The sequence below is a fragment of the Onychostruthus taczanowskii genome, unplaced genomic scaffold, assembly GCF_017590055.1.
Source record: "Onychostruthus taczanowskii isolate IOZ18803 unplaced genomic scaffold, ASM1759005v1 scaffold137, whole genome shotgun sequence".
Lineage (NCBI taxonomy): Eukaryota > Metazoa > Chordata > Aves > Passeriformes > Passeridae > Onychostruthus > Onychostruthus taczanowskii.
The window spans coordinates 626,945-771,123 of NW_024498540.1; the positions used below are offsets into that span (position 1 = coordinate 626,945).

Here is a 144,179-nt window from a genome sequence, read left to right on the forward strand (position 1 = left end):
GCTGAGTCAAATGTTCAGAAGGAATCTCAAATATATCTGGACTAGAACAAAGCTAAAGCTCTTTCCTATATGGCTAGTAAGCTTTTGAGTTTCATGAAATGTCACTGATCTTGAAACCAGTAATGCATTTATTATTATTTTATTATATTCCATTTTGCACAAAACTAAGCTAATTGATGTAGAATCCATCACATGTCTTTCCTACTGATACTTCAGCACGAGATTTGCATATACAGACAAGAATTTTGGGCTCTTTAGAAACCTCAGTGGTATCCACATTGTTACCAAACTCTGAGCTCGCCAGAGCTCAGAAGTGTGCTGACCATCCAGTGATTGATGTCATATAATAATTTCTAGCCTTATTAACTGCTCCAAGCAGGCATTTCAAAACTGGTCTGTATAACTTGTAAATAAATACATTGATCAGAAACTTGTTTGTTTTCAAGACATCCAGGGGTCTATCGATCCCATAAGTGCTCCTACTACCTCATGTAGTGCAGTGCGGCAGAGACAGGGCTTGAAGGGACAAAGAATTAAGAGAATGGTTTGCTCACAAGGCATTGTGGTGGCCCCAACACAGGACAGCACTGAGCCCCTCAGCCACAGGCAGGCAGGCGAGAGCCCCAGGGAAGGTCTGGGCAAGGGAGGGCAAAACACTGCCCAGCAGCCAGGGCTGAGCGAGGGGAAAGAGAAGGATGAGCTCAGGAGGGTACCAAGCCCCCAGCAGAGACGCCTCTGTGGCCCCAGGAGAGACCCTGTCAGGGCAGGTGGACATGCCCTGAGGGACTCGGCAGCCCATGGGAGAGCTCATGCTGTAGTAAACTTGTCTTGAAGTACTGCAGCTCATGGAAGTGCCCCAGGCTGGAGGCAGTATAGAGTGTGAGGAGGGAGGAGCAGCAGAGAGCAGCTGTTATGGACTGACCACAGCGCCCCATTCCCCATCCCCCTGCTCTGCTTGGAGAGTGTACTGGTGCATTTGTATTACACCTGGTTTGGATTTGTTTCACACTCCTCAAATCTTGTTTATTTGGCAATTATTTACTTTACTTTTCTCTCTTTGATGGTACTTGATTAGAGGTGTCCCTGTCTTTATCTCAGTCCATGAGCCTTTTCATTCTTTTTTCTCCTGATCTGTTGTAAAGAGGGGGTGAGACTGTGGATGGGTGGGAATCTGGCCATTACTTAAGGTAAACCCTCCATGTCGTCCTTCAAGGTAGATGTAGATAGCAATTAATACACCCTTACATTTCCTCTTCTTAAAGCCAAACTTTTCCTCACCCTTGTGGCCCTCTGCTGGAATTACTCCAGTGCATTATCTCCCTTGTACAGGGCAGTCCGAAACTGGATGGTTTCCAGACGTGGTCTTGTAAGTGCCTGTTACTGAACTGGGATATCCATTTCCAGTTAATGCTCTATCCCTAAGTTTAAAAGTTAACATCAACATTTATTTGAAAGACCTTTGCATCTGAAAGCCCTCTGTCACAGAAAACAAACGAAAACAGTAAAAAGACATGGAATTCAAAGTTAATAATGAAGGTCACAAGTGACCACTTTAATCAGCTAATATAATAGCTTAGGGGAAATTCACTTCTGTCTTTAAGCTTTAATAAAAACTCTTAAAATGCCTTTATAAAATGAACCAAAGTAAATATGAAAATTAAACAGTTGTAGGGACCTTACAAATGTCTTTGACAGACTTTACATTGCCAAATTAAATTGACCAACAAAAGAAAAAAAAACCAAAAACCAAATAAACAGATAAACAAAAGAATCAGAGCTATCGATCTTTCCACACACTTATTCAGCTAAGCAAGATAGACCTTTACCTGTTGGGTTTTGTTTTTATTTTTATAAACAAATTAATCTTAGACCACATATAAAAAGGTGCTAGAAGCAAGTTTGCAGCAAATTGTTAAGGCAATGTCAGCATAGGATTTTGGAGTTTTACAGTCTTTAACTTATGGATGCTGCTAAGCTGACACAATAGTATTTTTGTTAAACAAAATTTCTAAATGGTGACCAGTGAGACAAAAACATTGGTATGCTTTTACTTTGTTAAAGCATTTCCATTTCTCAAAAGTATTACATCTGCTGGGAAAATAACAGCAAAGTGCAAATGTGTATCTCTTAGCAGCAAAAAGCCCCAAACTCTCCAAAGATTTTAGAGAAAAGAGGTTTTTATTGTTAACTACTTGTAGTACTGTCCATACTCACATTGGGCTAGTTTCTCCCTCAACCCTTTTCTTATATATTTATATATATGTATATAAAATATAGATGTATTCTTATTATAGATTCTCATACATAGTAGAAATCAGACAAGGAAGAACAGAAAAGGACAGTTCCCTTTTGGACAGTGAATTATTAGTAGCATGTTCCAGTAATATTATAAGATACTCCATATAGGAGAAGGAAGCATCTTTCTTAAAGAGAGAAGTTGCCTGATTTTATGAGGAAATTAGATATGCTTGTAGATAATTTTTCCATTTTCCAAAACAAAAAATGGTTTCTGAAAAATGTATTGTCAATAACTGGAACTTTTTCATAAACATACTAAAAATTGTTGCTGTGGATGAAAACATAGAAATATTTAAACTTTTTCCTCTTTATTTTCCTCTCTGATATCTCCTCCCTGGTTATTTGCAGTATATTTCTGATTTTCAACTTATTGTATCATAATAATGAACAAATGTCACATTAATTTCATTGCTTAAATGTTTTTAATCCAATCTCTTGCCTCAGACACTTAGAAGTATCTAAAATACTTGCACTTCTATATACTTTAGATTTATTTGTTTATATAAATAAATAAATATTGTTTTTATTTATTTATATATTTATACTTTAGATTTATTAGTTTATACTGAACACTGTAATGCATTTGATTAGCTAATAAAATATCCCAGTTTGAATTAGAAACCATATCTTAAAGTTATCTTTATTTAACAGTTTGAGATAACTACATTAGGTATTTAATTTTGTAGCTTTGAAATTGAAAAAAACATTACAGTCTTCTACTTGTTAATGTTCCTTCATCTGCTTTTTAGTAATTACTTTTCAGTTTTAACAGTTTATAGTTCTCCAAGGTGTTGGAGGCTGAAATGTTAATGGTTATTGACTCACACCATCGGTCATTTGCAAAAGCAATGGGCACTTTGGTGAGGCCGGGTTTGCAGCCCTCGAGAAAAGGCGAGGAGGAGAGTTTTGGATTTGGGGTGGCAAAACCTCTGAGCCACATAAGACAGAGGCTGTGGGCACCCACTGCTGGAGGATGACCACAACAAGCTGACCTTTGTTTAGATAAACCAGCTGAGCCCTGTGTCTTATTGTGTCCCTGATAATCTTGGAGTGATGTGTTAAACAAGCTGTTTTCTGGCCAGATAAGGGGAAAGGCCAATAAGAATCAGATCCTGCAGAGATGTGATGGCTTCTATTACGCCAATTCCTTCTGATAAAGCACAATATGAGATAAGGGCGCAATAGTGGTCATGTCATTAGAAGGGGCCATAAACCATCAAACAGACCCAAAGCACCCTCAGACTCACTTCTGGCGTCATCCACCAGAGGACTGTGCATGATCCACAGTGTTACATTAGGCATTGTAAAACTCCCACCCAGGGGAGATATCCAGGCATCCCCACCCAAACCTGAATGTTTATTAGCCCATTGAAGTTTGTGTTTTGTGGGCTTCCCCCACACCAGACAGATCATGACCGTGACCATTATTTCGACCAATGGACATCAAATTTGTAACAAGCAGGTGTCATTTTTGGAAACATGGGTGGTGATTTCTTTATTGTCCTCTATCTACTCTTATCCTTTCTTTCTCTCATTCCTTTTCGTATATATTTTCTTTATACCTTTATATTGTTATATTTCTGTTTATAATAACAAAAACCAGCAACATACCTCCTTTCCATTGCAACCAAATTGTTCTAAAATAAACCAGCCACAAATACATATAGTGTCGTTTCACTCTAAGCCACCCCTAGGGATCTATTACAAGAACATAAGTTACCCCATCTTCAGGAGCGAGTCAGAACACAAAGCTGGGTATTTTAACTCCTTTCTAGTGCTATTCAACTTGTAAATTCCTGTGAATGAAGGCATTTACTTCTTCATAATTTGCTGTGTACATGCAGCTTCATGGCATTGTGCTGAAATGATAGCCTCAAGAAATGAGAGAGTCTCAAGGTCTGTTTCCTGAACCTTTTATTTGCCTCAACAAAATTGAAAATTCACTTGAAAAAATTTCTGGTATTCCAGCTTATATTTCAGTAAAATAGTGCAAAGGATCAAAAGTTCTTGGATATCTCTGAGTGTTTTCATTTTGCAAAGAGATACAGGGAGGTCTGCCTCAGATCCGTGCATAGCATGGGATGCCATTGAGGGCCTCTTAATCTGTGCCTATGTGTCACCAAGATTATTGTGCTGTATCACTGTAACACTTGGGACTGTGAATTCTGAAAGAAATTCTAGTTTTCTGTCTGAATTTACAATGAACTATGTTCATCAAAAGAAAAATGAATGCCTGATTGAATGGACTTGAATACATGCTCAATGCAGTACGAGTGGTTAGACGATTTTCTTCCTGTGTTCATACTATATATCCTCCAAGTATGTATCTTGCAACTTTCATACAAGGCAGATTTATTTTCTCTTCCTGTCACAAGAAAATTAAATTATTTATTTAATTTCTTTCATGTGCTGTTACCCATTTTGGTAACTCTTTTGGTTTTAATTTCTGATTAGATTTTTTTTTGACTTTACCTTTTATATGAAGTAAAAAATCTTGTCTGTGGGACAATTTGCATTTGTACTTGTTGCTTTGGATTTCTTTTTCCTAAGATTGGAATGAATATTTGTTATTAGAGGTATACTAACAAAGATTTTGAAAATAAACAAAAAAGTTCAAAAACTAAAAATTGGGGCTTTGTTTTCAGAAATTCAGGAAAATATAACCAAACAACTTGGAAAATGGAAAAGTCCATGTTATTGGCATGGCATGTTCTCTCCCTAGGCCTTTGGAGATGACTCGGTACTTTTGCAATAATTTTACTATTACTGCGAACTTGCATTTTCCTTATTAACTGACTGTGCAAATTTTATGCAACTATTTGATAAATTTGTGTGTAATAGGAATATCTTCCATTTTTAAAAAATGTATGGTATGTGATATACATATGTGATAGGTGATAGGTGATTATATTCGTTGGCATATTGAATAGGCATTTAAGCTGAGCTGTGTAAATCATTGCAGACATAGAATATGAGCTATCATTTGTGCAAACAGTTGCTTTGCAAAAGAAGAAGCAAACACCAATATAATTGCGATGTTTCTTGAAATAATTTCCTCCAAAGTAATATATACAATTTTTATGTAGTGCACTGCATGAAAGTGTACTTGTTAAACACCATTATTTAATGTACCTTCCAAATACACAAGGTAGAAAACAATTAAACACTTTTATAACACCTTTCCAAGATAAGTTAGGCAAGTTATTAACTTCTCTCTGTAGCCTCCTAACTTTTGGCAGAAGCAAGTTAATGAATTCATTTTTTATGATACCTAATACTGAAATTCACTGTAATTTTTGGTTAATGAAGAAATCAAAAATTTCTAGGAAGAGTAGTTTCACTAAGTGAAGAAGGACTGGAACCAAAAGATGATGGAATGAACATTTGTGCTGGTTTTGGCTGGGTAACAAAGGTTGATAATAAAGAGATGTTTTTGTTACTTCTGAGCAGGGCTCACGTAGAGCCAAGGTTTTTACTGCCTTTTGTACTGCCATGGTGGCAAATTCTTGAATATCTCCTGTGAGGGAGCCTCCACAGCCTCTCTGCACAATCTGTTCCAGAGCTCAGTAAAGAGCTCTGCACAGTACTTGCACAGTAAAGAAGTTCTTCCTCATGTTCAGATGGAACTTCAACAGGACAGAATGAAAAAATGCTTGCTGTCTAAGTGAAAAAGTTGCTGTTTCTACAGATGGAGACTTGATGCCTTTTCACAAATTATGTCCCATTCAAAACTTCTGCATTTGACTAAGTTAAAACAAGTTTTGCCTGGGGGAGAGGTGAACTATACTGTTAGATCTTTTTTAAAAATGTAACCAAGATTCAATAATCTTTCTCTCATTACACATGGCCATTAGTGCCACTTTAAAATCAACCTGTCTGGCTTGGAAACCCAACACTATGCTGTACAAATCCAGGAAATGATTAGTGACAAGTAATGGCTGGTGATGCATACCAGTCTCCTAACCTCTTTAGCTTTTATTTAATTATTATATTACTATTGCATATTTAACAAAAATTCAACTTGAAAAGTAAATTGGCATGCTAGCATTATAAGTGTGAAGATGTCTCCTGGGCAGCAGAATTTTTTCAGTCATTACTGAATGGATACACTAATACTGTCTCCTGCCAGTTGTGGGTTGTAAATTTCTTTCCTTTTTTTCTGCCAGACAAAATGTTGTATTTATTTCTGGAATAAGCTCTCTTTGAAATTATGGAACCAAAATGACAAACAGTATACGTGCCACTTCCCTATTTGATCTCACTTGTTTTAACAGCATTAAAGCTTTTCATAAGTAATGGCTCAATCTGCTAAAGTAGACTGAGATAAATAATCAAGATCTCTTAACTTGTTAATGCTCTGTAAGTAAAGCATCTGGCAAGGGAAAGAATATAATTCTTTGGTTTTGTCGTTAGTTCTCTTTGGAAATTAACCTCAAAACTCAAATAAAATGAGATGTTCATGGACCAAGAATGACATATTAGTGGGAAAACTTGTTTACAGAGAGACAATAAACTGGAGACCTTCTAGAACAATGGAAATAAGAAAATATATTTATGAGGATCAAATAAATAAATAAATATTTTTAATAGTTCTCTGAGTTACTGGAAGACTTATGAGTTTGTAGCAGGCTAATTTCCAGTGCATTTTGTTTGTTGTTGTTGTTGACTGAATTTTTAAGCTAAACTGTGCTAGAGTCTGAATGTGCACTCATCCTTCATTAGATACCAGAAATTGTTCATTCAGGAGAAGTGTTACACATGTCATATGGCCTAGAAAAATCTTGGTCAGCATATCTTGTGACACAATCCCAGGCACATACTGCCACTGTCAGTGGCTGCTGGGTCCCCCACTCTCCCTTTATTTTTTGATGCAATTGAGACTGATATTGCATCGTGGTATAAAAATGTTTAGTACTAATCACATTTTTCCTTATCTGTGTATTGCTAACTTCTGTAGGGATTTATTGTTAACTGTTAATTTTTATCTGACATGCAAATCATACAGCTTCCTAGTCCTCCATCCCAAAATCTGCTGACATTCATAGGGAGGGTTTATTATATGTGCAGTAGTATTTTCCTATGTGAAAATACAATAGATTGTATGTGTATATATGTAATGTATATAACCATGTTACTTTATACATTTATTTTATAAATATATCAAGTGGAATATTTGTAAAGAGCTTATGCATTATTGTGGTTTATTCTGTAAACTGGCAACATTATATATAGTACAAAACATGATGAGTTCATAGATACCTAAATGACTCAAAAACTGTAGAGAAATACCAAACAATGTCAAATCACCTCTGAACAATGCAAGAAGATTGCATATGCAGCTAGCCATGCTTTCTTTGATTAAAAACTATAGTTTATTCAGAAACTATTTTACCCTCTGCCTACTATTTTACTATTTGACCACATTGGTATTCACCCACAAGTTTATTTTAATGGAAGGTAGATTTTTTTGGTTTTGAAAATCTGTGAATCTTTACATTTCAAGATGATAGTGCATTTCTATATTCAGTGTAGTGTGTACTTATCTTCAGTTCCTTAATACTTCCTGTCTTGGATCAGTTTTTTTTATTTTAGAAATTAATTATTGCTGCATATATAATCATTCTGAGCCAATTTCTTGTTTTATTTTTAATTCCACACCTTTTCAGTTCACTGGTAAAGGAGATATAAACAAAATTTAATAAGAGTTTAAAAAATTTCATGATCACTCACATAGAATTTTTTCCTTTCTTCCTTTCTTCCAACAATGACAGAAAAAACCCCACACTAAGTTACAGAAAAATGTCACAACTCTAATAGTTTAACCAAAATAATTTTATAACTTCCTTTGCCATTCAGACACTCTCTTGATTTTGATTCCCATGCAACTAAAATTAGAAACTCCATGCTGCTGTCCTGAATGGTTTCTTTACTCACACATAAGAATTAATTTTTATTCCCTGGTTACTAATTGATTTTCTTATGCTTTGCTCAAGAGAAACTAAATTATTTCTGAAAACCTGGTTAAACTAGAAGGGCTCTATTTTTTAAAATTCATTATATGACTCACATGAAGGTTTTCTCTGATTTACTTCAGCTAAAGTTTGACCCTCCCATCTTTTAACAAATACTTCTATTTTAATGTAGTTTCACTCTTTATCCCTCTTTTCTATTCTTTTCCACCAGAAAATAAAGATCTAATAGCAATTAGAAATTAACTAATTCATGGAATAAAGTTGCTCATAGTCAAGGTAAGTAGATAATGAAATAGCCTTTTTTAAGGATTAACTTGAAGATGGTGTTATGGACCTCTATTCAAAGACAAAGAATGTTAAAGGCAGATTTATATAGCTTGAAAATAAAGCTAAATGCAAGTTTCAGAGTTTAAAAAGAAGGCATTTTGAAATTAAATCATGGTACATAAATTACTGTTTAAATGAAGTCCTGTTTGTTTTTCCTTTCCATTACAATATGTTCAAGGTTCTTTTCTGAATGCTTCCATTCAAAGTAAAGGTGTTTATTTTTAAAAATATTCTACATTAGAGACGCACAGAAAATTAGGCAATGAAGCAAAGCAGATCTTGATGTGGCTGTTCACTTAAGTGTATGTCCACAGCATGTCTGAACAAAAGTCAGTAGGTACATAACAGAGATTACTACAAGGGTAACTCTGTAGCAGTACCTGTCATCTTTCAAGAAAGCACAATGTTCTTGCTTCTCTCAGTTGTTTTTTTCTCAGCAACAGAAGGGACATTTCTAATTTATATCTTGAAAATAAAAAAAAAAATATGTATTCTAATAAGACTGAAACTTCTGCAACATTTTAAAGTGAGGAAAAAAGATTTAAATACAAAATGTCTTTGAAATATAGCATGCTGTTATAAAATAACATAATTGTGTCTTTCCTGTACGATGTTAATGCATATTGTATTCACCAGAAAACCTGACTTTCTGTTAGCTGAATCCAGAAAGATTGTCATTTTGAGAAAAACAACATGTCTTTAATGAACACAACAGCTGTCTTACTTTGGTTTTTGTTTTGCCTCTCTGGTGATCCAAACACAGTTTGTCTAATCCTAACTTTGCAGTGACCTCAACTCTGTAGGCTAGAATGCTTCAGGTTGATATTTCTTTTCTTTTGACCGGTATTTTCTACCCAAATGATTCTTGTTGTAGTGAAACATTAACTGCTCCTCTCCATGAGCACTATTCCCATCTTGCTCTCTTTAGCTTCTCACTGTGGAGTAAAAGAATGTTCCAGAAACATTCCTGGGTTCTGGGGAAAATTTTTTGATGTTTCAGTGGGAATGGGGACCTTCAAATTTTTTCAGATTTACTGTAAACCCGAGAATTGTTCTTCTGTATCAAAATAAAACAAATATCCTCAAATAATCTTAAAAAAATATAATGTGTTTTAATACCCTTTGTAGAAAACATGTAAACAATTATTATTTATTGCCATTACCGTTAATAGCCAATTGCTTTCTAACATTGTATGGACATTAGTATGATACTTCTTACAATTCTGGGGAAAGCCAATGAATAAAAATTAAATAAATACAATTATTATATGGTAGTTTCTACTGAAGTTATTTCTCATTTTTTAATGACAACTGAGACATTCTTTCCCAATGTATGTCACCAATATTTTGTGGCAGGTAACAGAATTTTAATTGGTTAAAATTTAGACTTACACAATTAGGAAAAAACACAGTATCACATATATTTCAAGAAAAATTAGCCAGCATTACGTAAGTTTCAGTGGAAAAAGAAACCATTGTCATCTGATAATTAAATGATTAATTATGCAGAAGAAATGCAAGGAAACTGTAAGCTTTGTATGAGCAATTTGCAAATTAAAGGTGAAATATATTAATTCTGTAATTAATATCTCCATTGTAGTGATGAACATAGATAAGTGATTGGCCAAAATTCACAAAAAGAATTTATGACAGAAGTTATAATAGAGGTTATTATCTCTAGAACTTGACATGTGTCGTTACAGTTAGACTAGACAGCATTTATCGTTTATAAGTTATTTTATAATACTTATAGAAGGGATTTTCTGCAGTTATTATCTTCATCCTAGTATCCATTAATAGTGAGTTATGTTCCATGCATCATCTTACAGCTTTCACAGTTTAATGTTAAATTTTATGGTTTTTGATTCATGTAAGTTATTTTACTTTTTCAAAAATTGAGGAATTTTCTTTTCTTCATGATGAAACCTAGGAGGTTGTCATGGTGTTCTCTCTGAGTGCAGTGTGCATTGTATTTTCTATACAATTTAACTGTCTTGACACCTAAGAGACCAGTTACCTTTTAGTGATTTTTTTTCTTAACTGTTTTTACTTAAAATGGAATACTAAACAAGGGCAATGTTAAGTGAAAAATATTAAACAATGGTAGTCTGGTTTTCAGGGTTCTGTTATTTTGGCTGCATCTCTTAATTACTAATTCTGCATATGGCATTTATGACAAAATAAATATTAAAATTTTCTAAGTCCCAAAAAAACTGTGCTAATAGTCTCCCGTAGGCCTTCATTATACCTTATAACTTCATGTTATACTGCACAGAAGCATAATTAAAAAATGCCAGAAGTCAGAACTCTTGAATATATGCTTTTTGGGATCAGAATTAAGAACGTAGGACAATAAATGGCCTAGCAAGAGAGCATACACAGGCTTCTAATCTGATGTTCAGTTCGAAGATAAGCTATAAAATGGTGTTGGCTCATTTGTGTCCTCTTTGACTGAGTTTCTTTTTTCTTGGTTTGTTTGGTATGGGTTCTTTGATTTTTTTTTCTTTTGTAACACTATTGTCCTGAGGCTTAAATATTATGGTCTTTTAGAAAGCTGTATGGGAAATTAATTTTGTGCTGTGTTTTGACATTTTTGAAAAAGAGAAAGTATTAAATGACTGAATGGTGAATCATTGTTTACAGGTTTATTTTATTATTATGTTACTACGTTATTAAAGGCCATATTTTGCTAAAATGATGAAGAGTCAGAGTTTGAAGGTAAATTATTTTTTGTTAACTTTTTTAGGTCACTTCCTGGCTCCTGCATAAAAATATCTTGTCACAGAGGAATATTTTTCTAGAATGGATCTATTTAACTTTATCCAGTATATTCCATTTATGCATCACTGTATTTTTCAGAAGATAAGAAACAGTTGGTGATATTACTGTGGTAACAAATATATGTATAAACCTTCAGAACAGTTTTACATTTACATTTGGAGTAATATAAATGTAACAATTTCTAAATTTCAAGTAGTGAAAAAAATCATATCTGTTGCTATTAAAATATCTAACAAAACACAGAAATAACATTTTAATTCTTGTTTATGTTAGGAAGTGTGCAATATTACAGAAAGAAACATAAAGTTATACACAAGAGTAATATATAATGTCTTGTATGTATTGGTTTGACTGTGTTTTATTGTACTATTTGCAAGAATTTTCCCTTGCCTTATTTTGACTAAGCCATGAAAATCAACAACAAAGCAACCCGCTCTATGTATTAGTTTCATTTGATTTTGATTCAATCAAATGTGATTGATTGATTGATTGATTGATTCATTCATTCATTCATTTTAAACTCATCTTACTTCATAGGCAGTTTTCTTTGCTTGTGTTTTCTTGTGTTTGTCCATCCAGGTTTTTTTTTTTGGCATCAGATGTTATGCTGTCACCTAAGCAAATCTCCTTTCCGTTTTTGTTGAGTCTGCCAAAAAGGTTGCCACTCTAATGAGTACTGATGGTGATTTTGATGTGTGCATATTTATGATGTGGGTCCTTATTCGTTGGGCGGTTGTTCAAGCAATAAAGTGATTTTATTTAAACCACTAACTGGACATTAAATGATGATGACGTCTTATATTAACTACAGACTAAATTTTCATATAAGGTATGTGCATAGTCATGTCCTTGGTTACATATATATTTGTCTGCTCTGGAAACATCCACTTCTAAAAGGAGATTTGCCTGTAGCTATCAGATGATTTTGAATTGCAATTAAGTATGTTGCTATTTAGCTAAAATTTTCCTTTTGACAATTAACATGTCTCTTTTTCAGAAACCTTAATGATTACAGTTTTGCACACAATGTAAGTGCTGATATTTTTGCAAATCGGTAAAGGACAGACTGACTTGAAAATGAGACATTCCTTCAGTGACACTTCAGTAGGATTCTTTTCTCAATACAGAAAGATCAGGTTAAGGTTCAAGGAGGAACAACTGTGTCATGCAAACACGGATAGGAGCATTTGTTGACTTCATGTAACTTGCCTCTGGTGTTAGAGTTGAGCACTCTGCACTTTGAAATGTTCCCTGTCAGATGAGGACAGTCCTTTTTCTGCAGTCTGTGAGTTCTGTGTCTGTTTGGCACGCCACTGAAATATAAAGAGCATGAATTCTAATCAAGGGTGCTACTTAAGACCTAAATCCTTACAAGTCTCCTGACTGGTAACTCTCTGGTATTGTATTTGGAATACGAAAGATGATGATTTCACTAAATTTTCCAGGGAAGAAAAGAAAAAATTGTAACACATGAATACAGAGGTTAGAAAACAAACAGTTTTGCTCACAGATATTGGTGATGGTTTTGCAAACTACAATGAGTTGTTTGACCTCGTATTTTTACTCCTTATAAATTTTTTACTCCTTGTATTTCTATTCCTTGTATTTTTACTCCTTCCTCAGAGAAAGATACTGCTATTCCTGTAGCAGTCAGGAAAGTTTAAGGCAAGAAAGTTAGACATACTGGGAGAGGTTAAAAAAAGAAAAATGTGCCATGTGCAACATTATGCAACAGCTACAATGCTTATGCACAGATGCATAGTTTCAGTCAATTATCAGCTTCTTGTTTGTTTGCTTCAAAGTGTAATCCTTCTATTTTATGGGAGCCTGTTTGGGGGCTTTTCCCCCTTAATTCAAGAGAAAACATACAGTTAAGAGATTCAGCTTTGTGATTGGGAGTTCAGGTAAACTCTGATGTTAAGAAAAGGTGCTAACATTTGTTATTTCAATGTCTTGTTCCTTTGTTACAAGAATAATAAGACTGCCTTCTGCTGCTTGGAACATTTCTTTTAACATCCACCTATACAAGTTATATTTTTTTTTGTTTTACAAAGGCACCTTAATTTTTCCTACTGTTCATTTTCCTTCACTTCTAGTCAAAAATATGTCAGTATCACTGAAGGTTTCTGGATATCAGACTACGTCTTGGTCAGTGTATATACACAAAGTATTTTAGATGTATAGAGAAGTTGTTGTTTTGTATTTGATGACCCTAAAAAATCTTGCATAAAACAACCATAACCAGAATCTGGAAGCGTTTGATTTGCATGTTTTTAATCCGATTTGCTTTCTGTAAAAATCTTGGGTTCTGTCTTATCACTTCTGTAGTATTTAAATGCATGTATTGTAAGCATATGAACTCCTGGTTTTCTATCTGTGTTTTGGTACTGAGTAAGAAATTATAGAGAAGTCTCCCTCTACCTGGTCTCAAGGCTAGACTGGATTATTGTTCAGACTATCTGGAATAGAAATAAATATTGTCTGAACTATTTGGAAGACACCAGGTTGATATTTAATAGGGGACTTATCATTACCATTAGTTTTGATGTGGTAGGTAGGATGTGAAATATTCGATGCCACATCACTTTTCTGCTGTTAGACAACTTCCCCCTCTCTAACCAGTGAGTTCATGCTTGTCCAATTAAAGATCGAAGAGACTGAATATACTTAGGCTTGCTAATCAAGAACCACAGAGTCATAGACCAATTTAGGTTGGAAGGGACCTTAAATATGATCTTGTTCCAGCCCCCTCCCATAGGCAGGAACACCTGTCACTAGACTAGTTTGCAAAGAGCTTCATCCAACCTGGGATTGTACACTTCCAGGGATGGATCATCCACAGCCTCTCTGGACATGTTCCAGTGCATCACCATCCTCACAGTAAAGAATCTTTTCCTACCATCTAATATAAATCTGCCCTCATTCAGTTTGAAGTCATTTCCCCTTGTCCTCTCACCACAGGCTTTTGTGAATAGAACTTGTAAAAGAAAAGATATCTGAATCAATTCTAATAAGAAAATATAAAATATTTTATAACCTCTGCTGTTATGTAGTTTTGTATTCTCAGTCAGAACACGAATTCTTATCCAGACCCTTGTAAAATCTCTCCTAAGGAGGTGTTTCAAAGTAAAGCTGGAGTACAAGCACATGGCTAATTCCTGTAGGAGAATCTATAGGTAAAATTTAGAAGGAATAGGAAGGACTACTAATGGGACTTCCAGGCCTGCTAATTGCAGCTTGACTTGCAAATCACCTAAGACCTGCTAAGAAAGAATTGGGGAAATTTTTGTTGTTGTTGTTGTTTTTTAAATGTTTTTTTCTTTGTCTGACTTGTGCCTTCTATATGTCATTCTCTATGAGAGAGGTTCTGTGGAAAAAGACATTTCCTCAGGTATACCTGCTTTGTACATTGGCAACTTGACCCATAACAGGGACAGCACAAGAAATAACAGGTCCCTTCTTTATTTCACTTCTTATTTCACTTCTTATATGCTAGACTAACTTGAAGGTGTACTTCTTGACAAGTAGATGGTAGCACAAGAGCAGCACTTTTCATAATCTGTTAAAGCTGAGAAGAGTCAATGTGGATCCTGCTAATTGCATATGAACTGTTCAATGACTAAAGAGCTTAAAATGTCCCTAAGTCTCTGAATTCAAACGTAATATAGCAAAAACATTATACACATGTTGAAATGTAGGGGTTTTTTTTGTATTTTTGTGTTTTCTACTAAGCAGAGTTATGATTTACTGTCTGCTTTTGTCTATGAATATAATTCCTCGTATTATTTAGACTGAAAATGTATGCTGAATTTGATTTTGTTCTCTGAGGGAATATAGTTTCTTTCAATTGCGAGCAATTGATCTAAAGATGGTTAGCAGTTTAGCTGTTCTTAATGTATCACCATCACACTTGCCAAATGAAAAATTGATACATTTAATCTGTGTTCTTCCAGACATGTTATGTTATCAAGGGAGGAAGGATTTCTTGTGTATTTGTTAATTGATTTTCAATTTCATTTGCATGCACATTCTTATTTAAATGGAATGGAATGCAATGACACTAAACCTCCTTATAAACCTGCAAAGACAGATTTATGTGTAACAGCATTGGTATATGATAGTAAATCAAAAGCATACATCTAAAGCAAACATGTCAATAAGCCTGAAGTATAAAAAATACAATTTACTTGGGAATGCAGAGAGACATATTAATGGGAATAAAAGAAGAAGTTTTTTTAGTTGTAACATTTCTGTTGCAATTATCACTGAATGAAAAATAAGAAATGGAAAGATCAAGGAAAAGAGAGATCTGGCAATCTTCAGATAACTATTACTAAAAACACTTTGGTGTGCAGTGGGTCTTTTACACCGGGTAATGTCTTATACCTGCAAATAAACTTTAAAAAGGCTTGAACTAGTACTGACAAAAAAATAATGAACAACTGGCTGTCTTGAAAAAGGGAAATCCACAGAGTAATTTTAGTGAAGTCAAGTCAAGATGTCTTTTTTTCATATTTATTTTCAAAGTATTATGCAAAAATAATTTTTGTACAAATCAGAGGACAGCGGTTCTTTTGAAAGGCTTCTGCTTGCTTGTATTAATAAAGCATTATTTTATAAAAGCACTGTCTATTCTAACTGCTAAAAAAATAATAGGCTCTTTGAAGACTGCTACCAATAATCCATATAGATTTGTCCTGCTGGTTGCTATAAATTTGTTTCCATAATTATTAAGTAAACCAAAGACAAGTTTTTATACAATATAGATTTTTTTACACCTTTCTTAGTAATTTAATATTTTCTGTGTGTAGACTTCTGTACAAATTATGCTTCATCTATAAATGTCACATAATTCCATGTTTGTAGGTGTTTTCCATGTAAGTATAAAGTTTTTTACTTTATTCTACTAAAATTCACTTGTAGCATCAGAACACCCACACTCTAAGGCAGAGAACTATGAATGAAGATGATTTATAAAAGAAAATGAGTTTTAGCAGATATCAGGATGTGCATATTCTGAAATAAATGCAATTAATAAAAGACTGGATGTTGGACTGATTCTTTGGAGATAGCTACTTTACTTTAGCTTTCAAAAATTGCAAAAAACCCTCACTGCCTTGGTTAAAATGAGATGCCAGAAACCCAAAGAAGTCAAACAATTTTTTTTTTTTTTTTTACTATAACAATAGATCAAGGGGAATTTGTAACAGAAGTCAGGGCATTGTAAGACATTGCTGAGACTGCATGGAGAGTTAAAGGAAATGGTGGTATTGTCAGAGCAGCAGCTGGTATGAACACTAGTGGATGGAATGGAGAGGTGATGCTACTTTTAGAAGTGTAATAGGGTACTGCTGTGTTGGATTTTTTTCTTAATGCATGCAATATGTAAGATATTTTGCTCCTTCTTCTTTTTGTTCCTAGTACTACCAATGTGTTCCTCCAGAGTACTTAGACTTCCGTTTGACATTGGATCCTCTGTTCCTTTATTACCATCACCTCTCTTCACTATTTATCGTTTTAGTTTTATGGTTCTAAGAGACCTCTGGAAGTTGTCCTGTCCAACCCAACCCTTCTCACAAAAGGCCATCTAGAACTGGTTGCCCAGGACCATGCCTAGACAGCTTTTTAATATCTACAAGGGTGGAGACTCCACAACCATCTGGACGACCTGTGCCAGTGCTCAGTCACCACCACAGGACAAAAGTGTTTCCTGATATTCAAAGGAAACTCTTGCTTTTTGGTTTGTGCTCATTGCCCCTGGTCCTACCACGGGACAACTCAGAAAAGAGCCTGGCTCTGTTCTCTTTGCAACCTCCTCTCAGGTGTTCATGTACATTGATAAGACCCTTCTCTCTTCTGGTGCAAAGAGTTGCAGCTCTCCCAGTCTTTGCTCATGTATGAGATGCTCTTTGCTGGATTCTCTCCAGCGTGTCCATGTCACTCTTGTACTGGGATGCCTAGAACTGAACAAAGGACACCAGGCATGGCCTTGCCAGTGTTGAGCAGGGCGAAGGATCCCCTCCTTTGACCTGCTGGCAGTATTATGCTTAATGCAGCCATCAGCATGCTTTGCAGAAAGGGCAAGTTGCTGGCTCTTGTTCAGCCTGGTGTTCAGCAGAATCAGGTCCTTTTCTGCCAATCTGTTTTCCAACTGGTCGCTTTCTGGAATATACTGGTGTGTGGGGTTGTTCCTCCCCAAATACAGGACTTTGCACTTCACCTTGTTGAACTTCATGAGGTATCTATCAGCTATTTCTCCAGCCTGTTGAGGTGTGTCTGCATGGCAGCATGGCCCATCAGTCACTTCTCCCAGTTTGGTGTCAGCAGCAAACTGTCTGAGGGCATAATCTGCCCTATCATCCAGATAATTAGTGAAAATGTTCAACAGTATTGTCCCCGATACCCATCCTTGGGATATAATGCTAACAAGTGGCCTCCAACTAGACTCCATACATAAGTACCTAGTACATTCATGGGCATTTCATAAATAAATAATCAACATCACAGATGTGCATATAGTCATTGTAGAAGAAAACAGCTAAGACTTGAGACATAAAATTACGGAAATTTAGGACATATTAAAATTATTTTCTTATCCTGCACCTACAATGTGGTGCATAATGATCATTATATTTTCATAGATTTTTGTCTTAAAGGTACATATTCTTTTTTTAAAACATTCTGCTTCATTGTGATTATTCAATGTGATGTATGACTTTGTTTGGGGCACACTTTTCAAATTCTGATTTTTTACATAATTCTTAAGGACTTCTGTAGTTCCTAGCATTAATGTTTTACAAGCATTATCTTGTCCTCTTACCAAGTGTCTGACTTGGGGCTATGATATTTAACCTTTTCAAAAAAAATAGAATTCAAGACAGAGAGAAACCATGATGAGAAATACTGGCAGACTTAGTGAAAACACACAGACTTCACTTTCACACTTTTTGCTGTTACTTCAGCACATGAAACTGAGTGTTCAGCACTTCTTTATATCAGACCTAGCACTTCAATCAGAAACTTGGAAATAATCAGACATAACAGAAAGTAACCATTAAAGATATCTGGTTCAAGTAATGTGTTCATCATCAAGCAGGTGTAAGTGGCAGAGGATTAGATATGGTCTCATTCAAAGAAGAATGTTTTCATTGTGAAAACCTCTCTTTTCCCCTCGATTTGGTTCCATTCCCTAAAAATTTTCTGGCCACCATAAAAGACAATTTTTTTTCCTGATAACTGTTGCCAGACTGTGACTTAGCCATAAACCAATCCAAGTTGTGCAGCAAGGAAGTGTACTTTCTGGATTGTATGAAGAGAGATGGAAAATAATTAGGATATATGTGTAATAAATTATTTTCATATATGCTCTACAATAGTTTAGTTTTCTTTATTTATAACAAACAATTCCAGCTTTTGTTAATTTTGGAGCACTTTTATTGTTAGGTTTCTGTATACAATATTACAGAGATAAAAAATGTACCAAATGTGGAATAAAATCATAGAGAAATAGGATCATTAGGTTCCATACAAACCATTGCTAGGTTTAGAGTCTTTACAAGCACCATACTGATCAAAATTTCAAGGGTTCATGAGGCTACTAATGCACTGTCATGCTCCATGTGGGCCAACACCGAGTGGAGAGATTCCAGTGGGTAGGACATATATTTGCCAGAAGCAATGCTTAGGGAAATGGGGTCTAATTCCACATATTTCTTTCTCATCTTTCTTATACCTTTTCATCTTCCTAAAAATGAAAAAAAAATGTTGGCCTATGGTATCTCTGCCAATATTGTAACCAGAAATGAAAATAAAGGAAAGCATCTCCACGGAAGTGTGGTAGTAGATATATAATTTCAGATGATAAAACTGAAGACAGAGATGGCAAAAAGCAACACCACAGTCTCTGGTAAGATCTTTATCTGTCTGGCTTTTCATCATGTGTGCTTCTTTTTTTTTTCCCACCTCAGGTTTCCTTGTTCAGTTTCTGTGAATTTATTTCTTTGCCCCTATTCTGCCACTGCTTCTTCCTTCTTGCTTCTTTATCAGAAATACGTTGTTGTTTTTCTTTCCCTTTGCTGTCCAAGAAGAATGAGTCCTCCAGCCTCCACTCCTGCTTCTACCACCCTTTATTTTCATGCTCCTTGACCTAATCTGTCCCCATTGTTAAGCCTCTGTGACTCAAAGGCCAGCTGTACCCTGTGGAGTTTCACATTCTGCCTTCAAAAAATGAAGGTTGTTTCACCCCTGTGAGAAAATTTCAGCTGTATAGTTTTTTTCTGATTCTCTGAAATTTCAGTGTCATTTTGGCTGAAATGTTTTTAAATTACTTCTGCCCAAGGCAGACCATCAGTGTAGAAAATGTAATCCTAAATAATTTGTTTGGTAGATTTACAAGTAACTAAAAATGGACTGTTCTAATGGGAAGTATTAGGCAGTATTAAAAATAGGTTATGATGCCACCTTGTTTTAAAGTTACTGTCATCTGTATGAATAAGTATATGGTTGAATAAATGTTTTTCCTTAGATGACCATATGCTATCAGTATTCATAGACACTGAATTTTAAGCAGCTGACCATACCAACAAAAGCAGTAGTTTGAGACAAAGTATGGCTTTTCTAGAGTTAAACCTCAACTCCCAAAGTCAGTCCAGTTTAAGGGTACAAGTGTGACTTGCCGTAACTATGCCTGAATAAATTAATATCTCTCTAGGATAAGATAGTTCACTTCAGCTGAATAAAACCCTAGAAGAAATGTACCAAAATACTTCTCAGAAAAGGGAGTAAGCACACAGTCAGGGTCTCTGACCTTCTTCTTCCTGAATTATTCCACTTATTTTATTGATTTCAAAATTTGGCATAGATCTCTCGGTGTACGTGTGTGTACATGTGTAGAATAGATTTTTATGCATTTACACAAATTGTCATTTATTACCAACTTCATGGCTGCAAAAGAGAAAAATGCTAAAAAGAGATGAGGTTTTTACCTTAATATTCAAGACTTAATATTCTGTTCATCATCCAAAAATCAGTCCAGCTTTAAAAAGCTATTTTTCATCCATGTATATACATTTACACATATTTGTGTCTGCCTTCATCATAATTTAATTTGTTAGTATTACTAAATTGAAAGTGCAACTTTTATTCTAACATAATCCTTAGCATTCTGCCATAGGATCAAAGCCTAACTCTAACATGTTAGGAGACAGAAGTGCAGTTGGTACAGTCCGAAAATGAAGTTATGAACTTTGCCTTCAGACTGATGTGAGAGGATTTGCCTAAAATAAAATAATCTTATGCTTCCAGTTTAGCACAAATAAGCATGTAAACTTGAAAGATAGCACAGGTGCTTCAATAATATTGCCAGTTCCACATGGATCAATGGAAACTGTGAATGTATCTTTACATTGTGTAGTGTCAAATGGTAGTAGAGACTAGGAAGCTTGAGTTAGTCTTTTGACAGGAAAGAAAAAAGACAAGGATCTGAGAATTAAAGTCTTTGGAAACCAGGAGCAGAGGGGCACATGGCAGTTCTGATTTTTATATTGATAAAAGAATGGGAAAGGGAGAAGGGAAGATTTTTTTTTTTTTTTTTCTACAGAGGCGTTATACATGGCACTGTGTATTTACGAGCCCAAGTACAACCAAAGCCAATAAATTTAATTGCTTTCCTTGAAAGATTAAAAATCTGTCAGGGTAGAAGAATTTTTCAAAACAAAATCATTTCATATATGGCAGTAAGAAGAGATTCCCTCTGCCCCCACAACTTGGCATTTTGCTGCTTTACTTGTTTCTATCTCCAGATGATATTTTCACATAGTATAGTATGTTACTGAAATGCTGACTTGCTCATCTGCCAAAAGGTTGTGCTTAGGTGATGGGTCATTTCTGTTCCTACTGATGATTACAAATAAGGGGAACCACAGCAGGTGGTTACACTAGGAAATTATGGTAAGTTGGGGTAAGGATCTTGCCTTTTTTATTTTTTTTAAATTGTCTTTTCTCCTAAAAGCAGCTAAAAACAAGCAGAACTGTTAAAACTGAGTAGCCTAACAACACCCATTGAGCTACATATTTTTGTATTAAATTTCTTAATAGTGAAATAGTTTTCATTGCTACTTTCTTCCTCACTCTCAAACACATTTCTCAACTCCTGTTTTAAGAGAATTTGCATTTCCTTTTTTTTTTTGAAGATTTTTTTTTGCAACCAGAGAAAGCCTCTTATGACACTTCTTAAATAGAGCAATACTGACATCCATTGGTTTAATCTTATGTGACTATTTGTTAAATCTCTTCTAACTAATGTATACATACAGCATCACAATGAAAGGATTGAATTTGATGTGATCCAAGGAGGATTGTGCTAAGTCCAATTTGCTGTATTAGAAACATGAAACCAACACAGATTACTCGATGAAAAGAAACACATTGCAAAATGTGAAGTCCAAATACAATGACTAAAATAAAAGCAGGCATCACAAGTACCAACTAGGGGGAAAATATTAATGGGGAATTAGTAGTGATGCTAAATTTTTTTCAGAACCTCTCGAAATGTAAAAATACCTAATTTTATATGAACCTGTCCTGTTTTGTATTAATCATAAGGCAAAATAGTGAGGTGTGAGGAAAAATTACAAATCTAATAAAAAAAGCAGTTCAGTGAAGAAGATAATTAGTCTCTGGTTTCATCTCAGCCCTCAAAGGTTTTCCTTTAACTTGGCAGCATGCTGTTTTTTAAAATAGATACATCTTTTATAAACACTGCTGTAAGACCGCTGGTGATACAATGAAGTGGTTACATTTAATCTAGAAAAACACACCACAAAAAGTGGACGTGTTTTCAGCATTCATTATTACGACAAGCTAAGCAGATCAGGCTTAGGCTTCAAAACCAGAGTACCATTCTGGCAGCGAAGGGAGGCTTTCACAAAAAAAAAAAGCTTTCCGTTTGCTGTACCCTCCCACCGCATTCACTTGCAAATCACTGTGTGCTCGGGAAGCTTGCACTTCCCCGGGCTCCAACCTTCCCAGGGTAAGTGCTGCGGCTCCAGCAGCAGCGCCTCTCTCCCGCTCCCCTCTGAGGAGGGAGACTGAGAGGTGTCTGTGTGTCTGTGTGTCTGTATGTCTGTGCACGCCGCGCGTGTGTGTGTTCTTGATTTTTGGTGGTGGCTTTTTTTTTTTTTTTTTTTTTTCGCTCGTAAATCAGAAGCTCTGAATGAAAGCCAGTCGGAGGGAGAGCTCCCCCTTAGCTTTGGTTCCGGACTGTCCAGAGTTAAGTGATGCTGGGAGAAAAAGCCTGAGTTAGATCCAAGTAGAATCAGTCTTAAAAAATAACAGGAGAAAACTGACCAAGAAAAGGACTCTAATAGCTCGTTTTTCAGTTTGGTTGGGGTGGACACCACTTTCTCAGCAGAATAAAAGGTAGGAGCCTTTCTCGTTTTCTTTCTGTTGATATTATTACAGTTATTGTAATAGAGCACTATGTTGTTTAATGAGATTCCTATATTGGTTCTACTGTATACAACTTTCTGCATTTTATAAATATGTGTCAGGAGAAATGAGACAAGGGATAGGAAATAACTGCTGTGCATTCTCTTCTCAAAGTAAACTGATATCATATGCATGCAGGATTGAAACACTAAGAATTATATATATTTTTTTTTTTTTTTTTTTTTTTTTCTCCTAGTAAGCAAGCTGTCTTTTGAGCACCAGTTTCCATCTACAGTCAGTTCTTGAGAATTCAGTGTGGGGGGAACAAGTCTAACTGAATTGAAAAAAGCACAATGTTTCATAGTGTAACAGTTATGAACATAGCATGAAGCATACACATATGTGCCCTCACTTTCTGTATACCTGTGCAAGTCTGTTGCAGCTTTCACTGTTAATCATTCTGCCCTGGATTGAATTTCAGAATAATTACCTACACTCACAGAAAATGCTTGTTATGAAGGAAATCCCTGTGGAGAGGGATAGCAAAGTGTATACAAGCAATATTTCAAATATCTGTACAGAGCTATATGCACACAGATGGGGATAAAATTGCCTGGTTTGACATTTCAGAAAAGGGGGAGTGGAGGGAGAAGGAAAAACCAGGGGGTAGAAGGGAAAAGGTGGAGGGAGGAAAAATTCAGTCTGCACCTGTGTGAGCATTTATTGTCAATGCTGCAATAAAATCCATATTTGATGTGGTGTTAAATTAATTCAGCACAATACAAATCTAAATCCATGCTCCCAACTACTAACTATTGATGGCATTGTCAGCTGCATAAGAAATTTTCAATAGGCTCATACTGTACATGATACTAGTTGCAGCTGTAAAAATCTAACAGCCCTTCAGCTTAGGAGAATGCATCTACACGTGCAATCAGTGACAAATAGCAACCAGCATTTTGAAACGGACCTATCATCTCTGTTGCTTCCACACAAATGGAGCTGTTGCCTATAATCTTCGTCTTTCATTTGAGTAAAAGCCTCTGTATTATCCCAACAGCACTCCCGTTGCTTTGAAGGTATTTTTTAATTATACAACTTGTTGTGCATGTATGTGTGGATGTGTGTGTGAGTGTGTGAGTATGTGCACAGAGTGAGGAAGCAGGTCTGTAAAAAATAGTGTGGGGCTTTTTTTCTTTTCTTGCTTTTTTTCTTCTTCTTTTAAAGGCAGTAGGCTTTAAATTTACATGGTAATATTACTGGAGGGGAAAGGCAGAGAGTGAGAGACTGGAACACACTTGTGAATCTCTAAATCCTTTTCACATATGCCATTTACTAGGAAAGTTACGAGTCTGGTACTGGGATTTATTGAGATTTTTACAGCTACACAAACTTTTATATTAATTGCTTACCTTCTAATTGTAATAGCAGTCTATGTTCTTTTAGAGGAGGAAATGAAAGAAGGAACTTAGAGAACTAAGGAAAGCAAGAAGGAAACAGGCTATCTTCCTCAAGAGTTGCAAACCAGCTATTTAGAGTCAATATGGGTTTATGTCAAGAGAAGAATACTTCTTGGATTATCAACTCTTAATCTAGTTTAGGCCTGAGGACTCATATTTTATATACTTTGTTACATAAAAGTTTGAATGAATAGGTAATAATTTCTGCAGCAGTTTCTGTTAATTTTAATTTGTATTTATGTCTGTGTTTTTTTATGTGTGGTGTCAAGACAATGATGTACACTTAAATAGGAACACTGAAATGTCTGAAGAGTGTTGGTTATAATGCATATATTTAAACTGAAAACTGATCCTGGATTATTTGATTTTTTTGTTACTGTGAGTAGCATTGGAAAATATGTCTTGGCTACTTGCCTTACCAACCATTTGCATTTATAATACTTTCAACAGTTTGTGGGAAAGAAAATAGCAGAATACAACTTAAAAAGACTGTATGTAGAATCTTATATATTCCTAAATTATCTTTATAGCTTTGCATTAGAATAAATGACTATAGATACACTAAAACTTCACACTTGCATGCTCTCAATAGACAAAGGGTCTGTGAAGAATGATGAAATACTGAAATGTGCTCACAGTAGACACTGGTTCTACTGTTCTTTTCTGTGCTTAGCAGTAGTTAAAATGCAGAAAAATAATGTTATATATGAAGGAAAATGAGCATAGAATTAATTAAATGTAGAGATAAATTTAAAAAATACACATCTAGATATAGAAAGCAGTATACAAATTTCAGCTAAGTGATGTAAGTTTTCCCCCTTGTTAAATAATTAAATGTAAAAGTCAGAAAAGGTTAATTTGAAGATAATATCTGCCTCTGATTCTGAGAGAGTAATTTCCTGATCTCAACGTGATTTTCCAAGGAAAGAAATAAATGAAATAGAGCCTGTCTCATCTGGATAATTCTGTGCAAGCGAATTTTTTTTTTTTAAGGTCTGCTAACCATACTTGAAAAGGAGTATAATTTTGTACCACTAGGTTGCAGCACTGGTACAGGGGGTCAAAGTAAGATTGAACTATTGTTGAATAGTAGTAATGGGGTGAATATGGGGTTATGACAATATTATTTTTAATTCATTCATTATTATCACCTGAAATCATGTTTGTGAACACCAAGGTGTTTTAACTGGACTTCACAAAATGTCCTTCATAGATTTGAAAAAAAACCTGCTCTGTGGCTAATTCTTATACATTATTATTAATTATGTGGCTGACAGAAATAGAAAAAAAACCCCACTGATTATGTGGGCAGAATATAAGGGTGTAAGAAACATTTTGTGAGTGACTTCAGTGAACCACATCACTATTTGTTCTATATTACTACTGAATTTGCTATGGGCTTTTTTACTAACATACTATTTGATACATTGGGTTTTTTAAAGGAGGAAAAACTGAAATTAGAAAAGTAAAAACCATCTTCTCATGAGCAGTTTAAATATGCCTGAGTAAAACATTATCAAGGGTGACTTCACTACACATAAGGATGCCACACCACAGCACACTTTCATTTGCTCTGAACAGTGTGTAACTATCAATGAAAGCTGATAGAAACTAAAGGTGCAATTCACTGAAACATGAGGTGATTAAAAAGCACACATGCTGCACATTCTGCACTTTCAAATCTGCTAATGTGAACTTGCCTTTTGAGAAAAAAAAACCCACATTGGTTCCTCTATTGTCTAACTTCTGGAAAATCTTAAAAGCAAAAAGAAATAAAAGAAGCAGCAATGGTATTCTGAGCTCTAAATGTTCTCCAAATCTCTCTTTAGGCCAAGAGGAACTCCTGTGTCAAAAGCTGCTTGTGTTTTGGTCCCTGGCCTTACATGTCTTCACCTTTGAATCACTGGCATGGTGACTTCCCTAACATGCCTCTTTCTGTGGGTTAATGATTCTGCAAGAGAGCAATAGAAAAAAATTTGTCATCTCTGGGAGCTGTGTTTATTATAGTGACCAGACTGCATTACTGCACACAGGAAAAAAAAAAGAATAAAAACAACAGGTATCAGCTGAACCTGAACACTTTTTTTTTTCTTTTGCTCTGTTTTCATCTGGAGGGAAGCCAAAATACCACCCAACCAAAGGCTATTGAGCTTTTATGTTCTCTCTACTGGCCTATCAGTCTATTTTTTAATATGTGGGCTATCTGGCAAAAAATTGCCAGTTGAAGCCTTATGCACATTTCTTTTTAAATGCAGTCTTCCTGATTATTTAATGTCAGAGGCAATTACCTCAAATGTGTGTGTGTGTGTGTTTACAGTAGAGGTAAAACAGGGACCACCTTTATTTTAAACAGGGCTTGCATTCTAAGAAGCAGAATACAGTAAAGTTTCTTTCTTAATTTAATTCAGCCTTTTATTACTTGACTTTTTCTGCAAGTCCCACTACCATTTCTAGTCTTTATTAACTTTGATGAAATAGATCATGTTTATAATTTTTTTTTGTTATAGGAATGTGTCCAGCAGGAGGCATAAAGCTCTAGTAGCATCTCAGAGATACTTCCTAGCTTGTCACAGGGCAATAATAATACCCTGGGGTATCAGGTCTGCTATCTGGAAGTGTGTAACATGTACCAACAGGCTGCATCAGGGAAATACAAAGATTTAGGAAGTTAATTGGATATAATGAAAAGCAACATGGGAGGTGTCCTTTTTAATACTATTCCCACATGTACATAATTCTTCATATGAAGTTTTGTAACTTATTATGGCCTCTCTTAATTATAACTCAGAGTGAATGTTGAACGGTATTTAAAACAGTAGGGAATCATGTAATGAAGAGTTAGTTCATGTGTGTGTGTTTATGTAATGATTTAAAAAATTACTTGAAAATAGATGTTTCCAGAATTCTGTTGCTTCAAAGCTACAATTGTATTCTTCTGTTTTCTTAGAAAACAAAAAAACCCTCATCACGTATTTTCTCACGAAGAACTGTATATAGTATGGTATATAGATGTATGTACATATATATTTTATTGTTAATATTCCATCACCTACCACATTACAGATTGTGTTTATTGTATCACCCTAGTGCAATGTTTTGCATTACAACATAAAGAACATGATATAACACCACTTATCCAGACCAGAACGTCATCCTTAAAGATGACTGCAATCCTCATGAACTCTGCAATGCTATAATATCCAGATTTTATGAACATGAAGAATGTATACCAATGTAATTTGCATCATTTTTAGCACTACTCAAAATGCAGTGTCCTAGAGGACTGTTAATTTTTGTCCCTCAAACTGACATAAAATAAATATATAAACCTGAACTTTTTAGTTCATGTGTCTACCACGTTTTCCATCTGTTTAATGCATTCAAAGATTATCTTACTAATTATCAAACTCTCCCAATAGCGAGCACAAATAGAGATATACCTGTGTCTAGGAAACTTAGAAGCTGTGCATTCTGTCATTAGTTCCTCTAAGTATCACAGCCTTCATCAAGAGAGTTTCAAGCATTTTGTATCTTACACAAAAGACAAAATACATGGAGTGAATCTATGAGATTTTAAATGAGAGTGAGAAAATATACAAGAACCCAAAGTATATGTAATTATTTGGAGTTAATATTGAGAACAGAGGGATAGTTATTTGGTTTATTCTGACTGTAAGAATTCCAAGAAAAATTATCCCATAAATACATCAATTCCTTCCTTTCTCTTTGAGGTGGTGAGCTGTCATTTCCCTGATGCCTTTTCCACGGTGTATGGAACTGGGAACCATAAATGCACATCCATTTTACCTCTGCGTCACCAGAAAAGTAGTTAAAAATAGACATTTAGATTAGATATTAGGAATAAATTCTTTATTCATAGGGTAGTGGGGCACTGGAACAGGATGCCCAGGGAAGCTGTGGATATCCTATCCACTCTAATGGGTGGCATCATAACTCATGGTAGGAAGGGCTTGGAACTACATAATGCTGAAGATCTTTCAGGTCCCTTCCAACTCCACCCTTCCTATGACTCTATGATAAAATGTCATTGATTCTAGGTGTCATTAAAATTATGGGTAATACATTTACTAAAAGTTTACATATTCTAATTAGATTGATAAGATTTAATTAATAAACTAATGTTGGGTGTATATTTGCCTGTTTGTTTTTTAAATGTTGAGATTATTCAGAAGATGATCTGGACTTTCAGTGTTTAGAAATAATTGCAAAAAAAAATCAAGAAAAATATAAAGCATAGAAAGAAACAAACTCAACTGAATGTGTTTAACACAAAAAAATCACCAAACATGATGAATCAAAGCAAGAGAATGACAATATTTCAGTTCTTACTTTCTTTCCACCTGTAAAAATAAATTTTAATAACAAATTATGCAAATAATCTTTTACAAAAAGTTTATATCATGTTATAGATCATTTTTTTCATTAAGAGTACAGATACCTTCTAATTTTTGGGGTTTTTTATTTAATATGGGACACAGTTTTTAAATATTGATACCGTTTCATGCTATATTGTTTTTTCATGCATTATAGGTTTGATTCTGTAGCATAAGCTATGCAGAGCTACTACCCTGCTCTCCTGACTTTCTGCTAAAAAATAAAAGCACTGTTAATTAGAATAGTCTTGTATTAAGCAGTAAGTAATAGTGTAAGTAACTGTAGACCTCAATTTATGAATGTGTTAATGGGGTGCACCTAATTACTTTGCAGCCAAATCAAAAAATTTCCTTGCTTCTGAGACTGCAGAAGTAAGATATTTCATTATGGCATGAAATATATTTTAATATCTACTTAAGCATATTACATCAAAGTTCCCTAAATGTACTTTTGCTTTCCACTTCCCATGGCCAAGTTTTAAATAGTATAGTCAAAAATAAATAGTCTTCTAATTCTGTTTCTCTCAGGGATAGTTTCCAGTCTTTTGGCAGAAATTTCTAGAGTCAGCAGAAGAGTGGGATCTCACTATCATGAGAACCATTTTAGGGAAGTGTGATTTTTTTTTCCCCCTCTGTTGGACAAAGATTATTTTCTGACATTAGTATGCTGAGATGTGCTCTTTCCCTTGAGTGAGAGTGTGGGTCTCATGGTGAAGATAGCACTGATGCTGGAATCTTGATTAAAATGGGTGAACAGAGTCCCAGGCATGTGAGGTACATTTGGTACCTTCATGACTTAGGGGCATTTTATTAAGTTTCTGATTAAGAAGTAAAAAGCAATTGTGCTCTGTATTACTGGAATGACTTTGTTTTCTGGTAGTCACAGCTGAATGGAATGTGAACAGATAGAGATAGATGGATTTTCCTCTCTAATAGTACTATTTTACACAATTGCTTATGCTGTTCCTTCAAATTTCCCTTCGTAAGTGATTTCAAACCAAACAGTATCCTGATGAGTCTAATTAATTTGAGAAAACCTTTCTTAAGGTAGAAGAAATGTATTTTTTTCTTGTTTATTAGTTTATACTATTTAGAGAGTTTTTGATCATTCTGATCACCAGAATAAACTGGGCTCTTCTCTAAAATTTAAATATATATGTGGAATATTTGTACATGATGGAAAATTAAGACAAAATCATACATTTATTCTTTCTATCCTTGATTAACAAAACATCTGAATCACTCTGAAACACATGTGCTATTAGTGAATATATCCTAACTGTCGTTGGTTTTCTCCAGTTTTTTATTTGAGGCCAGAATAATGAGAATTAGGAAAGGAAAAAAACTAAGACATAGTGCATTATATTAATAATCCCATTAAAGTTTTGATGAGCATAAATCTTCTCGAGAATTGAGGATCTATAATGTGACTAAAAAAGGTCACTAGGCTTGAGATATTCTAAACTGGATGCCTAAAATTTTGTGACAATGAAAAACCAATTATTTAAGCTATGAAATCAGAAGCTGGGTTGTTTTTGATTTTTTTTTTTTCATACCAGTATATACATTTCACTGCTTTCAGGGATTTAAATGGTATTTGCTATATTCTGCTTTAGAACAGAACTTACAGATGAGCTTTTTAAGTTTTTACTTCTAGCAACAGCCACTTAACTGGAGTTACAAACCAGTGGTAAAGCTCAAAGTAGTTCAGCCTTCTAAATTACAGGACCAGACCCCCTGTGTTAACAGAGCAGTGAGATCTTGTTAAATTTCAGGTTATGTACATTCAGGAGAGAAAATACCTGCCATTTCCTTTCTCCATGGCTGCAGCTGTCAAGATCCGACCAGTAAGTGCTTGTGCACGTGGGGTCTGAGGTCGTTTTGCCACTTGGACAGGCTGTGAAAGTCAGGGCTAATGGAATAAAAGCAGCCTAGGTGGATCAGTCCCACAGCTGCCAGTTACACGGTTCCTGCTAAATCTCTGGAAAACCACCCAGGCGGTTTTGCCTTAGAGGTATCCATGACTATTGCATCATTTTAGTGATGTGACTGATTCCTTGTTACTCTGGGTATGCTGGTTGGAGTCCATTTCTACTTCTAGTGTATTAAAATCCTTCTTTTCTCAGGGAAAAAAAAAATAAAAGTACACCACAAAAACATCCCTGGACAAGTTCAGAAAGTTTAGAAGCCATTTAGTTATCATTACAGTGGATTAAGACTGGGCTATTAGTTATGAGGAAGACAAAATGAAAAAAATGTGATGTCATAATGGCATGATGACAGCAAAAAAAGTATACAGCAAAAAAGTATACTTTAAAGTATTCAATTCTATCTAAGTAAACAGAATTAATCTCAATGATTGTAGTGGTTAATCAAGTGCTGACTTCTCAAGGGTAATCCATTAGTTCTTTAAAATATATGAGCTAAAATGAAGTGATTTGAAGAAAAAAATGTTTGAAGGTAGCTTAATGAGTTTCTGTACAATCAGAAATACTGAGGATGAACAGGACAATACTGACACAAACATATTTCTTTTATAATCTTAACATTTTTCTTTAAAGGAAAAACCTATAGTGACTTGAAATTAGCTGTGGAATTTGTAGTTTTATTTTCTGAGATGCTTGCTTTCTTTCTGGTTGGAGGTTATGAACTGCTTTTTAGTAGTAGTTTTGCAGAAATTTTTTTAGACACGTGTTACATGGAATAATTGCCAGTGAATTGCCATGGTTTGAATTTTTTTTGTCCTACATGGGAACTATGGGGTCTGGTTTCTGTTTGGTTTTATGCAGTTAGTCCACTCGAAGCTGTTCATGCCATGAAGTAATGCCCTTCATACAGGATGACATTTTGCTGTGGGAGTAGAAAAGCATTCATTTGACAATATGATATTCTACAAGCTAGAAACAGTTTCTTCACTTTTCATGTTATATATCACACAGCTTTTTAAAGAGCACAAAAAATTTGAGATTTTTTTTTAAATTGCATTTGGGAGGGATAGTTGAGCGGAGTAAAGGAATAATTCATAATGCATAAACTGTTGAATTTTCATGAATTTTCTTTAAGGGAAATTGTACATTGTTGATGGTTTTGGAAGTTTGGTTTTTTGGGGTTTTTTTTGTGTCTGTTCAGTTTTTATTAATATCCTAGATATGTTTTTACTTCCCTGTCCTATAGAATAAATACATCATTCTAAATGTCCACAGCTAGTTCTTTGCAATTTGTAGGAAACCTAAGCTTTAGTATAACAATTTTTTTCTCCTTTAACTGTATGGTAAGTCTCTACATTTTGGTAGTTTGTCAAAGTAAGCAGAATATTATTCAATACTTGCTAACCAAATTGAAAGTCACATATTGAAGACATTTCTTGTGCAATTCCCTGAAAAGTGTTCCTTTTTTCAGATGGGAATCTTAGTAATGCAGATATTTTTAATCTTTTGGTGCCATCTCGTGGCAAGAGGATAATTATATGAAACAAAGAGGTAGTCTTTTCAGAACGTATTTTCTAAGCTTAGCAAAAATGTACCTTGGTTTGGTGATAGATATGTATGTATGAATTTTAATAGTGACTGTAAAATAACAAACTAATTCATGCATAGGACAAAACTATCTTTGATTTTTGGCTTTCTTCCTTTTTAAGAGCCTTTAAGTATTGATTTGAGAAATCTCACAAAAATTGACTGTCATTAGTGCATAGAAATAGATTTTTAGTCTGCTGCATTAGATCTGTAGCATACTTAACTGGTTCAAGGCAATTGTCAATATATTTTTATTGTAGCAGTGCATTACATCTCTGTAGAATACTTTAATACTTAGCTAGCTCACGGCTATATTCACTTCAGCATTCTGTAATGTTTAACAGAAAGCCAGGATCTGTGATAGCATTCTTGTGTTTCATTTTATTTTCTGGTTTTGGCTTGGGAAAATTCATACCAGCCTGCATCCAAAAAAAAAAAAAAAAAGATCCAGAACAGCACAGGAATGCTGTATATTTTTCTGGTATTTTCATTGGGATTCAGAAAAATGAGTAGTTTTGGTTCTGTGCTAAATAAATACTGGCTTAATACCAGGAGGTTTTAAAGATAATGCTTGTAGGTATATGCAGTCAGTACAGATCACATTCTTGCTCAGTTTCTGAAGGAGTTTTCATTACAATAGTCCATATTTGCTTACTTATCTCTAACTTCCAACTTGATCTCCAACTTGATCAAAGTTTCTAGATGCAAATATACTATTCTCTGTAAAGAGCTGGAAAGAAAATCAAGATGTCTGTCCTGGTTTTACTTATAGTGGGGGGTTCTCATTCTTTCAAAAGTAAGGATGTTTTTATTCTTAAAAAAATAAGTTATAGTCTTGTTCAAATAACATCCAAATATGCTGTAGGTATTGAAAATAGGTGTCAGGTTTTTACTTTATGAGTTATTATAATATCTTCCCAGCTGAAGAAGGAAATACTGTCAATCAAAATTAGTACCAAATGAGAACACTCTTTTAAGATCCCACCTGTTCTTTTCATGTCACGTTTCCATTACTTTCTGTACTCATGACTATTACTGTCTATGCTTTCTATATTGTCTATGTCTATATGCTTTCTATATTTGTACAGAAAATAATATTTGAAGGATAAAAATTCAATATATATTTTCTGGCAATTATATGGTAAATATTAAAATGGTAGTCACTAGAATGCAATTTTTAATAATCAATCAGTAGCTGAGGTACCACTGTGATAAGTTCTGTGTAGTATGATAAGTCAGTCAACAAGTGAAGCATTCATTTTCGTTGGTTAGAGATTGTGTGATTTCTCTGATTAAGATTAGCTAGGTATAAAACTCTTTTGCCTATCAGCTAGAATGAAGAGAAGAATCATAACATTAATGTAATAAGATACAGAATTTCAACAGTTTTTTACAGTTATGTGATAATGTGATTATTTCCTTCTCATCCCAGTAAAACTCCCTTAACAGTTAGGTATTGAATACTTCTGTCTCTTTCTATATCTGCCTCCTGGAATAGAATACAAAATTAAAGTGGTAAGTGAGTTAAGAAAGAATTGTAACTGCTCATTCCAGTGAATTGATGAGATATATATGCACTTACAAGAACAACAAATCTAAATATGTATCATAGTTTTGATAGAAACACAGACAGAAAAGTGTGACGCTTAAGGCCTCACAAACTAAATCTTAAGTTTTCTAGATAGATATTTACCAATATTTTATCTTCCTATCTTCTTATTCTGGATTAATACACATTTTTATGCATGTCAGTGTAAATTTATTTCTGTTACATTTAATAAAAACTTAATACAGAATATTTTAAAGATTATTAAAAGAGGAGGAAAGTAGAATTCTGTTATCTGTCTTGGACAGATTTTTTTTTTTTTATTTTTTTTTAATTTTTTTTACTTTTAGTTTAAGTCATTTTTAAAATGTACTTTCTTCTAAAAGCTTCAACAAAGGCAGTATGCTTCACCTGAAACATGGAATGAGATGGGCAAAAGAGCAAGCACAGGTACAGAAAGATGATGCAGCATGCCATAAATCACCAAAGAGAAAGTCTCCAATGAGATTAAGAAGATTTGCAGACAGTATTATGTGGATAAGAGGGAGGTAAAATGAGTTTAAGGGCTAAAAAGAATATGTAGGTAGGAAAATGTATTAGAAAGATGAAATGATTCAATCTATCAATGTCTTCTTTGAAGTTAGGGAGGGAAGAGGAAACATAGTCAATTTAAGTGATTCTTCCTATTTGTGGGGCTTCTGGAGGTGAAAAGTTAATGATTTTGTGATTATCTTCAGAAAAGCCTGGAAATATGTATAGCACAATTTCAGAATACATTTTTGAAAAAAATGCTAGAATCTCCTCATTTCTGCTGTAAAGTTCCTTGTATTCCCTTTCTTCAAATGGCACCTGTTGAACAGTAGATTTTGCTCTTTCAATCCCAGTGTGCATAATTTAGTTAGAATTTTAGGTAAGTAAATACATTATTTATGCTGGAAACTGTTGGATCCTGTATATAAAGGGGAGACTGAAAAGTGTCTGTCACTGAACTTGTCTAGATGATCAAAAGGAAAAAAATGCTTTTTAAAACTGTTTCTGGGGTTCGTCTGTCAGATAACTGAGCTGAGGAGCTTGTGTATTTAGTGTGTTCTCCTGACTGTCAAAATTATTTATATCTAGTGTGACGACCAGTTAGTCTAAGCAACACATACCTAAGCTGTGGCAGTGAAAGAAAAAAGAACATCATCCTGCTGTACAACTGCAGTAGTAAATAACTGACATGTTTCAGGGCCCACAAGCCTACAGAAATTTTAAACAAGACATAAAGGTCACAATAGCACAGGTTCCTGACAATCATGGGTGCTGTTATTACGTGCACAATGTAGCTGTGCCATCTTTTCAGACTCCTGCAGAAACAGTCTGAATGAGTTTGTAGCTATGACTTTGTCCTTTGGAGATCACAATTCTTAGGACAAACTAGGAGGGGCTTTTTTGATAGAAAAGAGAGCTGCAAAATTAGAAGTAGTTACACTGATATGTAATTTTTGGCATTTGGTTAAACTTACCTTTACCAAAGTAAACTTGGGTTGTTTTCTTGTGGAGATAAACAGAGAAACCTAGGTATGTATTATCTGCAAGTGATGCACTTTTTTCCTTCCCTACCTTTTACAGAGTAGAAATATTTTAAATTAATAATAATAACAATAGTAGTAGTAGTAGTAGTAGTAGTAGTAGTAGTAATAAATTTGTATGAGGTATGAATATAAAAATAAGAAAAAAAAAATTTCTCTTATTGGGCTGATGGGATGAAATCAACATGCTTCAGAAATAAAAATGTGTTTTCTTACAATGGATTTATATCCATCCACTCTGATGTAAAGCACTATGACAGACTGTCATGGGGATAGCTGTCACTTTTTAGTATTGTTAAGAGAACTGAGGAAGCAAAAGGCAAAAGGAATTGTAGTTCCTTAAAAATGGGACAGAAATTTCCAGCCTTAAGAAATTTTAAAACGTATTTTTCCATAATTTAACCATAATTTTTAATAGCCTCACAATGTCTTGTGCAGGACTTTGAGAGAAACTAAACCTTTTTTTCTGTAAAAGTGTCTCTCTAACAGCATTCAATTAAGTTCTCCTCAAGCTAGGTGAAAAAAATACCTTTATGTCCAGATATTCCAGAAGTCTTTATGATGGTTTTAGACCAGTCTACAGCTCTTTTCTAGCTCCTTAGGTGTTTGTGACAACTGATTTACATGGGAAAGGAATGGTAACAATGATCAGCTCTCCTGCTTCTTTTTTGTTAGTCCACATTGCTATCCACAAGGACTTCACAGATTTTGCACTTTTAAAAGACCATACTAGTCTGTTTTGCCACTCATAAAAAAAAATCCTTCAAGAGATTAAGTAAGAATTAATCTGCCCCTTTCTGTGTGTTTTGGTACTTCTCTGAAAGGCATTTTGGTTAACAGCAACAGTCAGGTGCTCTTGTCAATTAGGCCACGCTTGAAGAACTGGGGCTTGTTCAGGCGGAAGAGTCATGCATGTGAAGAACCAGGAGACTCAGGGCTGGACAGAGCTGCAGAAGCTCCTCATTGCCAGTGGATTTCTGATGCCCTCTTTGCAATAACAGGGAAGGAGTTTGCCTCCAGGAAGGACTGAAAGCCACCTCCTACTATGTTTCAAACCTGGAGTTTGTATGCAGAAAAAGACAGACGTTTGAGGCTGGGTTATGTTGATAAATTCAAGTGCTTCTGTGAGGGGACACACCAGCAGTTCAAAAATTATTTAAGCTTGTGTTTAATTTCCAGTACTGTTGACAGGATTTAATAAGATATACAAAGTTCAACACTTTATTTTTTTTTTAAATTCTGTCCAGATATGTACACACTTGTGCTTTGGGCAACTTCATCCTTAAATAAAGCTGTGCCTTGTTCTGAGACTAATTTTCTAGCAGAAAATAAGAATAAAACAGTTCTGTATTTCTGAGGTTAACTTTTTCTAACTTTCAGTTAACTATCAACCTTATATATTTGTCTCAGGTAGTGCTTAGTATTACTATGTTCAGAACTTAAAATTTTTCCAACACTTGGTTTCCACCTTCATTTTAATGAAAGGGTAATTTTAATTGCTCACATAATTCTTAGAAGGCAGTGACTTTTTTCATAGCCTTTCAATGATGTCCAATAAGTATGTGTCAGGAAGTTGATTTAATTGATTTAAGGACCACAGTGAGCAGCCTGCTTTAGTATTGAAATGAAGAGGACAGTTGGAATGATTAAATTTTATAGAGAATTCGCATGATCAGAGCTTGTCTTGGAAGAGAAGTGCAAAATGAGAACTTGCACTGAGCTGAACATTCTTATTGCCTAGGAAGTGCTCAATTGCACTTTTGCTTCAGGGTACATTGAGCAGAAATTTTCACATCCAAAGCAATATACGGAATTATATATTTAATAGAATACTAATAAGTTACCTCACTGAAATACTACAGGGTGGTAAGTCAAACACTGCCAAGTATTTTAGAATTATTACATCTTCCACATAAGACTATAATACAAAATTATTAGGAAATCAAATTACAAGCCTCTTTAATACACATATTTTACTCCTAGAATTTTAATGATTGTTGCATTATCCTTTATGTGTTTCTGTTCATAAAATTTCCAAAATTATAAGCAATGGTTTTGTAATGTTACTTTTATTCCAATGTGGCCCAGCTCTTACTCAGTTCTTGATAACTGGCTTTCTTTCTGTGCTGTGTGAGTACTGGTATTTCAAAGTTTCTTGTATGTGTCATGTTCTTTGCCTGGGACATCCTTCTTATGTTAATTGCTTCCCACTTCACATTTCCTGTCAATCACAGATGTTTATGTTTCATCTGTGTTATGTAATACAGCAAATTAACAACGAATGCTTTGAAATTCAATTAACAATTCAGTGTTTCGAAACAATTGGTGCTTGTGAACAAAAGGTTTACTGTGACAGGCTAAAAGGAGTCTGAAGTCCTGTACGAGAAACTTTATTATGTAGCTAAAACATAGAACACTTGCTTTTTAGCATCAAAATATATTAATTTGGGCATACAAAACTTCTGTTGTAGTGGGCTGCTAAGTAATGTCATACCTCTTCCAGATATACCCTTCCTGGGCTGTATCACCAGGATCCACAAAAATTGGTTAAACTTGAACAGACCTAATTGGTGCAGCAATGCCCTGAAACCATGTAAGGGACCATATGGCACAGTAGCAAGGAGAAAAATTAAGTTGTTGTTCAGACATCAACAATCATGTGATAAGTCCCTTTATCCTATCCATAAGAAAATACTATCTCTAGGTATCAGCACACATACAGATTATTCTTGGAGACACTATGATACTTTTCATATGCTTACAAATATACTTTTTTGAATGTTTCTTCACCCTTCTGCTAGTTTTTAAACATTGACTTTATAGTGTACTTTGGTGCTTTTAAAAATATCCAATGCTCTCAAAGGTATTAATGATGTACAGCTAGAGTTCCTAGATAATTTTCAGTGTATAAAGGCTATTATTGATGAAGATTTAATTAATGATAAAGAAAAGTAAGTTTTTGTCATGTATCAGTAATTAGCTACTAATAGGTGCGTGAAGTAATGGGGGTTGTTGGGCTGCAGCAGTGTTTGTGCAAAGGCACAGACCTCTTATCTATCTATTTGTGCACTGCCTGGTTGTTTGCAAAACAGCAAAGGCTTTGGAATTGCTGAAGAGCTTTAGGCTACTTTTTGTCCATTCAATATATTAAAATTTAAGAATACAGCCACTGCCACCCCCAGACTATATCCACTCTGCTTAGTCTGTAGTCCTGTTACCTCCTAGAAATGTTATATGTATGCTTGGGCAGCACATTAAAATTATTTAGTGAAATTTGAATTAAATTATAATTCCATAACTCGTAGGGCTTTTTTCTTTTGAACTCAAACAAAACTAACAATCAGTATTTAGCCTAGAGAGGAGCACTGCAATTACCACTGTATAGCAAATAAAACTTAAAATCAAGCCTCCTTGATCACTTGAGGTTATCAAAAATGATGAAATACAGTTACAAGTGTATAGGTGTTGAAAACAGCATACTGTATCAGTTTCATCTTGGGAATTTTTCCTAATAATTGGGCTGCTTTGCCAATTAATCTCTGGGCCCTTCTTTGTAAGCACATCCTGGTGGGATTTGCTTATCCTCTTCAAAAGCCTTCCATTTCCTTGAGGTCCTGTGTCATAATTCTTGTGTAAGCATTGAGAAAAAAAAAATGTTCATGGGGGAGAGAAGAACCAGGATGTCTGAGCTGTGTGTTGGGAGGTAAAACATAACCCAGGGTACACATGATGTACAGTTCTGTGAAAATATGCAGCTTTACCCATTTTTCACTACACAGGAATGAAAAGCAAACAAAATCTTTCTACAGTTTTCTACAGTGTGTTGCTGTTGGGTTTCCAGCATGAAGACAGACCTATGTAAACTGCCAGGTTTAGGTGCTTGGATTTTCTGGTACTTTTGGAAGTCTTTCTACGAAATCCTTTGTGTGGAAATATTGTGGCTTGTTAGAGACTGTCACAAAGATAAGGCATTTATAAAACTAAGACTGGAGAATAGCTCACAGAGTTTGGGAATAACTTGGCCTAACTCAGGTTCATCCCTGTCTACTGGATATGGATTGTATTTGTACGCTTAAGTAAAATAACTTGGCAATATATAATAAAATAAATCTGGGAACTTGCAAGTCTGATGAAGTAGTTTCCTGATTTAATAAAATGTTGATTTTATTTTTTTAAGAAGTTTTCTGTAGACAATATTGATTTATTTCTTCTGCTACTTTCCACGGTCTCTTTGGAAACATAACATTTTATGTTTAATGCTGAATGACGTGTCATATTAGAGCTTAGTGTGATTTGAAACAGCTGAAATAGCTGTTTGAATCAAATGTTATACTGGAGACAGGTCATTCTTAATAGCAATGTGATTACAGTTTTCATAGGATTTTTCCTCTTTCAGACAGCATTTCTTCTGCATGCTTAGAATCATTCCATCTTTCTTTCCTTGAAAACACAGTGGATACATAAGCATTAACCATTTTGTGTTCAGGCCCTTGGGTTGTTTCCTGTTTCCAGTGAGGTTATGAAGCACTTCTGAAAATCCAGTAGTCAAAAGGGGCATCTGTAAAAAAGCAAACATAAGGTGAGATACTAGTCAACAAAATATGAGTAAGCATTTAGTTTTTCAAATTATCTTTAATCCCTGAACAGCTTTGAAAGCCAGCCTGCAAAGAGTACCCATTTTATGTGGAATCTACATTAATGGAACATTTCATTATTTTTGCTTTCACAAAATAGGGCCAGTATGATTAAGATTGGCTCAAAAAGCTTGGTTCTCCTTTGTTCAGTTATTGTGTGGATGTGAAAGTATACATTATGTAATAGGCTTTTATTACTTTTTCAGTCTAAATAAAATGAAGGGTTGGTCTTTTGGGTATAGCACTTACAAGATTAAGGATGGATAGAGGTGGAGAAGGAAGTTAATCTCCAAGACAGTCTTAAGAGATTAATTGTACTATGTTAATGTGTGCTAGTTCTGTCTGTAGATGTGATTATCATAAAAATTACAAAATAAATCACTGGTCTGGGGTTTGTGGTTTGTTTTTTGAGTCGTTCTTCTCAGCTCCAAATAATTTTAAACATTACTTTTTGCACATTCAATAGATATGGATAACAGATGAACCTTTTTCCAAGTCTTTCATATTTCTATGTCATAACTTGTTCTTCCCTCTCACATGCTTTTTTTTCTGTAGTGTAGCAGCACCAGTTTGTTCCATGTGCCATGACAGTCATGAGAGTTCCTCTCCTCCACACCTCTCTTAAAATGTGGTGTTCAAAATTAATTTATTATTTTAGCTGAGCCCTTCCCATTGCTGCTTGAGTAGAGAAGATATACTTTATTTTTCTTATAGGTAATAATTCTCCTTATGTAACAGGGGTTTTTTTTAAATCCAGATGATGCCTGCCGTTAAATCATATTCAGTGATCTTTGCCTCACAAGCATTAAGATGGTTGACATTTAGTAATTTTTCTCTGTCCACCAGGCATGATAATTATTCAATCACAGGAAGAATTAAGAGAGGAACTGGAGTGGAAAATGTATACTTTTAATCAGAGAATGACTAATTATTCTGAAGCTGCTTCAGCCAATTCATGTTCTATACTAGTAGTAAATTCATTAAACCCATGCTTTGAAAACCTGCAAATTGCAGTGAACAGTGTGTGGTCCTTGAGAATCCCTGATTCTCCTGCTGAGCTGGTTTTATTTTATCAACATGTGAATGTGCTGCTGCTGGGATTTTTAAATGTCTGAGTCATCCCATAGCTTAGCAGTTGCCTTGCTTACAGCTGCACAGCCCATCCAGTGTTGCTCTGTCCCCTTCAGGGGGAGTTTACATCGTTTCTCACCTAGAAAGTGTTTGTGGATTTCTTCAGTATGTTACGTCTCTTGGTTGTAAAACATATTGTAACTCAGTTAATAAGATTGCAAAAGGTGCCTATTCACATCTAAATTCTTAAATTACTCTTTCCTGTTTAATGCAGAGATCATAACATCTTGCTGCCAATATAAATTGTATGTGCTAAGACAGCATTCTCCAGATTCCTCCAATTTATCTGTAAAATACTGGTCCTCCAATGAGTATTGAATCAAAATGTTCAATCTTGCTTCTGTTCCTAATTCTCTTACAGAATTATTTCATCCTAGATATCTCTGACTTTTCTTTTTTGTGCCTTGACTTTGTCTATTTTACCTCCTTCTTTCCCTGTTATTTCTTTATATTCATATTTAAAAACACAATATATTTTGTATTTTTGAGGTGTTTGTTTCACTATGTTTTGAATGAAATTACAGTGTCTTAGCCAAAGTCTATTCTTTATTGCATTTTCTATTCCACTTTCACAGTACAAAAGCTTTTGTTTATGCCATACAGTTTCTTTCAAAAGTTACTCCTCCTTTGGTATTCTTGTCTCTCCTGAACATAATATTATCATAATCTTCCAGTCCTTTGGGATACTGCAGCAGCTCTCTAAGATGCCTATTATATGGTTTTGTACTTTCAAACCAAAAAATGGTGCCATTTTCTAGGTTTACTTACTGTGCTTTTTGTATTAATGTACAGATGTCAAAGATATCTGATTAGATGCCTAATGAGGTACCTTCTTCACCCTGACTTGCTATCCCCTGTTATTTTTTATCCTTCTTGCCCCTCAGCTCTTATTTATTCAGTCCTATATTCTTTTTTTTCCTATCCATACCTAACTAACATGTTTGTGTTAGTATACACATATTTCATCTCTAGAATCCTTTTTACTAAGCTAGTACATATTTTTTTCCTTCCTTATTCCCCTCCAGGTCCCCTAAGACAAAAAAAAATCATCTGTATGTAATAACTCAGTGAAAAAAGTCCCCTAAGTGAGGAAGGCAAAGAAGTTCAGGTGACAAAATGAGATTTATTTCCAGAATATTGTTCTATAGAACTGGAGGTTTTTTTCTTATGAGAATGTTCTGTATAAGGTAATGAGTAAAAAGAGTTTGTTAATGAGAAAAGTAACGTGTTTTTGCAAATGTCGATACTGTGGAAAACGCTTGCAAGCCTTGGCATGGAGGAGCATTTGTAGCAGACCTCAACAATTTGCATAAATAAAGCTTTTGAAGGGGAAATTAAATTGGAAAAGGTTATGGAACAGGATTTGGAAAAACCCCAAGGCACAGAGACATTGAAAAAGCTTCTGCCCACTTGCAGAGCAGAAGGGACTCACATGCAGTACCTGTCAGGACTGAAGATAGAAATGACAGCAGCAGTGCTGCTGCTGATCTGGTTGCTCTGTGACATGACTTCTTGCTGACCTCATTGTCTGTCAATGGTGTTTAGCATCTTACCTCACTAGTTTCCAGAAAGGCACAAAATTTGCAACAGTGTGAGAGTGGCTTTCTATCATATTCAGTGTATGGAAATTTTTTAAACACCTTTTTCTCTCAAAACTGGTGTACTTTTTTTAGGTTTGGTATTTATTTTCTTTGCTGTCATAGAGCTGTCTGTCTTAAAGAGTTCCACTGAGTAATGTGAGGAGGGATTGCAAACTGGAAGGTTTGTTTATAGGCACTGGAAGAAATGACACTTGAGTTCTTCAGTTATTAGACACAAGATATCTGTTTTACTCTAAAATAATGTTTTAAGAAGAGGGAGGAAATCATTGCTTGACATTTTCACTAAGCTTTGCTAATGTGTATGTATATATATTTCATAATATTGTCGTTCAGTGCTTCTCAACACTCAGGGAAAAAAATCCCCATAGTTTCTTTCAGAATCATAATATACACTTTAATTACATATCACATTTTCTTTTGAGTAGCATCAGTGAATATCTTTAGCAAGTACACTTCAGTCACTGAAGTAGATGGCTTTTTGTTGCCGAAACTGAGAACAAATCCTTGACATTCTTGTAGTAACATAAGGATAACACTGTCAGTGACATTAGATTCTTATGCTAGTCTGCCTTTCTCAAATAGGTGTTTGGAAGAGGAGTCAAAGAAACACAGAGATAAAAAAGAAGATGTGGGGAGAAGAAAGGTTAGTTGTAAACATGCCAATGAAAATCCATTTTCAAAATATAGGCTAGAGCAAGTAACTTGTGAGTGACACTGGATGGAAATTGGAAAAGTGAACACAATGAGTCATAAGAATAAAAACATTCAATGTGATGTATTACCATTTAATTTATGTGACCTTTACAGCCTCCTAAGAATCACCTTTACTTGCTATTTGGAGCCATTGATCCATTGGATCTTAATAAATTGATGTAGGACCTCAAGTAACCTTCCTCCTATATTTGTCTAAAGTCCTAACATTCTTGTAATTGCTTGCTTTACTGTAAAGCAAGATATAAATTAAAATAGGAAATTTAAAATATTCAGCATTGCTTCTTCCATGCTGACAGTAGCATTGGGTCAATGCATTTTTTTTTCTTGCCAGGTGCAACAAATGATGTTTGTAGCAATATGACAGAGATCCAGTCTGACATAAACTTCTCAGAAGTGAGAAGCTGGATGCCACCCTGTAAAAATATCAAAGCAGATTGGATAAAAAAGTAATTCTTTATCTACAGTTAAGTCATGGTATGCATTGGATGGAAATGGATTTACTTCCCCTGGAGTCATTTTGATAACAGATGGTCAACATTTCCTATATTGACAATTTGTAGAATTTTGTTGTGCAGAAAGTGTCTGAATATATTGGAGTATGTGTACTCTTGTAGCTTTGTCTTTATGGATTTATTTCTTAGCCAGCTTTTAGACATTAGTATTAATAGAAGATGGGAGATTCAGATTATTCTCTTGAATTTGTAACTCAAGAATTGTAAGGAGACTCTATCACGTATAGATGTGTCTATCACATTTTGTGATCTTCTATGGTGTTTTCCTCCCTGTAAGTGATTTGAAGAAATCTGCTGATAAAAATGCACAGATCATCTGGTTCTTGATATCCAAAAAGAGTAACTTTATTGAAGATAACTTTCAAAAGCATGGATTTTCTAGCTTAAACCTGGTAGGGAGTAAGCATCACACAGCTGCTCCGTCACTCCCCCTCCTATGGGATAAGGGTGAGAAAGGGAAGGATAAAAGTGAGAAAACTCATAAAGACAGTATAATAGGGAAAGCAAAAGCTGTTCACACAAGCAAAGGAAAGGAAGGCAATTAATTCATCATTTCCCATGGGCAGGCAGGTGTTCAACCATTGCCAGGAAAGCAGGGATCCATCATGTGGCAAAGGTGATGTGGGAAGACAAACTATATTGCTTCTGATGTCCCCCACTTCCTTTTTTTCCCCCCAGATTTATTGCTGAGCATGATGTAACATGACATGGGACATCCCTCTGATTAGTCAGGGTGGCCTGTCCTGGTTGTGTCCCCTCCCATCTTCTTGTGCACCCCCAGTCTGCTCACTGGAGGGGTGGGGTGTGGACCAGAAAAAGGCATTGACACCGAGCAAGTACTGCTTAACAATAAGGAAAACATCCCTGTGGTATCCATACAGTTCCCAACAAAAATCCCAAACACAGCACAATAAAAGATACTGTAAAGAAAATTAATTCTACCATAGACAAAATCAGTACAATGAGGAAATGAGTCGAGGGATTCTAGTATGTTATGCACCTAGTGGGATTAAGTGGTGAGATTTCTTTTTGCCTTAGTTTAATAAAATTTTAAGGTATTAATTATTTTACAGAAATACTTTGTGTTTGTCCAAACTATTACTTTATAGTGACAAAAAACTATGTAAAAATATCTCAGGTATACACTGCATATATTTCTATATATTTCACATTTGAAAGGGCTTGCCTTCAAATACACAGAATTATCAAAATAATTGACAAGAAGAACAGCTTTTTTTTTTTTTTTTCCCCAGATAGTTTTTTTTTTTTTCCTAGGTATCTGGGTGGTATACACATCATTATAATTTCAATTATGAGGCTGGGATGGAAGTATATTTATAACTGAACAGACACTTTGAGAACATTTTTAATTCTGAGAATTGGAATTAGAGGGGTTTTTTTTTTGCAGTCTTCTTGTGGTTACTCATTTGTGATCTCTACAAGGGAGATTTCACTTGCTGTTCTTGAGATTTGATAAATTTACAGAGGAATATTATTTAGAGAAAAAAGTGTAGATACTGCCTAGGACAACATCACTCATTCAGAAATGATATCAAAATATTGCATATAATATAGGACAAGGTAGGAATAAGTCTCTGTAACACATTGTAACACCTTACAAAGTCTTTAACTGCAAAGATCAATATATCATTAATCACCTGTAATTTCTTTCCATTTAAAAAAAAGACTGTTGTTTAAGAAACCATGAAGTTAAATTATTAGCTGTCCATATTTTAGTGAAGCAGTCTCTTGTTCTAAAAAACAAAATCTCAAAAACCCAAAACTTAGAGACCAGATGATAATTGACAGGCATAAGTTATTCCTATATACTAAATTCCTTGTATTTCTCTTGTGAAATTTTTATTCAGTCACATTAAATACAAATAAATGAGATTTTTTTTCACAAAGAAATATGTTTTGTATTCTAACTGACTTCCAATTGCAATTAAACTATAAACATTTGTTTTACACTTATAATAGTATTTTATTCATCTTAGATCCAAAATAAAAAAGAAGAGAGGTAATTAAAAACAGTTGTAAAAACTGTGTGCATCAATTATTTACTTAAAACCACAGAATTCACAGTACATCAGATTTTTGCTATAAATCATTGAGTTTTACTGGGATAAATGTAATTCTACAGGAATCTGTTAGGAAAAATATTGATTTTGTAGCTAACTATTTGTGGAAATGTAACATTTTAATTAGGACTATTTGTTGTTTAACAAAGGAAGTAATTGGATAAACCTATAAAGTATGAATCCATCTTCCTTTTGACCATGACAGTTACCTTGCTATTCTAATGCAGTATTCCTAAACTGTCAGACAGCTTCTTGTGAGCTTGCTAGCTGGCTAAATGTGACAACATATGCACTGTTCGGATTTTGTTTTCTGGATTTTTGTTTTTGTTGTATTGGACCAAAATATCAAGACTCATTGTCGCTTTGGATATGGTGTGGACAGGCCAAGACTCTGCCTAGCAGAGTCTCTTGCACGTTTGTATTTTCAGTTTGTACTAAAAAGAGCTGTTAGGTAAAAAAGTCTTGCTTGGTGTTACATGGGACATGCAAGGCTGATCAGTATTGGTTGAACAGCCAATATTGGTTGCTGTTTTATGAGTGTCAGTGGCCATGTAGAAGGAATCTGTAATGATAGAGGGGGAAAAAAAAGGAAAGGAATAAAGGAAAAGACACAGAAAAAATTAGCAGAGGTTATTGGAGGGGACTTACCAGAGAAAGAGACGTGAGTTTCCTTGAAACACAATATTGAAAAGAATGAGCAATAAAATAAAAATTTAAATCAAATGAATGTCTTGTTAGTTTTCACTTGTCTTCTCTTCAGAATATATTTTCTATCTTCACATAATATTCCTGCTAATGAATACTTTGCTGAATAAGCATCCCTACAGCTGCAAAATTTATACAGGTACACATTCTTACATGTACAGAAACAAAACAAATAAGCAATGGCACCCAAAACTAGAAACTTTAAAATTTATCAGCTATCCAACCACCTCTCAGATGGCACTTACAATAAAGCCTTTACTGTCTAAAAAGCTCCAGTATTGTAATCCCAATTCCAAAACCATGATGATGAAAAAGATGAAAAGATGAAAAAGAAACCAGCTAACACTAAAAATCTATCAAAAAGTCTAATTCTCTCTGTGCTCCTCAAACTTTTTTATTTGTTATCTTGGTCCTCTGTTAGTCCTAGATCCTGATTATTTTAACAAATAATTACAGACCATTAATTTGCTTGTATGACTATTTACTTCATTTTCATCCAGACTTCAGTTTTATCAAAAGCAAAATTTCTTATTTCTCTTGGCTGAAAAGGATGAAAACTCTCCATCCGATGCTTGTTTTAAATAATACACCAAAAAACACTGTAGGTGCTGTATATTACCTGCCAATTGCCAATCCACTCTATTCCAGTGTTCCAACTTAGAAGACTGGTTGGCCAAATTTCTCTAATTTTAATGAGATAGGTACCAATTGCATTAATTCTGTAAAGAAAAAATGTTTTTAAAAAGTAACATGTCGTCAAAGTAAGTCTTACTTAAGTTCTCACTTCCAAATCATTGCTTTATGAATACCAAAATCAAAATCAACCAACCAACCCAAAACAACAACAAACCAAACTAAACCAAAACAAAACAAAAAAAAACAACCAAAACAAACAACCAACCAAACAAACAAAAACCAACCAACCAAACAAACAAAAAAACCAAACCACAAAATAGCAGAAAATTATTAGATAAAAAAAGTTGGTCTGTCTTCTATACTCCTTCAGGCAATCTCTGCATACCACAAGAAAACATATCGGATGAATGCAAAGGTCTGTGTAGTTTCCCAGGCATTCTCCAGTTTTCTTCCCTTTACAGCTCTTTTAAGAACATATTCATCTGTAATTCCAGGATTTCTTAAGTCAAATCACTGTGTCCATTCATTTTGAGTTGTTCTGGAAGATCTCTAGTTTCTGAGTTCAAGCAAATATATCTGTGAACACACCACTATGGGCTAATCATTCCTTTTTATTTATACCATGAGTCAGACTTTTTTGGTTGCTACTTAGTCCCTCTCCTTGCAAAAGTCATTACTTTGGAATATCATTACACCTTACACCATTGGTGTTGCTACTTCATTACTTGCAGCTAAGCAAGAATTGGATGTAGGAAAGGAGATGCAGGGTGCTGATTCTCTTCAGTCTTTATTTTTCTTCTCACTCTCCACTCTCTCCTGTTTGTCCGTATGAGCGCTTTTAAATTAGTGATTCTCCAGAAACTGAAATTGTGAAACAAACCTTCAAGTTGCAACCCCTCCTGCAGAAGTTACAAATGTCCTCCTGAGTTTGCCTTATTTCTTGCATGTTTTGAAGAAAAGGGCTGCTTATGCTTACCCACATAATTTCACTTAATACTCCATTGAGACGCAGGTTTGTTTCTTCATTTGGTGCAGCAAAGCAGATATTTTCCCTATGGACTAAGGAGATTCTGCTTGTTATTCCATCTTGTAGTTGCTCATTAGTCCACACTCAATTATGTCAATGTTCTGTTGTGGCATTGGAGTCCCTGGGTGAGCAAGGATAGGTTGGATTCAGTCTGCACAGGGACTCTCATCCAGTTCTAAATGCAGATGTATCACTGGCCAGAGAGCTGGATGGGGCTAAGACCTCAACCAATCACATGTGTAATTGGAGCTCCTATAAAAGGAGCTGCAGGAATAAACTCGAGGTTGTTTGTCACAGGAAGCTTTGGTGTGTGTGTGTTGTCTCTGTCTCTAACCACTGACCCCACAGAACACATGGATTTTAAACATGATATTCTATTACTTGCATTATGCAGCTATAATAAGTTCAGTGCATTTATAGCTCTCCAGAGCACAGCTCCTACAGGTAGGAGCTTACTGTTGTTTTCTTTTCTACCACACGTCCTCCTTACTGAGGAGGTAAATGATTTCACTTGACTAACAGTAAGTCTATTGCTAGTCATATGAATGATCTCACCAAGCAGGCTTGGAATGGGATACACAAGTATAGGATACAGAATAAAAACCTCTCAGAAGACGTTAAATGAAAGACTACTTAGTATTGTATGCTGAGAGTTCAAAAGGTGCAATTTGCCTTCTTGTCTATCACATACTTTCTCTGTAATCTCAGGTGATCTAGAATAACAGAATATTTTATTACTGCATTCTGTAGAGTCAATAGAAAAGAGTATATTTCTTTTCTGTATCATAGATGAAGCAGTAGTGAACGCCATAAAGATTGCTGGTGTTGCTGTAACTAATGATCCAAGATGTTACAGTTGAAGTATTATAGCTCTTTTAATAATGTCAAAATATTTTGCTAGCCTAATTGGATGTATTTGGAAAAAAAGACAACCATCATCCAAAATATTCTTTCAGGTGCAGAAACTCTTTCTATCTGAAATAGAAAAAGTGGAGTTTATACAGAAGTTGAAGAAATTTCTCTAATTTTAATTACATAGCTACCAATTGCATTAATTCTGTAAAGAAAAAATGTATATACATATATATTTGCCACCAATGAAATAGACTGTATGAAAATATTATTGTAGAGAATAACAACAGATATTTAGCTCTCAAGGGAAAGAGAGATTTAGTTAGTTTATAACTTGCAGGCATACAGAGGTTAAAAGAAGGGAGAGAGAATATGATGTACAGTAAAAAGATAAATTCACTTGAGTTTATTGTTTTTGTTTCCTGGATGAGTTTTGAAGTTCTGTTCCAGGTTTGTCTTTGAAAGGTGTTTTGTTGGTTACCCTTGAAAATCAGGAGAGAAAGATCAGAGATGAAATAACTGTTTTGAATAAAATCTCTCTAGCGGTAGCTAGATGTAGCCCTTACAAATTACCCATGCAAGGTCATTTCCAGTGCAAGTGATTGCTGATTTCCACTCATGTATTTCTCTGAAAAGCACACAGCAAAGAGTTTGAAATTTGTAACATTAAGGGGAAAAAAAAAAGAACAAAAGTAGAATTCAGTGATTTACTTCTCCAGAGAAGTGTTGTTGAGAAAATTTTCTCCTCACATTATTGATGTGGGTCTTACAAGTGTTGTTTGATTCACATTGCACATTGGTTTTTTCCTGAAATAATTTTCAAGTATATGTTTTTTTTCAGGAAGTGTTCTACCTAGATGATACTTGAGCAGGAAAAAGTAGGCATGTCCTTATTTGGCTTTTGTCGCAAATTTAGTGTCTCTCTTCAGGCTATCTCTGCAATAGTCCAATATTATTACTGTCTCCTGAGATGCAATAGTCAACATCAAAAAATGACAACATATAGAAGGGTAGCAAACTAACATATGTATCTCTGTATAACCATCAGACATGACAGATGTGTTAAAAGAAGTTGTACAATACAAATATGTTCTTAAATGTCAACAGATTTGCCCAATGAATATTTCTGAAATCCGCAGGTTTCACTGACTTTTCCAGTTTTCCAGTTTGGTAGTCCCAAGAGAATCTATTGCATTGGCCTGACCTTTTGGTACCTTGAAGGCTGAGACACAGACAGAGATTGTGAAAGCAGATACTGCAGAAGGCATTCAGAACACACTTGATCCAAGCATGGAATCCAGAGTCAGACTATGCTTAATTTAATTTATCTTATCAATGTCTGCCTTTCTTTTTATATACAGCAGTGTTAGTATATGTATAAATTATGTTTTCTGAGCATGAAAAGCACCCTTGAATGCAGTGTAACTATAGTACAGTTTTACAGTACACAGAAACATTTTTAAGTGAAAATTTCCTTGCCTCCAAAGTTTCTAACTGACCTGTATCCATCATCAGTTTATCATGCCCATTCTTATGTGCTACTTAAAAGCAGATATCCTTTCACAATACCAGTCAAGACACATCCTTTTCATTACTGAGATATGCAAAGAAAAGGTAAATTTTATTATATGATTTTCAGGTTTTTTTATTTAATCCCTCTGTAAAACTAATTTTGAAAAATGTCAGATGCAGCCTGCTGTGTACTGGTTTAAAGCAAGAACCATTTGGGAAGAAGGAGCTCTTCTTGCATAACTCATACAACAGATAGTTTCACATTGCATAGGCAACAGCAAATATTATATTGCCTAAATTGAAAATACTTCATCATGCTGCAATGTACTGCAGACTGTCTAATGTGAGGCACAAAAGGCTACAGACTGTTACACACTCTACATGTATCTGGTATATTCTTAAGAGATTTCTTGTCATAGTTTGACATTTGTAACAGCTTATGAACAAGCTTATAAAAGAGGATCTATAATTCTGACTCACTGAAAGTGAAGAAATTTTGATCATTTCATCCAGCCACAGCAAAGTAGTATAATGAATATTAACACTCCCTACAATTTTTTTTTTCCATAATATCAGATCACCATGCTCCAACAAACTGCATAAGGAGACTTTTGCTTTGTTAGATTAACTGACAACAATACAAATAGCCATAGCAGAATTTTAGCATGCTAAAATAATTATAAAGTAATTGAGCACAAGGTGAAACTTCAGGTACTTTAAGAAACTTTTATAGGAAAAAAAATCAAATGCATTGCAAATGTACCTTCTTGTCATTCAAGATTTTATTTTTCTTCCAAATAGGAGTTTTATGAAATTTGTCAATAACTGAATGAATTTTGCAATACTTACTTTTATTCAAATAAGCTTGGGAAATAAAATCATATATTTTACAAACTTTCTTAAAATTTGATCCTCTTGCTAATTTCAACTGCGATTTTTCCTGAGAAATGGTTACTTCCATTTCTTCCTGACTGCTAAGAAAGAATGTAATCCTTCTGCTATCATCTAATTAGCAGGAATGTGACTATCCATGCTGCAGGCACAGGCACTAACACAAGTTTGAGGAGCCACTGTGTAGACATCAATGAACACTTTATTAAATTACACAGTTTTCTAAGCAGGCACAGCTCTCAATGCCCCAATTCTTTACGCTTTAGTGAACTGCCTCTGCTCTCTAAAGCTGTAAGGTTTCAGCCTGAGCTGAAGATATAAACTCCTGATGAGATTAGAGTGAGTTTTTAGATACTTGGCACGCTTCTGTGCTTATTCTATTTCCCTAATAAGGCTTAGAGTTTGCTGGCAGGTGAAAGCATTGGATAGCAAAGGCTAGGAGATTTAAAATTCCACCTGCCCTGAAGGAAAAGAATGTCTTTCTCTTAACTGTTCAGCATTATTCATTATAATCCACCCTGCTCAGACAAACACTTCAGTACAGGAAGAAGGAATATTCACCAGGTCTGGATATTCAGTGATCTCTCAGGTTTCATTCTTGGCAAAATTAGTATGGAATTTTCTGATATTTTTATTTCCAGAAAAGCCATGGTCTGTCAAAGATGAAATGTAAGGGATAAGAAAAAGAAAATAGGGAGAGAGGAGGGGAGGGAAGGAGAAATACAAAAAGCTATAACTGCTATAACTGCTTTGGGATTTCAGTTAGGTTTTATAATACATGGAGCACAGGGCAACCCTCTTTGTAAAAGAAAAATCTCTACTAATAGTAAATACAGATATTTCAGAAGACAGCATGGCTATAGGCTAAACACAAAGAGGATAATCATTTAGGAAGATATACGTGGGATAAATTCTCATCGGAGAAAGAAAGAGCTAAATTCATTATCGGGGAGGCTATAGCAGACAATTTATGGGATAAATACAACCACAAAATCTTATGGAGGGAAATTCAGAGGACTAGCAAGACCTTCTGTAAACCATGTGTCTAGGACTGTATCATTTGATGTGGAAAAGCATGTTATGCTGGCTGGCAAGCAAGAGAATTTCAGTTGCTTTCAACCCACAAAAGCAAATCTAAAGCTACTTTAGAGATTAAATCAGATATATGGAAATGGATGTAGTTGATCTGGAATGAACAATCCATACTCATACAGGAGAATAGGGGAGAATAGTGGTTGCAGTGGTCACTGGTAGCAGTGGCACCAGACATAGGGAGAAATAATGGAAATAAATAATGGCATGGAAAAAGAAGGGAAAGAATTCAGTGGGATGTACTTTGAAAATACCTTAAGAAATACTCTGGTCATACCAGCTGCAGGCAGCCCATTTCAGAAAGCAGTTTGCTCAAAATGTCCTTCAAATCCTTCAGTCACATCTCATTTCAGCTGCCAACTATCCCTGTAAATATATAGGAAGCTTTAGTTAACACTTAACCTAAATCACTGTGGCTGTGAATGAAGTAAATTCCTAAGACTGTCTGTGGTGTGCATTAAAAATAATTTCTTAATTTCAAGAAGTGGTTCGAAAAGCTACAACCAATGCCATTTCTTCATTTGTTTTCTTTTCGTAGACTGGGTAACTAGGTGTAGTTGTTCTTTCCTTAAAAATATATTTTTTTAATCTAACTGTTTTGTTGCTAGCCTGATGTCTAATAATTTGCATGTTATAAATAATTAGATGTGTGCTCAAAACTGAATGCTGAATTTACAATGAGACTGAGTGGAGAGGAAGGACTACTTCATACTTCTTAAAAAAAATATTCCTGTCCACATATCTTCTTTCCCCTTTTCTTTTTCTTCTTTTTTTTTTCTTTTCTTTTTTAAGGTAAGTGATAAAAAAATCCACTATATTGAGATTGTTTAGAACTATTATACTTCTTCTACATTATTTTCTCCAGAACTGTGCATAGGTAGTTGTTGGGAGGACAGGGTTAAAAGCAGAAGAATGGCAAGGGGGGTATTAGAATCTCTCAGGTGACCTTGGATCTGGGAATGCCAAGGCCTGGAGAAAAACAATGTGGGAAACCTCACATATTACATCTACTGCTGATGATGTCGGTGTTTTGAGATATTTGGAGGCAGTCCCACAGATGTGTTTGAGCTCCCTGCTTTGGGAGAGAGATCAAAGCCACAAAGATCATAAAAGCCACAGAGGAGATCAGAGCATGGTGGTAAACTACATGTACACAGGCCCTTGACAAATGTGTGCAAACAGCAGGGCCGCTGTCCGTCAGGGTGGACTCAGCCTGATGGTGCCTGCATTCCCTCTTGGCTGTCTCTGCCCAGTGCTGCTTCAGGATCCTCTGGTTAGTGAGTAACAAAATGATTTTTCTCTTTTCAATTCACATATGGGTTTGTGGTTGTTCTGGCTGCCTGCCTGTGTCAACTCAACACAGTAGTTTATTGTTATGCTGTGCAACCTATTATGATCTTTCCACTTTTTTGCTACATCCTGCAAATTTCAGATAGTGTCTTTATTTATTGTTTTAAATACTTTGTCTTTTTTCTTTAATTCAGCAGTGAGGGCATATACACTCTATAAATGTAATAAATTAACTATACTTGTTCATCCTGAACATGCAGAAGAGTACTGGGTAGCTACCCTGTGGAACTTTAACTCAGTATATACAATCAGATAGGAAAGAGTCATCTAGAAGGGAGAGCAGAGTGCCACATTAAACAAAATACTGTGGGCACCTCACAATTTACTGAAATTGTAAAGATCCAAATAACGTTTGCATGTTCACAAGTCACCCACCATTTAGTCACTGCTGCATGTATAATGTGTCCCACAAAACTTCAGCGACAGCAGTAAATTTAACTATAATAGTGTGGCACTCTCAATGTCTTACTGTCAGAAAAGGCATATTCACTGTATGTAGAGAGCTAAGAATTATTGTTAGCCATCCAGGTAATCTAATTAACACAAAAAATCCTCATTAATAAACAGTCAAAATTGTTACGCAAGATAACTTACTAATATCCTCTGCCTTTCCTCTGGTCTTCTGCTCACCCTTTGAATGTCCCACTCTGTCTTAAGCCTGAGGGTTTCACTCTTCTGTAAGAAGACAAGGGAGAGGTTTTGGTGAGGCATCCAGAGATGCCTCCACCCATTTTTAGAGGGTGGAGGACTATATCCTTCACAGCAGGGGAACTGGAAGAAGAGGGTTTTGATACCTTTTTCCTCTTCAGTTTAACGCCAGCTTGGAGTTACATTTTCCATGTTTTGAATTTCAGTTCACTTAACTATAGTTGTGGATATCCAATTACTGAACTACCAGTGGAATATAGATTGCATCCTTAACCTTCCACTTTGAATTTAGTATAGTGCATATTTACTTGTTTGGTTTTTTTAAAAAACAGTTAGAATTTTTGGTACATAAATATACTTAAAAAAAAAAAAAAAGACTTAAGGTATGCTTATATATAATCTCTCGTAGCCCAAAAAATTAATTTCTCTAGCAAAAGTTGTAAAGTTCAGCATTTCCTTTTCCTTTGTTTTCTCTGCTTGTTTTTCAGTACCTTTCTCCCCAAAACACTCCTTTGAATGAAGCTGTTTTGATGATTATGAAATATTATTAGTATTAAAAATTATAATACCTAACAGCTGAAATGTTAGTTGTTGGGGTTTTTTTAGTTTAACATTGAACTATGTATATTCAACTCAAATTCCTAAGCAGATTAATGGTTGCAGGACTTCATAAAGACTGAATTATAAGGTTCAAAGGTATAACTGACTACTTTGCAAATTCCTGTTATAATATAATAACTTGAAGTGTGGTCACTGGTGTGCAAGGGTTCTGCTACAAGCTATGAAATAAGCAGCTTATTGGCAATTTACCAATTATCTTCTTAGTTCACAATCAAGCAATTAAATTATGAATGACTTCAGTTGTCTTCATTGGAATATAATACATAAAGGAATAAACATAAATCAGTAACACAAGGAATGATGATATTAGAATCCATTACAAATTGAACATTTGACAGACTTAATTTGTCTGTTTCAAATATTCTTAAAATTCTATATAAAAATGTATTGTCTTCTTTTACCTTAAGGGATATCTTACACCAATAAATTACACATACAGAGAGAAAGGTTTGCTATGTTTTGAGTTGCAGGCTCTTGCAAAGCTGTCTATTTAAAGTCCTTGCTTCATTGCATTATGCTCTAAAGCATAAGAATTTCTGATTTTGATAGAGATGGCAAATAAATAGACACAACTAAATTATCTCGCTCTTCTGAGGCTCAGTGAAAATGCAGCTTTTTCCGCACTTAGCTGTCGTGCTACTTCTACTTTTACTGTCTTGTTAAATAGTCCCTATTACTTCAAATCCTAGCCAGAGGTTTCCATTTAATTTCTGATACCATAAGCCAGGAATCAGAGTTCCAATGAAATAGAGGCACCTCAGCAAGTTGCCTAATTCAGGGAAGAACCAAAATGGTAGGAATTATGGCTCATGGCTGATGGCCACAGGAACTTTGGCAGTAGACTGAAGGCTGGAGGAACTATGATAAGAAAGTCTGCAGACTATGGTGGTGGCTCTCTACCAGTGGCTGCAGAGGGTCCAAAAATTTGGAGAAGACAGAAAGTAAGAAAAGTTTCTCACAGTGGCTGTATATAAGAATGGCACTATTGGCATCAGCTCTGCAGAGCAAGAACAAAACAAGAACAAAATATGCTCTGCTTCCTTCCAGTATAATAAAATTAAATATTATTTTCCTCATGAGATTCCAACACAGTTTAATCTAATTTTCAGAAAGCATCTTTGTTCCAAAAATTTCTTTATTTTGTACAAACATAGCAAAAAGGATGGAAAGACAAGATTAGAGCTGCAAATGGCTCCCATGTGAAAGAGGAATTGAGAAAATAGGATGGGCATTGCATAAATATCTTTCCTTAAACAAGCTTTTTGAAATGTCACATAATTAAAACTCAGGTCAAGTTTGACCAAGGTCAACTACAGAACAAAATTCTTAAATGGTAGGCATCCCAAGTAAATTTTTTGTTGTTCAAATTTGCTCCTCACAAGAGAAATTTACTAAAATTTCTTTATTAGAAAAAAATTAAACGAAGTCTTTTGATCTGTATTAAATTTTCTATTTTAAATTTGATTCTGCTGCATTCCAAAAGCAACTATATATGAATGCCAAAAAATAGACAAAAGGAGGGCATAATTTAATGTAGAAATAAAATCCCTGGTGTAAAAGTTCCATCTTCTAAACCAGTAAGTGGAACTTTGACACATGCATCAGTTAAAAGCATTCACAGCCCATCTTATGCAGATGTTAAATCTTACAAGTTTTAAAATGGCATGAAGTTTGTTTTAGTATTGGAGGGAGGGGTTGCATGAATGAGAAGCAATATATAGTGTTTTTCAAATTTTGTAGGAGTTGGAAATCACATGAATACATTTTGAGCAGCATTAAAACATTTTCTTCTGAGAGATATGAGAAGTGACCAACCTGTGGAAAGTACTGCCTAATGGTTTTAAAACTGTTACCTGAAAGCTAATGGTGATTTAGCAGCTTCAGTGATGATTGATCCATGTCTTGCATACTAGAAATTGTTCCAAGAAAACTCATTAGAAATAATACAAATGCATAAACCTGTATAAACAAGAGCACAGTTGGGAACCATGTTCTTCTGTAGTAATTTTAATGTAATTTAAAAGGATATAACACAAAAATATGGGTGTTACACAGGAGGATATTACACAGAAGTTGGACACACCTGATAGAATTTAAAAAGCTTTAATTTTTTTCCTTTGTTTCTTTTCTATTGTGACAAAAATTCAAGAAGTGATCTGGAAAAAGAGGTAGAGAGAGATTTGATGAGAAAGATCGGCCAAACAGTTTAATTTAAAATTATTTAAAGCTATTTTAAACTCTTTAAATCATTTTTAAAATAAATTCTTTAAGCCAGCATAGCTATTTAAACTCTTCTGAGTTCTCAAACCCTCCCCTAAGATAATTTTTTTGTCAAAAGTTTGACAGTTTTCCAACTTGATTTCCAGGGAACTAAAAAGAAACAAAAAACAACCACACAAACAACAAACAATGACGAAAATCACCAAAAAAGCAAAATGAAAAATGTTTCTTCCTCCATTCACTCTTCCAGCACAGAATCCAGATATGCAATCTAATACAGAACACAGATTTCTGTTTATTTTCTGTAGTTATGGATTAAAAGGTTTCCTTCATCTAATTGTGTTCAAATTTTCCCTTTATACAATGCTTTTTATTAGTTTAGTCTGTTTTTTCTTTTTCTGCTAGCTCATTTTAAAAGGTAAATATTATTACTTTAGAGTAGACTACTATCAAACTCATCACATTTAAAGCAGGAAACTGAACTCCAACAGGACTCTCAAAGGAGAGAAAAGTCCTTGCTGGTATGTACATCCATTAAGCAGCTGTGCTTGCCAAGTACATTAGCTACTTTTGTGAGTTTAACAAATTTCATCTGAGCTTTCATTCTTCTGACCTAATTTAACAAGAAGGAAATTCAATAACAACCCCTAATATTGAAGCATTATTTCCCAAGAGGCATTTAACAACACTTCTACATCAAATAATAATGTGTGGATAATGGAATATATATACTGAGGGCAACAAGAAAGTGAAAAAAGGGGAAAAAAGAAAGGAAACACACTCTCACACACACACACATACACACAAAAAAAGAGACTGAAAGAAGAAAATTCTATATACCCTTTTGAGAAAAACCCAATAGTTTTGAAAATTTTAGGGAAATTGTTTTCAAAATTTTAGGGAAATTGAGCCAGAGAATTTCAACTTTGACTTTCTTACGGTCTTTGAGAAGACATATTTCTCATTATCATAGAATAAATCTTTGTCCTCTTCTCTCACTCATTATACCTTTTTCTTAAAAGAAACTATGAGTTGTGATAAATAATTTCCAAGGTGGAGGACCATATCTTCAGTTTGTACACACTGATATAATTCAGAATTTGTAGCATATTCATCATTAGTAGCTTATATTAGAACAGATTGTTCTGTGTATTAAGCAAAGTTCACAAATGAGGTAAATGTCAAGATGTTAGGAGAAAAGGAAAACGGGTAAATGAAATGATACATAACTTGGTGTTTGTTTAGACCAATGGAAATGGGTGTCTGTGAGTTACTGAGAACAGGGCTGGGGCCAAAATCCTTAATAGCAGTGGCTTTGAGAAGTTGTTTGAACTTCCAAATGCTGGGTGAGAGGGGAAAATGTTCTCCTGAGTGAATATAACTTGAAGACAATAACTGGTTCCTGAAAAATATCTGTTCATTTATTAACATGCCTGCCCACAGACACACAGTTTTTAAACTATGTCACTATATTTCATAGTGTACCCACTTTAAAAATCCTGAAATTTTATTATAATCTCTTAATCAACACAGGCTTACTGGGACAGTTACTTGAGTAACGTATCAATATCAAATTGAAATACAGGAAGAATTTCTGAATTCTTTACATAGCTCTTCTTTGAAAAATAAAAATATTTACAATGATAGTGAAATACAGTGTAAAGTTATTGAAAGAACAGCACATTACTTACCTATTAAAATCAGCAAAGAGGAGAAAAAAAATCCTAAGCTTATAACTACTTGAGTTTTTTGCCACATGTGGAAGAATATTCCAGGAAATGCAACAAACACCATTGTTTTTAATGGGTATACTAGGAAGAATAGCAAAACCACCCTGATTAAAGTTTGCAGAAGCTACACTCTATTAAGATGACAAATCAAAGGGTTTTATTATTTACTGGAAGAAACCATTACCAAATGATCTCACTAACAAAAAATGTTATTCTTTAAATGCTTGTATAGAAGTAAAGTGAAGAGGACTTGACTGAATTTCTCTTGCTGAAATAACATATCATGGTTCTGTTAGATGAAGGAAGAAATAAAATGAAGCAAAGTGAAAAAACAAAAGTGGACAAAAAAAAAAGAGTGATTTGGGAGAGGCTTGCCCTGTCTCTGCAATATAATTTCCCACAATGAGATTAAATTCAGTATTTCAGGATACTTGGAAAACAGCTTGACATATTTTTAAAAATGTTTCCTATATTTTAAGGGCTAAGCTCACATCACTCCATATTGCAAGACCATCTCAAGAACTTTTTCTGTTTAAAAGTTTGCTTCGTATCATGTTGTAGTTCTTCTGATGCATATGATATTTCCTTTTACCATTTAAAATACCCTGGAGAAATGGTGTTTTACTGTTTGTAATTTCTAAAACTACTTTGTGTTAGAGTTTCATGTCTCTTGATACTAAGATTAATAAACACTGAAATTCTTGTAAATGAAATTGGGTGGAAAACATTTGAAGCAAAGGCATCAGTATTTAATGTGTAAGTTTCAGCAATATTTATCCAACAGTCTAAATAAAGAACACTTAAAAGTTTCTAAATTGAACATTTTCTTTTAAATGACACTATTCCTTTTTTTAAGGAAGTATTCTTACAGCACCTACCTGATACATTCAGTGTTCCCCCTATATGGATAACCTTTCTATTTCTGACAAGATTGCTTTCTATGTCATCATGTTTTGTATATGAAGGGTACAGTAGCAGTGATGTTGGACAGTAAGGAGTGAATGTATTTCAACTTGCATTGTCTCTTCTCTGTTTACTTTCAGGATTTGGTTACTGTATACAGTTCAGAGATGAGCTGCTGGAAACTGCTTGGCTGCAACAGAAACTAGATACGTAAAAAACAAGCTAAGAAAAACAAAACTTTACACTCCACTGGCGACTGGCTTGAAGAGCATCAGCAGTGGAGCACTATGACAATACAGCAAGTCCTATTACTTCTGCTGCTCTGGATGTGGCTGCCACATCCCTGCCATACAGAAATGCTCTTCAGAAGGACTCCTGATCTCAGACCCAAAAGCTTTGGAGGACGTGCTTTAGGGAATGATGGGAAAGCAATTCACCGCCAGAAGCGAGGCTGGATGTGGAATCAGTTTTTTCTTTTAGAAGAATACACAGGATCTGATTATCAGTATGTAGGCAAGGTAGGTTTCTCATAAGATTTTCTGTATAATTTTCAAGTGTTCTTTCTTTCCACAGTCCTACATTCTATGTTTTATTCTAATTTGTAAGAAGCAGATTTCCAATATACTGGTTCTCCTACAAGAATCACTAAGTGTTGCTAGTTAGAGCTACTGAGAAATACTTGAAGGAAACAAATAAAAATATTTTTGACAGATTTGTTTGTTTAAGGACATCATACCTTCCAGCAGCCCACTCAGTATGTCTTCATTATCAAAACATAATAGTATATAAATCATTATAAAATAATTTTCCAGCTCTGTCTGTGAATATTTCATGTTTTATACAAGATATTGGATACTTTTTCTATGCTCATCTTTGAGGTTGAATACAACCTATTTTGAAGAAAAAAAATATTCTTGCTCTTTACCTCTCCCTGAAAATCAATTAACTGCAATTCATTTGCAAACCATATGATAGAAATCACGTGGTTAGGAAGTGAATGGCAATAGAAGACAGCAGACTGGTACATGTGACTGTGTAGCTTAGTAGAGGTATACATAAATAACACTGGAAGTGTACTTTAAATCATTTTCTCTTGATGTTTAGGGTTTCCCAAGTAATTTACTGAAAAATATATAATGCATAATGCCACAATAACATTCAAACAGGTACCGGATGTTAATTCAAAGTGGTAATTTTCTTAAAAATGAAATCTAGTGTCAGCAGTAATGGGTACAACTTAGCACTAATGGTAGGTTCTAAACAAAGAAATTCAATTTTCTATAAAGCAGATTTTCAGTATTTACATGGTTTTGAACTTGCAAAATACCACAGTGAAATACTGACTGAAAATCATTGAGTCACAGAGCATCTAAGATTGTAAGGCATGTTTGGAAATCAACTAGTCCAAACCCCATGCTCAAAGCAGGGCAAGCTTGATTTTCCTCATGTCTATGTCCTGTCAGATTTTAAATAGCTCCAAAGGTAGAGACTCCACAATCTCGCCAGACAAACTATTCAACTGTTTGACCATCCACTCAATAAAAGATTTGTTCCTATATTTAAAGGGAATTTCTTGTGTATCACATTGTGCCTTTTCTCATGTCACTGAGCACCACTGAAAAGAAACTGGGCCTGTCTCCCTCACTTCTTCCCAACAAGTTTTTATATACATTAATAAGGTCTGTGCTGAGCCTTCTCTTCTGCCGGCTGAACAATCTCACCTGTCTCAGCATCTCCTCATATGAAAAATGCCCTAATTCCCTACTCAGCTCGCTGGCTATTTCCTGGACTCCCTTCCAGTAGTTCTGTATCTCTCTTCACATGGGGAGCCCAGACCTTGACACAAGAGGACAGATGTATCTCACTGAGGCAGAGGAGAGAGGAATGATCATCTCTCTTGATCTCCAGGTGATCTCTTGCAATTGGAGCCCAGGGTGCTGATGACCTTTGCTGCAAGGGCGCGTTTCTGGCTCCTGGTCAGCTTGCTGCTCAAAAGACCCCCAAGGTCATCCTGCAAAACTGCTATCCAGCCAGCTGGGCTCCAGCATGTATTGGTGTATGGGAACATTATATTATAAAACATTTCTTGGAAGAATTAAGGACACTGGAGGATTTGTGACAGGAAATGCTTATTAAAACTTTTGAAATTTAAACACTAAGGAAAAATTTAAGAGTGCAGGCTTGTGGATGAGTAAGCCATTTTTTATTTGTTGCCTTGAGTCTGTAATATTAGCATATAAATAATGCAGCTATTTCCAAAGCATGTTGAGAGTCTTGTAAATAGTCCCTATATTTATTTAATCCAGTTCTCAAGTGTAAAGTCATGACTCCCAAGTGTTCTGAAGCAAGTAGGTCAAGTCCTCAGTCTGAGTCAGGCTGATAGCTTATGAAAATTTACCGTGCCCACAAAATAAGAAGGGTCACTGTATCAAAACAGTTCATTATTGAATCGAAAACATATTGCTTACAACAGTTCTAGGAAATAAATAGCTTTCCAGGGCACCCAGAACTTAATATTTAAGGACCTTCAGAAGCATGCTGATTACTTTTTTCCTATTGTATTATTTTTGAATATTTATGATTTCAAATCATGAAGAGGGAGTGGTGTTACTTAATTTTTTTTTCTTCCAATCATAAATAATTGAAGGAAAACTCTTTAGAGAGGAAAGGGTTAACATTTTTTAGACCAACTCACCTGCATTAGAAAAGCTGTTGATAAACATTGAACTGCTTTGGCTGAGAGAAAATAAGTGTTTGCAAAAGTGAAGTGATAAGTAAAGATAAGTAAGATGATGGATTAAGAGTACAGCACTGAGAAGAAACTTGATGAGCTGTTAAGACAGCCCTTTCATCTAGTTTGTTCTGCTTAGAATAAAAGAGTTGTTAATTTGCAAGAGCAAATTTTAAATTAAACAGTATATAAAACTGTCCAGTAGTAATTTTGTGACAAGTTTGAGAAAAGGATAAAAAACACATATAAAATGAAGAGTATCATAGCATGATATTTGTTCAGGGAGAGTTTTACACAAAGGAAGCTAATGGAAAGAGATATAATTATATGTGGAATAAAAAAATGATTGTTATATTAATAATGTTTTATTCTGATAGTCCAAAATCTCAAATGATTAGGTAAATAAAGAATTACTGATTAAATTTTTTCGGAATAAATTTTATAGTATCGATCTCCTTTCTCTTGTTTTTGCACTTACCTTTCCAATGGCCATCTCAGTTCTATACTCAAAACATTTCTGGATGTTTCCTTTTATCTGATTTTATCCAGAGACTAAATTATTTTGATAGGTGGGTGGCATGAAATGCCACTTTCCTGTTAATTTCTCTGCAGCGTGTTTGGAGATGGTGTTTGGAAATTTTGGGAGGTAATAAGAGAACTGAATGATTCATGGCCAAGGACAATGAGAGAATTTTTGTGCAATGCGAGTGGACAAATCAGCAGAACTTCCAAAGCTGATTCATCTGGGTTTATGGTTTACATCTTTTGCATTCTGATCTCACAACTGATATATTTTTTCGTGTTTCATCACCTCCATCTAAATATCTATCAGGGAAACTTAATAACTGGTGAATATGAAACAAGTGTCTACAATTCACAATGCAATTTATGCAGTCATTTATTCACTGTTTGGGTCACCTTGAGAATGTTCAACTACAATAATATCGTAGAAATGGGGTTCCTGAATTAATGAGATACACAATCCCATAACAATTGAAGCATACCTTCTTTAATCTGAGTGAAATGGTAGCAGAGTGCATACTGGCTGGTTATTGCCTGGGCTTTCCCAGGTTTCTTTAGATCAGTATTTATTACTATAACAAGAAAGAGGATGGTCATCCTTTTCTTCATGTAATACAGAGCATCCTTAGAGCAGAAATCAGAATTATGAAAGTGATTTTTGTATATGCAGAACCTCAAATAATTATTCCAGCTGGATTTCTACTAAAGGCTGAAGTCACAAAGAGGAACCATATGGAAAACCAAACCTCTCCCTCTCTCTCTCTCTCTCTCTCTCTCTCTCTCTCTCTCTCTCTCTATATATATATATATATATATATATATAAGTAAATATATATATATATATAAAAAATACAATTTGTCTTTGAGGTATCTTTACAAAAGATAGAAGAAAATCTGAAGGAATTTAGAAGAAATTCCTTACTAGAAGAAAATCTGAGCAAAAGTGGTCCTCTCAGTTTCAGCTAAACAATACAGGAATATTCTAAAAGAAGTGTAAGCCTCATTTCAGAAAACCACTTCATTAATATTATGGAAAGTTGATTCATAATTTTTATTTCTTTTCTTAGTATACAGTTTAAAAGGCCCATTTACTGTTTTTCAAATTAAGTGCTGAAATTATAAAATATTAAGCATTTTCAAACCTGTTCTGAAAAACTTCAATTTACTTTGAGTATATCCAGAAAAAAAAATGCTTTTAAAACAAAACTTTATTTTCTAGTAGTTGTCACCTAAAGGAAGCACTACTATGTACCAATATCATAGTACAGGGTCATTCAAAAATAAATTTACAAATAAGTTCTTTATCCATATTAAAGCTCATTTCCCCTCTTATTATCTCAACAGATCTTGTCAATTGATTATTTTTGCAGATATTTTCCCAACTTAGCTTTCTGAGATAGATACTTACTTTTTATAGCAATTTCCATTACAGTAGTTTTATTGCATAAATGATCAACTGACACAAATATTTCAGCACTTTGAGAGACTGAAGTTCTTAGTAACACTGCAGTGCCTTTTAGTATCTCAAGGGATAATTTATCATATATTTGCACATAAATGTATATAACATTTGTGTCTGTCGTATTAGAACTGTTACCAGAAAGGATTGTACTGGCAGTATTCACATTCCTGTAAGTGTAGTCATTCTCTTTGATGGTGTAAAGAGCAGAACATGTCAACCTCACTTAGTTCCTTTCACTTCAAGAATCCCAACCCAGACGTGATTCTGAGGGAAAGTCTTAACAAGCTGTGTGTGCATGACACGTTTTCAAGAACAGCAGTTACAGTTTCAGTAACTGTTTATTGGCACTGTGGATGATGTACCACATAACACTCAGAAAGACATAAGGCAGTGACGCCTCAGATGTTGTTTGTATGCTACCGAAAGTACTGGTTTGAAGAGGGTAGCACAAAATATCATGTTTTGATTTCAAAGGATTCATCATCAGGTGTGACACATACAATAAAAGGTCCCAATGAAGTGATGTTATTGTAGTGGTAAGGTGAAGACTTACCAAACCCTTTTAAAATTCTCTGTATTTTGGTTTCTGAAGATGTTTCTACCATAGTTCTTTCTATTTTGAAGACCTTTGCTGCTATGAGAGACTGAAGAGTAGGGTTTTGAATTGCAAGTGCTAATGTGCAGGCTTAATATTTGGTGTGAAGATCTGACTGAGAGATATAAAATGCCTTTTCTTTCCAGTGAAGGTAATCAGCTCTGTGGCACTGAAGTTCTGTAGAGGTTGAATTTTCAGCTAAAGCAGATTCTCATGACAGAGATCAATAAAAAAGAATGGAAAGGGTTGGAAGATATTCTGCAAACTGAATAAATGAATAACGATCTGTCAAGGTGAAAGAGGGCAGCTAGCCCTTTAACAGTTTCCATGTGAGGTGGTTTTGGTATAATTCCACTGGAATAAAAACCCAAGTTATTCACAGCTGTGTATCTTCAAAAACCTTATCTTATTGAAGATACTGCAGTGTGATGAAATTGACATTTGAGACACAAGAACATTCAGAAATTTATTTCTTTCTCAGCAAGACTTAAAATATTGAATGTGACAAGGGTTATTTAAGGCATCAGTTCATTTCAAGCATATGAAAGATTACTTTTGGGGGTACATGTGTGGCCTCCTAGAAATTTAAGAACAGGTCAACAGTGTCAGAGTGTAATATTGTTTTCCCATAACATCAGAGACATCAAAAGCTTCCTGTAGGATTGTCCTGAAGGCTGATTGATTCTCAGTGAGTCTGGGAAAGGTTCATTCTCAAAGTCTGTTGAGTCTCAGCTTAGTGGAAGTTTATGACTTATGATGCTTAGATTCATCACTTACTCTAAATTGTTAAGTGTGCAGAGGGTTGATATTTCCTGTTTGCAAAAGGATTATTCCTTTGGAAACCTCAGTGTATGCTGGAGGCTCTGATTTCTTGCTTCAGGAAACAGCAGCTGAAGGTGCTGGTGGCAAAAAGCTAACCAGGCTGAATACTAAAGTTTTATTCTCATAAATAATGAATTGTTTGTTAGCTACTGTTCTGGATGTACCCCTACAAGACACTGGGTTTTGCTGGATGACACAGAATGCAATTCGAAACTGGTGAAGAATGCAAAGGCTTTGTAGTGTCCACAAGTTTTTTAGTGATGACCAAAATGGCCACAGTTGTTGTGTGCTTGAATTTGAAGCCAGATATATTTTTTCAAAGACTGTGGCTTCACAGCCTTGGGCAGATGTCTGTGTGTGTAAGTTTCTTTAAAGTGTTGTCTGCTCAGAAGAGAGGTTAAGTCACTTGAGTAGGACATACTGAGGGCATACTTAACCCAGCTGCTTAAGGGGATGATTCCCAGTGTCCAAATTATATGACACTTTAAATGAGAGACCTAAGTGAACACTCCCAGTTGCCTCTTGAGACTTTTCTTTCTTTTGCACCAGTGAGTTTTTTAAGTTGGTGGGTCATGATGTCCCCCTGGCCACAATGACCTTTTACCCAGTCAGAGTTGATTCAACACAGTTGCTGCTTTGGCTTTCCTTGTAGTCCATAAATTCTGTATTCTTTGTGTCCAATATCAGTGATGTGTCCTTCAGTTTTTTTTAACCTCCCCCTGCATCTGAGGTAACACCGGGAAAATAGAACAACCTTTATCTTATCCCCAGTTCCTGCTGTGGGGTCTTCTCTTACAGTCCAGGTTCTGGGTATGCCTGGAAGGATGTTTGGGTGGGCCTAGGTGTTCATTGGTGGTCACAGATGCCATCTGTCCCATAACTTGGGGTGGTATTTGTTTGACCAGTGGTATGTGTACAAGCAGTTGCTTTCTTACACAGTTTCCCATAGGAAGAATTTTTGCCTGGATGCATTAACCAGGATGAGCTAACCAGACTTCACCTCTGTGAGGCCTGGGGTTCACGCCATCCTGTTGCTGCATTCTCTTCTTACTCCATGGCAAAGTCCTTCTGTGGGCTGAGCAGTGTTCAACACTGAAGGTAACTTCAACTCCTTGCAATTCCAAAAAGAGAAGCAAGGCAAAATACATAGAAAAAGAACAGTAAGACACTAAATTGCTTAGGTAGACATATCTGTATCTCAGGTAGATACATGTAAATGTGCTTATATTAAACAGCTTGAAGTTATACACGAAGCATAGTAGAGGACCTGTTTCACTTCCATGAGTAGTTTAAGACATACTTTTCATAGTTTTAAAGGTCATGATAACTGAAGGAGTTACAGTCAAAGAAATGGGATTCATTTCTAAAATTATATTTGCTCAGCTTTCAAGCAAATTCTAATTTTATAATCTGTTCTTATATCTTTTTGGCCTCTATCGGACCTTTTTTACTTACCAAGTTTAATACTTTTAATGGTCTTTAATTTGAGTCTGCAATAGATCTTTACAGAAACAAGGTGGTTTTATTTTTTCCCACCCCTAAGGAAAACGAGCTAAAACTGAATGTAGGAGGTGCAAACTAGAGCAAGATACTAATGTAAATTTTAAGTTCTACTGAACAAAGTAATGAATCAATTGAAAATTAAATGAACTTAATTGTTCTTCCTGACCAAAATGACCCTTTGCAGGCATTTTAAAGCTTTCTGTTTCAAGCACAGCTTTTGCATACTAAAACTGCTATGTTGAACTTTTGAGGTAGAGAATTAAGAAGACTTTCTTGTTTGCTGTCATATGTCAGAAGGAATGTTTTGCTGCTCCCTGAGGGGCTCAGCCGTGCCTTGCCCTGGAGTTGCTGGAGCTGCTGGCACCACCTGGGGCAGGGTGGGGCAGCGCTGGCACAGCCCCGGCTCCGCGCAGGGAACCCCCGGCAGAGCCCCCAGTGCTGCCACTGCCACTGCCCAGGCACCTGCTCTATATATGATAACATGCTTAGCTCATGTATTTTAAAACAGCTTTTTATTATTTCCTTGTCCATCTGTCAATAGTTCTCAGTATTGCAGAATTACATGCTATGTTCCTACTTAACCTGCTATGAGTGCTTCACAAATACCACTTTCAAAACAATGTGGGTGTTTCACTTCATGTGTTTCCAAGTTTATCCATCTAATTGCTTTCAAGTGCTTTACCCTTGTGCAAATACTTTGCAAGTCTACTCATAAACTAATGCAAATATGAGTAGGGACAAGTAGCTGAATATTTTTTCCTCCTCTTCTGTCAAGTGAATGGAAGCTACTTGTCTAATGTTATTGATTGCTTCAAGGTAGCATGATAAACTAAAAACACTGGGAATGTATGAATCTTATAACCACAGAATCTCCTGAGCTGGAAGGAACCCACAAGGATTGAGTTCAACTCCTGGCACTGCACAGAACCCCAAAAATCACACTATGTGCTTGAGTGCATTGTCCAATCTTTCTTGAATTCTGGCAGGCTAGCTTTACCTAAATAATTTAATGAAAACTATCTAGTTTTGATGGAAGAATGAATAATATTATTTGACTTCTCCATTTTTCTTCTGCACATTGATACTTGAGTCCAAGCCATTTATCAGTCTGATGAGAACTGGTAAATGAGACTGAGGAGTCAATACGGTTTTGGTAGTCATGGAGGTGGGTTTCCTGAAACTCCTTTTCTCAATATCTGAGAAAACTATTTTTAAATGGTAGATTTTAATTTTTATTCTAGTAATCCCAGTAGCAGTAGTCTGTGATTTTGAAAATAATTTATAAAATAGATAATTCTCATCTGTGTAAGCATACATCTACCAGTTGTCAGGAATATTTAGAAGGAAGATAGTCTAAATTATGGACATACTTCCAGCAGGTGTAAAATCACCAATTTTGGTACCTTTATGAAGAACACCTATAGCTCTCTTGGGTAGTTTTTATTTAGAGTTTGTATCTGATTATGCATTGTACTTAAAACAACATCATGATTCAAAATAGTATAAGAAACTGGGAAATAATTTAATCTGAACTCTCCAGTTCCTCTCAGTTCAATTTATCTTTTGGTTTTAGAATTTTATCTGCTTGTCACAGAAAAAGTTGAAAAGGGAAAGAACTGATAAAAGTGAAATGATTTATATTCAAAGCCACAACTCAGGAAAGGAAGAGTCCGCTTCATCACAGTACATTCATTCACTCAAGGAATTAAAAAACATAACAAAAGACAGCATTACAAATTTTTGACCTATACCTTATTTGAAATTATAAATGTGTAAATAGCCAGTAGTTACAGCAGCAATTCAAAGTCTGATTCTCCTTAAGGGCTTTTTTTTTTTTTTTCCCTTCTCTTGATTTTTTTTTTTGGTTAAATCAGATGCAGATGACCTTTTAAATATCCTGTATACACATATAGCAAGTAAGATCTGGGAGTAATACTGTGGAAAGATTGGTGACTTGCAACAAAATGCCCATGAGGGAGAGAGTTCTAAGAAGTTAAAAGTTGATGCTTACCCTTTTAAAATATCTTCCTGCACGAAGGTTTTCCTTACATTTAGGAGTGGTTTTGTCTTTCAAGATAATTAAAATAAGCTGAAGCAAAAAGACTGTAATGGTAAGTTCTTCCAAAGTCTCCAATACCTTTTGTTTTGAGGCAGTAAGTATCTGAAGTCCCTGAAGATAGAGTAGGATTTGCTTGCAGGAGTAAATTAACATCATTGTCCAACTCATCAGTGTTACTTTCTCAAACAGTTATTTCTGATTCCTGAGTTTTTCCAATAGCTGTTTACTTCATAGCATTAAAGGAGGACAGGACCACTGAGGGAAAAAAATTATCCTTAAATTTTAAAATATTTTGGTCTATAGTAATTTTTAACATATAACCCTAGATGAGTTCCTATCTCTTAAAGCCTGAGAACAGAAGCTGTCTTGTTTTAGTTTCAAAGATGAAATTCACAGACCACCCAAATACTTGAAAGGCAGGTACAAAGGTACCTTACACATCTGAACACGTCAGAGCTTAGAAAATTATTAGTGAATGTTAGGAGGCTTGGTGTCCTAAAAAGGCATGCATAAACAGATTTAAGCAAAGAGCTAGGTGGAAAATATGCACTGAACAAAGAAAGATAATGTTCTGGGATATTCATGGTATTGTAATTTTTAAAACTAAGAAGATATTCAGATGACTGGGAGTGCAAAATTTGAGTGGGAAAAGACTGCATGCTTGCAAGAACATGTAGCAGCTGAAGAAAACCTTGGTGCTCAACAGCAATTCTGCTCATCTCTTCTGTTTCCCTTATCAAGCTTGTAGAAAAGCCTTGCTTCTTCATATTGGCTGTGCCTTTCACCTGTTTCCTAGATCTGTGGTCTAAAGTCCAGTTATGCTACCTGGATGTAGAATTATTGTCCTACACACAATGCAAACCTATACCAAATTAACTTTTCTAGTGACATTTTCATTTCGTAGTGTAGATGCTCTCCCTGCCTCTGAAATTATATTCCTTCAGTCCTGCCTTTCCTTTCATATTTGCCTAAGTATGTGTCTCAAAGCAGTTAGGGGAGAAGACATAAGCAAATTAAATTTACTCTTGTTATAAAGTTAGGAGTAATCACACTGTCCTTCACTGCCAGTGGTTGGGTAATCTGAGGTTTTTTTGAGGTTCCTGTTGGGTTTTGTGTTTGGTTGGGTTTTGGGTTTTTTTGTTTGTTTTGTTTTGTTTTGTTTTGTTTATTTGTTGAGAATGTTTGTACTTTCTTAATAATTCCCAAGCAAATGACATTTATTAACACAACAAGAAACAGAATTTGGAATGATGATTTGGAATATTTCTGGTCGAAACTTTTGGCAAAAAGAAGCACAAGGACAAACAAACAGAAACCCGCAAAAAAACCTACTTTGTGAAAAAGTTTGGAAGACTGCATGATGCATTAGAGATGATAATATGGGATACTTTGTCTCTTCCACACTCAAGAACAGCTGAGAAAAGACACAACTACTCTTTCCAAACATTTGGTTTAGAAGCTGGTTTATGTTACAAAAGCACTTTTCTTGATTTTATTCCTAAAATGTTTTAATAGTTTTCTTGGTAATTATATGTAATTTAGAAGTACATATGTTACAATATAGGAATTAATAGAATAAATTACACTTGATACGCAGAAACATGAAGTAGTAATACAGAGCTCTTCTTTCTATATTAAGAACTCCATCTTCTAATGACAGGATTTGCATATCCATTTTGATGTATGACATTTGCTGTGAAGTGTGCATAAATTCAAATTTCTGAGTCTCCTTGTTGATGATTGTAAATTCCATTATAAATATGGTATCTTTAGGAATTAGAAATATTAAGGAATATTTAGGCATTGAGAAATATTATTTTAGAGTGAATATAATAATTAACAACTATTAGTACCTCGGCAATCTTGGATAGAAATTACCTATCTTAGTACTAAATTATTAAAATTACATGTATATTTTAAGTTTTGGCAGTGAGAAGATTGATTAATGCAACTCTGTGAGAGGTGAAGTAAATGGGGGGAGAAAAAGGGTGTTATATTTTTTCATTTTTGTTTTAACCAGTAGGAATTTAAAGAAATGCCATGAAAATCCATTTTGAAAAAGGAAACAGGAAAAATAGATAGAGTAAGGCAGTGTTCCAAGCCAAGTTACTAAAATTTAAGAAAAGTTTTAATGAAGTGAAAGTACTTGTAAAAAATGAAATTAATGAGGCAAGTAGAATATATGAGCTTCAGGAGAGGCCACTTGGGTAGAGCCATACAGCAAATAAATACATCTATGAGCAGACAGAAAAAAACATAACTTCTGTTAATTTATATATATATATTTTTTAATTTAAATATTTTACAATACACTTTTGTACTCTTAAAATACCTGTCCCTTGTGAGAACTACTGTCCAGAAATACAGCCACATTTTTACACATTTTTGCTACTGAAGTTGCCACAGAGGACTTAGAAATGCCCCTAGCAATCAGCAGGATGTCTTAGGTCATTCAAAAAGGATAATGAGACTGCTGTATAAGTAATACAGTTGGAATATAAGGAAACTGCTTAATTACCTATTTAGTTAGGTCGGGTTATGTGACAGACCATTCTCTGTGTGTCAGGAGTGGCATGTTGTCTATGAAAAGCCAAGTAAAATAAATGGAATAGCTAGAGGACTGCTGATGGCTGTGACACTGGAAAGAGCTGCATAGGATTAATCAAGGCTTGTCATTTAAGAATAATGGAAGAGATTTCAGTAATACTGATACATTTCCTAAGAAAGGATAATAACATGCTATAGAAAACAAAGTCATTAAAGGAATAAGGAGTACTATTTCACGTGCCATGTAAAATTCTGTGTATCATAAAAGAGAATTAAGACGTTTTCTAGGGATAATTTGGAATTCTTTTTACTATCGAAAGAAGAAAGTAGGAGCAAATAATACACAAGGCAAGAGCTAAAGTTTCACGGAAATGAACTAATTCTGGGGGAAAAAAAAAGAGAATGTAAAGGATTTTTTTGTTCTATAGACAAAACATAGAACCCCACACAACGAAAATGAAACACCAGCAGCATAAGTAATACAGTGTACTTTATTTGTAATTAGGAAAAGGGAGATTAAATAAAGGGTGCTTTTGATGTCTTAAAAATGTCAGGAAATGTCACAGAAGCTTTATGGAAATACTGGCTAGGCTTATCAGCTGATTACCAGAGTTCACATAAGTTAGAAATAATTTTTCATCAGTGAGTGCTATAGTCCACAGAACACATATTTTGAAACCAGTAATTAACATTGCAAGGGAGAATAATTACTATGGAATACAGTTCTTAATTTGTATAACTCAAGATCACGATGACCTTTTTGTCCCCAGTAAAAACTGGGGCTGATGATGCTGTCCTTTTGTATACACCATAACATGCAATTCTCTGTATGATTTGTGCAAAGACGTACACCCAAAGCTGGTTATTTTGATATTTGCCTACAAAGCGTCTACAAGGAGCCATTGTGGATAAATCCCCAAACTGATTCCAGGAACTTAGTATGCTAGAATTCCACTCTTAAATGCTTGTATGGTAAAGCATGAGGTGTGGGTAATAAACACAATGAGTTAAAGACCTGCATGCAGCTGCAGTACTCTGATTTTGTTGGGAACATGGATATTTGGTGGAATGACTTGCTTGACTGAAGCATTGAAATGGAGGGATACATCCTTCTTTAGGAAGGATGGGAAGGGAAGACAAAGGGAGGGAGTTGCCTATATGTGACAGAGCAGCTAGAGCACATGCAGCTCTGCTTGGGGATGGGAGAGGAGCCAAAGGAGAGTTTATGGATTCGGATTAAAGGGAGGTCAGGCAAAGGTGACATTATAAGGGGTGCTTGCTATAGTCCACTTGGCCAAGAAGAACAAGTGGATGAGGCTGCCTAGAAACAGATTGAAGTGGCCTCACATTCACAGCAGGCCAAGAGAGGTGATCCTTCCTCTCTGCTCCGTGGGAAGGCCATGCCTGGAGTGCCGTGCCCAGTTCTAGGCATCCCGGCACAAGAGATGGACACACTGGAGAGAGTACAGCAAAAATGCTTAAGGCACTGGAGCATCTCACATGTGAGGAGAGGCTGAGGGAGGAGCAGCTCTTTGCACCAGAGGAGAGGAAGCTCAGGGAGATCTTGTCAATGTACACAAACACCTGAGGGGAGGAGACAGGAGAACAGAGCCAGGCTCTTTCCTGAGATGCTCAATGACAGGACCAGAGGCAATGTGCACAAACCAAAAAGTAAGAGGTTCCTCCGAACATCAGGAAATGCTTTTGTCCTGTGAGGGTGATAGCACTGGCACAGTCATTCAATGCAATGCAATGTAATTTTATGTAATGATTTAAATTTCAACTTCTTTATTTAGTAACTGGTGTGTACATAGGGTTTTTCTTGAGAGTAGTGTCCCCTAGAATAACAGATTTCATAATTTACTAAAAGAAAAGGCAAACTTGATGGAAAAATAAAAATGTGAGTTGCATTTAAGAGTTTATACGTATTCCATCTCTCTTTTATCACTGATCCTCATTTAGTGCCTTGCCTACCTGTTTAGGTTTATAAGATTTCTCTCCTAGATATATAGTCCCACTGCTTCCACTATGATATAAATGAGGTCAGGATTGATACAGGACGCCTTTAACCCTCATTGTTTTAGTTGCCATGATTAAATATAGTATCAATTCAGACTCATCAGAAGTCTCCTGAAACATACAAAAACTTATGTCATTTCTCTCTCTTCCCTTCCTTAGGATTGAATTTAACAATAAAACTCTATTATTGTGGACATCATTGTTTTGTAGATTATTGAAATGGTTTTAATTCCTTAACTTTGATATACAGTCTCCACTTAAGTTGACATTTTGCACTTCCTGGGATGACAGACATTGTTATTCATTTCTGTGTCATAAATACAGAGCATACATGAAGAGAAAAAACATATATCACAATGGTAGAAAAACTTCAAAGCTCTTACCAATTGACATGTTACAATGATTTTAGATGGAAACAAAGACAGTCTTGTGTAACGTGTTTTTAAATGGCCTCCAGCAGTAAGCAAAATAAACCAAGCATCAATATTTTAAATGTGTTTTGTTTTTGTTTAAAAAAAATACAGTACTTTTTACGTATTGTGCGAATTACACATTAGGATATAAAAAAAAACCCTAACCATTATTTGGTTATTTTGTTAATAACTAGGTTATTTTGTTAAGAACTATGTTTATAACAATGGTTATTTTGTTAATAACTAGGCTACTTTAGGAAAACGTATATGAGAATATATATAACAAAATAATTCTTGTTTACAAATAACCCCAAACCTACAATTGGTTCTTACGATCGCTCTGTTGTGATTAATGCAGAGAGCATAGGAAGTGACTTTTCCTTTAAAAATCCCTCAACCTAAACAGACAAACCCCTATGTTTTAAAATACATGAAGCTATTGTAAATTCAGTGAAAGAAAAATATGTGCTCTTTCAGCATATTTGCCTTCCTAGACTGTTCCTTGGTGGAATAGAGAGATTATTTTGGAAGCTATTTATTCCTTTATACAATATTTAGTACCAATTTTTATTTTAGTCAAAAAACATAGCACATAAAAAGCATGGATATTAAAAAAATCTCTAACCAAGTCTGAGGAAAATCTTACCAGATATTTTTTTATTCTGAGACCACAGGACAATGTACAGAGACTACTTGCAGAAGTAGGAATGTAGGCTTGTGCCATAACGATTTCAGTAGGAGGAGAGCCAAACAATGTTCCTTTGTTCAGTCCAGCGTTTTAATGAATGGGGACCTGAACAACTGCCGTGGGTCAGGACTTTTTTTCTTCTTTTTAACACAAGAATTCCCTTCTGCTTACTCATACCCAGACATGTATTGGAGGTGCCAGGAAGTAAGGGCACTTCAGGTCTACTGGCACTTTTCTGCTTTCTGTCTTTACCTGATGTACAGATTTTATTTGTTACATGAAAATTGGAAGACAATATGAATATTGGCTTATGCAAGAACTTTTTGGTGTATGAAATTCAATTAGACTCTCATCTTAGCTTAGTGATTGTGTGTCTTCTGGAGTGTAAGCTACAACAACCTAATGAAGCTGAAACTTTCTTGTTCTAACTCTCTGAACAGCAGCTAAAGACCTTGGCTTGAGGAGGGAGATTGGGTATTGGCATATTGACTTACTGAATCTGTGAAAGACCTTTTGCTGCTGCTCATATGATGTGTCTTAAAAAAAAAAATCCAGCCTTTCTCACCTGAAATCCTAGATTATTTTGTCAGTGACATGACTATTTACCTTCTCTGGACTTGACTCTTATCTTAAAAATAATCTACAGTAAGAGGAAAAAGATACAAATCTAGTGATGAAGAAATATGATTGTTGTATGGTTATTTTCTGTACATTGAGAATCTTCAAGATTATATCATCAATGAAAATTGTAGGGAGCTGTGAAAATTATAATTCTATCTTTGTGATAGATAGTATTTCACTCAGAGATGTGGAAAGATGCTAGAAAGTATATTAATTTTGATTTATGTCTTACCATTTTAAAACATTGTTAAGAACAAACAAAAACTTTGGAAATCAAGGAACTACTGTGAAATTTATCAATAAAAATAGTGGAAAATATTTTTTATCTTTCCTTTTGATAATGAATCAAGCAAACACAGTCTGAAAACAGTCTTCACTGCAGACTGGAGTTTTTCATTTCCATTTCCTGCAAAAGAATTTCAGAGTACTCCTCACATTACTTGTTGTGCTTCCACTTTAGTTTGCTCATCCCTTATCTTTCCCAGTTTCACAAAGCATTCTTTTTTTAATCTTTTTCTTTTCTGCCCGTCTCCTCTTAAATAATACAAAATAGCACAGTCCTGGCAAACTGACAATATAACTGAGTGAAATAATTTAATGTGTGACATGTCTGAATAAAACTCAGCGCAAATTACAGAATCACTGAAAAGAGTTGCTTAAAATGTTACCTTTTGTGCACATTTAAATAAGTTAACTTCTTTGGTGAGTAAAATGTGTCTTAAAGGCATGACTGCTACATCTGTCAGCTGTGAGAATACTGCTTGGGATATGAGCTGCTCTGAAAATCTTTAACAGTAAGTGCAGCTACTGTTAAACAACTGCATCATTTAATAGTTCAGTTCATGATGCTTAAACTAAATATCTCCATTGTGGGAATTCTGTATCAATTATTTTCTGCTGACTTCATGTCAGATCTGCCCACTGTTATGATTGTGTTTAGAGACACAGTCATTATTATTCAACTAAGTATCCAGTCAAGTTGCTAATATTAAATGTGCACTAGAACACTGAATGAAATGGGAAATGCTTCTATGGTGTATTTTGGCTTCACATTGCTAATATAATTATTTAGAAAAAAAGCTAATGCATTACAATTTGCCCTGAAATTTATCCTCAGAATTAGGAGACACTCTGGATTTATTAGTACAAAATCTAAAAGATAGAGTAATTTAAGATTGTACCGAGGTCTCATTGTTCCTATGATGCCAGGATTAATTTGAAATATTGACACATTGCTGAGGAAAATAGAAAAAAATTTGCTGCACTATAAAATTAAAAATGGCTATTCTAAAGTAAGAGAGTAGGAGTCCATTTAGTAAGTTAATATTAAAATAGTCTGTCATTTTGCAAAGAAAACAAAAACTTTAAACTGTATTGGAAAGTGTCCTATACATTTTAGTATACTAAATTAAGATTAAAAATAACTTGAACTGCATTAATGCCTGTAGTAAGTTTTATAACTAGAGGGAAGTTTCTTAATGCACTCATATCTGGTGTCTAGTTATTTGAATACCAATCCCTGAAAAATCACAGACTTCTGAATCAGAAATTCAAATAGAAAAATGGGTGACAAATCTTAAAGTCTTTATCTGTCATTGTCATAAATCATTTTGAATTCCAGAAGTAACTTGTATGATAAAATAGATCTGACTAGCCCAATCTTCTCTCTGGTTTTCACTGTAGCATCTTGTCACTTTTTGGTGAAAATAGGATTAACACTTTGTATGCTATTAGAAAAAAAATCCACCTACTTTATGCTCATTTTGGGAGATTTCAGAATTGCATGGATTTCATGGGGAAAGATGGGGAGAAATCCCAAAATCCTGAGTGGGCAGGTTTGATTTGAATCATTGGATGTTAATTAACATGGATTTCCTGTGTTGGAATTTTTTGAAGCTGAATTATTATGTTGTTCAACTAAAGTCTTCCGAAAGTATTTTTACAAAGGTCTTTTACAGATCTGAAAAGTTATTGAGCTGAATTTGATTGGAGCACTTTTTCATGTGTTCATTTTATTTTTGGTTGCATTTACTCTAAAGAAGGATGTAATATGTTCATTAATTCTGTGTTTTTCCCACAAATGAAGAAAAAGTAAATCTGTTCTTAAAACCTGATTTTGTCTCCATCTTGGATTGGTAATTCAGTTTCATTTTTAAGTATTCACAAAACAATCCATTGTGTGGCCCTCTGTAAATAGTATCTTCTGTTCAACAAGATCTTCCTTTTTTATTTATATGAAATCCTTCTGGATTAAGAAGGTCGTTCAACCAATTTAGATAGAAGATTTGCAAAAATGTCTTCCATGGTAATTGCAATTACTGTATGATGAAACAGGGCTATATAAAATAACACCAACTGACATTCTGATTTCCTATGAAGTGAGAAAAATTATGCATAAAATAGGTATACCAGTGCAGCTGAAAAGGGAAGTATTTCTGTGGAAGAACAGCAAGAAATTCAGGAGTTTGCAAAATATCAGTGACAGATATGAAAACAAAACCACATCTTCACAGCTGATCATTTTGTGCGATGAAATTGCTAAATGAAACAGATGTCTTTCCATTTCTCAGCTTGGCTGACATGAATCACAGATGCCCATTAGCTAAAATAACTATAGGAAACACTTTATGCTAAAAGTAGCAGGGAAATATTTTACAGAACATTTTTTTAGTATTTGAATAAAATGAAAAAAACTCTGCAGCACTCATTGACAAACTGCTTATGCATTTCAGAGTTGGGTAATGATTCACCGTACAGAGCTGTGAACAGAGCTGTGAAGCACCTTGGGCAGTCTTTAGTCTCCTTGATTCCTCTAGTAACACCCAGATTGAATTAAAAACTAAAAAAAAAAAAAAAAAACCTAAATGGGAGGTATTATTTTTTGTTGTTTATCTGTACTACACATTTTCACCCCTTGAATTATGTCTGGAAGACTTGCTCATTTCATCTATAGCTTTGTGTTTCCTGATCACCCAAAAAGACCTGAAAGGTTGTTCTGAATTTGAAGTTTTTCTACCATAAATCTGGACTCTTATGTATATACATGTAATTTAAATTGGATTATCAAACAAAAGGCATTATTAATATTTTTTTTTAGAGAAAAACCTGTTGTAGCTTAAAGTGTTCGTCTCACTATGTACGTTGGTATTCCTTTTAATCATGTTACTGTGAAGTGCAATTCTCAGCTCCCTGCAGGTCTTTATGTGGATATCTCAAAGTCCTATATTCAGCTCCTTTTCCAGACTTTTGGCTAATATATGTGGGGGAAAACAAACAAACTAACTAAAAATCCCCAAACCACACAAACAAAAAGAACAACACAAGTAGGAAGTTTGGATTTGGCAAAGGTAATAGGTTAATAATTTTGTGGGCATAAAAACCATTTTCAAATCACCTTACTAGGATTTACACATAGCTATGGGAGAGGCAATGGAAAATGATCAACAATGATAGTACCTTACATATGAGACAAATAACTATGTTAAAAGATCTTTACATGCTAAATTGGATCTAAATTTACTTGTTCAAAAACTTCATTTTTTTAGTGCAGGGATTTTCTTAGTTTTCTGATTTAGTTTTCTTCACCCCACTGTTCAGGCTTCAAGTGCCAGGCAATATTTTAAGGCACTAGAATATGATTATTAGGATTGATAAATTATTTTACAAGTTCCTGGCATGGTTTTCCTAATATCACTCTCCAAAATAATTTCTGTGCATCATCTGTATGTTAAATTTGGCCAGACGCTCTTGCTGGGAGCTGTTTGCATGGAGTTATTCTGTTCTGGAGATACTGTGTTAGAATGGATTTTGCCAGGCTGCTTACTGGTTTCTGAGTCCAAGGACAGGCACTTCAGCACCAATACACTATTGTAAACTTTTTCAAGAATTAATAATACCAGACCTGGGTTTGGAAAGCATCTGGGAAAAGTGCAATGTGCTCATTTAAAGATACTATTCAAACAGGACCTTATTTTATATTTCTGTCACAGGTCTAAGGAGGAGCAGGCTCTTACCATGCTCTTCATCATTCTGCTATGAAAATATTTCATAGAGTGGTCATGGACCAGCACTGAGTTCCTAGGACCAAAATGTTTTTGAAGTGAAATTATATTCTAGGAAGACGTGGAAAAGAAAACACTCAAGGACTACTTACACTAGGTGACCTTTTAAAATAGAACACAGCTTAGGAGATACTGTCGAGTCCCTTAAAAAGAAGGGTGAAAGGGTTAGTTGGAGGCATGAAAGGTCACCATTTCTGTGGGCCATCAGGGGAGGAGCATGAGGAATTAAAGTTCACTTTAAAAATTCGTTCCTCAAAAGAGGTGTGAGAACGGCTTGCAACCTTCAGTTTGAAGTCATCAAGAGTAACAAAAGTCAAAGAAAGAAAAATATTATTTGCAAAGGATTTTTCTTAACATCTACCTTCCTACTCTTTATGTTTGGTGGAGATTCATATTTTTGTATTTGTTGTAGAATGAAAAGAAACAGTAAGAAAATACTCACTTTGTAAAGTAAACATGCACATGTGTAGTGTAAGCAAAGTTTAATAGGTCTAAATACTTTCATGTAGAAAATCAAAGTTCAGAACATGATAGTATTCAAATTTCTACCATGAAGGCTTTCATCCAAGATGCCTGGTGAGTTTGTCTGTTCCACATATATCAAGTCTGTGGGAAATATTCAGTGTTTGAAATTTTTTCACAACATCAAGTCTGTGGGAAATAGTCAGTGTTTGAAAATTTTTCACAACATAGAAGTCTACTGTTTGGCTTTGGTTTATCCCACCATTCCACTCTGTATGTTTGGTTTCAGCACAAAAGACAGGAAAAGACAAATGACAAATTCAAAACCAGAATAGTTAAATATTTTTATTTCTATTACTTGAAACATGCTATGAAAGATAATAAAAGGGCATCATAGATGAAAAAGAGGAATATTTTCATGGCTGCACAGCAAGGGGGGTGTTTATACTATGCTACATGTATAACATTTTTCATTACCTGAAATAGGGGCTTAAATTAACAAAAACTCTTCACATGACTAAATATAATCTTCCTGTGGATCTAATTGATGCTGTTATTACATGTACAAATAACTATTTTAGAAGGAAAAAAAAATGCACCAGTTCTTTAACTGGAATATTCTGATATTTCTTGAGTGTGATTTAAAAAATGTATTTGCACTTCAGTTTTGTAATAAGAGCTTCTACTTTATTTGATCATTCTGCTGAACTCAAAACTAAGTGTACTAAAAAGAATATATTTCATGGTGAAAATAAATATGAATGCCAGATTCTTTCAGTTAATTATGGAATCAATGAGATTGGAAGGACTTTTCCAACAAGGTGTTTAGAGAAGTTATCCTAAATGTATCCAAAAGATCAAATAAGCCATCATCCACATTACTGTGCTGAACAGCAAAGCATAATTGAATAATTTTTCATGTAAAGGCAGTCAGGACTGCAAGTTATATATATGTGAGGTTAAGCTTTATACAACTTAAATAATACTGAATGCTTAATAAATGTGGGTGGTTTTCCTTTAGTCTATTTGCATTAGTTGATGGAGTGCAAGCGATAGTGACTTGAAATGAAACGTTCCCCAGTTTGGGAGAAGTATAAATAATAGAAATTTTTTTTTTTTTTTAAAATATTATTTCATGAAACCAGTGTTTCTATTTTCCTTAATTGTCTTGTATTTAGCCATGTTCTTTATCTGCTTGGTGAATTTACAACTAGCACAGCAGTTGTGAATTTTTAATAGGATCTCTTCAATAAAAGAAAAGGTCAGTATTAACATAAAAATCTTCTTTAAGAATGTGGTGCAGAGGTTTCTTAGCAGAGAACAGGTGTTGCTGCAAAAGCAAAATCTTCCAGAACAGCCAAGTCGAAAGATTCTTGGAGCTAAGTTAGGAAACTGGCTGTCAGTCAGTGGTGAATAAAAATTGCTTTCTTAATGGTATCAATCACATATGTTGCATACAGAATAACTTAAAATATAATAAGTATATTTAAAAACAACGATTCTTTTCATTGCTTCTAAACAAAATACTGTTTTCTTCCATTTCAGCTTCATTCTGACCAGGATAAGGGAGATGGATCCCTAAAATACATTTTGTCAGGAGATGGGGCTGGTACTCTTTTTATAATTGATGAGAAAACAGGAGATATTCATGCAACTCGGAGAATTGACAGGGAAGAGAAAGCATTTTACACCCTGCGTGCCCAAGCTATCAATAGAAGAACTTTGAGACCAGTGGAACCTGAGTCTGAGTTTGTCATCAAGATCCATGACATCAACGACAATGAACCAACATTTCCAGAAGAAGTTTACACTGCTAGTGTTCCTGAAATGTCAGTAGTAGGTGAGTTCTCTGTACTGAGGCACAAATGCCTTTTCTTCATTACTTGACAGATTATTTTCCCATCTTTTCGAAAGTCAGTCATGTGCAGAATTCTACCTGATGAGTTAAGTATTTTTCATTTTGACATATTTGTTCAAATAATGAAATGGCATTCAGAACCAGATTTTAATGATCTAAGATCTGTTTCTACTTGGAATGTCCAAATTATTAGCTTTACAGTTCTTTGGAATATAAATATTATAGTTAGTAGGCAATGGTGAATCATCCTCCTCCTTAGGAAATGTTAGAATAAGGTGACTAAATTAGCCTGTTGAAAGCTCAATATTTTTTTTCTTTCATTTTCACTGGAAGTTCCCAGTGGTGATAAACACTGAATGGAGAGCTGTCTCCACTCCCTCTGTGGGTGAGGAGAATTATATATTGACTCATGCATGTTGATGCACTGTCTGAAGATATTCTCCCTCTTTTTTTCTTTTCTTTCACTTTTTTACTGTATAGACAAATCCTCTCGTGCTTTCACTTCCTCCCTTAACTCCATCCAAAAGTGACACCTTCATGAATGTTAAACAGCTGTTTGAGTTATCTTTCTTCTCTTTGCAATGTATTTTCAGTTCCTATCTTAACTACAAAGTTGTGGCCTGGATCATGCCAGCTGGTGAATTTTATAACCAGTAACATTTTGGAATATGAGCTGTTATTGATATTAGCGCATACAATTCATTAAGAACAATTTTTAAAAAATTAAAAAGTATTATGTTTCTTTTCAAAATTAATATTAATTAATTAATTGTATAAGTGTAGCTACTTTAATATTAAATTTTAAAGAATCAGAAAACAAACAATGCATTCAATATAATTTTAGGCTACTCTTACCATTTTAATCACTTCTACTGCCTGAATAGGTCAAACAGGTATTTTAGATTACTAAATTAGCCTGTTGAGATGATAAGTTTTTAAGACATTTTATATATACAGGTATGGATGATTTAGTATTTAATTTCCAGGACCCTGGAAATGCTAAAAGAGAAAAAAAAAACAATTATTGAAAGAGAATGGCCTCAGCAAATCTGTGCAGCAATGTATGGAAGCATAATACTAATACCTTTTGTTCTCAATATTTCAATCTGTTTTCAGTTTATGATTGAATCAGTTTTTAAAATTCCAGCATTCAGCAAGTGGTTTTTATTGTAAAGGAAAATAAATTTTAAAAAGAAAGACAATGAAATCTGACAGATGATTGTGTAGGCCTGTACTGAAATCTCATCAAATCAGCCCACATAAAGAGAACTGAAAAGTCTTCCACCTTTACTGTTCCAAAATCTAACAAAATGTACTACCAGTTTACTAATATACTGGTCAGTTTTCTAAATTTCCATAAACATATACAGCTTTAGGCAGAACACCCTGAAAGTGCATCCTGAAAGAACATTTCTGGAGCTTTTTCTAGAGAAGCATTTGGCAAGATTACAGGAGGGCTGAAAAAGTATGTCTAAGAGTTTCAACTTTATTTCTCATATTCTTTCTGTAAATTCCAAAATGCATTGTTTAAAACATGATTGGAAAAATACAAGAAAATTACTTAGTGTTTTCATTAAATATTATGATATTATATAATAAGTTATAAGCTATTGTTTCTTCATTTCATCAGTCTCAATTCCATAAATAACTTTTTTTCTTTAAGTATTCTCAAACATTCATGGCATTATTTCAATGGTTCTGAAGTATTCAGATTGCAAGGTTCCAGTGTATCTGTACAGCTGCACATAGATCATAAAATTTTGAAACTGCAAAATGTCAGCATTAAAACAACAAAAAATGAGATAACATGATAAAAAAATTAGAAAACAATAATTTTTAGAAAAACAAGGAGCAACAAAAACATCAACTTGGGCCTACTTAGTGTGTTAACCTTGTATCTTACATAAATAGCTGTGCTGAAACAAATGGACTTCATTTTGACAATAAAATTATAATAATTAGGAGAATTATAACTCAGTTCAAATCCATCATGTTCCTGGATTTTAAAAATGCAGTCATTCAGCTGCTAGAGTGACTGTCTATCTGACAGGTAGCATTTCTTCTAGCTTTATTCCTTTTAGTTTTATGTCTTCTCCCTAGAGGTTTATATTCATCTGTGGTCCATGAGAGAATGACGTGATTTTATAAAGTATTCATCAAAGCTGATTCATTTCTTCATAATGCTAATTTAATTCTCCAACTTAAAAAAATCTACTCAGTAATCTGAAAACTAAAGGCTAAGTGAAGAAGGTGAGAAATCTAAAAGAATAAGATGCATAACACTTTTGAGAAAATATGGAATTAATCAGAAATTGTGAAGTCATTATGTTAAAATTCTTCACATTTTGGTACACCAATAATATATTATCACATCATTACTACAGAATATTTTTAAATTAGTGGTTTTTTCTGGCATCATACAATTCAAGAATTTTTAGTACAGCAACTTATATGAGAAATTTATGAAAAAAGGAACAATTACATTGTTTATTACAATTTCCCTTCCCCATTCAAAGGAAAATAGGAAGAAATTCCTACATTTCTCTATTTTTCCCTCTCTGGATTATTTTTTTTGGTTATAGTATTGTGAGCAGCCCATTACTTGCCCAGTACTGTTGGCCATGGGCTAAGAAATTGTCAGGCTTGATGTAAGGAATGCAGATAGAAATTGCAGTCTTGGATGTAATTACACAGTCTGTTGAGTGTCCCCTGTAGTAGTCACTTCTGTGAGAAAGTAGAAATAGTAAATTTTTCTATAAATGTCTGCAAACATTAAGAGGAGCTTATGATACTAATATTTTCACAGTGATGGTACCAGAAAGAGAAATTACAAAGCTAAATTACTATGGCCCTTATCTGAATAGAGATGAGTTATATGTTTCTATAAAAGGTGTGGTACTATCAGGACTGTAATATTTTAATTGTCTAACCCAGGATAGTCAGCATGGTGCGGCACTATGCTATATATTGGTAGTCTGAGAAAGAGAGGTATTGCTGGAACCACACCCTGCCTTTCCTGGGTCAGACCTGCCAAGCAGACAGAACACCACGTGAAGGATTCCCTATCGTCACTCTGTTCCACTTCGCTGAATGCCGTGACTTCAGGGATCGGGGAGAACGGTGACAAGTTCCTGCCCAGTCCTGCAGGTGCATCTATTCCATGACTACCTTGCTGTCACAGGTGCCCTTGCAGGGGAGGTGCTGATCTCCCCTCTCTGCTGATTTGCAATAGGACACAAGAAAATGGAGTGGAACTGTGTCAAGGGAAGATCTAATTAGACATTAGGAAAAGGTTCTTCATCAAGAGATTGGTCAGTCACTGGAGCAGGCTCCCCAGGAAAGTGTCAGAGTGTCTTGAATGCTTCTTTTAGTCATATGGTTCAGGTGAGAAGAAGGAAGTTGGACTTGATGACCCTTATGGGTCCTTTCCAACCCAGTATATGATATGATTCCATGGTAGAATTTTCCACCAAAAATACATCGATATTTTTAGAGAATGACTTGCACTCCTGCTACTATTGGTACATCCAAGTTCAATGATTGACTATCAATCAGGTGTGAAAGCTGGACCACTAGACAGACACATAAACATACCCAAACAGTGTTTTTTAAAATATCAGTTTATTCAAACCAACTGCACTGAGAAAGATCTTTATATATAAAAGTAGGATTGGTGAGTGGCAATAGGAAAATGGGGTGAAAAGAAAATTAAAATACATGCCACTTTCATTATCAAAGGTGAAAGAAGACCTTGTGCACATAGTGCAGATAGAGATCAGATGTGATGCCTCTTATTGGAGGCATCACATCTGATGGATGCAACACTGCAACAACACTGGAATAATTCTCTTTGTTCATTGTTTCTAGTTCCTGTGGAAGTTATCATAATCTTTTATATGTATTTTCACCACACAAGTGATGTTTAACAGATAGTAAATACTTAGTCTTTTTTTTTGTTTGTTATACTTTAAATCCATATCAGTCTTCAATATGACTACTAACTTACAACTTGTACCTGTGCCTTGTATTTATGTTATGCTGTGACTGTGTTCTCAAAACCTTGGCCGTCATCTGGTGACTGGATTCTCTGTCCTGGTGCTGAATATCAATGTTTCAAATGGGCTTAATCTTATCTCTACTTTAAGAAGTCAAAAAAACCCCAAAAGTGAATTATTCTGCAGTTTTTCCACTGTGTTGTCTACTTCTACACATCTGTACTGCAGCTACAATGGCGAGGTGTTCATATGAACCTTGTATGCACTTATCTGGATACCAGAAAGAAGACAAACATGGTATCACATCATACAAAGAAAAGAATGAAATGCTTATATGCCAAAAACTTGAAGTGATTGAAATCTGTGCACCCTTGGAGTACAGGGTTTGCTCCATCCTGAAGTTCCCTGTACTAGAAGGAACAATATCGTGATCAGGATGTCAGAAAAAACACTATTTAGTCTTTATCTACTCCATATGCCTCCATCCATAAACCTTATCAAGTCATGATGTAGCCATACACCAGCCTCTTTCAGACCACAACAGCAGTTTTTTCTTCCTCCGGCTGTGGTACTAACCAGACAGACACCGGAGGATATGGCTATTTCTGTTATCAAATAGAGTGTCTTGACAAAGGCCCATAAATTCTTTGTTGTCTTGTTCATCTTTCTTTTGTTGCTTATTAAACATTGAAAAGGCAGACATAAATGGGCCAACTTCAGGATCTCGCAGCTGGGTCAATATAGGAGAAGACAACTTATTCTCCTGAAGTCTTTGTACTGATTACTGGATTTTCATCTTCTTTCACTTTTTCCTTTCCTTACTTTCAGAGTTTGTGACCCAGAATATTCTTACGATTTTTATAACAGTCTTCTGCTCTGTCCATCATATTTTTTACCTATCTCTTTCTGCTCATTTGGAGATTTCTTTTCAGAACTGCAAATAGTCTATTTTCCTCTAGATGGATTTTCCTGTGGATTTTGCCTATTAGTGTATTTTAGAAAAGTTTTCAGAACTTTCTATTTGGATCTCTTTTTATATATTTATGTATCTTCACAGCCTATATATTCTATAATCATTCCTTATCCTTATTGCATCTTGTAACTTTTCTGCTTCTAAATTAGGGATATCAATATATGATTCAGAAGACGTAACCTCCTTTTGCCTTTAGATGTGATGTACAGGGTGCCCTGTTGGTCTGTCATATCTACCTCTTGTTATATATTTTTTCTTTCTCTTTAGACAGCAGTAAGAGCTGCTTAACTTTTTACCTTGTCTTCTTCTATACTGGCTCATTAGTGCTATTCACCAGTTCCCAATGCTTATCCTCTCTTCTATGGGATTCATCTTACAACACTTCCTTCTGGTTTCCTACTAACAAAGATATTTCAAAATCTTTTTTCATATAAAGTTCTCTCAACAAACCCTTTTGCATCTTCTGACTTAGGACATTTCAAAAACCCAAATGAGGATTTTTTTTTTTTTTTACAGAGTTTTATTTCACTCTGCACACAAATCCTGCCATTAGGAGATGAATCAAAAAGTTTAAAAAAACCCCAAAAACAAAACAAAAACCCACCAAGCTAAAACATTATTTTTCCTTAAAAAGGACATCTTAAAATAATTGACATTATCCACTCCTGTGTTTGTTTGCAACTTATTGTTTTCTAAGTTACAGGACTATCTTATAGTCCAAGATCTTTCTGACATTGAGGTCTCTTAACGCACAGCCCTTTTCAGCTCTTTTCTGTATTTTGCAGCTTGAAATAGATTATTTCAGAGGAAAACATGTGCCATTATTTCTGGGGAAAATAGGTGCCATTATTTCCTGTCTTTTCCACTAAAAAGAGCAGAAAATTTCTATTAATTTGGCTTGTTATTTGTATGGATAATTTACTGTAGAGGGTACTTGCTCTAGTTAAGTATCACATAACTCAGCTGGGAGTAAAGAAAATAAAACCTAAGTTTAGAATCCAGCTCTGCAGTGGATATTTTGTGGATTCCTTTTCCTAGATAATTATTTCCAGTGGTTTTGATCTAATATGTATGCATCATAAATGAATTGTGAGGTCAAAGTCATTAATACTTGTATTGTGCTTGAAGATGCTTGCAGAAAACAGCATCAAGGGCCAAATATATTAATTACTGTTATAGTCCTAGACTCTAGGGAAAGTTAAACACAGTTAAACACCATAATTAAAGTTATGTTAAAATATGCCTTCTGAGAACTACAATAATCTGACAAAAGACTGTTTGTTTCTGGGCCAAGTTTACCACTGTTGAATTCTAGTTCATGGTATGTAAAATAGGCAATTATGCAAGCAGAAAATAACAGAATTCACTGGTGTGTTACTAATAACATAGATGGTGCCTTATTCATAGATTCATAGTATGGCTACCGTTGGAAAGGACCTTAAAAGTCTTCCAGTTCCAACACCCCTGCCATGGTAGGGATGTCACCTACTGACCTCATTGCTCAGAACCCCATCCATCCAGGCCTTGAACGCTGCCAAAGATGGGACAGTTAAAGTTTCTCTGGGAAAGCTGTTCCAATGCCTCACCACCCTCACAGTAAATTTGTTCTTTATATCTAATCTAAACCTAGTCTCTTTCAGTTTGAAGCACTTCCCCCTTGTCCTATTACATGCCCTTGTAACGTGTTCATCTCCCTCTCTCCTGTATGTAATCACTGCCCCCTTTATGCACTGATGCAGAGTTCGGTTTAGGCTTTAAATTCTGAAGGTCAAAGACCAGCTTCATCAGAAGCAACCTGTGGCTATGTAAAAGACAGAGCAAGATCTAAACCAAGTGATGATCATTAAGTGATCCCTACACTGTAGTTTTTAAGCCCTGGCATAACTGATCATCTTCAATGCCTTTGGATTTCTGGTCCAGGTTTCAAACCAAAACAAACAATTCATTTGTTTTATTGAGCATCAGTGGTCTTCAGTGTACTGAAGCAAAGAAAAACCAGCTGGTGCTTTGACAGCTGATGTGCAGAATGTAATTGATACACTGATAGCACTACTCCTGTTCACTCCTGGATGTGGCTTCTGTCAGGTTTTTAAAGGAATTGCTGATCCCCCTGTGGAAACCTAGGGAGCACATCTATTTTCCTCTTATAGCAAGGGCTGAGATCAAAGGGCAGTTCTGCATCCTGAATAGCAGTTGGAAGTGTAGTAGTGCCCTTGCACTTCTCCTCCCAGGTACCTGACCCATAAAAGCCAAAGAGCTGAGGTAACATTAAAAAGTAAAGTTCAGCCTTACTGCATTTGGGTAATAGAGTGTACATTGTCCTGATCATAACCCACCAATTGCACAGTGTGATAGTGATGAAATTAAGGAGCAAAAGTCTCTTTTCACAGACTTTAAAGGGAATAAGTACAAATCTACACTTTTCAGAAGTTTCTGGGGTTTTTTCAGAAGTTTCAGAGTTTTTTTGAGGGGTGTATGTATGCAGCGATGTTCGTTCCAGCTGGAGAGAAGCATAGATGATATAATTTGCTCTGTTCCATGTGCATATGCACTGAGAGTATTAATTAATATATTCATTATGACACCCAAATAAGAAAATAGTAACTGTTAGACACATCTTATTAAAATATATTTTAAATTTATTAAACATTTACTTCAGTTTCCTTCCAAATTATTCTTCAAAATTGATTTTCCTTGTATTTTTAAACTAAAATGGAAGTCTCAAACAATTGACCTATTTATAGATATGTCTAGTTTTACAAAAGAAGGAAATGTGAAAACTATAAAAAAGAAATTATTCAGTTACATGTAATACAGACAAAGTATTTTCATGTATTTACAATGTAGAAGTTTCTGACTAACATATCAGGCTCTTGTGGCAGATGTCTTGATTATGACTGTTCTCTGTTGTTATGGATATGAAATGGAGGAGTTGCAAACTTTACTTGCACAATTCCATGTTGGTCAGTGTACTCAGTGGCTTGGGGGTTTTTTGCCTTTTTTTTAACTTGCAGCACTTCAGTTATTGAACATGATTTGTCTTGTCCTTCTTTTACACAACTGCTACTTCAGATAAGGTATTCTTTAGGAACAAGTACACATTCTAGCACTGCAGTTTCTCTATAGTAGTAGGATGGTCTGAAAGCGCATTTCAGAATCACGACAACACTGTTCAGAACTTAAATATATTAAACAGAAAGACCTATTCACCTTTTAGCAGAATAGTTATATAGACATATATCTACACATGGAGTTCAGCGTGGCTGAAGACATGAGACATTCGTGAATGATAGAGACAAAGCTTTTAGAACAGACCTATCATCCCCACATTCTTATTTTTGAAAAAAAAGTTCAGATTTTCAGATTCAGCCATATTCTAGATGGTTACCAAAACAATCTTTAATACAACAGAAAGTTATTTTCTCTTAATTTCTTTATACTTGTATAGCAATTTTTATCTTTTAAATTTTATTTTATGTTTGAGTCTTTTGTCTGTTCATGATTCTTTCCAATTCATGATTCACACCATTTTAACAGGAATAATATAACCAGGAATATGCCCATTTTGCCTTCTTAATGAGAAGCCAGTACTTTTAGGGACTCATTGAAATAAGTATTTAAATTCTCTAGCAGTTGAAAACTGAACATTTCAGAGAACTCATCTCTGTTTCAACAGTTAGGCACATGCTCATTCCCTTGATATTGGTGCTATGATTGAACAATGTACTTGTAAAAAGCGGGTTTGTTTTCCTGACCTAAAATCCCAAATAAATGGAGAAACAGCATTTACTTTTACTTGTTTTTCTATGTATGTTAGAATAACTATGTAATATAGACAGACAATGCAGATAATGCAAGGGAGTAAATATTGTGCCAAGTGTCCTGGATTTACAGGTGCCTTTTTTCATATTTGGTAGGGAAAAGAATTTTGAAAGAATTAGGATAAAAGGAGAAACAAGTTTTGAAGTCTCCTGATCCTCAGATTAGCCCGTGGCTGGCCAGTCATGTGCTTGTGATGATTGTTTTTCCTTTTTTTTTTTTTTTTAATTTTTTCCTATATACAAAACACAAATACCCCCCCCCCTTTTTTTTTTTTTTTTTATTTTTTCCTATATAGTTAAAATAGTGTCTGCACTTTATGGATGAACAATAGGGGGATCTTTGTTCATACTTTGTTTCTGTGTTGGAAAAGTTGAACAAGATGTAGAAAGTGTTTTGATTGTGGAAAAACTGTCAGTGGTAATGGCAAACATTTCATGTTTTAAATCATTGGTATATTCTCCTAAAATTTAGAGAATGTCTTTTAAGGTTAGGAAATTTTCTGTAATCTAAATAAGTAGCAGATTTCAAAGTTCATATGACAGTGTTTCTTCTGGTAATATATATCTATAGTAACACTTAGAAAGCAGGGAGATCTGATGACTTGTTTTTCAGAAGTTCCTGTTACCAGTTTAATCATCTTTTTCTGTCATGTTCCTGCATGTGTAGTTTCATATCATCCTGACATTATTGAACAAAATAAAAATAAAACAAACAACAAAACACCCCAAACCCATTCTAGGCAATGGAATGAAGGTATTTATTCCACTAAAAACAACATCTTCTGCAAAGAGGATGTGAATACATGAAATTACTGTTGCTAGGTAAGGATAAGAATTCAGCTCAGACATTGTTTACATTTTCTTATTAAAACTTAATCACACTTGTGGGATTAAGGAAGTTTCTTTTCAATTTATGCAGAAGGAGACCTGGAATAAGGAAGAATGTACCTAATGTTGACTAGAAGATCAAAAATAAATTCGGAAAATCCAATCAGTATTAGCTTAAATTTTCTTTGGTGTCTGTTGGAATGGAAATTAATGCTCTGACATTTCCATATAGTGTCACATGCAACTAAGTTGGCTTTGGATGTTTCAGGTACTTCTGTGGTCCAAGTTACAGCTACTGATGCCGATGACCCTTCATATGGAAATAGTGCCAGAATAATTTACAGCATACTTCAAGGGCAGCCATATTTCTCTGTGGAACCAGAAACAGGTAATGAAAAATTTAATTTTTTTTCATTTACCCTAAACTTTAAACTTTTTCTTTCATTTAAAAGACTTTAGATCACATAAAAATGTAATTAAAAACTAACTGAAATGAAGGAGCATTTCTTGCTTTTTCTCATGATTCATAACTTTTATAATACATATAAAAACTCAAGACATTTGAAATTATGAAGTATAAGTAATTTCACAGTGGGACTATTTATTGCTTAAGATTTAAATAGCAACATTTCTGATAAAGGCAGGAATAAAGATTTTTTCCTTAGAAAATATTGGGGTTTTTTCTGTAATGATTCTACTTAGATTAATAAAAGGTGTTCTTTATCCTAAACCTTTGGCACAAGTATCTTGAAGCATTTTTAGCATGAAACTGGAAAAGTACCTGTGTTGTAAAACAAGTACGCTACCAAGACATAGCCTGTAACAAAGACTACTATAAGACTACAATAAAACTTATGGACAGAAATTTGTACTTTGAAATATTAAGTGAATATTTTAGAGATTTATTTAAAGACTAATATAAAAAAAGATGCGGCAGATTGCTGCAGATAAGCAACAAATACATTATTAGCGATTCTGTTTTCCAATTTATTTCTTTTAGGAGTCATCAGGACTGCGTTGCCGAACATGAACAGAGAAAACAGGGAGCAATACCAAGTAGTTATTCAGGCAAAGGACATGGGAGGCCAGATGGGTGGATTATCAGGGACCACCACCGTGAACATCACACTGACTGATGTCAACGACAATCCACCTCGCTTCCCCCAGAGTAAGCTGCATTTAATAGTTGACTTGTGCAGTAAGAGTTAAGCAATCACCATCTGGTTTAATTTAGAGTAAATCTAGATTATGGGGGACACATAAACAAAAGGCTTATGTGCTGATTATTATTATTAAAGCAGTATATTAAATGTTAAAGCATTTTATTTTTTGTTAGGAAACAGTTACATGATGAAATGTAACTGCAGTAAACCAGGAATTCCTCCCAGGAATATGGGGAGCAAATAGTAGGTGGACTCGTAAGAGCATTAGAGCAATGTTTTTGCTTCTCTTACCTATTGCTTAAATCCTGCATGCTCTCCCACTGGAGAATAAAACATGTTGTAATTCTAGATACTCAGAAATGTTTGAATTGAGGTATCTGCTTAAATATTTAATCATGAAGAATGTGGAAAAGAAATTACTCAAAGGGAATCAGACAGATTTGTACTTTTCCAGCTACAGAACTACAAAACAACATAAAAATTTTCCCAAATTAAAGCAAATTACGTTTAACTTTTTTAGGGTTTTTTACAGCTTTAGTGAAGGTTTTTGTAATGCATTTTGCCTTTTGATAATACTGCTGTCAAGACTTTGTATCCTCAAAGCAAAATATAAAAATATTCTTGGTCTGTATCTGATATGGAAATATCAAACTATGAAGCATTGAACTTGTAACAGTTAAGCATTTTAAATACATTTGCAGCCTTTTGCATAAATTGAAGTTGCAATATTTGCACAATGATTTGGATTTACTTAATACATAAAGGATTTAGAGTATCCTCACCACACATTTTATAGACTCTGTATAATTCTACTCAATCCAGTAGTCACTGATGCACTCTTCTTGATCAAAATAACAGAATTAGCTTCAAATTATGCTCTTTATGGCAGAACTGGAGTACCTAATTATGCTCAATTTAATATTGAAGTTAATATATATGCGTTCAGCTAAGATGTTTATTAGCATGTAATTTCATACACACACTTGAAATAAAAAAAGTCATACATCATTGAGTAAGTAGAATTTGTGCGTTTCTACAAAGGTCGTATTCTGAACGGAATTTATTGTTAATTTATATTTTTTTTTCATTTTTCCACAATTTTTTAATTTATTATTTTTGTTGTTTCCATTTTTATATAGAAGATTGTGGTATTTCCATTATTGTGTAGGACAGGAATGCTGTATTACTCCTCTCTGGACACACTGAAGAAGACGATTCAAAGAGGTGTCAGGTTCAAAGCCTTACAGGAAAAAAAAAAACCCAAACAGTTAGACTTAAGACAGCACAGAAGCTTTAAAAGTGCATATTTATACTTTTCTTTTTCTCTTTTTTCTTGTTTCTTAAACAGCATGTTAAATTAGAAGTTAGAATGATGGAATCAACTTTCTAGACTATTTTAACATGACTTTTCTGGGATTCCAACATAATATTTGATATAGAGAAGGATTTGATGTAGCATCTCTGTATTTTTCTTTAATGTCAGTTTAAATCAGATGTGTCATTTGCTTTAAAGAAACTTAATTTTGCTCTCATGGGCTTTTGTTGTTGTTGTTTGATTTTTCTCTCTATTTTCTATCTGCCAATTTCTTTGTTAGATATAAATGCATGTTTCATTGGAGATGGAAACTAAAACATTTATAAAGATGACATATTTGACTAGATATATGAAAGTAAAAATAGCTATTGACTTTAAAAAAAACATATATTTAACCTCAAAATGGAAATAGACATTATAATAATTCATGATTTTAACATAGTTCAATGAGACTGCTGGAATTGAAATTGATTAAGTTAAATTATCTTTATTCTATTCCAATAATAAAAAATCAGATGTATTAGGTTAATGAAACAATAATATTCATATCTGATTTATAAATTATGAGGCTAAATATTAGAATGCCCATTATGTTCCCACAGGACTCAGCATATTACAGCTATATGTTTCAATAAAATGTTTCATATCAGCTTATATGTCACCCATAAGAAACTCATATTAAAATTGTGGAGAAATTAACATAATGTATTGTATCATACATTAAAAAAAATACATATAGAAGAACTTCTAATTATCCTGTTGTTTACATATTGAAGCAAGGATTCTTCAGAATATTTTTCTCTTCTTAAAAATATACTAAAGCCCACATAGATAACAGTGGTGATGAAAACTTTTTCAAGGTGAGGTCTTCAAAGACCTCATACATTGGATCTTTGTTTCAACTATAATATTTCCAAGTGTTCCCAAAGAAAGGAGATACTGTTGATCAGTGATAAACGAAAATGTGATTTATGGACTTAGAAGCCTGAGTCTGAATGAATCTCAGTGGACCTGAATTATGGCAGCCCATGTATCCTGTGGGACTATAGCCTGTAGTACTTTATAATATTTGCCCTTACATTATATGCCTATTCAAGAGTGAATGGAAGAAGGGTAAATGGAAAAATGAGATTGGTTTTTCATTCTTTATGACTGACTGAAGTATTTGCAATCCCAAGTGTGTAGACTTTAATCCTCAAGCTGATTTCTGCTCTCCTTAGTATATGGAAAAGTATTCCTTTCCTTGATCCTCCCATTTCTTTTCCTGACAGACAAATGAAAGGACATCATTCACTGGAGTAAATGCAAAGAGTAAACTACTTTTCTTGAGAAAAGGAAAATAAGATTGACAGCGGAGTTTTGCAAGGATGAATCTACTTTGGTGTACTTTGTATTCTGATACAGTGTCCAAAGCTGCACTGCATCCCATACTTAGTCAATGCGTTAAATGTATTCAGTGACAAAAGGAATAAAATTAAGTGTCTCATATTGTGGTGGAGATTTCTAGAAACGGATAGGCTAGATTAAAAATTACCTTTTAGATTATAAGTTTCTGGTTATTTTCCCTCTCTGTTTTCACTACCTTATTAGCAATTCATTATATGAGCTCTTACCACTTTATAGACTAAATAATGACTTGGGTATTGAACTGGGAGACAAAGTAGTGTCCACAAGGCATAGGGGTATAGTTTTGAGTGCTGAGGAAAAAAAAAAGTGGTGAGTAGTTGACACCTCATAAAAATATAACATATTAATTGGGGATAAAAAAAAGTCTTTCACCATAGTCTCCTATAGTGCTGCTTAAGTACTAAACTGGGGATAATTTCTCTTTTGCTTTTTTTTAATTAGGTGATTACAGAGTGATTCTCTACTAGCGAAGTACACGGGTTTAGATATTAGAGAAAGGTAATGGAAATATTAGAGAAAAGGCAGGATAAAATGCTCAATTGAACATCAAAATGTGACTGAACAAAAATAAACGTATATGAATAGAATGTGGGTGTACATGGCCATAAAGAATTCATTCTGCTGCTATATGTCCATTTCATAATAAAATATGCTGAAGTATATTAAGAAATTAAATTTAAATATTTCAATATTTTTCATTCAGTGTTTAATTGCAAACTAAATGTGAATGGTTTTTTTTCAATTATTGCATTTTTTGCTTTTTTAGGTTTCTCAAGTGGGAACATAATAACATAATAGAACAGAAAAAAATAACTCCGTAGAAGCAGAAAAAATCTCTAATGCCCCAAAAAATAATAGGGTTTTTTGTAGGAAGTGTCACTCTGTAGCTGGCTTATAATACACCAATAATCCTCAAATGACTCATGCTTTCCTGAGTTATGATAAAATCACATTGCCAGTGACCTTCCCATACAGCCATGCCAATCTCTCCCCATGATTCTTCTTGATTGCACAAAACTAATATGCCCTTAATGGACTTTTCTGTACTACTTGTTTGGGGAATGTATTTATGTGTTGCACTTTTTGTGCAGCCTGTTCAGCTTTTTACTGTTGTGGTTGCTGCCCTTTACCATTTCCATTTTTGTGTTATTTCAAGCATACCTCTAACTCCTTTAACTTAGGTAGTCTCTCAGTAGAACAGAAAATCTTGAAAAACTTAACAAAGGCCATAGAAGAAAATGTTTTCCAAGAGAGATTTGATGAATTCACTTTCATCTTTGGAATGACAACTGTAGATGCATTAATTTTAAAATACTTTTTCTGAGAATTCTTCATAGCGCATTATGTCCCCCCCGTGTTTTTCTAGCGTATGTTCCAACAGATGGGATCAAATATCTCAATGCTTATTTACAGTTTTCACACTAAGGCTAGGACATAGGATGCTAAAATATATGGTAAGATACTTATTTCAATTTACTGCAGGATGTCTGAATGATGACAGTTTTATTCCTATGTATTTTATCAGCTGTATGACACTACCATAAAGGGATATAACTGAGATAAGAAAAGTAGCACAACCTAAGAATTGTAATATTCATAAGCCTATTTAAGTCTGAATTAACTGCTTTAACAAGGCACAATTTCTGCTTGTAGATTTCTAGAACACCTCCCCCTGCATTAATGTGTTATTCAAATTTATTTAATATGATATCTTACTATCTAATTTTGAAAGCTGAAATGTCAGCCTGTTGCACAGAATTGGCCAGCAAAATCAAGGAATTGTATTCTTGTTATTGTTTCCATGATGAAATACATATAATATATATCTCAAAGATTGCCCTTAGATATTAAGGGGTAAAAAAGAAGTGTGAAACCTGGCAAGCACATTAAGCAGTCTTTCCAGATGATATTTCAGGAATGAAAGAAAAACAAGGACAAGAAACTTAAAAGGAAAAGAAAGGCAGGATGAGTGCAGATGATTCTTCTCTCAGATAGAATAAAGGTCTTTCTCAACCCTGTTTTCTATGAATGTGTTTTCTACAATTTTGTTTTCAGTCTTCTATATAAAACTTTCTTCTGGATAGTTCTCTGCATTGTATTTTGTCCATTGTCTCGGTATTAAATGGCAAGTTCTCTAGAACAAAAGAATACACAAAATTATGTTATCAGCTGTTGTGTCACACAGTGCTACTTCATGCACATGTACTGGCTTGTGGGGGTCCTGAATGGCTCTTTGTCTCTTGGACAGGTACCATCCATCTCCGCATTCCTGAGTCCTCCCCAGTTGGGACAGCCATTGGCAGTGTTAAAGCTACAGATGCGGACACTGGGAAAAATGCAGAAGTAGAGTACAGAATCATAGATGGTGATGGGACTGATATGTTTGATATTGTGACACAGAAGGACACGCAGGAAGGCATCATCACTGTGCGAAAGGTGTCTATTAACAGCATTCACTAAATGATTTTGATGTCAATGTTATGTCACATGCATTCGTTGCTTACATTATGTGATAACACATGCTAATTGCTTAACATTTGCAAGCAATCCCCATCAGTGACTGAAAGGTACTATTTGCTTTTAAGATGAACAGGAAATAAAAGGTGGTGACCATATCTAAGATGCATCATAGGTTAAAAGCCTTGTTGTAAGCAAAGCATGAAAAAGTGGACCAGTCCCAATGTGTTAGCACTAATTATCTCTGTGATTTCAAATGCAGACTTCTTATGTATTTCTATAACCTGTTTTCTTCAGCAAGCAATCAGCAGCTCACTCACTAATCAGAGACACAGATTTTCCTTCTCTGTGAGATTCTCATCTACTTGGGTGAAATGAGATCTGTCTGCCAGAACACAGACATGAGTTGCAAACGATACGGTTTTGTTCCGTTTCCAATGTGTGAGAGGGCTGCCACATGAGCAGTGTGTATGTAATGAAGGTGTTGTTCTTGGTCCAGAGCTAGCTTCAGTTCTGCCCTCTGTCTTCCATTGTCATAGCATTTTCAGATGCTTGTCTTCTAAGTCCAAGATCTCACACGTAGAAATGCCACTCTCCTACTCCTCAAAAATTTCCCTTCCAGAATTCCCTTGGTCCTTGTCTTTGGGACTTTGAGATGAACTTCAAAGAGTTCAGGCACCATTTTTTACATAAATCACTGTTTATATTAGCTTTCCAAACAAATGTCCTTAAGCATAGAATAATGAAATAAACAGTGATACAAAAGATACCTTCACATCTCTTGATAATGGCAACCAAGGAAGAGAGAAGTTCTGCAAAGAGTGTTGTTCCTTTTCAATTTCTGTGTTTTATTGTGTTCATAGTCAGTGTAGTTTTTTATCTGGGAAAAAATCCCAAAGTTTGAGGTCTTATATTTTTTCTTTTCCTAGTTTGTGAAGACTTCTCTTGAGATGCTCTTTTCTTGCTTGCTTCAGATTTTCACACAATTATATTAAATCAATAGCATCTTGAAAAACAAGTCTAGTAGCTGAATCAAGCTCAAGAAATTTCCTAAATTATAATACAGCGGTTCCAAAAACATCAATAAATACTAATGAACAAGATCTTCTGATTCTGTTATTAACAGTCTGACAGAATTTGCATTTTTCAGGATGCTCTCTCAGTCATGAATAAGTAGTTTATTCAATACCACAGACAACAGCACTAACAAGCAAGGAAGGAGATGAGAATGCTGAGTTCATTGATTCATTAAAATAGTCCCTTTTTTTGTTGTTATTTACCCACTTTGATTGTAATTTCTGTTTTCAGTGGTGAATAACTACAAATAGCTTGTGTTCCTTTACAAAGCCTGCAAGTTATTAAGTCTAAATTTATTATGTTTTGTAAAATAACTTTTTCTATACAATTTTTCTATACAATTTCTCACAGACAAAATGATTGATTTTCCACAATTTCATATATTTGAGCAAGACTTTTCTTCATTACTGTGGATGTGCTGGAATGCCTGTATAATCCACAGGTTTCATAAACATGTTTTTTGCACTGTAGGTGGAAAAGATGCCCAAATTGGATGTGAATGTTACAGTAGCAAGTTTATATATTCATGGTGCACATTCTGCCAGATCAAACCAATTAGAATAAGTCAGGACAACCATGTCTTCTTTGCTTTTAGGATTGAAGCCAGTGTCCCTTAACAGCTGAATGATACACTTTACAGACACAGCAATAGCCTCAGATCTAGGTTAAATAGTTGCTTTTCTCATTTGTATTCATAGATACTCTCCCATCTGCTCTGACTACTTTTTTAAAACAAGTCTGGGGCAGTGGGGAAACTCATTCTTTTGCTGGACTGTATCTTTCTGCTTTTGAATAGTGTATTTAAATATCTAACCTGTCACTTTGGCATCTTTAGTGAACATTAATTAGTATTTAAAAGCAGCTAGGCAGAAAAAAATAAGCCATCAACCACCCATTTTGATGAATGAAAACCACCAGTTCTATATCTCTCTGAGAATCTGTGGGAGTTAATAAAGTCTTCTTTGTGTCAGAAAGGTAGATTTTCAGCTTGCTCATTTCCTTAGAATCATTAATTAGCTAACACTTTTCATCTATGACAGCTAGAAAAATTTGAAGGAATAGAATTATTTTCTCTCCAAAATGATTTCTAATTATAACTGTGAACTGCTCCTCCTCCCATTTTAAAAAGGAACTGCTGACAAAAATGTCAAATATATTTAAAAAAAAAACCCTCTGATGTCGGATTCATTAAATTAAATGAAAAGGAACAAGATTAAACCCCACTGTTTCTCTAAATATAGAGAGCATTGACACATACACCTTCCTCAAAAGACACCTAAAGTATTCCTGATATTTAAGGCCTGCTATATGGGCTTGACAATAAGAATACTCTGGTCATTTTGATTATCTAAGCGTTTACAGAATTTCCTATGAAAAATTAGTGTTAAATATCTTATTCTGGAATGTTTGTATTTCCAGTCAGTATCTCATGTGTTTTACACAGGTATATGATTGTTTCAAATCCATATTCTTGTGAAACAGCTGCAGAATTCCCTGAATAATTGGTTAATTTCTACTGAAAATCTTGTTGTCATTCATGCTGAGATAATTTAACTAATATACAGGAAAAGTTACTTATTCTGAAAACAATGTTATTTCTTATTAGACAAAGTGACTCCTGTGGTGGGGAAAATATTAACTGTGTTGGTGTTCCCACAATGCAGGGGCAGGATCTAATAAGGCTTGAGCCCTCTTCAGTTTCCATTATGTACATACGTCGACATTTGCCAATATGTAAATCCAATTTAATAAAATTTATCACAATTTTCATTTTTAGCCACTGGACTATGAGACAAGACGACTTTATACTTTGAAAGTAGAAGCTGAAAATACCCATGTGGATCCCCGTTTCTATTACCTTGGGCCTTTCAAAGACACAATTATTGTGAAAATCTCTGTAGAAGATGTAGACGAACCTCCTGTTTTCAGCAGGTCTTCTTACCTTTTTGAGGTGCATGAAGATATTGAGCTGGGGACAATAATAGGAACGGTAATGGCACGAGATCCTGATTCTGCCTCAAGTCCAATAAGGTAATACTTCAGTGTCTGTAAACACATTATTTGCTAAAGAAATTAAGATAAATAGTAATACAACATTAATTTCACATAGAGGCTTTTTCTATTATTTATTAGTGTCCCAGAGATAGACAGAATTAAGAATGGTGCTATCTGTAAACCTAAAAATATGTCAGGCAACAAAAATTTACTTGCACACAAGAGACACTCAAAAATATTTTCCAGTGCCACAATTCATAAAAACTTGATTTCAAGTAGGCCCATCAGGATTGCTTTTTACTTCGCACTGGGAAAAGCTTTTAGAGTGCTGATGAAACAAGTTCTAGTCTTCAATAAAACTAACATTATGTATGAAGTAAAATGAAATGCTTACCATATAAGCCAAACAGTCTTAAATATAATTTCTCTAGAAAATAGCAGGATTTTTTTTATTCTAGTTAAGCGTTATTAAAGTTAGTGAGTAGTAAAAAAAAAAACAAAAACATTTGAGTAAGTCTTTATTGCATTATCAGAAGTTTTCATTGGCTGTTCTAATTTCCTTTTTTTGGTTGTTTTTATTATGTTATTTCATTTTGGCGTTGACTTTTTTATTGGGGTTTTATTTGTTTGTCTCTCATTTTTAGTGCAATTGTGTGTAGTGGAGTGAGCAAACAACAGCCACCAAAACTGTATAGATGCTATTTTCATATGACAGCATTTTTTTATTTGGCTTAATTTAGTTAAGTACTATAAATGAAACCAGACGCACTTGATGAACAGTTTAGATCACTCATAAATTTTCATAGAAACATAAACATTTGTTTCTATTGTACTATACAAGGGTGCTATTTAGCTTTTTAAAAAAATTGGCCCAATTCTAACACATATTCTAAAAATCATTCTGTATTTGGCAAAATCCTACATTTAATTCCAAATCAAAGGTTCAATTATAATTTGAAGGCAATATTAAATATTAAAAAAAATTAAAAAAAAAAAACAGGAAAGAGAAATTTTCTGATACTACTGTTAGTGGACATCATGACTGCCAGAAGTGTAGCAACTATAGAAATATAGAAGGTCTTTTAACATCTATACATGGAAGTTCTGCATGGGGACTTATTTTTATACAAGTTGTTTTGTTTTGTTTTGTTTTTATCTTGATCCCTAGTGAATTAATACAACCTGAATAGTAGAAGCTGAGCTTATAGCAATACTTTTGAACAGCTTGTAAATTACCCGTCAGTCTCAGTCTGAAGAAACAGTATATCAAAGACCATTTTCCTTTTAGGATTAAATTTATTCTTTAAGTAGACATTGAAGTACTGATTTTTTAAAATAATTCTCCTATATTGTAAAAGCTTCAATTATCAAATATTACAGTATTGTATCACATTCTTAAAATCCAAATTTTAATTCCTTGTTCTATGGATCTAACCTTCAGAATTTTCAGAAGTATTTATAGAAACTAAATATATGTCTTTCAAAACCAGCCTTTGTAATATAGAACATAAAACCTGTAATGACTTGTGAAATATATGTTTTCTTTGACTTTTTATAATTTTGATGATACTTTTTATTTTGTCATATTTAGGTTTTCTCTGGATCGTCACACTGACCTTGACAGGATATTTAACATTCATTCTGGAAATGGGTCCATCTATACTTCTAAGCCCCTTGACCGTGAGATATCCCAATGGCACAATCTTAGTGTTATAGCAGCTGAGATTAGTAAGCTAATTTGGTTTTTCTTTTTCCTTTCAGTTTTCCTTAGCCTGTAAAGTTACAGCTGCAACTTTGTGATGAAAACATCTCTCCTTTATTTTCCCCGTCCCTTTATACTAGATGCTCTGGAAAAGTGAACTGTGGGGCGGCTAACAGCAGCTGTCTCCTCATTGTTCTTTTCCTCACCTACCACCACCACTGACCTTTAATGTCCAAGTTACTTCTGAAGTGTCAGCCAATTGAATTATAAGACTGGAGTAATTATTTTTATTCCTTTTCTTGGAGGACAACAACATGATTTTGCTGTTAAAATAGCCGAGTTTAGCATAGTAATTTATGTTTTTGTCTCTATTATTTTCTTCATTTCCTTAGAAATACTTTCATTATCTCTTCCTATGATATCTACACCTACAGCTCTCAGAAGCAATATATCTTACAAGTTCTACTCAGCTTCATCCTGAAGCTGTAGCATTTCTTGGACCATTTAAAACCTGTCTGTGGATATTTTCATGTTAAGAGTATAAAGAGAAGAGCAGATATCCTCCTAAACTTACTACATTATTGAGTTACTATGCTTTAATCAATGGACAGAAAATTTTCTAAGGGACAAAATGTCTGCTCTTTGAAATCAGCATCTAAGAATCACTTCCTCTCAAAGTCACTAATTTTTTTAGAGCTAATTCTGTATCAGTTAAAAAAAAGTAAGGAAAAATGCTGGTCAGCAGTGAAATGTGGCTGGCAAGAGCTACACTGCAGAGGACTGAATGAATGGAACATTGTGTCGTGCCAATTAAACATTCTGTGTTTATTAAAAAAAAAAAAAAAAAAGGAGAGTTTTTTTTTTTCAAAATCTATTTTTTTTCTGCTTTGTCCTGAGCTTGCAACCATTCAGGGTACTATCCAATGCTGTACAAATTATTTTCAAATTTATATAATGATGAAACTTAGCATCCTTGCATGAACTAGATCTTAGTGCTAAACATATCTCCTTGACAGAAACTTAGAGCAAATTTACATTGTGGACATATCTGGAGTAGCTAGTATTCTCCACAGAGGTGTGAATTTTAGAGAAAGAAGTGAAGAGGGAGATTTAGATCTTTAAATATTTTAAAATGCTACCTATGAAGCATGACAGAATGAAAGCAGTGTTACAACTGATTTGGAAAGTTAGAACAAACATACAGAAGTCTATGAAAAACTGCATCCTAAACCTGGAAATTTAAATAATTCAGGATGTCAAAAAAGATCCACATCACACTGTTTAGCAAAGGTGTTACTAATAACTAATAACAAGCCAATTCCAGCTGCTCCTAAATGTCTTGTTTTATTTAAAGCAGAAGAAAAGGGGGGAAAATCAGTAATTTGGAACAATCTGTTACTGTTGTTACTTATCCAGTTCCATTAATGTTAAAAAATCATATGCTGCTTAGCTGCCATGCAGCAGAATTCCAAGAAACGTCTGCACTTTTTACACCCAGGCATTATTTATTATTTTTGGTATGGCAACAAGATCAGCAGGTGAGAACAGGGACACTTGTATTCCTGAATTAACCTATAGTAACAAAAGAGCACTCTAAATAATAGTAGTATCTTGGCACATTGCAAGGAGGAGGTTATTCTTATTTCTGAACCTAAGGTCTGAAAATCTACATTCATATTTTAAAGGCAATTTAAACATTAAAAAAACATTACTCTAATAAATTCTTTATCAAATTTTTATAGGAGTTTTTTTTTTTGTTGGAATTTCTTTGAGAGGCGAGAGAGAAAAGTCAGACTTGAAAATTTTTCAAAATATGTATGCATGTCCTCAATTAAATTAACTCTATCCCAGCCAAAACCAACACAATTCACAAATTATGTCCTTGATATCTTTTCTCTGCAAAACAAACTAGATATGCAAAGAATTTTAAAATTAAAGATCAAAACCTTACAAAAATTGAGCCCACCAAGTGATCAGATTTCAAATTTGCTATTGTAGTAGTGGGCATACTTTTCATATACAGTATTTGAATATATTATTAACATTTGCAGCCCCCTATCTTCATGTAAAACTTAATTGCTCACTAGATGCCAATACTTCATTTTTTTTTTAACTCCACACAAAAAAATTCCTTATTTTTCAGAAGGCCTGATTCTGACTTGCTACTAGTTTGTACACTAAATATTGACTAGATTCAAACTTCATCTTGCATGTGTATTGCTCATGAAATTTGGAAGAAAACAGAAAACTCTTAATAAGAAAACAATCTCATGTTTCTTCTCTCTTCTTCTGTCAGACAACCCCAAAGATACTACTCGTGTTCCTGTCTATGTAAGAATTTTGGATGTTAATGACAATGCCCCACAGTTTGCAGTATTCTACGACACTTTTGTCTGTGAAAATGCAAGAGCTGGACAGGTATGCCTTTGATAAACACTTCCCACTATCCAGTTTTCCTACAGAACTCAATTGTAGATCATTCCTGCCAATTGCTTAAGAAAAATCATATCTAAATTAGTTTTTGAAATGTTAAAAATGAAAGCAAAGAAGCTCTGTAAGTGAAGCTTAGAGTGAAATGTCAATATGTTACAAGTGCATCAGTTTTTCAATCACCACTTTTCCTTACTAACCTTGTACTGTTGTTAAATCCCGATGAGATATGTCCATGACATGGTCATGATTCACTATGCCTTTAATTTCACAAATCAGAACATTATATGTAACTAAAAAGTTTGATCTGTATTTTTAGTAATTCTCCAATAGCAAAATTCAGATATAATTCAATCCATGCAGACAGTGACTACAAACCAAAAATCTGTCACATTTTTTTCAATTGTTAGATTCATCTTTCATTATCACACCAAAAATTTCTGTAAAGAAAACATACATTTTTTTAATGGCAACATAATATTTTCTTTTGCTTCTTAGAGGCTACACAGTGTGTATTTTAATTTAAGTGAAAAGACTGTACTGTGTAATACCTAATGTCTAATACGCAGTTGTTTATTAGAACTGTTTAAAAAATGTTTTCCTATTACACATCCCAGAGCATAATAAAGCCTTTAAAATGGTAGCAGTAGTACCTCAGTGCAACCCTTTCAGTACATTTGAACAGAATTTGGTAAAAGTGCCAGCTTGTTTTAACTGCTGGAGTCCCACAGGGATAACATTCAGGTTGTATTGCAAATTTCACAATCAGGTTGCCATTCTTCCTTCCAAAGTGACATCAGTTTGAACTTATAACAAAAAATTTGAGGCCCAAATTTATAATATTTATAAAATATCTAAACGTACTGAGTAAGTGCATTTGTCTCCTGTGGCAGTCACAAGAGAATTCAAAGTGTTAGATAAAGAGAAACCACTGGCTAAAACTGTAGAATTTTGGACAGTTGAAGTGTCTACTATAAATGCTAAAATAATATTTTAATAAATTTTAATATGACATATGGATTAAAACTTGTAAACGAAAAACATTGAATTTTCCTCTTCCAGTTTCACAAAAAACCCATTCTGTATTTAAAAAAAAAATAAGAAAAAAAAAAGCAGGAATCCACAAATTTTACTCATCTGAGGTTTCAGATTTTTTTTCTGTGCAGGTTACTAGGTCTAGAGTGAACAGGAAATGTTAAGAGAGCAGTTCAATTTCCATGTAAATGTATTTTATGGAACAGTTTTTTCTGTGCTACCTAGACTATAAAAGCCAGTATAATTTAAAAGTAAATATAAAAGTATTTCGACATTGCATTGTTTTATTGCTTACAGTCAGAATAGGCTATCAGTTAAAAAGTTGAATAAAATAGCACTAATCACTTATAACTAATAAATGAGATGCTAAAGAAGTTTACGTATCCACAAATCCTTATTTAAATTGTTATAGGGCTCAATAGCGTCTTTATCAGAAAAAACCTGCCAAGGTTATTGAGAAGGCCATAAATATAAACATTTTTTAAGAAATCTGAGTTGCAAATGATTGCCTAAATAAAACAATTCGCAAGAAGAGAAAAAATGTAATGCAGGATAACATGAATAATCTATTTGAATGTAAATATATTCTTCTTGTTTACTGGCTGCTCATAAATAAGACTTTTTATTTTTCTAATTCAGTCTGTCCTGAGAGAATGTAATTAATCCAAACTGAACATGGTTCTCTGAGCTTGATTCCTCCCACATTTCTGCTATTTTTCTTCCCTTTCAGGTTTTCATAATTGCATTTGATCCATGAAATTTATATCTATTAGGTAACTGAAAGTAATGATGCTTCATCAGTCACAGATTCTGTGGTATTTGTTTCATTATTTCCCATCTACTAAGACAGATATTATAATGAATATTATACTTTTCCATTTACTTAATTTGTACAGAAGCCTAAATTGTATACATACATATATATAAACATACACATACTACATATGATACCTAGAGGGGTGCACATAAATCCATGTATACAAACATACATATATATGCAAATACATAGCAAGAGAGAAATGTGACTTTTTTAGTCTGAATGACTCAAAGAGCCTGTGATGGTTTTCCTGCTTGCTATTACTGCTGATGTCAGATCGTACTGTGAACTTACAAACTATGCAAATATCCTATCTCAAAAATCTCAAGCTATACACAAGCAGCACCTCTGGCAGAATGCTATTTTGGTGGATGCTGTTCTTTTGACCCCTCCCAAAAATGAGAACAGTCTTGGTATGAAGGCATAAAGAGGACACAGGCACTCATGTGACCTACACAAGGCTGACTCAATAGGAGTTCAGGGAAATAAAGCAGCAAAATGCTCAGACTGCTGCAGCCCTGCAACCAAAGAAGTTCAGCTGTCCTCTGCCCCCAGGTGAGAAGAGCCAGGAGCTGGGCATCTGGACAGATGGAATCCCACTGGTTTTGTCAGCTCCCAGCTGCCACATGTCTGGCAGCTCAGCTGCCAGCCTCCAAAGATCCTCTAATGTAAAAGATAAGATCAGCTTATAAAGCAGAAGTCAGTCGTGCTTTAGAGATCTTGCATGGAAACTGAGTATAACTTTTCCATATATTCATTTTCCCTATAGTAGATAGCAGAAGAGAGGCCCTCTATTTGTAAATGATCTGCCAAAAGACAAGAAGGCAGGAGTTGACCTTGGTTGGGAGCCAAGTGCCCAATGAGCCACTTCCTTCCCCCTCAACAGCATATGGGGAGAAAAGATGAAAAATAAATGGCTTGAGACAAACTTACAAATTACCATCACTGGCAGAACAGACTCAGCTTCGGGAAAAGTGACTTAATATGCTGTCCATTAAACAGGGGGTAGGATCGTGAGAAACAAAGAACTAAAACACCTTCCCTTAATACCCCCCTTCTTCCCAGGTTCACCTTCCCCCTACACTACTGACTTTCTTTTCTCGGACACCCCTTCCTCCTCACACTTCTCCCTGCCCCAGTGTGAGCATTTCCCACGGACTGCATTCCTTCAGGATAAATCTGCAGCACGGGATCGCCTTCAGGTCCGCAGGGAAAGCGCAGCCGGGCCGGGCTCTCTGCCAGGCCGCAGGGCCATCCCTGCCGGGTCTCTCCTGCCCCGTCCCTGCTCCCGCTGTCCCCTCGGGGCTCGCAGCGCTGTTTCTCGCTCGCTTCCCCTGGCTCAGCCCTGGCTGCCGGGCAGCGTTTTGCCCTCCCTTGTCCAGGCTTTCCCCGGGGCTGAGGGGCTCAGCCCTGCCCTGCGCTGGGGCCGCTGCAGCCGCCGGCACCGCCTGGGGCCGGCCCGGGCAGCGCCGGCACAGCTCCGGCCCTGCCGCCACCGCCGGGGCACCCTCAGCTGACTCAAGTTCACTGTGATGTTTCTAGAACACGTTGTTTCTAGAATTTAGAACTTAATACAGGTCTTACAAAGTAAAAGATATTGTCTGCCAATGAAACACAAATAACAACAAATGGCTTGTTATTATCTTGCTGTTAGTAGCCTTCATTTTACCCAATCCATACATCCCTTTTCATATGGCCAAATGTTACGTAAATAGGTCTAGTTCATAATAGATTCTCTTTCAAAAACATGTTAAAATATGAATCATGGGGTCTATTTTCCTTTTTCCCATAACTTAATTCAGTATGGATGATACAAACACACTAGGTTTCTTGAACCAATTATTTTTATGCTGCTCTTCATGTTATCAGCTCATTTGACCCATATAACAATCCTTATCAGGAAAAGGATATCCTTTTCTCACCATAATCTTGCTTAAACATGACTTTTGGGATCTTCATATTTCCAGAAATTTCCTTGTTATATTCACCAAGTGTCTTTCTAAAAATAGCTAAAATTCATATCTATTGAAAAACTAAAATCCCTGAAGCTTTTTTGTTTTTCCTTCAATTTTCCCTTCCCATTTTCAGATACTTTTATACAAATTTCTTAAATCCTTTAATCTGAAGTGTTATTTTATCTTTGTTTATTGCATCTTTCATTTCTTTTGACAAATGACAATTTGGGATCAATTTGCTTGAAATTTTGTTCTCTTTCTTTCCCAATTCCCCTGATTCATTCTTACTTTAGTTTCTTCACTATATAGCCATAGATCTTATACCTTCCAGTGGTTTTGCAAGTATTAGAATTTTGTCTTTGCTTTACTTTTTCAAAAACTCTCAAAGGTTTACTTTTTTTCACTTGGACAAGAAAAAGTTTTTGAACTGCAAATTGATGTAGGGTTTCTAAAGAGTTCTGCTTTCTTCGTCTCAATAGCAGATTATATTGTCTTTGTCCTAAATTTAAAAGCAAATGAATAATATATTTTAGAAGAAAATATCTACCTAAACAGTTGATGGAACTGATGCTTGCAGAGGTCTTACCAAGCAGAAAGATGATTTTTTTTTTGATTAAGCAGACCATACAGCCAACTTGTTTTGAGTGGTTTATCAGTTTTTTAGTGGCTAACAACCCTCATGATTGCTACTGCGCCCTTAATTTCCTGACTGTTATCATACAGAGTAACACCCTTGGCTTCCCTGCAGTTACTGCTTTGTGGCATTTCTAGAAAGAAGCACCTTAGAGTGTTATATCCCTATTTGCAAGGTAATTGGGCTTTCCCATGGCTGGCCAGGTCTAAGAGAAAAAAACCTGTTTGAAACCACTTGTAAAACAGGATTTATCATGTTAAAATAGTAATCAGTATTATCAGGAAGCATTTTTCAAACTGCAACATAGTGCTTTCAATTCTACACACTCTTTTAAAAAAAAACTATGATAATGAACACTCAGCAAATCAGTTGATTTTAAACAGCCGAACACCTACAACTGACCGTATTCATGGTCTGTAGTTGTTAAGCAAAACAAACTAGTGGGGTTTTTTATTTCATTTAGTAAATATCTATGAAAATTCATATGCTAATTGCCCACTAAATAATTAAAATATTCATTCTTCAAAAACAAATTTCTATGCTTGCATTATCAGTTTTATGCATTTAGAAAGTTAATGGAGGATTATGTAAGAAAACAGATTTAGAGAAAGACAAAACTCCTGTTGAAAAGGCAAGGAAGCTGCTATATTAAAAGAAATACCACCCTTGCCTCATCAGGATATTTACTGTTATTTTCTGGATGGACAAGTGAGAAGTTGGGAGTTAGTCATGCATTTTTTAAGGCAAACAGGAGTGCACTGCAGTTGTTGATGTGAAAGATGATCAGACCTGACAAAAGCTGTGATATGAAGAGAAATGGCTGTATTTGGAAGAACTGGAAGAGGAAAAACAAACAGCATTTAACAAGTACACCACAGGCAAGGAATAGTGTTAAAAATTAGATGTAATTCCATGGTTGAAAGAGCAGTGCAATTTAAATTGATGGATAAGAAATGAAGAATAAAAATGATCTAGACTAAAGGTAATCTATATTTGGAAGTTAAGAACATAACTGAATCTTCAAGCATGCATGCACAAAAATCCAGACTTAAATTCACTTTATATGCCATGGTATAAAAAAATCCCCAGACTGAAGTTAGGCAATAATGTCAAAAATAAAGGTAAAAAATTCATTTTGCTTGGGAAACAATATGTAGCCACTCTTAGGTATAGAAATTTTAGTGAAAAAGCCACATATTTACTTACCTGACACGTAAATAAGTACTGATAAAGGGGCTACCATTACTTTCCCCAAAAATACCCAAAATTTGTTGTAGGCATTGCAGAAATCTCTGAGTCTGAGTATGGAATTGACCTCTGAGAATTATGACTCCTGATTCTCATCCCACTCCAAACTTGTGCATCTCTAGGGTGTGCTACAATGTTTTACAAGAGTAGAAATATGCAAAAAACATAATTGGAATTTTTAATCTCAGGAATCATGTTGGTGTGTTCTCCTATACTAATATAATGAAAAATATATATATATACTATACTAATAAATAGAAAAATCATGTTTAAGAAAAAGGCTTTAATGATTAAATGTAATTTGAAATGTTAACTTCCCTTTCAAAAATATTTGTTTGATAAAATTATATTGTTATCACAAAACCAGAAAACTTCATGTGAATTACTGTCTTAGGTGTTGATTTGAATTTAAAATGATGAATCAAAGATGAAGTATAAAAACTACCAGCTACAGCTAAAACTATTCTCGCAAGTTATGTCCACTATGTAGCTACAAAAATATAGGTGCACATGAAGTATCACATGAAAAATACAGATGTTCTTTTTTCAAAAAAACTCATATAAGACACTTGTTGAACATTTCTTTAGTTTTTATATTTTACAGAATAAATATTAGGTTGATATGTGTGAATGCTATGTTATTCCAATGCTTTTCATCTTCTTTGATCAGACAGCTCTATCAAAAACCTAGGTGCATTTGGTCTCTTTGTTGTTGTTGTTTGTTTGCTTGCTTTTATTCCTGCAGCTTATTCAAACCATAAGTGCAGTAGACAAAGATGACCCTCTTGGTGGACAAAAATTTTTCTTCAGTTTAGCTGCCGTTAACCCTAACTTCACTGTTCAGGATAACGAAGGTAAAATTCATGCCTGCTCCAAGGAAGGAGTTTACATTCCTGAAATATATTTGCTTTTGATGTCTATAGAGAAGTTGTGAAGGTTACTACTATCAAGAATACTTTACCTGAATGAGGTTTAGGACTTCTACACTTGTATCTGTGTAGATAAAGCAATAATGTGATAAAAAAATTTATAAAGAAAATCAGAAAAGTGTTATCTTGGCGTAAGAAACAGATGAAATACTTCACTACAAAAGAAAAAAAGCTTTCAAAAATGCCTTCATCTGACAAGTTGAGATTTTTCATTTTAGCCTTTTGTGACATAGTTCTGATTCCCCTGGCCTTCTGTTTTGCTTCTTTCTGACCATTAATGAAAATAATGGTTCTAAGAGCCACTTTGGATTTTCTTTTGATCCTTTCTCAATCTGTCTTTATCAGAGAAAATTTTCAGAAGCTTCTGTTGAGGAAGTGAGACTATGAATTTTGGCTTTCATTATTAGTATGACTAATTGAGAGGACTCTAGATTACAGAAGACATAAATGAGAGGGGATGTGGTATCAGTCTTCAAATGTGTCAAAGGCATAAAGGCAAAGGGAATAATCCTCTGTTCCTGATGAATATTTCAGGATGTAGTAGACTACAAACAACAGCAGAAAAAAAAACTTCTAATGGTAGGGAAAGTGGAGTAATTAAATAAAATATTTTGCATACCTTATTAAGCCCTTTGCAGAAGAGGTGTTTAAAGATCCTAAAGGCACTTAATTTTTGATGTTGAGTGAAAACAAAAAATGTTAAAATACGTAAAACCAGTGAAGGGAAGCAAGAAAGAAAATCTTTGTGCTTTACATCTTGAAGTCTGTGAAAAAATACATGATTTAACATTTTAAACAAAGGTTATATCTTGGTGATTAGGTCCTGAGTACAGAGAGGTATAGATCTTAATATTTCCTTATTATCTGTAATTATTTTCTTTCTTTTTGCGCATGGGTTATTTTAGTTTTGCCTGAAGTTAGCTGTCAAGATAGCTGACCACATAGTTCAGGCAACCCTCAAATACGATGAAAATTAAATTTTCCTTTTAGTGCACACTAAACCTGTATTTTCTCTCTTTTGGACTAAACAGTTATCAACTCTGGTGTTGGCTGTCACTCTAGCATTGTGGCTCTAACAGCAGAAGAAATAGTCTTTCCCTGTTATTCATTCCTTCTCTTCCTTCCCTTCCCTCTGGCCACTCAGTGGACAGCTTTTGATGCTGACGTATCCTGCACACAACTAAGATTTATCTGCTACAGATACAGTTTAGTAAGTTCACTTCTCAAAGATGTGCAGGAATACCAACCATCTTTCACATTTTCTGAATTCCTGAGACAATTTCTATCCAAAAAAAGCCCTATTTCATGTGCTAAGGTACATAATTCATTGTTCTACAGTGTGTTGAAAGTGGTTTGGTTTAGCAAATCTCATACTGAGTTGACAGCATTCCTGTGGGTGTTGTCACAGATGATCCATAGAAAGAATCTTCTAGAACAGAGTACTTGTTGAACTGCACAAAGTGGAAGGTTATTTTTCCTCGGTTGGTTCCTGTGTTTCAGGGTTTCAGCCCTGAACTGTAACTGTGTCACATACTGCATACATTAATCTATAAAACATTTTAAGCTTTGAGAAATCCTCTTTTCAAATCACACGCCAAAGTGGTGCAGAGGCATAGAGAAGCAGGCCAGATGTACCTAAAATCTTATAAATAGCTTTCTGATCAAATGGGAATGTTGTTAGAAAAAAGAGATATCACTATGATATCAGGATCTATTTTGAAGTCATATAAAATACAGTAATTTGCATCTACTATGGATTATATGGTTTCTGTTTGTATAGCTTACAACAGTATCTTTTAATCGATCTAGATAACACTGCCAGGATTTTGACGAGGAGGAATGGCTTTAGTCGACATGAAATAAGTACGTACCTTCTCCCAGTGGTGATCTCGGACAACGACTACCCGATCCAGAGCAGCACGGGCACGCTGGCCATCCGCGTGTGTGCCTGTGACAGCCGGGGCAACATGCAGTCCTGCAGCGCTGAGGCCTTGCTGCTCCCTGCCGGCCTCAGCACGGGGGCACTGGTGGCCATTCTCCTCTGCATCATTATCCTGCTAGGTAAGAAGAGAAACGCATCTTCCCCTACCCAGGAACAAATATTTAAGGCCTGACTCATTTCACAAAATTATGCAAATTGATAGAGTTAATGATCCTGGATTTTGCAAGAATGCAACTGCAGCTTAAAATACAAAGGAAAAAACTAAGGCAAACCCTCGTTATCTGCTAATTTAACACCGTAAATAAGAATTCAAGTCCTAGACTGTTAAGCTATCACTGTGCAGCTAGAAGCTCATTTATGTTCTTCTGCTAAGTTGTCCAAAAAAAGAAAGTTCAGAGAGGATGAATAGTATAATCAAAAATTGCTTTCATGTCTTTCATTTTAATTTTTTTTTTGAGGAAAAAATCTCTTTTTTTTTAATAACTACTAAAAATCAATATGCAGTATATATTTCACATATAATGTAACAGTGTAACAGTAAGCAGCAATTTTACTACATCAAAGCCCTGTCTATCCAGTGGTTTCAGGGCTGTAATAAAAAAAAAAAGGAAAATTTTGCAATACCTCCTTTTTGTGGTTTTCAGAATAACACTTAATGACCTATAATTCAACTCAAACCCACTTTTTAACAATATCCTTTGAGCTTGAAAAAGGAATAATATCTTCAGAATAGACCTGACTATTTTAATGCTCATTACAGCTACAGAAGGAGCATGCAGACAAGCTCATGGTCCTGGTAAGGCAGAGCACACAATGTGTGCAAAATAGGTTTTTGATATAGACTTTATTGTGCTACCATTATACAGATAGAGGTGTTTATCCAGTTATCAAAAAAAAATGAGTTGGTGAAATGTAGCTGAAATGTAGTTCTTGCACCCAGTGAATTTGCTGCTAAGAAATTGTTAAATAGAGGTTTTTACCCATTCTTTGTTTCCCTCTTTAAGTTATAGTGGTGCTATTTGCTGCTCTGAAGAGGCAACGAAAGAAGGAGCCTTTGATCCTTTCTAAAGAGGACATCAGAGACAACATTGTGAGTTACAATGACGAAGGAGGTGGAGAGGAAGACACCCAAGCCTTTGATATCGGCACGCTGAGGAATCCTGCAGCTATGGAAGATAAGAAGCTTCGGCGAGACATTATCCCTGAAACATTATTTGTGCCACGGAGGACTCCTTCGGCACCAGACAACACGGATGTCCGAGATTTCATTAACCAAAGGCTAAAAGAGCACGACACTGATCCCTCCGCGCCGCCGTATGACTCGCTTGCAACCTATGCCTATGAAGGAAACGATTCCATAGCTGAATCCTTGAGCTCCTTGGAGTCAGGTACTACCGAAGGAGACCAAAACTATGATTACCTCCGAGAGTGGGGCCCTCGGTTTAATAAGCTAGCTGAGATGTACGGTGGAGGAGAAAGTGACAAAGACACTTCTTAACCTACAGTAGGCTACTTTTTTCTTTTCCTTTGAGCGGAAGTAATTTTACAGACACCTTCTGCACTCAACAGTATTTAACATTCAGGAAAATTTTCCTGCCACTCAGCACAATGGTTTCCTTTTACAATTTGTTTTAAACTTGTCCATTAATGTCATTCATTCTTTCTAGTAGGATACCACTTGGAATATATACAACATTTTATTTAATCAAACTTCCAAGAGCCAAAGCTATGGAAATTCAGTGTTGTACATTTTAGTAAGTAAAATAAAAAATATCTTACCTTCAGAAATTTGAACAGGGTGATAATCCCTTAAGCAACCTCATGTACAAGCCGCTTCTGTTAGGTACATGTCCTATTCCTGCAAGTGCAGCTTTTAAGATGGCGAAGAAGAAAAAAATCCAATATGTCCTGTTCTGTACATTAAAATAAAACAAAATGTACACGTGGTGTTAATAAGTGTAATATGCAGCTGGTTTAAAAAAAAGTTTGTGCAACTTCATTTCATCAAATTCTATCTGCCAATGTTTTATATTTATATTTTTGTATTTATTTTTAAAAAATAAACCAGTTTTTACAACTATGTTAATGATTGCCTGCCTGTTCTCACCAGGAGTTTCATGCTTGAGGAGAAAATGGAATTTCTCCAGTGACATCACAACCGATTGCTAATACTTCTGTGCTGAAGTATTCTCCACACATGCAAGACAGTCTGAAGTGCTTATGCTCTCTGAGACAGGAGCAAGTTATACAATTACTTGCTTGCTCAGAAGTGCTACTTTCTACAGTTCAATGTTTATGAGAATTTTTTTGGTAACTAAACTAATCATATTCTAGTCTAGAAAGATTAAATACTGTCTTGTGTCACCTCGAATAGCCTTATTCTAAAAACATGTTGGCACAATTTATCTATCCAAACACATAACGTTAGTTTCAAAATCTCAGTTTATTTGTTCTATAGTTCTCCATTTTGAATCATACTTACATTGTCAGAAGTGATCTGTAAGTGCAGCAGATAAAGCGTAAAAAGATGCTCCATCCTTTTTAAGCTCTATTTTCCCAAAGACAAATCATTAGCTGACAAGCACTGTGTGTTGTTTTTCAACTGCTTTTAAAGCTGTCAATCTGAAGACTGAGAAAGTGTCACAAATCTAGCATCCCCTCCCCTCAATTTACTGAGTTTTCTCAAGTCTGGTAAAAAGAAACCTCAGCAACTAGTCAACTGTAACCAAAAATATACTTTAACTATCACAAAACAGACTACGTATCTGAAAACATTTTGAAATGCTTCTTCTTTTCCCTTAATCTTTAGGTTACACAAATTTTGTACTAGACAAGCACTGAAGACAATTTTGAAATGCTGCTGAGATTAAATAATCAGAGCCAAACCAGTATGTTAAAAGGTGTGTATTAGCTACTGTGGGAGGAAAACACTTGAAGGTTTATTTCTCCTCACTTTCTCTTAGCTAATTATTGGCATAACACCAAGAGATATTGGAAATATATTAGTCCTTTGAAAAGTGGAATGCTGCATTCTCTTTTAGCTGGATATTTCTTCTCCTTTATGGGCTGGTAAAATCCAATGAAGTTGAAAGCTGAATAAACTACCATTAAGCAATCTATTTTGTTGCAATGGAGACCAAATTTTTATTGACTTGATATCAAGTTAAACTATTTGATCTATTAGCAAACTGTGAATATTATGGATTTTTCTTCATTTCAACCAATAGTGCTTTAATTAACTAATGAATTTTTATATTCCTTAGTGGAATATGAATCTAAGAATATTAAGAAATGTCTTACATAATCAGCATTATGAAGATTTTTTAAAAGTCTTACAGGTGATACAAACAGTTGATCTTCTTTATAATCACTTAGTGAAGAGGACCAAATTTTTTCTTCCAAATCCCCATTAATCCTTCAACAGCCTGCAATAAGAAGAAACAAACAAATAATATCTAGCCATTAAATATATAAATAGACAAAAGGCACTCTTCCAAAACTAATTTTGTCTACAGCAACACTGAGATTAGTGACATGCTATATATTTCACTGAGTACATACTAGGGCAGGAGGTGAAATAGGCTGCAAAACATCTGGGTTTTTTACATCTTCGCTTGCAAAAAAAAAAAAAAAAAAAAAAAAAAAAAAAAAAAAAAAAAATTGGTTGAACAGTTTCAGACAACAATTCTACATACAACTCATTAAAAATCTAAAAATTTTTCTACTACTGTGTTGGAGGAAGTTATTTTATAACTGTTCAGTAGAATCTGAATCTCATGTTGAAAATTTAATCCTGTGTATGTTATTAAATAAAATATTATTATACATTGTGAAAGTATACAACCATATATAAACATGCTACTAACATTATTATACAAATAGTACATTTTTTAAAATTTGTTGCTGTATCCTTGGACATTTATTTCTCAGTTCATTTTAGGAAATTTTAGGAATCAAGGGCACTATTACAATGTCTTCTTGCACCCATAAAATACTGAGGAATTGGAAAGTGAAATTCCTAGACATCTCAAAGTGGAAAAATTGTAGAACAGGATACCTGCTTCCTAAGTAGTACCTGGTAAGCTTAGCCACATGAAATCAGATGAAAATTAGCAAAACATACCAATGTGTAATAAACAAAATCATGGTGTTGTTTAGTCTGAATGATGTTCTTAAGACAAAATTGCCACAGGACCACAGAAACAAAGAAAATACATTAATATTGCCCTTCAGTTGGAACTTACAAGTTATTTACAACAAGACACCTTACGAGTGTTTAAAAAGTCAGAAGTATGTAAAAACTATTGTAGCTACTGGACATGCAATTGACAGTGAGTTTTCAGAGTCTGTTGCAAAAAGAAAAAAAAAAGTATATTTAAAGGGATTTTATGGAAGCAGATGTGCACAAGACCTTGTGTTAGTGACAACAATGCAAAGAGTAGTATTTCATAGGGCCTTCAGGAAAGTGGTTGATAGGAGGAACAGTCTAAGGAGAGTAAAAAAAAATGCCAGAGTACAAAACAAGCACTTAAACCAACAAAATCCTCACATTGCAAATATCAGGTAATATCCACCCACTTCCATCTCTGTATATGCAGATGTTTTTCACTCATTCACTCTTACAGCATATCATATTTCCATAATTTCTCCTTCAATCATATGCAATAATATTCCCAGGCCAAACTATTTATCAATTGCATTACTGTCTGTCAAGAGTTTACCTTTCATTCCTCTCACTCATTGTCCAGTGTGACTCTGTTGCCTTTGAATCACATGTTCCTACGACTTCTTAAATTCTTGTTGTGCTACCTGTCACACAGAGTTGGAAGAAAGAGGACCAATTTTGCTACATTATTTCCCTCAAACCTGTTATTATCATTTGCTCCTACTGGGTTAACTACATAAACATTTGTTAATGGCTACAGAGCTGCTCGTTATGCTCATAACAGAATATTCTGAGTTGGAAGGGACCCACAAGAATCATCATGAATGATGGAGAAAATTAAATGGAATAATTTCTCTAAGTTGTTTCAGACTGGCTTGCCCTTATTCTCTCAGAATTAAATTTTTTTACAATGTTCCTCTAAGTTTGTCCAATATTGAGTAAAAAGAAAATACTCTCTTTTGGCCCATCACTAACTACTCAAAAGAAGAAAAAACCAACTTATGAACCTGTCAAGAAGCTGGTTAGTAACATACATGTTATATAAGAATATAAAGAGTTTAGGTTTCCTTATTTTGTGTCAAATAAGTTGAACTGGAGATCAGGAAATAAAAGTTACCAGAAGCCTTCAAACACTGTGTTATTATTATCCAGCTCACTTGAACAGCACAGAAATCACTCAGCTGTAATCTGCTCATAGCAAGATGCACAAATAGATGTTCAATCTAAAACAATTTCACTTATTCATGACAGTGTTTTCTATTACGTTCAAAGCCACCCTATAAATAGTAAACATAAGGAGATAATTGGAAATATAAGGAGACATGTGAATACAACTTTTATTTTTCCAACAAGGTATTCTGGGCTTCTCTATTGTCTCTCCAGTTTTTCAGAGTCTTATTTAAACTCTATTCTAATATGGTCAAGCTGGATGAAAAGTCACTTTCTACATGACAGAAGATAGAACTAATAACATGAGAATTCACAAATAAAATAAGCCAGACAGAATTTTTTTTAGTTCTTTTGTTTTTCCTTCTTCACAGCTATTTTTATTTCCATTTTAAAAGAATATAGTCAACCATGAAATCAAAATGAGAGTTTTTAAACCATTTTTTTTCAGAATGTCAATTTTTCTTGATTTTTGTTGCACCAAAAAAATCAAAACGAGAATTAATTTTTGAGAAAATCCATTGTCTTTAAATTGATGTAAACACTGATCAACAAGGAAAAACTAAAAATATATTTGGAAAGAAATATGAAATATTCCTTTCTTTTTTGACTACATACAAGAAATCATATAAATTTTGAACTTATATTTGGCAAAATAATTTTGTACATTTTCATTAATGTTTGCTTAATGGCATTTTGTTTATTAATTAAGTTTTGGAAGGTAAGCATTTTATAAGTATTTTTTCACCCATGTCTAGCTACTGTCTGTGGAAACTTTTATCAAAACTTTTTGAGGGAAGCAGAACAAATTCTAATTTATTATATTCACTAAAAGGTCAGAGGAAAGTCAGTAGCTGAATCTAGAAAGTATCTTTTACGTTCCAAACAGGTAGCATGACTTGCAACTTTGCAGTCACAGAAAGTACAGAAAATACAAATTTATTAATCAGTAACACCTGAAAAGATTTAGAAGTCATGATGCTGTTAAAAAACTTTAATTTACTTCAGTGTATTTAACATAGGTGCATAAGAAATATCTCCATTGTATTGCATGTTGCTGGTGTTTGCCGCATCCTACTCATTTCAGAACAGTGAAATATTACAGAATCAATTAACTTCCTTAATTTTGGCTGGTTTCTGGATAGTGTGGTATCCTGCTTGTTCACAAGGACAGAAATTAAGATTTGACCACTCACAGGAATTTCATTTGCATGCTATGAATCAAGGCAGCTACACTTCTTACATATGAAGAGGGAGCTTCACATTTCATAATCTGCTAAGCTTTCCAGAAGGTATTTGACAAGAGCTATCATCAACATTTCTAAAGAAATTAAGCTAGAAAATCTTCTCCTCAACAAAATACAGAAAAAATTAATTAATTATTCAATGATCCTAATAGAGGATGGGCAAAAGTAGAATTCTTCCAAATCTGATCTTTTGCTCTAGCAAAGGAAATTTATAGATGGTATGAGAGCTTATTTGAGATTGTTATTAAGATGAGTAAATAAAAAGGCCATTCAAAAGAATGTGAACTAATGAAGTGGTACAACATGGTTACCACAAATGAGATCCTATAGTTGTAATAGCTAATTGTGGGAAAGTATTACCTCAGTGTTAAGTAAATAAAGGGAATAATGTATTAAGAATTATTAGGAAAAGAAGAAAAAATGTTATGCTATTAACTGTCATGTCCTTATAGTGAAGGTTTTGTTGCTCTCATTAGCATGTCCTCCCTCAGACAAGCTATTCTCCATCTAGCAAAAATAAAGAAGAGGACAAGCAACGATCAAAGTCAGAAAATGCTGTCTCTATGAAGAACAAGGCAGGCTGGGATTTTCCAGCTGACAGGAAATTGATGTCTATGCAAACATGAATTATATGCAGGATCTAATATTCACTGTGTTTTTCAATAACACAATCAGGAATTCTATAATAAAACCAAAAAAATACCAGGTTCAAAATAAAAAAAAAGAGGTTATTCTTCAGATACAAAACACACTTTAGACTGTGGATTTCCTTGCTGCAAGATTTTGTAGATGCCAGCTGCTTAAATGGATTACAAAATTGTTGAAGGAAATGTTTCAAAAGCCCTTCCATGTAAGTTATAATCAATCAAGAAGCCCCACAATTTTACCCTGCCAGTGATCATAGAAGAAACTTCTGTAAGTAATTATCACTACATGCTTTCTTTATGCTTTCACTCTTCCTAACCACCCACAGCTGGCCACCATCAAAGACAGGCTTTGATGACCTAGACATTTGGTTTTCTGTTACAATGATTAGCACAGTCTCATTTTTATGACCTTCCCTCTGTCCCCAGAAACAAATCCCACCACGTAATTCTCAATGGATCAAATGGATCAAAAATCCTTGACATTCTTTCAATATGATTCTGACTGCTGCTAAGTTGTCATGCCACAAAGTGTTTTAACAGTATGCAGAAGAGGAGTAGACCAGGAAAATGTTAGATGGCATTGATAGAAGAGCTCTATTTTACCTTTACTCAGCTAAATTCACCTTTCCTTCACTACAATTGCACTTTAATATACACGGAGCCAAAATATAAATTTATTTGAAGAAAATTTAGTGGATACTTTTCTAAGACATGGCTGGCATAACAGCTAGCAAATAGTAGGTTTAATGAAATGATATATAAATTGCAATTTAAAATATTTCCCTCTACATGAAATTCCATCAGGCATAGTCAAGGATATTATAGTTAATTGAGCTGCCATAAGCATCACTTTATTTAGTAATGGAAGTTGGTAAACCATGTTCATAACTCAGAGACTTCTGAAAAGTATTATTGGAAGAAAACTGTTGCCCAACTTCTTTCTCTTCACCAAATTATTCATGTTTGAGAAGTAGTTTTGCTTACTACTCTTTGAATTACATTCAAAGCAAAATATTACCCAAAGAAAATACTATTTCTAACATCAATATTCTATATATATATATATATATATATATATATATATATATACAAGTATGTATTAATGTTCTAGATACACATACCACAACATAGATAAACGTGTACACAATACTGATGCATGAAAAAGGAAACAACCATGTCTCATTCCTATTAATAAGACACAGTATTGGAAATGTCACAGTAACCTTTCTGAATGACACTCCCAGCAGAGAAACTTTAGGAAACTGCTATGCACAATTATACCAAAGATATATAAGCCTTCCTCCATCACCAACTCAAAGAGTGACCTGAGCAGCCTGGGCACAAATGAGGCTGGATGACAGAAAAAAACAAAAACATGAAGGTTGTCTTCTGACCTTTAATTATATCATCTAAAAACCAGTTCTTGCAAAAAATATTCCGTTGTAGCTAAGGCCTTAGTCTGGCCTTCTTCCATACTAGTGCACTAGAGAGAGAGAGAGAAATCTTCTTCCTTATTGCAAATTTCCATGTACTCCAAGTATTATGGTAACTCATGCTCCCCTATTTTAGTTCTGCTTGCTCTATTTTCCTCAGTTCCACACTGGGTAAAATTGTTTTGGGAATAGTTAGAGGCTACTGTAAAATGACTATTTTCTGTAGAGATTTGCCTCATTTCACACAGAGATTGTCATTTGTAGTAAAAATATTCCAACAAAATACCATTTCCCAAGGAAGCAGTCTTCTATTTCTACTTCTACTGGAGATTCTTAAAATAAATATTGAGAACCATAACCTATATAGTTTTGAACTTCTGAGCTCCAAGCTTGTGGCAAAACCATCAGTCCTTTAAACCAAGAATTCACAGCTACATATCTCAGCTGGGAGGTATTTTCTTACTTTAGTAGTTATTCCTCAGGTCTTATTTGTAAAAGACGTATAAATAAGCCTTTTAGACCATGAGGATTTTTATTGTTCAATTAATTGTCAAACACTGGTCTTCTGTAGTGGCAAGAACAATAAGAGTGCCAAATTAAATAAATAAACAAACAAACCAACCACCCTCCCCCCCCAAAAAAAAAACAAAAACAAAAACAAAAACAAAAAAAAACACCAACCAACCAAAAAACAACCGAAACAAAGCAAAATACTTGCTAGCCCCTTCTAAGGAGAATAAGGCAAGTTAAATATTTGGCTACTCATTGGACAAAGTCAATAGTTACTTATGAAGTGCAGGCCACATTTCCTTCAGCGGAGAAAAAGAAACCTGAGAAAACCACCACATGATTAAAACTCACCTATAATACACAAACATACACACAAAATAAAGAAATAAGCACAGCCTCAATAACAGAAAATAATTTTCTGAGTTGCTTTTACAGCCTTAATTTTGTTAACTAATAATAAGTTTGAGTATTTCCATTACTATATGATACAGTTAATCAGATTTTTCCTTACAAATTCAGTTATACCTGTATTGTAATGTATGAGGAAACATTTAATGCATAAAATTGGAAAATGTGACTGGTCTGAGATTCCCTTGTAGTTTTAGCTTATTTAACACGTAAGGAAAAGGGGTTTTTTGTTTGTTTTTCTTACTGTAAATAAGGGCCTGCCAGATTATTTCCTGCAAAAATAGAATATTTTATTAATATTAATATTAATATTTATAAAACTTCAGATTTCTTATCTGTCATGTAGGAAAATAAAAAAACACATCCTAAACCTTCAACTATAAAACATTTTTAAAAAAGCCTTTTTATCAACAGAGACATAAAAGCAAATTCTATTTCCCTAAAATTCCAGTTCATAGGGTAAAAACATGATTGAATAATAATTTGTAGACATTCTTAAAAGTAGATTTAGTAATCTTTTCAGTATTTATTCATTTTGGATAACACATTAAGAAGCCCTCAAATGAGAATATGACTTCCTGCTGTCATTTATTCACAGGCATGGTCTGACTAATACCATAGGCCTTACCCCACTCCTAAAAACTGTCAGAGTAAAATCAAATATCTAATGTGAAATTGCTCTTATAAATTGCTCTAGTCTTCTACCTTTGGTTCAGTACACATTTTTGTAGATGTAATACATGCTTGCAAACTGAAACTGTTTTTTTTTACTGAGACAGCATGCAAACAGTCCTGTGTATCTGCCTTTCTAAATTCAAATCTTTGTAGTCCCAGAGCTACAAACCTGCCTGCTTATGCTCATTACAGAAGGATGTCATTTCTTTCAGCATCAAGTACATCATGTTACAAACCACACAAAGAATGCCTTACCAGTGTTAAAATGAATACCAGTGATCTTCATTGAAGATGCCTAAAACCAGAATTGAGAGTAAGTTTGAAGACCTGTAACTGAAAAACAGAGGAAACCTTTCTGAAAGTTCATGTAAGAAAAACAAATCAACCTACGCAGCTTACAAGAATCTGCACAGTTAAGATTCAGCTTCGTAGCTATTTGTCAGGTCTGTCCATTTCAATGAAAACAAAATATTTTTGTGATTACATCCCTTAATTTAATTAACGTAAGTAAAAGCAATAGCAATCAACATTCATATGTGCAGATAAAATCTCTTTAAGCCCACTGAAAATAACTACTCCTGGCCACTGTCAGCCATTTATATATATCTAAGCCATTTAATGCACAATTATCTTACGTAAGATATTAAAGGAAAATCATTTTATGTTTAAAAGTAAAATGTCAGGATAGGGGAGCAGACTAGTTTTTTTCTAGTACCCAAATGCTGTGAAATGAATTAACAGCAATTCATGCTGCCACTGAAGTTAAATATAAATTAATTTTTATTTATAAAGTAGTGAAAGATAAATATGTTTTGGGTTTCTTTTGTTTTTTTTAAAGTGTTATTACAGTAAAAAGTATTAAAATAATGTAGCAATAAAATATTGTTGTATTACTTGAAAAAATGGCAAATGTTTCCTGCTATCATTAGTTTAGCTTTATTTCTTCCAGTGGATGTACCTCTAACAGGTTCAGTTCAGATAAGCACAAATGAACCATTCACAGCCTAACTGAATATTTTTAGGACCTTGTCTCTGTTGGCACCTTGATATTGCTTGCTGATGTTAAAGAAAGTAGAACCCTAAAGCGATCAGAACTTTAATGTAATTTCAGCAGCATGCAGTTTGAATTAGTCAGGACCATTTACTTTATGACTTCTGAGTGTTTCATCTCTTTCATAACTATTGTGGGATTTGTCATGCACAATCAAGGAAGTAGAACTTGCAAAAATAAAAAAAATATGAATAAATAAAACTTTCTATTAAAATAAATTTGTTTTGAGAAACCAGTATGTACTAGTAAAATCAGCTTATTTATTCATTCTGAAAGGCTACTTCTCCCTTATTAGTACTTCAGTAAAGAAGAACAGTCACAGAGTTTTAAAAAGAAAAACAATGGGCTATGGATTTTTTAACTTTCTTCTTCATTAGACATGGGCATAAACTAAGTTGTGTACTGGGCATGAGGGGGATTACATTTGAAAAGAAGCTGTAGTAGATTCTACTACTATATCCTGGTGCAGTTCTGGAGAGAGGCATCATTAATTTCCATTAAAAGCCTCAGTTCCAGATGGATAAGGAGCAAAATGAGCCTAGGGAAAAGACAATTTCAAGTCCAAAGTCTATGGTCTATGACCCTTCCCTGATTCATAAAAACAACTAACAACTAGGAGCAGTATAAAGATTTTTTTTTTTTTGACTTATTACTTTCAGAAAACTGAGACCTAAAATTATCTATATCTCTGCCTGGCATTACTGTGACTGGACCCATATCTCTTCCTGTTATTACTATATTTCAGGGAAATTCAGTTGTTAATATTTCACAGTTACTTTGAGAATCAGATATATATGTTAATAGCAGAGCAAGCACAGCTATTACTTGATTCTAACACATTTGGTTACATGTTCTTCTTAACCAGAAGACTTACGAAGAACATCAAGAATTATACAAACCTGCTCCATTTTTTGAACTTTGCTTGTGCTCCTGCTGAAATGTATGCATTTCAAAAATATCACCTAACCCATTCAGGAGGGATTCTAGGTACAGCTGTCTAAAACACATTCTATACAACCAAATATTTCTGACTTTCAGTGAGAAGCTCTATATTTCTAATGCCTCTGCAAGTTATCATGTTTTCTTGATGATATGCAAATATCAGCATATTTCAGTTATATCATCTTGAGTATACTTAAATAGAAAGCCAAATATTCAGCAAGCAACAATGATATTTTTACAGCATGAAAAAAAAAAGCTACTTAAAACTAGGTCTTATGATATCACCAAGAGCTTGTATAAACTGAACTCCTGACTCCCGTGTTAGCTGCACATTTTGTTTTAGGAAGACACATTTTAAAAGTGTACAGGAATAAAATAAATAATTTTTCACAGGTATTAGTATATTTCATAAGATTTTCACAATGAAGGTGTATCATCCCTCTCTGATAAAAGAGCTCTGATTATGTCTCTCTGTTGAAACATATCTGACACATTTCAGCACATCATTAGAAGTATCAATTTCACAAAGATGGAATAGCTCAAGAAGCATGTCATGTAGATTTCTGACTACACAGGACATGCATATTATTATCTCACTAATAGATACATAGGAAATGGCTCATGAACTGTAAATTAGAGCATTTGAAATTTCTTCTCTAGATAAACTTGTTTTACAAATACAAAATCAACCATTATTTGACTTAATGATAACTAATCCTCATGCCCAAGTGAACAACTTCCCATATAGAATATTTTCCTTCAACACTGTTTTGTGTGAGAAAAAAGTGAGTTACATTAAGAATTAAAATATGTTTATGTTAGCATATTTAAAACTGTTATTGTACTTCTTTTCTTAATTTAGTGAGGTTTTGCTTTAGGATAATGCATCAGTACGTGGTGAAACATTTCTAGTGCTTTTCAGAATAACTGATGTGCCAACTGAAAAGAAATAAAATCACAACCAAATCTGATGGTCTATATTTGGAAATGAAAAGCTTTTTTTTTTTTTTTTTTTTTTAATGGGCTTCAAATCCTCCTATTCTGATTTATGTGCCTTTCATCTGCCTTCCCCCATTTCCCACCCCCTTCAAACATCATCTTTTTTCAACTGGACTGATGCTTCAAGCAGAGGCATATTATGCAAAAATGCTGCCAAACTGCTTTCACCTTAATGTTTTGGACTCAATCACATAATGATGGCATAAACTGACCCCTCATGGAAGATTATATTGCTGTAATAATTGGGGTTTTCCACTCTATTATTTTAAGACTTTTATTTAAAGTATACTCAAAACTAGATGTCCTGTAGTAATGTTATCAATGCAAAACATAAAACATTAGGAAGAGTTAGAAAAAGACGAATCCAGGTGTTCATTTAGTGATTTTACATACTAAAGAAATATCTGTTAGAATGCTCTTCATTTTTTCTTTTTATTGTTGTTCATATTACTTAATACTATTTTCATAGAAATCTCATATCTCAACCCCATGCTACAACTTTGAGTGACGTTCTATGAGGAACCTCTCAATATATTTTATATAAATTTTAAATATGGCAAAAAAAAAAAAAAGTGGCTCTATAGCATCTCTTCTGGGTTGAAGTCTCAGAACAGTTTTAGCTCTTTTTAGGCATGTTATCCTGCTCAAGACTTGGCTGCTCATTCTTGGTCAAATTCAGTGTCTGATGCCAGAGGCTATAACTATTCATTCTTTCCAAGGAAAACCTTTGGGAAGGTTCATTTAATGTGTAAAGGACCTGTGTTGTTTTTTTTTTTAAACAACAAAGTATGAAGATGCAATGGTGTTCAAAGCTTTTCTGAAGTCTTATTCCTTTCTCATTAAATGTGAAGCATTCTTTACTATGGCATTTGCAATATTAAAGGTAGGATATATTATTTCTCTAAGGAAGCTTCATTAGCTGTTACAGGCTATGGAACACATTTTTCAGGCTGAGTAAAAATATAATTTTGTATGGCATTTCATCTTTTCTAAAATGCTTTCTAAAACACAGCAATAAAACACCTAATTTCGCCAATTCACCTTCTGCCTTCATAACATCTACAGCAGTGAAACTGATCTAATTTGCTCCCATGCAAATTTTGAAGGAAAGGAAGCACATTTCAATTAATTTCTTTGTGTTTTTATCAGGAAAAAAAATCAAATTTTGGCATACTTTTTTCAGATAAACCTTGAGTGGGTTTTTTTTCTAAAAATGTCCTTTGTTGGCAAAATTCAGGGGAGGGGGGGAAATAGCCAGCAATTTTCTTTGAAAATCATTGATTGTTACTTCATTTAACCCTTCTGAAAAAGTGTTTCACACCTCATTTCTGCAGATGTTATAACTTCTGAACTGCTCCTTACTTTCATGCTAATTAGTTATTTCACACATTTTTCACAGGTCTTTATTTCCCAGGGACTGTGAGAGGGTTTGCACTATAAAGTGAATGGCATATTCTTGTGAGGTAGGGGTTCTCTATGAAAGTCAAAACCTGAATTCTGACTCTGAAACACTCACTGCTGTGCATGCTGTCGTGCAGGGCTTGACTGTCTGCATGCTGTTTTCTTTTCTCTCGGTAATTTCTGAGATTTTGGCTAAGAATTAGACAGTTGGGATGAACTGCACGTGGAGTCTACCAACATACAGTGCTAGCACAGAGAAAAATATAAAATGCTGCTATGAAATATTTCCTCCAGACTTGTTTTTATTAGACCACAATACTCCTGTGAGAAGTTTACTTGTGATTAAACACAGTATCTCCTAAATGTATGGACAAGATGTTGTTGGTGACCAGAGGTCTCATAAACCTCTCTGTTATTCTGTGGTATTCACATTAACTTTTTTGCTCTTTTGCCAGGGTGAGCGTGGAAAAACTTTTACAGATAGGAATGTGAAACTTGGGTCATTATCATTTATGCATAAAATGTGTACTGAGACACTATACTGTAGACAGGTTTGGGGTTTTTTGTGTTTGTTTTTTTGTGTGTTTTTAAATGCAAAGCAAAACAACAAAACAAGTATATGTTCCAACATACTGTTTGCAGGCTGACAAAGTTTGGAATAGATATTTGGAAGACTTTAAGTAAACAAAACTTCATGACCCACCCAGTGGATAAAAGACAAATTGTGGATTTAGTCTACCTGGGGAATGGAGTTACATGCAGCTGGCTACCAGTCAAAAGTGGTGTACCCCAGGATTGGCTCAGGATTGGGGCCAATCAATGATCTGTTTGATGGGATCGAGCACATCCATACAGGATGGCACTAAATTGGTGGGAATGTTAATCTGCTGTAAGGTAAGAAGGCTCTGCAGACGGATATGGACATGCTGGATTCATGGGGCAAGGCCAATTACATTCAGTTCAATAAGGAAAGTGCCAGGTCCAACTCTTGATTCACAATGACCCCACGCAACACTACAGGCTGGAGGCAGAAGCTGTCTGGAAAGTGGCCCAGCTAAGAGAATCTGGGGGTGCTTGGTCAACAGCTGGCTGAACATTATCCAGCAAGTGCCCAGATGGCCAGGAAGGCCAATAGCATCCTGGCCTGTGTCAGCAGCAGTGTGGCCAGCAGCACCAGGGCAGTGATTGTCCCCATGTACTCAGTGCTGCTGAAGCTGCGCCTCAAGTCCTATGTCCAATTCTGGGTCCCTCACCAAAAAAAGAAAGACATTGAGGTGCTGCAGCATATCCAGCGAACGGCAATGGAGCTGATGAAGGGTCTGGAGAAGAAGTCCTGTGAGGAGCAGCTGAGGGAGCTGAGATTGTTCAGCCTGGAGCAAAAGAGGCTCAGGGGAGACCTTGCCACTCTCTACAACTGCCTGAAAGGAGACCGTAGCCAGGTGGGAGTTTCTATTTTTGAGTCGCAGCTAGCAACAGGACAAGAGAAAATTGTCCCAAGATGTGCCAGGGGGAGGTTCAGGTGGGACATCAGGAAGAATTTCTTTACTGAAAGGGTGGTTAAGCAATGGAAAAGGCTTCCTGGGGAAGTGGTAGAGCCACAATCACTGGAGGTGTACAGGACATTCACTGTGGTTCAGTTGACATTATGGTGTACAGTCAAACTCAGTGATCATGGGGATCTTTTCTAAACTTAAGGGTTCTATGATTCTATGATTTGGTTTTATTTATAAGAAAAAATGCTCCATCTTTCTTGATTTCTTCTGGGTTTTATTATTGAATAAAAAGTCATTGATCACTCTTGATACAAAGGTGCCTTCTACAAGTGTGAAATATAGGTAACTCAGTAATTAAACTGACCGGGTCCAGCCTGGTTTTCTTCAAACTCCTCAGGTTCCAGCTGTGAGTCTTGTCTCCCCAGCCCTTCTTTTCACATCATTCTGCTTTTCCAACTGTGAGCAGTCTTTCAGCAGAGAGGGGTAGAATTGTACTTACCTATTTAGGGCTAGGAGTAATGGAAAACTGCCATATAGTGATGGTATTCCCGTTAGATATAGCAAGTTAATGTGCATGTGCCACTTCCCACATGCATTTTGCATAGATTGAAAAAGAAATTATGGTGATAACTTGCAAATCTCCAAAGTATCTCTTCAGCAATTAGAAGAATTGTCTTAGCTCATTTTCAGCTGACAACATCTTACTCAAGGGTCCTAGAGACAATCCCAACATTCCCTATGAATTTTCTTAGGTCATTATACATTGCTTTTATTGCCAATTTTATCAGCTTTCATGTTTACCCTTGGAAAGTGCCTACCCTCTTAATGAGAGGCATGCAAGAAGTATCCTCAAAATTGTCCAAATGCCAACTTAACATCCTTAAAAATATGAAATAAAGCATTATTAGATACATTAAATTTGGAAATAATGTGTCAATCCAAAGCCTTGTGGGTGGATGATGGCCATTATTACGTTGACTACTGGGACTGCCTAAAATCTTACTGGCTGTTTTTCCACTTTCTCCTTACATACAGGCACCTCTGTATAAACATACATATATATACATATATATATATATATATGTATGTTTTATATATATATGTATCTATATGATATATAAATATATATATATATATATGTATACACTTTTTTTTTTTACTAGACAACAGCTACATCAGGCAGCTTTACTTGATGGGCGATGAACACATTTTTTTGGTACATTCTTCATTGTATCTCTTTAAATTAATAACAAATTAATAACTGGACCAGAAGAGTCCTTAAGGTGGTGAATTAAAGCACGCAGCTCCAGCTACCACAATAAAAGTATTCTCTTAAATATTTTGCCACAGTTTTTATTTAAACAATGCTTTTACTCATGATCTGGAACCCAGTGAGCATATTCTTGTTTGGATTTTGGACAGTAATAGCTTCTATTCCTCTTTTTCCCCTTAACATGTCTGCTTTTAGTCGTACTCTGGAGAAGATGAACATACACAAATGGAAATCAGAACTCTGAAAAACAGTGGAAATTAATTTGGAGTTTTTGGTTGATTTTTTTTTTATTTTTTGGTTTGGTTTGGTTTGTTTTTTTGGGGTTTTTTTGGGTTTTTTTGTGTTTTGTTTTGTTTTGTTTTGTTTGGTTGGGTTTTTTTTTATTATTATTTGGTTTTTTGGTTTGGTTTGGTTTGGTTTTTGTTTTTTTTACACAGACCTCATTTAATTTCTTTGCACAGATGGAAGTGAAGAATGCTTTTTTTGGTGTGTTAAATGAGACCAAATGAGTTTGTGAAGACATTAACCTTTCAGGAGAATGACAGTGATAATGAACATAGGAAATATGTCAATATAAATATTGTCATTGTGTTATCAAGACAGGCAAGGTACCAAATTGTTTGGTGTGTGGTTTTCTTCTGTCTGATGAAATCATAGATGTATTTATGAGGGCCTTTCAAACTCACAGGTAGAGCAAACAAGCAGTCTGAACCACACCACAAATGGTTATTTATGTAAGACTATTGAAATCATTGCCTAAATGTAGTAATTCCCTGTAAACTCATGGCTAAAAAATACAGGTGAGTCCATTTAGTAGCTTCCTGATGCCAAAACCAGAAGTTTTATTCCTCACAAGGTTCTCTTGTGCCTGAAATTTCCTGAAATTCTGCAACATTCTTAAGCTTCCATGCCAACTCTGACACTTAAACCTGACTGTTAAGGAATGGAACAAACAGAGAGTAAATTAATCACAGCAGCCCCACAGAACCTTTTTTTTCCTATTTGGGTCAGAAAAAAATCATAGGATCAATAGAACAATTGGAAGGGTAGCAAGCGGAAGCAAACAAACGTGCTTTGCTTTTGTTGAAAGGCAACTTTAATGGCAGCAAGCTTGTATCTAAAAACAGTTATATGAAGATTAAGATGAACTAAGCATCTGATCTGGCAGCTCACATAAGATGTAATGCAATGCAACAATACCCAGTTAATATTTGAGATATGTGTAATACACAGAGACTTACTTGGAGGAGAAGCTGACTTTTCAAGAAGAATCTTAAATGAGTCTTGAGCTTCATGTTTGTTTTTGAGTATTTAATTTTTCTATCCAAGTGTAGGTAAAGAAAAACTTTGCAGAAATATTTAAGCATGAAGAAAGTAGGTGAATTGAAATTACGACAGAAAAGGTGTCAGACAGGATTAGAATCCTCTGGCTTAGACTAAGGTCCATCACAAGAATTAAGATAAATTTTTGGATGGTTAATCTATTTGCATCAACCATGAGAAAACAAGTCATTACCCATTTTAAGTCTAGCAGGGAAAACTTGCATTTTACTATGGGGAAAAGTAGAATATGTTAGCTATTTGGATGTAATTTACTTTAAGCATCTCTTAATGAACAGCTATACTCTATTCTAAACTCTGTTTTTGTATGTGTGCATTCACAATATTTTGGGTTTTGTATGTTTGTATATACAAAGTGTACAAGAGAAATTCAAATATTCTGCTGTATATAACATTTATACTTTTTGTGTTGATGGCACAATTCATTTAGAGGCTACTATTTCTGGTCTAATGCACTTTCTTTTTCACTCCACTGACTGCAGGTCTTTACTAAACCATGCCACTCCTTCCTATGCAGTGTAGATCCAAGAATAGCAATGAGATTGTTATATGGCGAAGAACCTTCAGTTTTTCACTTAAATCCAGTAATTTAAAATCAAAAGCATCTAAATATTTCCTTGAAGCATTAATCTGAATAGGAACAGTATATGTAATTAGAACAGTCAAAAGAGTTTTGAATTTTTATGTGATTGATACACATTATTTGAATAAGAAGGAATAGTTGTTTCCCTATTAAATAGATATATATTTTTTAAAGGAATTTGGTACTTTTGTTTCCAAATCTTTACTTGCTTGAAGCTAAGAGTGCCAGAGTATACTTTATCAGGCTATTGTTAGAAAGGATATCTTAAGATATGATTTTTGCTTACCCTTAAATTACTACCTATCAGGATTAATTCCTAAAATACATCCCAATAGGAATAAAACCTCGAAAAGTTAAAAAAAAAAAAAAAAAAAGGGATCAAAAGAGTAGTATAAACCTGTTGCAAGAGAAATCAGTTTCTTGTTTCTTTCAGTTTTTTCTACATGGGTCATTCTTGTGAACTAAATCCTGAATTTTTTTCTTCACCAAGATTTTCTATCATTGTGCAAAGCAATTTTTAGAGCTACAAGTCTGAAAATTTCTCTTGACTTATAATTTTCTGCAATACGTGCATATTATTGACCAACAAACAAATAAATAACAGATGGTGGGTTACAGAACTTGTAATTTGATTTTCAAGTCCCATTTAAAGGGAAAAATATGTTAAAATCAGACTCTAGATTAATCCATCTTCAGTTTTCCAATGTTATTGAGAATTTAAAAAGTTGGCAACTTTATTGAGTTGTGTGTCTATGAACAAACACATTTAGAAACAAGAAATTGTACTAGAAGAACAAAATAAATATACAAACTTCACAAGGGGTCAGCACACTGTTCTAACCCATGAAGATTAAATCACATCAAATAATATTTTGCCAGGCTCTAAACAGAATAATATTGACCTAGAATTGATATGAACAAGGCCACAACTTTTCATCTGGCAAAATACTGAGAAATACCACATACTTACATTTTTTATTGTGAGTAATAATTAAATGGAGCAAACAGTCAAATAATCCAAATGTCAAAACACCACTAACATTTGAGTTTTCATGTGCCTTATTTCAAGCTACATTTTTCATTTTGACACACTGTAGTTAAGGAATGGTTTCCATGTACTTTGGCCTGTTCAATACATATGGAGGAAGAGACTGTAAAAAAGTGCATTAAAACACTAAATGGATTTTCCAGGTAGTGAAAACATTTTGTTGTCAACCTTACTCAGTAAATATAACCCCTCTCATGTGCCTGTTGTTCACAAAAAAGCATCAAGTCGAAAATGAAAAAGAACAATTATTTTAGGAAGTGCTTGATGATCAATAGAAAAAAGAAAGAGAGAAAGAGAAAGAAAGAAAGAAAGAAAGAAAGAAAGAAAGAAAGAAAGAAAGAAAGAAAGAAAGAAAGAAAGAAAGAAAGAAAGAAAAAGAAAGAAAGAGAGAAGAAAGAAAGAAAGAAAGAAAGAAAGAAAGAAAGAAAGAAAGAAAGAAAGAAAGAAAGAAAGAAAGAGAAAGGCCTCTCGCTTTTCATTTATGACATAGGGTAGAAATATGACAGTTCCTGCACAAATGGGAGTTCTCCATGTTTTTCCACCCTTCCAGAGACATTTACTTTAAAGTCATAATTTTTCCTCTCTTTCTGCCTCTCATTCTACCCTCCCTGCACCAGTGAGAAGGAGCAAGCACACAGAATTGATTAGTCTGCCACATGTTCATGGGGTAGCTCCAGGTGACATTACACACACTGTAGGAATATAGATATCTTAAGGCAGTTCTGCACCAGTTCTGTCACAATAAGATAAATGTAACAGTAGTGCCCCTAGGGCTTGTACGTATTTCATGGTACCTGAATGATTAATATCAGTTGATTAGCTAGTACAAAACATTCTAAGTAAAATGTGAGAGAAAAAGTAGGCTAAGCTTGTACCATACTTAGGATAATCTCAGCATCTCTTTAAAATTAGATTCATTTATTATCTTCTAAGGAAGTTTCTGCAACTATCCATTCATGGGATCTCCACTATCCCTTGTCTGACAAAAATATATTTCACACAGTTTGCTAGCATCAGAATATTAGTATATATGAGTGGGAAGATTGCAGTTTCCTTAGTATTATTACAAAAATTCCTATTTTAGATTAAAAATCAAATATTCACTGACCTAATCTCCTCAGTACTGTCAGGTAGTTCTCAATTACCTGCAAGCACTTTTCAATACATCTTTATATTCTGTCAGACTGTAGAAGTATGAAATGTGAAGTCAGGACAAAATATTACTTATTCTTCCACTGTGTGGGATATACGTTTCCACTTATCACCCCTTCAGTGCATCTTCAAAAACTTTACATTAAGGAAATCTTTGAGTTGACAGTCCATGTCCAAAGCTGCCTGTACAGAAGGTGTTGGATGTGTAACAGCTACTAAAGTTACACTAATTACATGACACCTGAACAGGTGCCGGTCTTCTTAGCAGCCATCTTCTAGAGGAAGGACTGTCCATGGCCAAAGGTTGTTATTATGGGCATCTTAATTACATATCTATAATAGAAATAATATTTCAAATTATTATTACAATATTAATAACAGATGTACAACATTTCTGTAATAGTCACTGCATTTAAATAAGATATATATGTCCCGAGGTGACCAAGACAATGTAGAAGATGTTTAAATGATGGAAAGGTAGTATGAACTTTCCTTACTACATAATAGGCTGTAACAATGAGCACAGCATAGAGATGTTAGTGATTATGTATAATAAATGAGAGCCATAGAGCATCCTTATAGTTGTTGAATATTTGTACAACAAGATAGCTTAGGTTATTAATTTTTAAATAATTTTCTTCATGCATGTTTTATTCATAATAACAAGAAAACAATTTAACATTTTCTCCAGTCTCAAATACAGTTCTAACTTCTTTTCTGTAAAAAAGTAATATGGTAGAATATGCCTTTAATTAAAAAAACAAAAACAAAAAAAAAAAAACAAACAAAACAAACCAAAAAAAAAACACCAAAAAAAACCCATGAAAAAAAAAAAAAGGCTAATAATAATAATAATAATAATAAAAACAACAAGCAACAAAGCAGGCTTTTGTGGGAATCTGGGGCACAGGGAATATTTCTCTGTCTGCTCTGAGGGGTTCTAACCGCCAGAGAAATCCTCGCCCATGGAGAGGGCTTTTAAGACTTTGAGATAGACTAGAATCTACCAAAGCATGAAATAGATAATAAAAAGTAGTATAATATGTCACTTGAATGGGAAATCTATGTTTGTGGATTTTTAGTATCGTGTAGATAAGAAGCAAGATGGAGGAATTTGGGTGTACAAGATGGAGGAATTTGGGGGTAGTCCCTGTCTTCTTCATCTACTCCATTTTCTGCAGTGTTAGTGGCACAGGGTGATTGGTCAAAGGAAGCACAGTGCAAAGGCTATGTGGACAGTCAAGAGATGAGTTATTGGTAGATAAGCAGAAATAATGTATGTTTTAAGAGTTAATTGGATGAGACAACTTTAAAAGACCTTGAAACTGTACATTTCGGGGCCATTTTGCAGTGCTTTTCCAGTGCACTAAGCCTGATGTGGACAGCTTGCAAAACTTTAGATAAGATAACGACAAACAAGAAGCTGAAGACCGAAAAAGTCCCATGCATCCCCTTTTTCCTGGCACAGAACTGCTACAGGAGCATTTCCCCCATCCAGGGAGACCCCAGAAGGGCCCAACTTAAAACAAACATCAATAACTAATGCCCTAACAGGCTTTTGAAAACAAGACTCACAGGGAGCAATGAATGAGAAGAAAATAAGAGCAACAAAAATCGCAATTGCACAAAATCTTGTTATTAATTGTGAGCACTCCAAAGTAAAATGTTGAGAAACATTTAACAGATATATAAAGCCTACTAGTTTATTACAGATTAGAAGTATTTAGATTCCAGATTTCTAAAAATTAAGCCTATCTTTTGCAATATTTCTTTCTAGAAAATGTTAATACAGTGTCATATAGCACAAGAGTCTTCCTGGCAAAATTATCCTTCCTGAATGGATGTGTAGGAACCCATTTCCTGTGTCTCTAGAGGCAAAATGTGTGATTGAATAATGACTACACAATTACAAGGCTAGTTGTTAAACAGATTTCCACATCACACATCCTAGATGTGTTTCTTTCTAAGGTTCCTTTTATAAAAGTGGGGACAGAGGGATTCTCCTAAGAATAGCACATATCCTTCACTTAGTTTGGTCAAAACACTTACTTGATCTGTATTCAGGGTATAAAGTTCCATTAAAAGCTATCCTCAAAAAAAAAAATATCCTTTTCTCCAGTAATTGTTTCCAAAACCGATTTTTGATGGAAATACATTTATTTCCTAAACATACATTATATAACAATGACATACTGAAATGAAATTACTTGAAAATTAAAGCACAATCGCCAGACTAAGAATAAAATAGAGATATTCAGAACACCCTGAAGTATCTTATGGGTACACCTTCTTCAACAACATATATGGAACAGTTTGGCTTCATCATAATTATGATCAAAGTCTATATAACTAATCAGGACAATCAGTCTAATCTGATTAATGATTATTTCAATGATTTTTATATTTTATTGATTTTATTGATTTTTCAAATTTTTATTTCTCTTTATACATATTTATACAGTATTTTGCTTCTCTCTGTATTAGTCTGCAAGTATGCAGAAATAAAATATACATATGTAATGTATGAAATATTATACAAAATAATACACAAAACTCAAGCTATAGAAATATTGAAGTTCCATGAGAACTTAGATTTCTGACACTCAAAGAAGACAAGTGGGTGAGACTAGGCAGCAGTAGCAACTTTTAGCAACCTGCCTCATTATTTATTGCTACAGACACAAAACATGGCACTAGTAGACATGAACTTTAGCCTTCCAGTACTTGGAAGACGACACTTCCAGTGTTTGTGCTTGTCATGATTCAGGAATGGCACTTTGCATCTTAGTGCCCCCTGCAATCGAGGCTCTCCCAAACCAGATGCTGCTTGCGCGTTCCCCACCCATTTTCCCCAACCTTCACGCTGCAGGAATGGAGTTGAGAACTGAAGGGTCTAAAATGTGAAAATTAGGGTTTGAGACAGGAACAATTTACTGGAAACAGCAATAAGATAAGAAAAAAACCAGTAACAGCAACAGTATTAAAAAAAGTATAAGAGTAAGACACTATTTACATAGAAAAACAGTGACAAAATACTGGCTGGCTCTTCCCCACCACATCCTGCTTTCTCCCACCTGGAGTAAGTCCTTACTCCTGCCCCTTGCATCTCGTCACATGATATGGCATTAAATAATACTTGGGTCTGACCATGGATCCTTACTGGCTACTGAAAAAATGGACGCTGTTCTGGCTGAAACTAGGACAGTACTGCAGTTCATTTGATAATGTATTACTTTTGATATAGCTTTGTATCTTTTTTCTTAATGAGATTTATGAAAATTATGATGCAGTTTTATAGACTGATAGATAATTAAGTGACTAGGTATGATGACCCTGGTAATGTTTTCAGTCTTTGTTATTTTTTTGCATATTGAAATCCCAGGTAATTTATTTTCTCTTCCCATCTATATTACAAGCAGCATTTCAGGTTTATATCTTCTAGCTTACACTATTAAGTCCTTACACTGGCAAGCTGAGCACTACTTCATTATTTATTATAGAAAATTAAAAAAAAGAAAACCAGGAAGAAAACACTGTGAAGATAACTGTTAAGTGTAGCTGTAGGTAGTATAATGTACATGTCTCTGGGGAATATTTCACCAATTAAAGAATCCTAATTACTAAACAAGACAGTTGTAGAATGAAAATAAAAGCACAACATGGTTCATCTGACAGCAACCAGCCTTTTTAATTTTCTCATGGCAATGGCTGAAAGGAAGAAGCATTCTACCTATAATCTCTCAGTTAAAAAAAAAAATCTACATTTCAAAGGCTGTATTTAGTAATTGCTGACCATTAGGTCCTTTGCATCTCATATTGACTATTAGAAGAATAAAGATAATAACATGAATAATCACTGGTGAAAATCATGGTTGGATGCCCAGGGTCATAAAATGATTCTCATGAAATGGAAGGTACCTGTCTTATTTGATCTTTCTTGTAAGCGACTTCACTTTTCAGAGCAGCTCCAGTACATTTTTTCCCCCCACAATAAAGAAGCTGTTGCAAGGGCATATGGAATAATTAAACCTAATTTCCTAGAGATGAAAAAATTGCTCATATTTCTCTTCTCCATTTTTTCAGGGACCTTGTCCCTCCTACTTATATTTCCTGTATTTCTTCCAATACCTCTTCCACTAATTTCTATCAAAGTATCCTCATTTTCTTTCGTGATCAATAGACACCAAATAACAGGCCAGGCATTGTTCTGGGGGTCACAAAGGCTTTCTCCTTTTTTACTTGTCTTCCAATTGTCTAACTTATATGAAGTTAATTCTATGACTTCTGCACCTTTGGGAAATTTGGTTCTGAATGTTCATAGGTTAAAAAGCTATAACAGGAACTGAAAGGTAGAAGGCTGACACTGATGTCTTAATTATTTTTCCTTTAGAAAATAATAAAAAATTTCTGATAGTAGCAGCCTCTCACCAAAAGTTAATTTGAAACCATTCTAAACAGAACTTAGAACGATAAGTTTAATTATATCTAAGTTTTAAATATCCATTTTCTGGATTCAAGTTGCTCTGCTTATCTTTCAGAGAATATTTCACAAAGAACATGCTTCTACCTCCTTGTATTTTAAAGTAATAATTGTGCTTTCCTAAGTAAAATATGACAAAAAGAAAAAACAAACAAAAAATTATCTTTATTAAGAGAACTGTTGACCTTGTGGCTTGGTTGGTGGGAGGTTCACTCAATTTGAATTACACATGACTACAGGGATTCCCTTCCCCATCAAGAGGACAGCAAGAAATATCACAAGTTTCTAGAGAACTTTGGTATTGTTAATCATACTTCAGTATATCAAGCAGTAAGACTTGCAGAACTAAATCAGTCCATGGACTTCCATCCATTTTGACATTTCCATCTGTTTCTTTGAGTCATTTCTGAAAAAAATTAACAGAAAGAAGATCTGCATGAAATTGTTTCTACTGTACATTTCCTGATAGGAAGAGTTGTGACAATCTGACTGTAACTAATTTGGAGCATCCTTTTTACCAAATTTTTCAGAGGAAAACTTATAAAAACCCCATACCAAATTGAAATAAGAAGTATTCATGGTCCAGTGCCTACTAAATGTGGAAACAGACTTATGCCTCTAAAAATAGTACTTCCTCCCCCCCCACCATTTATATATCCAAAACTGGAAAATTCACTTTTGTGAATCTTATTCCTGTCATCAGTACTGATCTATAACCTCAATTTTGTGTTTCCTGACTAGCCCTATATAATTTATGTCCTACATTGGGCTAAAAATATTACTGTCCCCCCAAAACTCTTCTAAATATTTTAGAAAGAGAACAAGTGATGGAAACCTTACTGTTGTTCACACTGTTACGACAAATGTCTGGCTACTTGTAATGATTTCCCAAATGCTTTCATTTCCTTCACAGGGACAATAAAACAAACCGAAATAAAGACTTTGGCATTCATCGCTAGGAAAAAAAATACATTACTGAAATTAAAAACAGTGTTGCTGAAAGGATACTTATATAAATTGTTTCAAGTAATGAGCACCATTACAGCAAAGAATTTAATGTCACAGCAGAAATATGAAGTAATCTGAATGTAATGGACCTGGTCTAAACTAGAAAACAAATTCAAACCTATCATATTCAAATCCAGGCATAAATGCTTTGCAGAGTAAGAAGCACTCTGGGTTCAAATTTAGCTGCAAGACCAATTCCCTAAATACTAAATGGTATTATAGTAAGAAAATTTTAAAAGGTAAAGGACTGTGAAGGAAAAAAGTAAGCAAAATGAATTACATACCAAAATCAAGTCTGGAATATTACTCCAAAGCTTTGGTGTATATCAGCTGTGAAATATAAGTTTAAAAAACAAAAGTAACCTTATTTCAGCCGTCTTCCATAGATACACATTGTTTCCAATATTTTTTCCTTTGCAGCATAGTTTTATTTTTACTGTGTCATAGACAGAATTGTTTAATTAAAGGCATTCACAGGTTATAACAAGAGCTGTAAAATGATGGGACAAAAGAAAAAATACTTTTAAAAAAGCAAGCAAAGCTTCTCACTCCTGCAAAGATTCTTGGCATTGGCTATATTGAAGAAATTAATAATGAACTAACATTACTATCTTAAAAACATGAAATTAACACTTGAGGTTATAAAATTGCTCTGACTTCTATATGAAAGCTATTTTAAGTAATTTTTAGAAGGGAAGTTAGGAATTTAGCAAAAAAACCATGAGCCAAAAAGTTGAATATTAAATAACAATTTGGAACTATTTCATGCCAGTCATTACCTTTATAAACTCGCTGACATTCTAGCTTATATCAGCATTAGTATGTCTTTTCAGACATTTACATGTCTGGTAAGTTTTCTTGATTCAACTGCCCTACATTTTGGGGTGAAGAAAATGGAAATTGTCATTGCTTTGCAAAAATATTAAGTAATATATTAACATTTTAAGTTTCCTTTTTTTGTTGTTTTTGAAACAAAAATACTTTCAACATGGCAGAAAGGATGCAGTTTAATCTGTTTTAAGATCCATGTGTTTATTTCGGAAATAACTCAAGGACTGACTTGCTCCACAAGTGCATCCCAAACTGGGTATTTATTGGAGCCTTTCAGTCTTTCTGAGGAAGTAACATAGATATTGCCATAGGGTTAGGCAACATTTAGATAACAACATTGAAATAAGTCATTTGAGGACTTCAAACAAATTTTAGTTGATTTTTGAGCTACAAGCAGTGACTTATTTTCATTACCTTTTCTGTTATAAAGAAATAGCAATAGTATGTCTTAGAACTATAGCAAGACCTCAACACTAAGTAAATTTTCTCAGAATACATAAAGTCTTCAAAATGCAAAAGCACAAAAATAATTTATTTGGTTTTGAACAAGTTATAGGTTAAGTCCCTTCTTCTCCTTGCCTAGTGAAACTTGATGATGGTATAGAGAGAAAATCAAGATTGATATGATTTAAAATAAATGATTTTAGTTTCTAACTAACTGATCACTTTCATGAGAAGACCTATATTTTAGACCCTGATCCCTGGTTTTTTGCAGTTTTCAAACAAAAATTACTGCACTTCTGTGCAGATACCAAAGAACTGAATCTATGATTCTAAGTTCTCAGCAGTAGGAGTCCTCCTCCTAGTATGGGCAGTGACCAGCTTCCAGCCTTCATGTTCAAACAGACCCTTGACTAACTACTTGGCAGGGTTCTAAGTTCACAGGTGTCTCCAGTGGCAGTCTGAGACTCGTGAGACTGTAGAATTTCCCAGGACAGCCTACCTTTCTCTTACTCATTCTCAGGAATGCTTCACAGCCTGCTCACTTCCTTCTGTAGCTCCTTCACCTGACAGCAGAGCTCAGCAACAACAGCACACCATCTGCAAAAAGGAATGATTGTCAGCCCAGAGAGACATCAGTCGTGCTGGGCAACCTGAGATTAGAGAGCCACATCTACCATCAGAAGATCTGGCTGGAGGCCTCTGACACGGCTGGTGCAGTGGACAGGAGAATGAACCCTTCAGCTTGCCAAAACCAGAGCTGGGAAAGCACACAGGAATGAGACTGGTGATGAAAAGACCTCCTTTGTGCCCTTTGTCACAAAATCCTGGGTCTGGTGGCTGCCTCGGTTAGATGCTCCCAGGTGGTGAGAGACGAGCCCTCCCTGTTGCACAAACTAGAGCAAGCTGCTGCACCATGCCCTCTTTGCCTGCTCCATTCACCGCATTCCTGGGCACTCGCACTCCCTATGGGCCCCGTGTGACAGAGTGGGACCAGCCGCTGTCAGTGCTGGCTCCGCTCACACTGACACCACCTTAGGGCAAGCTGCTGTCTCCATGGGCATCTCAGTGCTCTCCTGCAGATCCCCTGGCTTCAGAAGTTTGCTGTGCTTGCTGTAAAATTCATCTCTGCTCTGCTGCAGGACGTGCCTGCACTGCAGCTGTTCAGATTGGCAAGTAACAGTTCTTGACCATGTTTAAAAGTTAGCAGAAGCCTGAAGGTAAATAAAATCACAACGTTTTAACTTAGTCCCTATTTCCAAGAGAGTCTATAGGTGCTATGTATGCAGTTGATAACATTGGTTGAGCACCCTTTCATCAGAATACAGAAGTGACAGAAACACCTTTGAAAGAGCTCTCTGTTTCGTGCTTTACGTTTTTAACATATTGGTGTCTGCAGTTGTTTCTGTCATATATTCTCATTCCCCTTCTCTCTGGCTCCAGTTTTTCTGATGCAAGTACTTTTCCCCCTTCTTAAAGGTGTTATCACAGAGGCAGGTCTGCCTTGGAGCCCTCTGGCTTTGTCTGTACTGGACACAGGGGAAGCTTCTGGCAGCTTCTCAGAGAAGCCACTCCTGTAGTCCCTCTACTACCAAAATCCAGCCACACAAACCCAAAATGCACACATAAGGTACTTGCTGCTTTCTT

General features: G+C 34.7%; 1 protein-coding gene across 1 annotated transcript; it reads left to right on the top strand.

Annotated features, from left to right (window-relative positions):
* Nucleotides 1-22,689: 22,689 nt before the first annotated feature.
* Nucleotides 22,690-115,756, top strand: LOC121332092 (cadherin-10). The gene is made up of 12 exons (XM_041397176.1): nucleotides 22,690-22,796; nucleotides 60,292-60,669; nucleotides 82,202-82,496; nucleotides 92,400-92,519; nucleotides 93,132-93,299; nucleotides 98,265-98,452; nucleotides 101,328-101,581; nucleotides 103,137-103,273; nucleotides 105,544-105,665; nucleotides 112,112-112,220; nucleotides 114,105-114,356; nucleotides 115,242-115,756. The coding sequence occupies exons 2-12, from the start codon at nucleotides 60,439-60,441 to the stop codon at nucleotides 115,733-115,735; spliced, it is 2,370 nt and encodes a 789-aa protein (XP_041253110.1). The 5' UTR covers nucleotides 22,690-22,796; nucleotides 60,292-60,438; the 3' UTR covers nucleotides 115,736-115,756.
* The last annotated feature ends 28,423 nt before the right edge of the window (nucleotides 115,757-144,179 follow it).

Coding starts and splice junctions, on each gene's coding strand:
- LOC121332092 (XM_041397176.1), top strand. CDS start 60,439: ATGACAATACAGCAAGTCCTATTACTTCTGCTGCTCTGGATGTGGCTG. Junction 60,670..82,201: donor ATTATCAGTATGTAGGCAAG/GTAGGTTTCTCA, acceptor CTTCCATTTCAG/CTTCATTCTGACCAGGATAA. Junction 105,666..112,111: donor AAAATGCAAGAGCTGGACAG/GTATGCCTTTGA, acceptor TTATTCCTGCAG/CTTATTCAAACCATAAGTGC.